Source organism: Sciurus carolinensis, chromosome 7, assembly GCF_902686445.1.
Source record: "Sciurus carolinensis chromosome 7, mSciCar1.2, whole genome shotgun sequence".
NCBI lineage: Eukaryota > Metazoa > Chordata > Mammalia > Rodentia > Sciuridae > Sciurus > Sciurus carolinensis.
The window spans coordinates 120,852,253-120,970,812 of record NC_062219.1 but is presented as its reverse complement, the minus strand read 5'-3'; the positions used below and the strand labels follow the sequence as shown (position 1 = coordinate 120,970,812).

At 53.0% G+C, this 118,560-nt stretch overlaps 3 protein-coding genes and 1 long non-coding RNA gene across 4 annotated transcripts; 1 reads left to right on the top strand and 3 right to left on the bottom strand.

The window, feature by feature from the left end:
* Positions 1–10,054: 10,054 nt before the first annotated feature.
* Ip6k3 (inositol hexakisphosphate kinase 3) lies at positions 10,055–32,009 on the bottom strand. Its single transcript, XM_047559723.1, has 6 exons — positions 31,842–32,009; positions 23,065–23,405; positions 16,287–16,497; positions 14,937–15,112; positions 13,629–13,804; positions 10,055–11,621 (listed from the first exon to the last, which is right to left on the bottom strand). The coding sequence occupies exons 2-6, from the start codon at positions 23,261–23,263 to the stop codon at positions 11,163–11,165; spliced, it is 1,221 nt and encodes a 406-aa protein (XP_047415679.1). The 5' UTR covers positions 23,264–23,405; positions 31,842–32,009; the 3' UTR covers positions 10,055–11,162.
* An 18,503-nt stretch (positions 32,010–50,512) lies between these two features.
* Lemd2 (LEM domain nuclear envelope protein 2) lies at positions 50,513–67,486 on the bottom strand. The gene is made up of 9 exons (XM_047558814.1): positions 66,720–67,486; positions 65,167–65,207; positions 62,789–62,864; positions 58,861–58,937; positions 57,915–57,994; positions 56,165–56,310; positions 55,055–55,156; positions 54,878–54,980; positions 50,513–51,848 (listed from the first exon to the last, which is right to left on the bottom strand). Exons 1-9 carry the CDS (start codon positions 67,444–67,446, stop codon positions 51,698–51,700), a joined length of 1,503 nt encoding a protein of 500 aa, XP_047414770.1. The 5' UTR covers positions 67,447–67,486; the 3' UTR covers positions 50,513–51,697.
* A 5,634-nt stretch (positions 67,487–73,120) lies between these two features.
* On the bottom strand, positions 73,121–78,978 carry Mln (motilin). The gene is made up of 4 exons (XM_047559217.1): positions 78,862–78,978; positions 77,038–77,154; positions 73,972–74,073; positions 73,121–73,213 (listed from the first exon to the last, which is right to left on the bottom strand). Exons 1-4 carry the CDS (start codon positions 78,976–78,978, stop codon positions 73,121–73,123), a joined length of 429 nt encoding a protein of 142 aa, XP_047415173.1.
* A 7,986-nt stretch (positions 78,979–86,964) lies between these two features.
* LOC124988315 (uncharacterized) lies at positions 86,965–92,128 on the top strand. The gene is made up of 3 exons (XR_007109409.1): positions 86,965–87,094; positions 91,386–91,578; positions 92,001–92,128. It is a non-coding gene; the product is annotated as an uncharacterized LOC124988315 (long non-coding RNA).
* Positions 92,129–118,560: the final 26,432 nt, after the last annotated feature.

Here is a 118,560-nt window from a genome sequence, read left to right as displayed (position 1 = left end):
GTTTTGCATAAGCGAATATATTTGCATGTAAATACAAGTTGTTATTGGATGAAGATGTGTTTAAACTTAATCACGTCGCACGCACATGTTGTACGTCCCCCTTCCCTTCTCCTTCACTGCCCCCTCATCGGTGAATACCACTTGGAACTCTACCACAGCTCCTTCTAGGGCAAATCTCAGCTATCGCCCCCACACCGCCCTCATTAGTATCCTTTCTTTGTGAAACGCCGCCACCCCTATCTCCCAAACCAGGCACTTTTTCCTGGAAAGAACGTTTCCTAACTGAGCAATGTAAGCTAGGTTGCTTCGGCCTGGACAAACTTTCTAAAAAATAATTAATATTTTTATTGTGTTTAAATTTATGTTATTATAACATAAATTTTATCATCTTATCCATTTATAAGTATATAGTTCAATGGTATTAAGTAGATTCCTAATGTTGTGCAACCATCACACCATCCATCTCCATAATTCTTTATCTTGTGAAATTGAAGCCCCATACCCATTAAACAATAACTTTCTATACTCCCCCACCCCCATCCCACCCCTGGCAGCTACCATTCTATTTTGTTATCTATGGGATTTTCATTCCGCTGGGTACCTTATGTAAATGGAATCATGTATTATTTGTCTTTTTGTGGCAGGATTATTTCATTTAGCATAATGTCCTCAAGACTCATCTATGCTGTATCATGTGTCAGAATTCCCTTCCTTTTTAAGGCTAAATAATATTCCATTTGTGAGTGTGGGTATGTATGTGCCTGACATATTGCTTGGATAATTCATTTGTCCATAGATACAGGGGTTGCTTTCATGTTTTAGCTGTTATGAATAATGCTTTCGTGAATGTGGATATACAAATATCTTGTGGAATTCCTACTTTCACTTCTTTTGAGAATATACCCAGAAATGGAATTGCTGGATGATATGATACTTCTATTTTTTATTTTTCGAGAAACCTCCATATCGTTTTCCATAATGCTTACACTATTTTACATTGCCATTAACAGTACACAGATGTTCTAATTTCTCCACATCCTAACCAACATTTTTTATTTTGTGTTTTTGTTTTTTGTTTTGCTTTGTTTTTTGGTAGTAGCCAATCCTTTGGAGTATGAGTTGGTATCTATTCTATTTCTATAATGATTAGTGATATTGAGCAAGATTTCATATGCTTATTAGTCATTTGTGTGTCTTCTTTGGAGAAATGGCTATTCAAGTCCTTCATCCATTTTTTTGTTTGTTGTGGTACTGGGGATGGAATCCAGGGATGCTTTACTACTGAGCTACATTCCCAGCCCATTTTATTTTTTTAGTCTGAGATAGGATCCCACTTAGTTGCCCAGGCTAGCCTCAAACTTACAATCCTCTTGCCTCAGCCTCCCAAGTAACTGAGTTTACAGGCACATGCCACCCTGCCCATCCCTTTGTCCTTTTTTTTTTTTTTTTTTTTTGTACTGGGAATTTAACCCAGGTGCTTCACCACTGAGTGACATCCCAGCCCTTTTTATTTTTTATTTTGAGACAGGGTCTCACTAAGTCGCTTAGGGTCTTGCTAAGTTGCTGAGGCTGGCCTTGAACTTGCAATTTCCTGCCTCAGCCTTCCAAGTATCTGGGATTCTAGGCGTGCACCACTGTACCTTGCTGGTTCATTTTTTAATTGGATTTTTTGTTATTTAGTTTTAGTTATTCTTATATTCTGGATATTAATCTCTTTCAGAATATATGGTTTGTAAATGCTTTCTCCCATTAAAGATTTGTTTAACCAGGTCTTATACATCTCTTGCTTCATCACACATGTGGACTGATTTTCCTTTTCAAAAGATTACCCCTTCATCCAGATTTTCCTCAGGAAAGTGTGCAGTTACTGCATCTTCACTGTCCTCCAGGGAGCCAAGACTGTGCCTTCAACACTTGGCTTCCCCCAAGCCTCTCCCTCTTGCCCCTTAACCTCTTGTACAGGTGAATCCAGGAAATTCCTGCTTCCAAAGAGTTGACTGTTAGCGGAGCTTGGTGGTACATGCCTGTAATCCCAGTGACTTGGGAGGCTGAAGCAGGAGGATCCAAGTTTAAGGCTGGCCTCAGCAATTTAGCATGGCTCTAAGCAATTTCATGAGACCCTGTCTCTAAATGAACTATAAAAAGCCTGGGGATGTGGCTCAGGGGTTAAGTACCCCTGGGTTCAATCCCTGGCAACAACAACAAAAACAAAAACAAAAAAAAGAGTTGACTGTTGAACCTGGAGTGTACACATAAGCAAAACACAAAGTTAAAGGGACAATTTCTCTTTCATGCAGTCATAGTCTGTATAATGATGTTTTGATAACACATATACAAGTGTGGTCCTATAAGGTGGTATTGCCTGGTGATGTCACAGCTTTCTTAGTTTGTGTACCTGCATTTTATGATGTTGACACCATGAAATTGTAATATGATCCACTTCTCAGAACATATCCTTGTTGTTAAGTAGCAAGTGACACTCAGGCATATGGAATTTTTTTTTTTTATTGTATACAAATGGGATACATGTTGTTTCTCTATTTGTACATAGAGTCAAGGCATACCATTTGTGTAGTCATACGTTTACATAGGGCAATGATGTTTGATTATTTTTTTTTCCTTCCCCCCCACCCCTCCCACCCCTCTTTTCCCTCTATACAGTCCTTCTTTCCTTCATTCTTACCACTCTCCTTATCCCTAACTCTACACCTAACCCTAAACCTAATGCTAACCCCTCCCACCCCCCATTATATGTCCTCATCTGCTTATCAGCGAGATCATTCGTCCTTTAGTTTTTTGAGATTGGCTTATCTCACTTAGCATGATATTCTCCAATTTCATCCATTTGCCTGTAAATGCCATAATTTTATCATTCTTCATTGCGGAGTAATATTCCATTGTATATGTATGCCACAGTTTCTTTATCCATTCATCAACTGAAGGGAGGCATATGGAATTTGAAGAAAGAAATATTACTGTTAGCTGTTCAGGGAAATAGGAGGAGAAAGATCAGGGGTGGCTTTAGGAGCATCAAGAGGCTGGCCTGGGCGTGGAAGAGTGGGAGACAGGACAAGGGAGGAGTGGATTTAACAGGGAAGGACTTCTCACTGCTGGGAAAGCGTAGGAGGGAAGACAGGACGGGAAAACCTCCAGGCCTTAGGGTGTGCCATGCCCACCTGGGGCGTGTGAGTTCTGGGAATGGGAAATGAAGTGCTACAGGGACCAGGAGGGGCTCCAAGCTGCCCTGCTCACCCCACTGGGTTCCCAGCCCAACCATAGCCTCACTTCAGCTCTAGTTATAACCACAAAGTTTTGGTGGCTTTCTTGAGGTCCAAAGGGAAAGGATTTGTCTATTTGCTATCAAACCCCAGGCACCTAGGGCCATGTTGGGGGCCCCTGAGTCCTTATAATGCTACCTGAGGCTGAGGCCTCACCCCAGCTGTGGCTTTGAAGAGCACCTGGCTGGCTGCCAGCTGTCCTGGGAAGCAGGGACAGAGTTTCCTCTGTCTTAGGCAACAGGATGAGAAACACGAGGTGTCAGCCAATGGTTCTCACTCCACTTGAGATACAAGTGCAGGAGAGGTTGCAGAGAACGACTGGATGCTGGGAAGCTTGGGCAAGTGCCTCCTGGCTCTCCCTCCCCCGCACCAGCTTCCTCATGCGTTTGTCTTGTCCCAGGTTCAGAGCACCCTGTCCACCTGTCTTTCCCCATCGGGAGGCTTGTTTGGCTTTGGAGTCTAACAGACCCGGGTTGGAATGTGGGCTTGCTCATTCACTCACACATTCGTTCATTCATTCATCTAGGACCATCCATTTAATTTTTTGAAGTGTGGGAAGAAAGACAACCACCAAGCAAACATACAATAATAATAGTACTTTATATATAGTAACTTGTTTACTAAATGAACGAGATCATTTCAGACATGCTAAGTGCCAGGGCACATCAAAACGGGTGCTGGGTCCACACAGATGAGGGCGTGGTCTGGAGGTCATCCCAGAGGAGTTTGTGGTTGACAGAGACCTGAGTCACCAAGGAGACAGCCACATGAAGGTGGGCAAGGGAGGCTTCCAGGTGGAGGGCAGCAGAGGCCTTCAGAGTGGCCAGCCTTGGGTGGGTGTCTCAGTTGCTCTGAGCTCTAGTTGCTTCATCTTAAAACCCATTAAATCCCATTGTCCTACATATAGGACACCTATAAAAACTTAAATTGAGCAATTTTATAGGTCTTCTATAAAATTTTATAGGTATTTATAGGTGTCCTATATAGAGGACGATGGGTCATAATGGGTTTTTAAATGGGACTTATAGTGATAAATTAAAGCTGGGTATTCGCTACATGCCAGTCACTATTGTAAATGCCTTACACGGATTGACTCATTTAGCCCCCATGATGGCTCAAGGACCACTATTATCCCCATTTTTATAGAGGTGGAAACTGAGACACAGAAAAGATGGGACCTGCCAGGATCACCAGCTTGGAGATGGCAGCGCCAGGATTTGAACCCAGGCCAGCTGACTCCAGTGTTCCCTCTTAAGCCACCGGCATGCTGCGTCTCTACTCATATTACAGGGCTTAGACAGTGCTGGCGAGGAGTAGGCCAACAAATTATTTGTCACTTCCAAGGGGCCCTCGGGTCCTCTTGGCCTTGTTTTACCTAGGCCCCCTCTTCCTCTCACTGTGCTGTGTGTGGTTTGAGCCAGAGTCTGGGCTCCTTGTTTGTCAATCACCCAGTGCCATTCTGGGCACATTAATAGGCACAGCCTGGAATGCTGCTCAGTGGTGCCAGCCCCTCGGGGAGTTGATGACCATTTTAACACCCACCTGCAGGCTGTCACTCATTCCACTCTGAATGCAGCCTCCTCTGGCTCATTGAAAACCCCCACCAGAGCTGCCCCTCCCTAGCCATTTGGAATGGGTATTTGGGCTTTCTGGAGCCCTGATTATTCTTTAGAGAAAGGAGGCATTCGCAGGGAGAGGAGACAGGAGGGAGGCGCTGCTTCCGTTTTTTAAGTTATAATGATCCTAGTAATTGAGACACTAAATTGCACATTTAAATCGCTTGAAAGTAAAAATATCGTTTTGTAATGCTGGTGTTAATAATGTAAACATTCAAAAGGAATTAAATACTTAGCTTCATTGCAGGGCACGATTTTCTGATTTTTTTCCTCTTTCAACTTATTCAACTGGAGAGATTGATTGGCTCCAATGCCTAGATATGTTACCAAAAAGTGTGGGATGGGACTTGAATCAGAATAGTCAGTCATTTAACGACCCGGAGGGCAAAGGTAGCCAAGAGGGTCACACTGAACACCAGACCATCGCCTTGTTCTGGGGTAACTTTTCTTCTTTTTAAAAGACCTGTAAGTGTTTGCGGTGGCCTGGACAGGCCTCTGTGGGATCTTTTTTTGGTGGAGGATACCAGGGATTGAACTCAGGGGCTCTAGACCACTGAGCCACATTCCTAGCCTTTTTGTTTTTTTATTTAGAGACAGGATCTCACTGAGTTGCTTAGGGACTCACTGTTGCTGAGGCCAGCTTTGAACTCAAGATCCTCCTACCTCAGCCTCCTGAGCTGCTGGGATGACAGGCAGGTGCTACCTCACCCAACTTCTGGGATCTTTAAGTGACCTAATATATATCCAAAGACCCTCAGCTGTCTTGAGACACTGAGTATATCTACCCAGGAATCTGTCTCCTTCTCTGCGCTTCATCTGCCCTGATGTCACTGCAGTAGGGCCTCCCTGACCCCATTGGAGGCAGCAGCCCCTGTCACTTGTCCCCTCTTGCATCAAAGTGCCCACTAGTCACTATTGGACAGCAGGGCCTAGTGCACAGTAACCTCTCATGAAATGTTTGTTGAGTAAATGAATCTGAAGAGAACGACGTTAGAACCTAAAGTGAGCTCTCCTGGCCACCTGTCCCCAGCACAGCCCTGTCCTTGTAGCAGACTCATCTTGGAGGACTGAGGGAGAGAGGTTAGGGCAATCCAGGAGCAGACAGCTTCCTGGAGTTGGTTGCTGGATTGGCACTCCAACTTTCTACCCCATTTCTGGGCAGCCTAGCAACAGAGGGGAGGTTCTGAGAAGAGCCTAATGAGGCCTGGAGCCTGGCTGCGAGTCAGCCTGCCCGGCTGGGCTCGGCTCTGCCTGTCCCAGGGCTGCCCTTCCACCCCCGCCCGCCCCTCTACTTCTTGGCACCGCGCTTTCATTTCAGTTCTCTCCCTCATCTTCTGTTTTATGTTTTTGGCCACAGAGGATGCAGATTTAAATCAAAAGTCAGAAGTCTAGATCATTTTGAAGAGCGCTGATGAGCGGTCTCGCCTTGCCATTTGTTTTATTAGACCGCCGCCTGCCCTTTCCTCCGTGGTCTAAACGCTCCGTGCAGCTGGGAAGAGTGATGGCGCTGCCAGGGCGCTGCCCAGAGGCCCAGGGCTTGCTGATGACACTGCATTATGGGAAAGCTGTAATAACATTCCACTCTTTAGCCTCCTCTTTAATCACCCAGGGGACACCAGAGGGTCGGGGATGGGGCCATGACTGTCTCCCAGGCTGCCCTGTTCCTCTGCTGGCTCTGGTGGTGGTGGTGGCAACAGACGGGGAGGAGAGGTCAGGCCAGAAGCAGGCTGCTCCACTGGGGCGGCAGTGACCCTTTTGCTCTCTACGTCACCTGTCTTGAGGACCAGGTTAGAGTTCCCAAGGGACTGATGAGGGAGCCCCTCTCCCGGCACTCCCCAGCGCACTGACTGGAAGAGGACGTAGCCAGAGGAAGGATCTGGTCAGAACTGCAGCTTTGACACTGCCAGCCCTGCCAGCCCCTCAGCTCACTGTTTCTTTCTTTCTCTCCCCCTCCTGAAGTCAGGTGTCATATTGACATGAGGATTATAGAGAGAGGTTATTGCAGAGGCTCACTAGGTTCTCATCAAACCCATTTCCTTTTTCCGGGCCCATCGTGACATTCCCTGTCAGCCCCTTGACATCTGGGTAGGGCCACATGACTAATTCTTGCCCGGAGGGCGTGGGCGTTCCTTATCCATGCTGTCTAACTTTTACATGTCAACAGCAGCTGTCAGGACGGTGTGGTGTCTGAAGATGGAAGGAGCCAAGGTCCTGGTGACTGTGTGGAGCAGAGGCTCTCTGCTGACCACATTGGACTGTACTGCTCTGCTACCGATTCTTGGGAATTATTTATTATAGCAGTTAGCATCCTCTAATAGCCATGTGTTCCTCAATTGAAAAGAAGAGGAGATCTACCCAGTGTGGGTAAGAGGGGCCTCCATCCGGCTCCTGCTGTCTCCTGGGCAAGAGGCAGCAGCAGGTAGAAGGCCCAGAGTCCTTTTCTAGTTCTCTGGTTCATCGTCATTTCCTTTGGTGTCCACGTACATCCTCCCGCTGTGGCCAACCCAGCTCACTTGCTCCCTGAGCAGGGTGCTGGATTCCCCGTCCCCATGCTTGTTGATTCACTTAGAACACCTGCCCTCCTTCATCACCTTCAGACCTAATGCCCTTTCTAGGAACAGCCTAACTAACACTTCTGTGACATGCCGTGCGGCAGAGGCCCTTGCTGCCTCTGCCCTGCTGGGTGGCACTGTGCACGTCTGAGCCAATGGCCCCCATGCCCTGTTAAAGCACCTGCGATATTTCCATCTGGGATCTTAACTCTTGTGGAATCTTAGTGATGACATCATGATCCTCACACTTCCCTGTTTCCCCCTCAGGCCCGAGCATGGTGCTGCATGTACCAGGAACTCGGTAGATGGGAGAAGGAAGGAAGGGAGAGACTAACTAATGAAATTACAAACACATGAATGAGCTCCTTGGCCAGATTTTCAAATGTCTCTACCATCTGGGCTCTCTCCATTTCTCCACTCTTGGTTTCTACTCTTCCCAACCACGGAAACCTCATTCTGAAGGGTCAGTATGTCCACAGGTACTCGAGTATGCTGGACTCTTCCTCTCTCCTACTCTGTCTCCCTTGCCTAGCCCCAGCCCCTGCTCCATTCCTGTCACCCAGGACCCAGATGAAGCCCACCTCCTCCAACAGTCTCTCTGCTGACAGCAAACCTCTTTACCTTTTTTTGTTTTGTTTATTTTTTTTTTTTTTTGGTACCAGGATTGAACCTAGGGATGCAGAACCACTGAACCACATCCCCAGCCCTTTTTTTTTTAAATTTTTAAAAAATCTATTTATTTATTTATTTATGTTAGAGATAGGGCTGGGGCTAAGTTGCTGGGGCTGGCTTCGAACTTGCCATCCTCCTGCCTCATCTTCCCGAGCCACAGGGATTACAGGAGTGCACCACTGTGCCTGGCTAAACCTCTTTAGCTTAAAGGTGTTTATAGCACTGATCACCTGCACACAGAGATGCACCCTCCCTATCACTGAAGCTGTCTTGTGTGGTTTGTTGTCAGTTCATATGTATTATTTTTGCCTCCTCAACTAGAACCTAAGCTCCCCATGAGCTGCATCTTCCCCGGCATGAGTAAAAAGACCAGAACAAATAGCTTCTGATTGCCACATTATTTAGAGTTCCCTTGCTCCTTCTGCCGTGGTGTGTGTGTGTGTGTGTGTGTGTGTGTGTGTGTGTGTGTATTTTGCTGGAATTGAACCCAGGGGCACTCTACTACTGAGCTATCTCCCCAGTTCTTTTTATTTTTTATTCTGAGACAGAGACTTGCTAAATTGCCCAGGCTGGCCTTGATTTTGCAGTCTTCCTGCCTCAGCCTCCCGAGTCACTGGGATTACAGAAGTATGCCTCCATGCCTAGCCCTTTTGCCATTTTTGAGTAAACTTAGACTGGTGACCCAAATACATAAATGTTCCCTATTTTCCCTTCTTTGTGGCTTTTTTGTTTCTTTGTTTTTGGTAGCAGGAATTGGATTGAACTCAGGTATGCTTACCCACTGAGCCACATTCCCAGCCCTTTTTAGTTTTTATTTTGAGACAGGGTCTCGCTGAGTTGCTTAGGGCCTCGCTAAGTTGCTGAGGCTGACTTTGAACTCAGTTCCTCCTGCCTCGGCCTCCATCATGCCCAGCTCTGTGTACCTTTTTTTGTTCTCCTTTTTCCCAGGTTGGGATCAACTGGGTGGGCTCCATTCCTCTGAGATCCTGAGTCTGCAGAGCAGGCACAAATTTCCAGATCACAGTTGCCCCTTCGGGCCCAGCAGTCCTGTAAGAACAGCCTAAACCAGTAGCAACTCTCCCTTTCTTACCATAAAGTGCGGTTTTGTTGGGGCCATCTTCGGGAGGAGATGGGAACCTGGGCTGGGCCTCAAATGTTTTGGAGAGGAGGAAGGAGGCTTCACTGGTGAAGGGCACCATGGGGAGAGGTGAAGTGAGAAGGGGCATCATGGGGGCAGGAGGAAGGACCCAGAGAGCAGCTGTGACATGGTGTGACCAGGGTGGACCAGTTGTGAAGACTTAGATTCAAGCCGGCCATTCGTCCTGTCCGCAGGCAAGTCCCACAACACCCAGAGCTAGGAGTGGGTGGGGGGCGAGAAGCTAAGCCAGGGAGCTTTGATTTATATGGGGTGGTACCAAATTCTCAAGCAAGAAAGTGGCCCAGGGTATTTAGGGCTCCATTTTGTCATAAGCAAATATTTAGTTTGAAGCTGGCTCTCTTTTGCCCCCAACATGCTCTGGCTCCACTTTTCCCCATATGCAGAGTCTGTAAAATAATTATGTCATTACCTTGGCCAAACATAATTTGGGATTTTAAAGTTGGCTTTAAAAAATCCATGCAATGTATTCCAGAATTAAAAAATTTTATGACCCAGGCCACTCTTTTCCTTCCAAGTGTGGAAATTTTGAAAACTTGACGGCAGTTATCCATTAGAATCCAACAACTACTTAATTTTGTATTGTATAAGTTTCAAATGAAATGAAAGATCTGGTGCCTGCCTCGCAGATACATGCAAATATTTTATTAGCCACCCTTTCCACCCAAGTTCCCTGAAGGATTGCGGGAAATCGGGGAACTATTCCTGCTGTGTACTCTACTCACTCATAAATTGGAACTCCCATACAGTGTGCTGATCAGAATAAACAAACAGAAAGGGTAATAAGGCCCACCAATAATCGCTGGTGACCTCAGCAATTTTATTAACAAATTTATTTCCCTAATTGGGTAACGTATCGCAGCGCTTGACCCAAGAGCATTGTAATAGGTTCCCACACTGCAGAAGAAGGAATTAATTAGAACTGTTTGCTCTCGTTTCCTATTTACACTTGTCCACCAGTCTTGTAAACATTGGCCCTGGTTTCCTCGGTCCTCCAGGTTCTTTTCTTTGGACTCCCCCACCCCCCTCCCCCAATAAATAAACAGAAAGCAGAGAGTAGAGTTTAACACCAGTGGTTCCTCCTCAAGTTGCATTTCATGGTCAGAGTCATTTTATGGTCAGAATGTGGCAGAGTTTTCACTCCCCATAGGCACTGGGAAGTCTGTCAAGAGTCCTTCTTTCTCTGTATAGGCAAAAATGGAGAAGCAAGGTCTTGGTTTACTAGTGCTCATACCTGGGTGTATCCTTGTCCATTTATTTATTTATATTATTATTATCTTGGTTCTGGGGATCCAAACCTAAGGCCTTGTGCGTGTGAAGCACATCGACTATTGGGGTGCATCCCCAGCGGGTGTCCTTGTCATTTAGAACCTGGCCATGGAGCAGGAGACATAGGCAAGTCACACCCACTCCCCTAAGAAGGTAAGAGGCTCTCGTTGGCTCTGTCCACCCATGGAGCTGCAGCCCACACAGGCAGAAAAATCCATGAACTTGGGAACTCATTCTTCAAGACTTCTTCCAGTAGGGTTTTTTTTTGTGTTTGTTTTTTGCCTCACAGCTGTGAGGACTGCAGCAAGACAAGAAAGCATTTGTAGAGGCAAATACTCCAGAATCTGACTGCAGCGCTGGCCTCTGACTCCGTTGCTCCGCCATGGCGCTACTTCAAACTGACTAACGACCAGCATTACAGGAGATGCCCGGCATGTGGAATTGCCTCCAGGGTGGAATTCTTTAGCAATCGTTAATGCAGTCTGCCACATATAGAGATGGCTGTTGAAGGTAGATCTGATTATTAAAACATCTAAGGGGTATCTACCCTATCCTAGCTACCAATAGGTCCCTTTTCAAAATCTGTAGCCCAGAAAATTCCACATAGTTCCAAGAAGTTTCATTCTCCCTCTTGGATATCCTGCAGAATCCCAATGAGGTTTTCCAGGCCAAAAATATAGCCAGGATCTGGTCCATCGTAGGTGGTATGCTCATTCCAGGATCCCTTGTAGGTTGTGTGGGCAAAGTCGATCATCCGAATGTCCACTTTGGCCAGACCTGCTGGAGCACTGCCAGGGGCCTTCTGTGGAGCTTCCTGAGGATGCATGCCACCTGGGGTTGGCTCCTGCCCGTCGTAGATGATAAGGAGAGAGCTGGAGTAGAACCGGTATGAGCTCTGGCTCCGAATGACTGAGAGGAGGGCGCGGAGCCGGTGCAGGATGGGCTCCAGGAGCTCTGCCCGCAGGCGGCTTCCGTCATGCAGGAATTGATAGAGCGTTTGTCTGAAGCCCTCCACTGAGAGCTTTCTTCCGTAGTATTTGTCTTTGCAGAGAAAGTGCTTCTTATCCGTTTGATAAACCTTACATTGAAAAGAAGAAAGAGAAAGTGTGAAGAATTGGAATTGTAAACTTTAAAAAAATTGCCCTGCTACAGTCACAGGTCTCAAGCTCCCTTAATCTACAAGCACATTTCCAGGAGATGCGGGGCAAGAGGAACTGAAGTGAGCAGATGATCTTCCCTCTCGCCTCGGTGTAGCTTTTGCATTTTCAAATGCTCTCTCTGCAAGACTTTAATAATAATCCAAGGTCTAAAGATCCTTTACCCTACAGGGTTGACCCTCCACCCACGAGGCAACGATTGGATCTCCTCTCTGGTGAATTTCCGATGTCAACCTCCAAATGATGATTTAAGCCCTGGCTTTGGGCCCTCTTCAATTTAGATATTAGCAAACCCAAGCTAGAAAGCTTTAGTAGGAATCTGAAATCACAGCCAATGGCCTTGGAAAGCCAACTAGATTAAATTCTTCCCAACAAAGTTTATAAAGCCCTTTCTCTGCAGATTTTAAGGAAACAGTATTGGTTCTTGAGGTAGAGTGGGGTGAATTTCCAGGAGGTAAAAAGACAGGCTAGGGCAGGTGTGGGCGGGGTTTGTAGGCAGACCGTGCAGCTGCCGGGTGGGGGGAGGTCTGAGTGGAGGAGGGAGGTTTATAGCCGCTGTGTGGGGCTGGTGGTGCCTCTCCTTGGCACCATCTCCCCTCCCCTCCCCTCCCCTGTCATGTCTTGGCCACCAGAAGGGAGCAGATGGAAGAGAGCTGCTGATGGGGGACCATGGCAGCCACCCCCATTTCATTCAGATGGCAGAGGCAGCAGCAGAAACTGAACTGAGGCCGGCGGCTGGCCTGGAGGGAGACCAGTCACCCCTGGGCAGGGCTGCCTATACCTGGCTAAGACAGCTTCTCAAGTCTTTCTTGCCTTCAGATTAAATGATATCTTTACAGAAAACCAGGGTTGGAAAAAAAACAAACTCAGATCTGATAGGCTTGGTGTCGTCTTTGGAGGGCTGGAGTTTGGCTGCTAAATTAGCCATCATAAATACATGACAGGCATCACTTTCTAAATAAATCAGATCAATTTCAGAAGGTTTGAGGTCCAGAGAGAGATTCCATTTACACCACAAATCATCACACTCCATTCTCTTGAGGACTGCGTTCCAAGCCTTCCCAGGGACATCTGTGCAACGAATTTATAGACTCGACTTCCAGCTTCAAGGGGTGGCAGTTTCAATTAAGGAAAGCCATAACGTTTACCGTCAAATCGGTGTCTGGTTTTGCTTTGAGTAGACAGACTGTAAGGGTAAAGGAGTGGAGGTAGTTTATCCTCCGTTCTCCGCAGTCCTGCCTTGACCATATTGGAACAGCCGTGATGAGACAGGGATCAGGGCAATAAGGAAATTAACCATCCCTCGGTCTGGGTTTGGCAGATTATGACCTTCTCACTTTGTTAACCAAACCAGGCAGCAGACACAGAAAGGTGGATGCAGAAGAGGGGATAGCTAATAAGAATTCCAAGAGCAGACCAAGTCCCGTGTGGAGGAGAGGATTCTGCTTCATCAGTCAGGACAGCGCGGGATCAGGAAGGCGGAGTGCACCCTCTCTTAGTTCTTTCCGCAGCTCCTGCCACACACTGTCATCAAAGGCCTCTCTCAACATGGGCAGGAACCATGGGGTCACTGCAGAAAGTTTCAGCTGCCAAAGACTGTGAGACCAAGCTAACAAATGGTGGGCTTTTGACATGACCATCCTGAAGGGTGCTCTTAATAAAACCCAGCATGTGGGCTGAGGCAGAGTGCTTGCCTAGCATGCACAGGCTCTGGGTTCTGTCCCCAGCACTGCGAAAGCAAGACCCAAATAACCAAACCCAGAGATGTGTCCCAGACCCAGAGATGCATTTCCTTGTTGAAAAAGTGGTCCCTGGCTGCCTCTGTTGCTCCCTAAAAGTGATGCAGGAAGGGAGGGGGCTAGGGACTATTCTCATTCCACAGTAGACATGCCAGGATGCCCACCCCCGCTTGGGTCCTCTGCACCTACCTGCATGCCGCAGATGCGCACACCCAGGCAGGCCGAGGTGCTCTGCGCACACTTCCTCATGTGGCGAGCCTTCTTCTCCTCAGATGCATCGTCTCCGTGCTGCCGGGTCCCCATCTTCAGGTCCAGGATACAGGGATGCGTGTACTGTGACACTACATTTTCCAGCAGCAAGAACCCTAGTCATGCTCAGTTAAGGAAGGGCTCTTAGGACATCAAGGCTACTCTCCCTCCGGAGGTAGTTAACACGCCCAGAAGCTGCCTGGAATGTCCCTGCTCATACTGTCATTCCCTCCGATTTCCTCCCTTACAGGCAAGCCCTCACTATTACGAATGCAAGGTATTAGCTTTGCAGGCTGCTTTAATAAGTCCATGTATTTAGGGGGAGTTTATGAGTATGTGAGCCTTTTTTCCCCTTTTCCATTTTGCTCTGAGATCGAAATTTAATGCAGGCGTGAAATCCCTGGCAGGCCATGCCCAATTTACATTTCATGGCGGAAAATCACAAGGCTGAAACCTCCAGTCACTGAATGGGCCAATACCTTTTGGGAGAAGTGGGTTGATGCTCGTTTCGGAGATGAGTTGCAGGAATATTAATTTCAGAGGAGTAATTATCCTGCAAAAGCTTCTTAGGGATTAAGGTTGCAGATGTGTCTTAGTAAATACTGTGAAACCAGCTGCCGGTTTGCAGGCAGCAGCCCAGTGGTGATGGAGGGGCATTTCGAATCTAAATTTGCTCACTGAGGATATGACAGCCTGTGGGGGCGGGGGTCTGCCTCCTCCCAGAGTCCACCCCATGAGCACTTCCCTAAAGGAGGACCCACACTCCCTCCTTGCCCCAGGAGCCTATGGGAAGATACTTGCAGGGAGAATTTGGCCCTCTGAGCCCCCGCCTGCCTGCACCCAGAGTGGTGTTACTCATTCCTGTCTCCCTATGGAGACCCTGCCCCTCCTCATCCTATTGCCTAGCTGGCAGAGACAGGTCAATGGCCCTACCAGGGACATTGTATTCAGCTTAATTCCCAGTCTGACTTCTCCATCCTCTCAAGTTTTCTTCTGAAGGGATCTGATCTCTTGTAGGTCCCAGGTTTGTGGTCTTGTGCCTTTAAGTGACCCCTCACACCCATCTCTCTCTTCCTGTCCCAGTCCCTTGGCCCTGGGCATGTCTGTCTCCCCTTTCCACCTCTGCCCCTTGTCACTCCGTCTCCTCTGTCTCTGCATCTCCTTCTGTCTCCCTGTCTTCCACTGCTCCTGCTGGGTGCGCTTTCCTGCCTGTGGGACCATGTGTGGTGGGGAAGGTGGCAAGGATACGGTGACGCTTTTCCTCAGGGTACTCGGAGCACAGGCGGGTCAGATGGGCCTGGTGGCAGTGCAGGCCCCACGGGTTAAAGCTCCACCTCTCAACCTGGTTTCCATTAACATCTTGCACCAGTGAGGAGACTTGGGCGTTGAGGTGGAACTCAGGCCTCAGGAGCGCCTTGGCGGGGCTGCAGGCGTGGGAAGCACAGGGCGCCAGTCAGGGTAGCCACAGCCAGAGGCCAGGGAAGGACGTCTGTGCTGACTGCCCAGGCTCTCCGGGACAGGTTCTGACAAGTGCTGTCCCCAGCTGACATCCAGGATGTCTCTCTCCGGCTGCCAGGAGACAGCTGCAGGGTCCTAAGTGCCCTCTTTGCCCAAGTTGGGTCCCTAGCACCAGATCACACCACAGTGCAGTCCTCTCAAGCCCCAGGTGTCTCCTCAGGTGTGTCACCCGCAGAGGGCTGAGGTGATTGAAGTTCACTAGTAAGCGATCTGGAGTATTGATACTCTTACTGTTGAGGCACACAGTATGGGGCAGCCACGCCGCCTGGGCTTGGGCTCTGACGCCCTGGCATATTGTTATCTCCTGGAGGCCTCAGAAGGCCATGAGGAGTATGGGGAGAGCCATGGAAGACACGGAGCCCTGGTCTGCCCTCCTTCTCCTGGCCTCTCTGCGTCTTGGCATCTCCATTCGAGAACGGAGATGTGTGCTGCTTCCTGCCAAGCCAAGAGGCTTAATTAGATCCACTGGGCTCCTTGGGGAGGGCCATATTGTCACTGCATTAGCTCCCTTTTGTTTCCCTTAAATGTTTAAAAAATCCCCAGGGATCCTTTCTGTCTGAGAAAGACCAGCAAACATTACAGAGGCCCCGGAGACCTCTTTGAGGACCTCAGGCCCCTGTGTCTCCGAGTCTCCCGGGGACTGCCGCATCCCTTCTCTCCTTTTCCCGTCCTCACCGCTAAGGAAAGAGCTGACTTCTGAGAGAAATTAGCCACACTTCCTTTCTATAAACAATTCCAGGGTTTCTATTGAGCACATTCCCCTGAGAGACACTTCATGGTCTCCATGAAACAGATATTTAATTAAACAAATAGTTACCAAATACCTGCTCTATAGCACAGCGCCTGTGCTTCAACCTCAGGTGAAATGCACGGTAATCCTCCTTCTAGAAGCGGCATTAGAGAAAGCCCCTCCCTGGCTCTGGCCACACTGGGTGTTCTAGAGAAAGCCTTCATCTGAATTTCTCATTTTTTCAGTGCCAATCCTAAGGGAGGGTTGGCCTTGGGCTCAGGTGGGTGTCGCACTGGTCCCTGCCAAGGGACAAGCACCCAGCTTTCTGTCACCTGCGCGGGAGCTCTCACCTCTCCTTGAGCGAGTGTGCCACCTGGGCCTGCTGCCGCTGGGCCAGAGGGCGGGAGCCACCGCCACTGGTGGTCTGCTGAAGTGTCTGCCAGATGGCCACTGCCGCAGATTCCGGGGAGACCTTGAAGGGCTCCCGGTTCTCCTTCAGTGGCGGGGCAACCAGGCTGAGATGGCCCCTGCTGTCTCTCCGGAGATGCACTGTGATGGTACCTGCAGGACACACGAAGCAAGGAGGGGCGATCAGATGGGATGTCCCTCTGAGCGGACGTGGGTCTGTGGTTGACAGCCGTAGAATTCAGTTTAATGGCACTGACCAACCTCCCTCCTTCCCAACTCCTCTCTCACGGAAGAACTATGTGGCTGGCCTGGTTTCCCATAAACCGGATCTGTTCCTGAACGTGCCCCACGCGTTGGGCTGGCCTCCACACGTCCCCTGCTGTATCCCATGTTGCCCCTTCCTGCTTTAAACAGAAGCGCCTTCCCTCTTGAATTCCTCTTCCTTTCCATGCAGTCCCACCTTCCCAGTCATGCCACAGCCCACGTGTCCCACCTAGGGGGCCTCTGAGCGGGTCCCACTTCAGGGGGCGGCAGTTCAGGGAAGCCGGCTACCCCTTCCCTCCTCTTTGCTCTTCACCTCCTTCATCATCCTTTCTTTCCCCTCCTCTTCTCCTCGTCTGACCAGCTTCTTTCAGGAATCCCTCCTCATGCAACCTTCCAGCACTCAGGATTCCTCCATCCGCTCTGCCTTTTACACCAATGCCACCATTTCCTCCATTTCCTCGGTCAGAGGCTCTGGCATGTGAAGGTCGTTGGTGGACATGGTTCTGTGAGAGCTCCCCAGCCTGAGGCTCCGTAGGTAGAGGCCAGACCTCTTCCCAGGAGCCTGGCACCTGGTGGTGACTGGCATTGCCACAGGGCTGGTGGCAGCACAGATGTGGCCAGGTGGGCAGTTCTTTGAGAACGGGTTTGTTCCTGCCCTGCTTCTCGAGTCTTCTCTGTCGGCTCCCCAGCCCCAGTGCCCTGGGTGCTCTCAGACCCGCCTTGTGTGTGTGTGTGGGGGGGGTGCTGACCCTATGCAGTGCCCCAGTGACTTCCCTGTGCTCCTGTTTCCCAGTGGCTCTGGCCAGCGGAGGCCCTGGCAGGCGTGCGAGGGTGGGAGGAGGAAGGCTGGGGCACTTGTGCCACGGCTCCCTCCCCGCACCACTGGCCAGGTCTGTTTGTGCATTGCTTAGCCGGTGACGCTGTTCCCCTCACCCTGCCCTTCAGACCTGGGGCTTGAGCTTTCTGGTGTTGCCCACCCTGGCTGCACCCCACTTCTGGTAGTTCTAAGCCTGTGGGCACCTCTACAAGAAGCCCCTGGGAAAGAGTCTCCCAAACGCACCATTTGCTTTCTGCCAGGACCTTGGCCGCACGTTCCCATGTGCTCCACGCCGTCCATCTCCTCCCCCAGCCGCTCGGTCACCCCCAAATGTAAGTGGTGATTTCTGCTGAGCTGGCAGTAAGGGCTGCTGATTTCCCTGCCCACGTCCCTGCCAGGCCCACCGGGGCTGCTCAGTGCAGACCCTCGTTCCCAGGGCTGCTCTATAATTCAGCAAGTCGCTCTCCAGGGCCTCCAGTGCCTAGCTCAGCACTCTTCCTGGGCCTATCCTGTCATCTCAGATCCCTAGTTCCCTAATTTTGCAGCCTGGGAGAGACAGTTTCTCCCCAGCTCCTGAAAAAAAAACGCTACTTTTTGCCATCCTGACAGTAATGGCAATACTGTGCCTGAGCCTGGCACTTTGCAGGAGGGCGTTTTGATCATCCTGGAGCAAGCCCACCATCGCCACTCTGCGTGTGAGGGCACGGGGCTAGCAGCAGGTTGGGGAGAGTCACAACAGTACCACAGTTTCCATGTCTTTCTGCCCCCTGGGTGTGGCTCCGAGCTGGCACTGTGTGCTTTTCATTTGTGATCTCAGGGCAGCAACCTGCCTGGAAGGTGGTGGTTAGTACACATGGAGGCTCAGAGGCCAAACGTGCATGGTTGGTATGGGATGGAGCTCTGAGAGGGCCATGCCAGACGTGGGTACAGAAGGGACACACTGTCACACAGAGGCAGAGATTCTCTGGGGAGTGTCCATTGTTGTCACATTGTGTTTACCATGTGTGCATAAGGTGCACTCCTGCTGTGTCCCCAGTCACATTGGTTCTGGTCATCTTGTTCCGTGACCCAGAACAGAGAAGCCTCAATTTCACCCCCTCAGGAGAAGCTGTCAGCACGGAGGCCTGGGAGCACCCGGGAGCGCAAGGACATGGGGTTTGCATTTCTATCCCTGTGTCCTTGGGGAAGGGCATCACTGTATTTGTTCTAGGGAGGAGAACTGTCCTGGAAGCCAGCATCAAGCCCCAGAACCAATTCCTCTTCCTGTGATAAGGGGAGAGAGCTGGCTGGCCTGTGTCCATCCTGTCCTTGGGGACCTCTAGCTGCCTGGGGAGCCCAGGAAGGTGGACTGACTCTGAGCAGCCTCTTTCAGATCTTATAAAGTTCAAGGTAGCAACCAGCGACCCTCTGACCTTTTGCACTTGAGGGGCTATAGTGACAGGCCTGCCAGAAACCATGGTCCCAGGGAGCTCCGGGCCTGGAGGACTCTCTGGAGGGACAAGAAATGTGACCTTCACCCACTTCTCCAGGCTCCAGCTCTTGCCTGATCTCATCAGTTCTGAGTGTCTGACTAAATGGAGAGCAGAGGTGTAGATAACGCAAAACCAATAAAACGCAGAAGTCATTTCCATCTCTCATGTTGTCAGCGCCACGCTGCAGATCCGCGTCCCTGCCTCTCCCAGTCTTTGGTGTGTCTCTGTTGGGTTCAGTGTCTGTCTCCACTTCCTGGCTGTCTTCCCCTCCCTGTCTCTCTCTGTACCAGTCTGTGGCTCTGCTCAGCCCTTCCCTGGAAGCGGCCCTGCTGGACGGGCTCCTTAGCAGAGAGCCCCCTTGCACATAGCCTGGAGTTGACAGGGCAGCTTGTCTGCGGACTCCAGGTTCTTCAGTACTTAGATTGTTCTTTTACTCGGGAGCCTGTGGGGATTAGGCCTGGAGGCCCGGGGGCTCCCAGAGCTCTACTGCCGCTGCCTGGCCAGGAAATTTCGGGGCCCAGCCAGAGCCCCACCGCCACACGGGTCGCCCCACTCATCAGTCCTCCCCATGCACCTCAAGCAGAGTCCATACCGGCTAGGCAAACGAGAGTGCTTACTACCATGATTGGCACACTAAAGGCATCTCAGCAATTTTGGTTTGGCTGAGCAACTTCCTGAGTCTTGGTGAATATTCTGTCATGTATTTATTTTTAAGCTTATGAGAACATTTGCTCATCACCGTCTGTAATATGAATCTGGCTGAAGTGTTGGCCAACTGGACCTAAGAGTATGTCCCCATCCACCCAAGGCTGACAGGCAGGCCGGGAGGTAGAGGGGTACAGCCCCAAGGCACTGCCAGGCCTGGGGAACCCAGCAAAAATCCAGAGTGAGCTTCTGGCGCAAGGAGGCTGCCCTTTGGAGTGACATCCCTGTCTGAGATTCCCCTGTTGCCATTGCTGCAAGGCGACAAGAAGGGAGAGGGTGTGTTCAGTGGCATGTGAAAGCCACCTCAGAAATGGCCCCTTTTACTAAGGGGCCGTTCCTATTGAGGAGAACTTGGGAGATCCCTGAGAGAGCCTTGTGGGCATTTGAGTTCCCCCGACTTGAGATCACTGGCTGAGTGACACCTATCAAGTTAGGTCTCCTTTCTCCTTGGGCAAGGCCTGTCTGAGCACTGACACCCAAGTCCCTCACTTTAGCCACAGTGTCACTGGGTAGAGTGGGCTCCACCCTTGGGAGCCAGGCCTTGGGGCTTCAAATCCTGATTCTGCCTCTCCCTGGCTGAGTGGCCTCAGGCAAGCTAGGTCAGCTCCTTCTGCCTCAGTTTCCTCATCTGTGCATGGGGGTAATAAAGGTGCCTGCCCCAGAGGCTTGTGAGGATTATATGAATTAGTGTCCAGAAACCACTTGCAGGGACCAGGCACAGAGCAAACACTAAGAGTTAGCTGGAACTACTTCTAGATTTGATGAAACCGGCAGCTTGCAGGACCCGAGAGCCCGCAGGACCCTCCCCATCTACAACCTGACCTCAGCTCGAGGTCTTCCGGTTCCACCCGGGCATCTGGGAATGAACCCCGTGGTCCTGCTTGGTCCTGGGCCTTTTTCTAGTGTCTCCTTTTGTATTGTGTTAGATGGTGTTTGGACCCTGCCCTGAAGGACTGGTCAGTGTGGGCTCCTTGTTTCTGCTTCATCTGAGCCTCGTGCTTGGGTGTCACCCCAGTGCACGCACAGGTGGGGCGGGGTCTGTTACTTTCTCATCTGAGCGTCCTCATCGTTGTTGTATGAAGGTCCCTCCTTGACAAGTTGGGAATATCACCTCTGGCAAGAGCCCTGAAGGCAAGGACTGGGGCATTGATACTTTCAGCCCTGGCCCTGGGCTCAGGTTATGGATGGTCCCCAACATAGTCCCCAACATAGTCCCCAACATAGGATGGTTTGACTTACAATTTTTTGACTTTACGACAGTGCGAAAGCCACATGTATTCAGTAGAAACTGGACATCGATGTTTGAGCATTGGTCTGTCCAGGGGCTACTCATAGGTGGCACAGTACTGTCTCTGATGCTGGGCAGTGGCTGTGAACTGGAGCTCCCAGTGAGCCTCAATGTCATGAGGGGAACAGCTAAGACTCCAGTGTGCTGTGTTGCTAAGCTTCAGTGCTGGGTAGAGTCAGTGTATTAAATGCATTTTTAAAAAATTTAATACCATTGAACCCAATGGTGTTACATCCCAGTCCTTTTTGAAATTTTTGAGACCGTCTTTTTAAGTTGCTGAGGCTGGCCTCGAACTTGCTATCCTCCTGCCCCAGCCTCCTGAGTCACTGGGATTATAGGTATGCGTCTCCACGTCCGATTATTAAATGCACTTTTGACTTAACAATATTTTCAATTTACAGTTAGCTTGTTGAGCTATAACCCCATCATAATTTAGGGAGCATCTGTAATTTCTAAGTTATCAGAGTCCCCAAGGGAGTGTCTCCAAGGATAGCCCCCCTGAAGGGGAAAACCTGGCTGAGCAGAAATCTGGACAGCAGACCATTGCCTGAGGGTGTCAGGATTGGTGCTCTCTCCCTCCCACTGAGGCTTGACCTGGTGCAGGCGGGGTGCAGGCTGGGGCTGGGATGGGGTCCCCTGTAGACTAGAGCAACCCCTTTCCCTCTCTGGCTCTGCCCACGGGGGCCCTGGCAGTCTTTCTCAGCTCCTCAGCTGTGCTGGACAAGCGTGAAATGCTCCTGGCAGGAGTCCACCCCATGCCAGGGCCTGCCACCCCTCCGCTGGGTTAAGTTCAGTTGCAAAAGGACAGACATTAATTCCAGTGGGTGCGCTGACAAGATGAACAGTGACCCACAACCAGCCAGGCGACACTGGCCTGCAGCCTTGGAAGACTCGGCCCAGCCGGGGGAGACAAGGGGCCTGCGGAGGCGGCTGGGACTGTCCTCTCCTTTCTCTCAGGACATGATGCTGAGCCATCTTGTCTCAGACTCTCAGGAGAACCTGGCAGGCTGGACTAAGTTCAGGCATGTGTGGAACAGTGCTCAGAAGTAATTCCTGGGCCTCAAGGTGCTGTTCACCCCCTATCAGTGGTTCTTAATTGGGACCATGCTAAAGATGGATTCCTGGGGTCAGGAATACTGGGGATTCTGGTCCACAGGTCTGGGATGGGCCAGAGGACCTGCAAGCATGCACACCCATGGGATTGTGAGGAAGTTGGTTGACCCCAGATGGTCCTCTGAGAATGTCAATGTTGTACTCTGAGAATGACCACCAGTGCTGATGGTCCTGTCCCTCTGTGTTGTCTTGATCATTGATGAGCAAGTGGGTTTCCCCTGGACTTATTTGGAGGTCAATATTACCTTCTCCATGGACCCTTTGACAGTAGGGCAGCGGCTTGCAGTTGTAAATCTAAACTTCTTCAAAGAAAGTCTTCCCTCTGAGAGCTCATCCCAGCAATATGGGGGCCGCCACATCGAGTCCACCCTGCAAACTTCATTTACTAAACACCAGGTGTGGACAGACACCTGCCCTGGAGCCTGGCAGGGGCAGCAGACAAGGAGACCAGCAAATCCATAACCAGGTCCCTCCACACCCAGCTTTCTTTCCCCAGAGCCACTTCCTGCTCAGACCTGAGACACATGTTGCCCATGTGTTTCCCCAGTTACCCACCTACACCCCAAAGACAGCCCATCTCCTGGCTTTGCCCTTTCTGGATGAGAACAAAAATTCTGGATTCCTAAACAAGCATATCCCAGCTTCTCCAATCCCTGTCTTGCCCAAGGGTCCTGAGTACCTCCTGCCTGGACCTTCAGAGGGAGGTTAACGAGGCTTCAGCCTGTCCTGTGGTTAGCCACAGTAATATGACCAGCTATGACGCCCCCAAGGCACAGACCAGAATGGCCCCACAGGGACGAGTGAGACTAGGGTATAATTTAGTCCATTTTCAATTTCTCGAAGTCTGGTGGCTTACGCTAATGCACAGGGAAGCCGAGTGGCATCATACTTCAGACCTGGAGGCTTTGAAGAGCTCAGCAAAGCTAGGACAGTGAAGGCCAGCCCTGAGGGGAGAGGGGCACGTCTCCATGGCAACCCTCACACTCCTACAGCATAGCACATGAGAGAGCATTGGGGCCAGCAGACGAACCTGGCCGTATGGCGGGGCTGCCTGCACTCACCTTTGTACTGTGGGGTGAACCGCTTCATGGCCAGCGGCAGGGATTCGTAGAACCTCTGCTCCTGGGAGATGAGGGGCTTGCACACGGTGTGCTCGTCGTACTTCATCACGCTCAGGTGGCCCCCGACCTGATGCAGGAAGGGCTCCAGCCGCACGCCCACCCAGGAGTCCCCGGCATCCACACTGTCCTGCACGACCATGGTGCGGGAAAGTCCTCCAGGAGAAGGTAAGGGGCGGAGGTAGGTGCTCCGGGACAGCGCGCAGGCCGGCTGTGGCCCCACCTTCCTCCTTCTCGGCCTTGATAGCTGTCACAGCACAGGTGTCTTCCTGGCGGTGGGCTCTCTAGAAAGGAGAGGAAGGTGGGATTATGTGAGGGAGGTGGTGTGCTGGGGAGGCAGCGCTGGGAGGGTCCACAAGGGCCCCAGCCTCCACCAGAGCAGGTTCCTCGCAGTAGCTCACACAAGACTGTAAATAAGTTTCGATGACTTCTGGAGTCATCTGTCACAAGAAACTGGTCGCAGTGTTTGCCTCCATGGAGCAGGGGTGAGGGAGAGACTTTAAATATTGTTTTGTGCCTTTTGAATTTAAATATTAAAATATTTTTGAAAAATCGAACATGCACAGCTGTAAGTTTCCAGAGTACGGAACTTGGGTTCTACCTTCTCATCATGCTGCCTTCCTTTGGGGACATCGACCCCAGCCCAACAAGAAGCAAGCAGAGCCCCTGCTGTTTGGGGAGCTCACTGTCTTGCAGGAATGTCTTATTTTTGTGCAGCACAGCTGGGTACCATCAATTCACATCACGGCTACATTATGTCATTGCTGTGTGACCTTGAGCAAGTTAGCAGAAATCCTCTCTTGGCCTCAGTTTCCACATATGTAAAACAGGATAATGATGCCTACCTTATGAAGTCAGGGACAGAATTGAGATGAGGGCCGTGGAAAGGTTAACCCAGTGCCCAGAGCAAATGCTCAGTCAAAGTGTGTATCGTCCTGATTTCTGGCGTTACTGCTATGGTGGTCATGTTCCCCATGGCTCTGGGTTGTAGGAAAGGCAGGTTTCATTGCTGCCACTTTGCAAAGTGTCCTTCTGGCCCCTGTTGCTCCTTTTACCCTCCTGATCATGGGCAAGTGCTGGAACTCTGGGCTAGAAACGCAGCCCCTAAGGTTGTTCTGACTTTGTCTCAGGAGGGCGCCAAGGAGACGCTTCGAGGGGAGGCTCTTGCCGCTGTGTTTGTCCCATCTGAGAGGACAGTCCCGCAGCGGTGCCCATCACCACCAAGTTATTAATACCCTCTCCCTCTGCTGGACTCCTGGCTGTGGATGTGACTGGGCCGGGCAGCACTGGGCATGATTAACCCTCTAATTGACCTTCAGTCCAGGCCGTGGGCATGGCTGGCTGGCTCCGTGCACAGCGGTGATCATCGATTTGTTCAGGGCTGGCTCCAGCAGGCCATGGCATTGAAAGCCTCAGCTCAGTCCATTCTTTTCCCCTCACGGGCTCCCGTCTTGCAGGCCACAAAGTGTTCCCCTTTTTTGGTGCTACTGGGGACACAAAGTGCTCCTTTAGGAAGGGGAAGAGCGTGGGTTCTGCTTGGCATCTGTGCATCCGCTTTCCAGATGCGATGTGGGGAGGGGAGATCCAAGTCCTCTGGTGAGGGGCGGGCCTGGGACAGCGGGGAGGCCCTTTCTGTGCCTCTGCCCTGGGGCAGCATAGGGGCAGCCTGCCTGGGGCCTGTTCCAGGAGCTGAAAGAAGCTTGTGGCAGGTGTGTGGACAGGAAGGGAAGCAGCCTACAGGTAGGTGACATCTTCCACTGCATAACACCTCGGTTATGGGACCAGATAGCACAGTGGTATGGCACACCTGATCCTACTTGCAAGTTTGGAGAAGACAAGAAGGAAAAGAGAAGGAAAGACCAAGGCAGCCCCCTCTCCCTGGGCTCACTTGCGTGCCAGCCTTTGCCAGCTGACCTGTCGCCGGGCAGAGGGAGGGCTTCCATCTCTCACACTTGTCTCCCCAGGGCCCTGTCCAGTACAACCCAGGCCTGGTCTCTCCAGATGCCAGCCCAGGCGACCCACATGTCCCAGCTGGGTCCAGGCAGGCCCTTGTGCTGCTACACGGGGCAGCCACCACCCCTCCTCTGTCCCTACATCCCTGTCTCTCCAGAGAGTTCTAAGGACATGGTTGTCACCCCACAGTGTCAGTAGAGAGAAGAGTATCCCTAAGTGGTAGCACACGTGCAGATTGGTGTATATCAGGCGAGGTCCAGGAGCCTTAAGCCTCACGACTCCTCTATAAGGTAATCAGTATTATCAGCCCTTTTATAGATATGGACATTGAGGCACAGAGGGGTTGAGTAACTTTCCTGTGTACATCCAGCTAGTGTGGGGAGAGCAGCTCAGTGGGAAGGGGAGGATGGAGGAGGAAGGAGCGGTGACCCCAGCCCCCAGCATGGCCTGAGCCCAGTAGGGTGGGCTTTGCTGCCACTCTGGATGCTTCCATGGCTTCACCTTGGCCCTGAGGCTGACCTTGGATTCCCAAGGAAGCTCGAGGCTTTCTGTTTCTATCTTCAACTCTGGGGTCAAACCAGGGAAGGTCCCATTCCTCTGTGAAGTCTCCTGTCACTGGTCTCAGTTCAGAGCTTCCTTTGGCCACGTGCAGGCACTTCTGCCATCGGCGTGGGCCTTGGCCTCGGATCCACCCCTGGGCCCTGCTGTTTCCTAGGAACACGGCGTGAGGAGTCAGGAGCTGAGATCTGTCCCAGGCCTCCCACCAGCTTGCGGAGGCCCCGGATGAGCTGGATGACCACTGCAGTCGCTTTGCCACCCACCGCCGCAGCTCTGTCATGAGGCTCAGATGACAGAATCGCAGAACTCCTTTGTGGAGTTCTTTTTGCACATCTCCGCCACTTGGGGTTTGTCACTGCGTGGGTTATTCTCAGGATGACTTTGTGAGTCAGCTGGGGGGCTGGGTAGACAGGTGGAGGGCCTGTCTGAGGGGGGCCTCCACCCCCATCTTGACACATTTGCAATTCCAGTGCTTTGAAGGGACACAAATGTCCCTTTCTCCAGTCCGCACCTCTTCCTGCAGCCCAGGCCCCTTCCCCAGCCTCCTTTCCTAGAGCTCTTTGGGGAAGCGTAAGAGGGAGGAGGAGGAGGCTGGTGGGAAAGGAGAGATGCCTCTAGTTGGAGGAGCTCAGCTAGGGGCTGCCCCTCACCCCCAGGAAGTGGGCAGGTGGCCCCAGGTCCCCATGTCTTCCTACCCTGTCATCAGGTCATGTTCTGGGTGAGGTAACTCTGGGTCTCACTCCAGGACATTCAAGGCTAACTTCTGCTGATGGGGCATGGCCGTGGAGCTGTGTCAGGACACAGGACACAGGCTGTCTCTATCCCCGTGGGGCCTGGGTGACGGCCAGCCTGCTGCTGGGTTGCGAGACACTCCCTGGCAGGAAGGAGGGTCATGGACAACAGGGGCCCAGTTGTCCTTGGCAGATGGGACAAATGATAATACCAGTGATTCTAAGACCCTGAGACCTTACTGATGCCAGACACGATGACGGATGTTGCCCACCCAGCAAGGTGGATGAGGACACCCTGACCCGTCCTGACCGGCCCATACGGTTTGTTTCCAGAGAGCCTTCGTATATGCGCAGAGCCCAAGATTGTTAAAAATCACAGGAGAGGCTCCTCTTAGGACTCACTGCTCCCATTTTGGGAAGGTGGCAGGTGAAACCACCAGTCACACTTGTAAGGGTGCAAACTTAACAAACCAGTCACAGACTATGTCTTATCAAAGTCTTTTATCTGGAAACAAACTGGCCATGGTCCTTGCCAGGACCGTTCACAGATGTTCTTCTGTATCCTGTGGGCATGTGGTGTGGCTGCAGCTTTGAAAGTAAGTGCAGCCATATGACTTGCTTTGACCAACAGAACATGGGGGTGGGGAGTGCAGGTGACGCATCTGGGTGAAAACTGAAGGAGCAGTTCCCCATGTTCTCTCTCCCTGGCCACAGGGATCTTGGAAGTGTGTGATCTGCTGGCCTGGGTCTCTGAGAGACCATGCACATCAGATCTGTAGCATGACAGAGAAGGAAATCTCTGCTGCGTTCAGCTACTCAGAATTGGGGGTGTTTGTTATGCAGCACAACCCAGCGTCTATCCTGACTGATTCACCAACTCAGAGCTGGTACCCAGCATGGGTTTCTTAAGTTGAAAGCAACTTCACATGAGTCATATGCTCACGTATAACAGCCATTCCTCTTGAGCATTGACCCTGGACCACTGTCTTTACAATCACACCTGGTCCTCAAGGTAGTAGTTTTCAGAAGAAGAAATTGAGGATTAGAAAAGTAGAAGAGCGTTCCCAGAGCCCAGAGCTGAGACTCAGACACAGGGTCTGTCATTCTAAACTTGAAGTCCCACCTTGCAGTCCTCCTGGCAGGGACAGTGCCTATCAAGGTGTGGGCTCTATCTGGGCTCCTGAGCCGCACATAATTCTTTGAGGGTCAGGATCTGTCTAAGGCCCACTCCATGCCATATGCCTCAGTGATCCAAGTCAGGGACAGGAGCCTTCCAGGAGCTGCTCTGGCTGGACAGCAAGAGTGCCACTCCCGGAAGCCACATCAGCAATGCCAATTCACAGGGCTGTGGGTGAGGGGCTCCCACCTGTGGGCTGGTCAAGACCTACCCGCATCCACATGCCCTCAAGCATTATCTGCAGACTAGAAAACCATTTACCCAAGGAGCACTATAATTTCTCAAATGTATGCAAACATTCTGGTGATTACCAAAATACAAATTCATTTAAAGGCATTATTGAATTCCTAGAGGTTTTTGTCATCATCTATTTTCTCAATCAACAGATACTAAAAGTATAATGAGCATCGCACAGGGATTGGTAGGGAAAAAATCATGTTGAAAAGTGAATCCTGGAGGCGATGGGATGTAGTCAGTGGCAGAGTGCTTGTCTGGCATGCATGAGGTCCGGGTTGGATCCCAGCACCGCTAAATGAGTAAGTAAATAAGTCCTGGTGGGAAGGTTAGGAGAGCTACCGCCCCCTGCTAAGATGGGGGTGGTTTGAGGGGTCTGGGAAGGGGTCCAGGAGCGGGAAAGAGGTTGGCTAAGCCTCGGGGAGCCTGCTTCAGGGAGCATGTGTATATGAAACAATAGGAAAGGGCCAGGTCAGGGCAGGGATGGGTGACTGGAGTGACGGTTGTGTGGAGGAGGAGTGGGTGAGGATGCTGGGACTGTGTGTCTGGTTTCACACCTGCCCCCAGGTGTCAGGAGAAGCTGGCCCAGACCCCAGCTCAGCATGGGAAGGAGACGGTCCCTTGAGATTACTGAAGCCTTCCGGACCACATCCTGATAAATCTTAGATGATGGGGGGAGGGCATTCTGGGGAGAAGATAATTAAGAAAGAGCTTGTAGCGAAAGAAGCCTGCAATATAAAATCTGGCAGGCTGCACAATTCAAAGCAGCATGGTTTATGGCCTGCCCTCCTCTCGCCTCTGAAGCTCTAACGTACATTTCCCAGGCCTCTCAGAGCCAGAGGTTTGGGACAAGTACCATTCAATGTCCTTGTGATGCCCAAGGGAGCATTTTTTAATCTATTAGAGATGAGAAGACCCGAAAACCATTTAAAACTGCTTAGGTCGTAATGGGCAGGAGAATTTTGGAGTTTCTCTCATGGTTAAGGGTTGTGCATCATCCAGGGCCATCCAGGCTGGGAAGACACAAGCTCATTTTCCAGAGGGGGGAAAAATGGCATTTTGAAATCCATTCTAAAAATGACTCAAGGGCCATAGATTTATACGCCCTCCCCTGTGCGGCTCCCCGGCTCCGTGGGATCAATACCAAGCTCTGGGGGACTTCACACATCACCTTCACAGCTATGGCTGAAATATGTGCCTTTGGAGAGCATCTATTTTCTGGGGAAGGCTGGATTTCCAGAATCACAGAGCAATTCTTCATATTCCTCAGTCACAGAAACTTATTTCAGACTGATTTTATCCTTCGAGAGGGGATTTTTTTTTCTCCCTTTTCTCTTAACATTTAAAATCTCCCATTGTTTCTCCAACTTGAGGACCAAATACGATTTTAATACAGCGATTATTGGTTTAGAAGCCCTTCAGCCACTGACAAATGTACTTAGCGGCACCAGCAATGTTCTGATTTTGCTGTCAAGGCGAGAGAAACATGGAGGAAAGATGACTGAGGAAGCCAGGCGCCATTGGAAGGGCTGGTCGGGGGAGGCAGAGCTAGGGGCTTCTCCTTCCCTGCACCTCCGTAGATCCTGCCCTTGGACAGCACCCGAGCCATGGGCAGTAGCAAATGCTCCCCCAGGCATGCCTTGCTCCTGCTGACCTTGCCTCTTGAAACTGTACCCAGGATCTTGGACATTGCTAAACACCCAGCCCCACCTGCACATTTCCCGTCCTCCACCGCCCTTCCCCTCAGCGCCCACCTTTCTCTGAGTAATTTGATTGGCCACCTGACTTGTGCAAGAGACCAGACACGTATGGTCGCAAGAAAGGAAGAACTCTTTATGGTCAACACACCATCTGGAGGCAGAGCTGCGCGTGTGCACGTGCGTCTGTGTGCACGTGTTGGTGAGCCTGCACGTGTGTGTGGTTGGGCTCCTTCACACCAGAGCTGGTGGGCCAACTGTGAAGAGTGATCTCTTAGGGAGATCGCAAGCAGGGCCGCTCTCCAGCAGAGGGCAGTAGCACACTCGCAGAGATCAGGGAGGCCCAGAGAGGGCTGAACTCCATCTCAAAACTAAAGCCAGCGCCACCTCCACACCCAGCAACCAGGGCGCTGCTCTGGGCTTGCCCAGGCTGTACCCAAGCACCCACATGGCAGCTTGAGACCAAATCTGAGCAAAGCAGCGTGGTCCAAAGTGAACCCCACTCTGTCGGTGCCTCCCACCCAGGTCCACACCAGAGCAGACGCACCCCACGCCCTCCTCAGCAGCCTGCTGGGCCATCCTGTCCTTGTATGAGACAAAGCAGCACAAATGCAGCACCACGTGCAGCCCCTCCCTGGCATACCCCTCCCCTCCCACCCCCACTTCCCCAGCCAGCACATAGGTTTCTTTCCCTGAACAACCTGTGCTCATAAAGTTTATTGCTGTTCCCTGCGGCTGCTGGCGAACAAGATAGCAACCATATGGATTTCTGCCCGGGAAGGATTTATACAAGCACCCTGCTCCTTGCAGAAGGGAGCAGGGGCTGCTGCTGGCCATGGGGTGGGCTCAGCCCGGACTGGCCCCAGGATGCTCTGAGACGTGATGGGGAGCGTTCCAGTGACCACAGGTCTCACAGGAGGATTTGTTCAGGTCAATGATAAGGATCACAGTGAGATAGGCATGCAGGGAAACAGAGCTGGAGGGAACCAGAAAACTTGATCTTGCTTCAAACTCCTTGTCCCTTCTACTCTGGGCCTCAGTTTCCCTATCTGTACTGAGAATGGTCTGACCCAGCCATGCCTTTATCCTGCAGTGGGACAACTGGCCCTTCAATTCATCACCTCAGCGTGGAGGGGTTCCCTGGAGGACGTGGGGTTGGTAGGGCCTCTCCAGATTGAAAGAGATTTAAGGGACATGCTGACACGCTGTCTCGATGAAATCTTGGTCTAACAGCATTAATTAGGGCACTAAGAACACGGTTGGCTGCAGCTGTTCTTGGGAGTTGTTCATTTTGTTGGTGGGAAATGGCCGTGGGGTACAGAAGAACCCACGGAGGCGCTCTGTGTGGGGAGGCAGCGCCGTGACTCCATGAATCACTTCAGAATCCTTAAGCCTTGATGAAGCAAATATGGAAAAACTCAAAACAGCTGTTTAGATCCAGGTACAGGCTCTGCGAGTGTTTATGATATCATTCTATTTTTCCCTGTAGGGTTTTTCATAATAAAAAGGTAAAGGAACTGGTAGTTTTTTTAAAAAATACAGAAGCCTGCGTCCCACTCCATGGATCTGAATCTCTGGGGAAGGGACCCAGCATGGGGGATTATAAGGCCCCCAAGAATCCTGAGGACCACAGGACTGCCTCTCATTCACTAAGGGGCCTACAAGAGCCCCAAAGGAGGTAGAACCCCAAGACTCTGCCAGGGCCCAGGCAGCAGAGGCAACCCTGACTGATTCCATGACACCCCTTCTCCTTGGAGGTTCTTACCTCCACCCTTCTCCACAGGACACTGTGCCCCAGGGACGCACTGCACCCAGGCCCCAGGTCACTGCCCACTGGCACTGACGTCACCCAACCCCTTGGCCCCATAGGGCGGAAGGGTGGAGCTGCCGGGACAGGACATGCCGATCCTGGGGCCCAGGGAATGCTGTGGGCTTCTCCTGGACACCTGCTAAGGGGCTAACCCAGCCCGGAGTGGGATTCCTTGGCTCCAGCCCTGTGCTTGCTGCCCATGGCCGCCTCTGCAGTCCCAGCTCACCTGCTGCCCTCCTTGCCTTCACACAGGGGACAAGCTGGAGGATTCCAGAACACCCCAGGAAGGGGACAGGGGGAGAGGGAAGAGGAACAAACGCCAGAATCTCTATAATGCTGAACACCACCCACCAGGCGTGTGCGCACACTCAAACACACACACGTGCAAATGCATGGAGACACGGGCACCTCCACAGAGGGTCCTAGCCAGCCCTGGGTAGAGGTGAGACCCCCGTGGAATGAACAGGCCCTATGGCCAGGAGACCCTCTGTCCTGCGCTCGGGCACTGCCATGGCTGACCTGCCATCCCGCCCGTGCCTTTCCAGCAAGGCAGCACTCACCAGGACCTCCTCCAGGGGCCAGGGACAGCGAGAGGAAGGGAGGGCTCAGGCAGAGAGGAATGCCGTCTCTCGGTGCCCACCATCTGCAGGCGCTGGCAAAGGCCCCGTCGGCAAAGAGCACCCTCCACTCCAGCCAGGGTGGAGAGGTCTGCTCAGGAGCGCTGGGCTACCAGTGGCCTGAGAAGGGAAGGGTCACCTGACCTTCTGGGGAAGGGCTGGCAGAGGCTGGCATGTCCAGCTGTCAGCTGGGTGTTCTGTGGCTCTGGGGCAGGGCCAGGGGTCTGGGAGGGAGGGGGATAAAGAGGAGGAGAGAGGAAGGGAGGAGAAAAAGGAGGAGTGGGCTGCAGTGGAGGAGAGTCCTCTCAGCTGCCTGGATGGGTGCCAGGCCCTGAGCACAAGGGCCAAAGGACTCGAGCTCCCCTGGGGCTGGGGGCCCACCTGTCCCTTCCAGCTTCTCCCTGTGTGGGCATCGGCCTCCAGACTCTCAGTGGTGGCCTCCTCTTGGGATCAGAGACTCTGCCCACCCCTCTCCAGCCTCTCTCTGGATCCCGACCCCCGCTGGGCCCCTGCACCAAGGCATGCTGGCTCTTCCACATGGCCCTAGCTCCTCTTCCACGTGTTCTATGCGGTGCTCATTCTGCACAGAGGCCTGTCCTCCCTCACTGCCCACCCTCAGGTGGAATGGGAGACAGCCCAGGCCTCCTGGTCCTCAAGGCACCATCAGCTCCTGGGCCTGGCCGGGCTGCAGGACAAGGCTGCAGCAGGTACGGGGGCCGCCCGTCCACAGCTGCCTCCCTGGGACTGCCTCAGCAAGTCCTCTGCTGCGGACAGACACAGGCCTCCCACACCCAGACAGGGCAGAGCCTGCCCTGTGACAGGAATTCAGGGGTGCCCTGAAGCCTGGTGGAGCGTGGGACTGGGGCACTGTGCAGGCCACTGCTGCTCCCCTCCCCCCAGGGCGACAGATCACATTCACTCATTGAGGGAAGGCAAGTGGTCAGGCTGCCCTGTTAGTCCTGATCCTGGGTGCCCCCCCGCCCCTGCCGGGCTCTGGTTACTGGCCCTGGAGGAGGGTGTGACCTGCTTTCCTCAGCTCCCCTCTCCTCCCTGACTGGACTCTCCCTGGAGCCACAGGGTTGAGTGGGACACCCTCGGGGGTCTACAGGGAAAGGGACTTCCCATGGAGCAAGGTGGCCAGAGAGTCTGCCAGTCTGGGTTGGACCCCGGGTCTCCTGAGGGCCGATCACTCTCCATGATGTTTCTGCGCTTCTGTTGTTGTTATAAGGAGCCAGTTTCTACAGACTTCTTACTCATCTACTTATTTAACAACATTTTTTAGCCCCTAATATGTGACGGAGACACACAGCAGTGACAAGACACACTGGAGCTGGCTTTCCATTACGCAATCAAATAGGGCACTTCATTCCTGTCCTCCCTCCCTGGCCAAGTTCCTTCCATGGTTATTTTTCCGCAGCTCAGCTTCCCTTCCAAGGTGCCTGCTGCCAAGCCTTTCTCCACAGTCATGTCTGGGGCCCACCTCTGCCCAGTATAGCTCCTGCCCACCCTCTGCTCCTGGCCCTCACCTCTCCTGCTCCAGGAAATCAGCTCTGACCAGCATGGCCCTTGCTGGCCTGTGGACCAGAGTATCCTCAGCCAGTTTTACTGTTTGCAGGCTGGGACTCACACGCTCATGCCTGTCATTCGGGGACTGTCCCCTCAAGGCACAGGGGTGGGCTGGTTCCTCCCTGACTGGCTCGCCCTTCTCTTCCTGCCCCAGCCTTCTGACCTTTAGGATTTCCCCTCCACTCCCGCCTCCCCAGCCATTCACCCACCAGCATGTCCCAGACATTTCTCTATTGATTCCCTTCCCTCCATTTCCACGGCCCGCCCTGGCCCACCACACGGCCCTCCCTGCTCCTCAGGGTCTGCCCGCTCTCTTCAATCTGCTCCTACAGTCCACAGCGGCTCCTTGTCCTTAGAATGCAGTCCAGATCCCTCCCCAGGACTCGCCCTGACCATCTGGGCTGCATCCCCCTCATTCCCTTGTGGTCCAGCCACGCCTGCTGATCCTTCTGACCTGGATGCCCTTTCCTCACCTCTCTGCTGGGCTAACTCCTTCTCACCCTCCAGATGGCAGTTGGAGTGTCACCTCCTCCAGGAAGCCCTCCTTGACCTCTCTGCCAGAGCCCCCCGCCCCGCCCAGTGTTTTTCTTTATAGGTGATCATGCCGGACGTAGTTGCCATCTGAAGTGTGTGATTTGCGTGTCTCTCCTCTCCGAGGGTGGTGACTAGGCTCATGTTGCTCAACCCTCTGTCCTCGGCACCTGTCCCTGTAGCAGCCTTCCAGTCGGTGTTTGGGGAATGAATGAATGAGCCCGTGAACTCGTTCGGGGTCTCTGACTTCCCCTCCCAGCCTCTCGATGTTGCGCTTTCACCATGAGGGCTTCCTTTCTTCCTGCTGGTATGAAGGCCCTGGGCCAGGGCACCCTGGCTCTGTGGCATCCCCCCTCAATAGCTGCCGGCCCCTGCTCCCATGACCCAGTGTTCCGGCTCTGAGACAACAACAACCTCCTCTTTCCATGTCATCATCCCCTTCCTGCGGTGTAAACATGGGTGACTGCCACAGATGCTGCTGACCTACCCAGGTTCCAGTAAAAGCCCCTCCTCCCTCTGCCAGGTTTCCCTCTCGCCATGCCCAGCTTGGCATGCACCCTGGCCTCCTCCCGCCACCCAGCCTGCTCCCAAAAAAGAGCAGGATGGAGCACACCCTGAACTTTGCGTGGCGGAGGCTGGAGGCCATCAGTCTGCAGTTCTCCCAGCATCCCATCTGCTGACCTGGTCCCTGGGACCCAGTCCCAGGTGAGAACTTCTAGCCTGGGTGTTGGATCCTGTCCAGGGCTCTGTACAGAGCCCACCTAGGTTCCTCTTGGGCTTCCAAATGACTGCAGAGCTAAGACCTCTCGGTCCTAACCCTCCAGCCACTCCCCGCTCCCCTCCTTGCCTCCTCCTGCTCCAGGGAACCTGGGAAGGCCAGCGTGGGTCCACTCGCCAGGCGCGGTGGTGCATGCCTGTAATCCCAGCAGCTCTGGAGGCTGAAGCAGGAGGACCACAGTCAGTCTCAGCAACTAAGCAAGACCCTATCCCAAAAAATAGGGGGCGGTGCTGTGGCTCAGTGGATAAGTGCCCTTGGGTTCAATCCCTAGTACCAAAAAAATAAAATAAAAAAGAAACAAGCGGGAGGTGTTAAACTCCCTCGTAAGTCGGGTGAACTCTCTGCCTAGGAAGCATGATGGCTTCCCTCAGGTCCTCAGGACAGGCGGTGTCAGTGCCCTGGCGCACAGGCAGGTGTGGGGTGTGTGGAGGCCGGGCTCCGGGTGGAGGCTGGGCGGGAGAGGGGCAGTGCTGGGGAGCCAGCATCACCCCTGTCTTCTGTCCCACCCTGTGTGCCCCGTGAGCCGCTGCCCTCGGTTTCACATGACCTCCTCATAGCCCCGAGAAGCAGGGCCCCTTCTCACTCCCCTCCTGCAGCTAAGGAAGTGGAGGCAGGACGCCTCCTCCCAGCTGGGCCCTGGCCTGGGTCCCCATTCTCCACTCCTGCCTTATTATCAGACACATGTCGTGCAAGAGCACTTCCCTGGCAGGAGGGTGGACACGGCCAGATGCTGGGAGCTGGGCAGACTCTCCAGCTGCATTGGGCAAACCTGGCTAGCTCAAACCTGGCTCAGGCCTGGAGAAGGGACACTCTGCCCAGGGCCACCTAGAGGGTAGGGACACAGAGGTCCTAGGTCTGTGTCCTCCCACCTGAGCTGGCTCTCAGGGTTCTTATGGGTGTTAATCCAGTAAAAGCCAACGTGGGTCACCAAGAACCTTGTGACATGCCCTCAACATCACACCATGTGTCCCCTTCATCCCTTAAACAATCCATTTATGAGGCCTCCTTGGTGACCAACATCAAAGGCCATCAGAGGAAACGGCAGCCGGGGAACCTTGCCCTGCCCTGCCTGCTGCTGATTGCTGGAGACATGTGCTTTCTAGGGTCCAGGCTGCCTTCCCCTCGTCCACACTGCCACCTGCCCTCCAGCATGAGGAGGGGGAATCAGGGAAGCTGCCCCAGAGCATCTCTCCAGGGATGTCTGAGCCCACCCAGCCTGCCTTGGCTTTGTAGGCTCTGCTGCCAGGAGCAGTACTCTGTAGAAAGAAAGAAAGCCCCGGAACATCAGAGCTGGAGGGACCCTCAGAGGCCACCTGTGATAATCCTTTCATTTTATAGGATGAGAAAAACCAAATGAGGCTGCAAAGAGATGAAAGAACCTGCCCAGAGTTGTGTGGTGACCAGAGAAAGAGCCCGCCTTGAACCCTAGAGACCCAGTGACCAGTTTTTTTTGCTGCCCAGAGTCACAGGCTGGACTGTGGATGTGGAACACCTTGGTTCAAGTTTGGACAAGAAACTTAACCTCACTGAACTTCAGTTTCCCATCTGCAATTGATAATTTCCTTATCTACAATTGGGAATAATTTTCTTGGGGTTACTGTGACATTTAAAGGCCATAATGCAAGTAAAAAGCATTTGGCACCGTGTCTGAGACAAGGTCCCCCAAACCTTAACTATTATTATTATAATTAGAAATAGCAAGTCAGGTCACCCGGGTATTGGCCCCCACAGTAGCTACACCTTCAGATTCATGAGTGACATGGTTATGTCGTGACTCATAATTTGATTCTGGGATTGTCCCCCAAACCCAGGATACATAGGTGTCACAGAGGAGGCTAATCTGCTTGCCATGGGCCATTGGGTGCAGGCCTCCCAGAAGAGGTGACATACAAGCTGGTCCTTGAAGGGTGTATACGAGTCCCCATACAGGAAGGGGAACAGCTCCTCAAAGGCAGGGGGGCATAGAGGGGCCTTGGGCGTCTGGAAGGCTTGAGGTGGCTGCGGCAGGGAAGGGTGGAGGGGGCTACCCCTCCTGCCCTCCCTCCTGAGGTGGCCATACCTCAACCGTGAAGCCAGGACTGTGGCCCATTTTGAGGGCAACACTTCACAGATCACATGGGCAGTTTCTCTCGTCTCACAGATGAGGAAATGGTGGAGCAGGGAGGGTGGCCCCAGGAGACCACCCAGCTGGGCAGGGTAGACCCGCGGGTGCCTGCTTGCACACAGGGGGTTGGACTTTGAGACATGGGTGGGGGGAGCTGGGGAGGGTTTCCTGGGGGGCTGGGTGCACCTGGCGGCATCCCCCTGCTGGACGGAGGGTCCAGGCAGGAGCTGGAGACACCGGCCAGGATGACAGCCTGGGGGCGGCTGGCGTGTGTTATTTATGGCTGTTTCTTTGAGAGTCCTTCAGGGCCACTAAGGTAATTGAATAAGTGAGCGTGAGCAAACGCAGCGATCATTTAATTGTGGCAGAAAATGAAGTTGGCTGCGGCCGGGGGCTGCCGCCCATTACTACCGGCCTGGTTTCTGCTGAGCTGGACGAGCAGGGCTTCCGTGGCCATCCATCCTTGGCCTGCCTCCCCGTCCCCCGGCAGCCATCCCCACTCCTGCAGGAGGTGGTAGTCTGAGAAGTCCTTCTCCAGACGGCCCACTCCTGTGCCCCTAGAGATGGTAGAGGGTCTTGGAAGGACCCGGAGGGCTGCTTGGGACCCAGTGGCCAGAGCAGGGGTTCAAATCACGACATATGTAATAGCAGCCGTCGGCAGGTGCGCCGAAGCCCTCCCACTAACACGCTTACCGTTCCCACCCCTGGTGTGAACCAACTTCTGCACCCTGGAATAACCGTGTGGGGAAGTGCTACTTGATCCCTGAACCCTGCAGACCAGGAACCAGGACTCCGGGCTGCACTGCTCCGAGAAGGCCCTGGGTGGCTCTGGGATTCTGTGGAGTGGGGGCTCTCCCTGAGGGGCTGCAGAGCCATCCAGGAAGACAGGGAGAGACTTGGCTGTCAGGGTCCCTCCTGAGCCCGAGGACCCCATGTGGCCCTGCCAGCTTCCTTCCTCTCACCTCTGGTCTGATTTTAGCCCAGCCGCCTACCTGTCTGATTCTCTGGGTCAAGGCCAGGGCAGACACCTGGACCCCAGGTTTGGAGGCAGGAGGAGGCTGCTTGCAGACCTGGGCCAGTTCAGTCTCCAAAGCTCTGGCCCTCCAGCCCCCGAGGCTCCGGCACCCTTGCCAACTCTTCTGAGGAAGGGATAAAATTAGGCCTGGAACACGCGAAGCCTGTCCATCTTCCCGGACTGGACAACCACCACAGCCCCGTGCAAGGCCCGCAAGGGCAGCTGGGAGCTGATGGGAAGGGCCAGGCACGGGGTGGGGCTGGTCTAGACCTAAACTGCAGGTGACCTCAGTAGGGTCCCTGTGGCTAGGTTGACCAGACAGCAAATTGAAACACAAGCTGCTGGTGTATTTGAATTTCAGATAAACAAGGAATGGTTTTGTATGAGTATATCCATGGGCCCAGATTTTTTTTTTCTTTTTTTGCGATACTGGGGATTGAACCCAGGGCCTTGTGCTTACAAGGCAAGCACTCTAACAACTGAGCTGTACCCCCAGCCTATGGGCCCAGATTTTAAGTGGGTTCCTTTGTTTCTGTGGTCACCCGCCCTGGGACCCCAGGCCTTGGTATTCTCACCCCATCAAGCAGGATGCTGATGCCACTTGCAGCGCTCTTGGGTGCCCGCGGGGCAAGGGTCTGGCAAGGCCTCCAGAGGGTTCTTCTTTCCTGAGCACTTACTGTGTCCCACAAGCCCAGTTTGGCTCTCGGCATCTGTCACCTCATCTAAGACTCAGAAGGAACAGAGGGGACTGGCATGGCTAAGTCACTCACTCCTTACTAACTTAGTGGGCCCCTCTCTATGCCAGGCACAGTCATGGGGGACAGAAATACAGCAGGGAAGAAACAGATAGAAGACTTCACTCCCCCGAGGAGGACACTCGTACCCTCTCTATACACCTGGCCTCTCAGACACAGCCTCCTGACTCCCTGCCCCCAAGCTGTGGTGTCCCCCCAGCTCTGAGTTCCTCTCAGGGGGGCTCAGTGTGAGTGCCCATCCCTCTCCCTCCATGCCTGTCCCCTGAGCTTGGCCTCTGGAACATCCCGACAGCTGCTCCCTCCCTCCCTTCACCCCTCTCCCCCTCCTGACGTCCCAAGTCCTACTCTGATCAGCAGGCCACTGCCTCCAGGGAGCCTTCCCTGCCCACGCAGCTAGTGCCTTCGCCCTCCCCTGAATTCCCACAGCATGCTGGCCAAGGCCACCTTTGGTATTTGTCCCATGGTGAGTTCTGATGAAGTTATTTGTACATTTACCTTCTCTTCCTTCCAACCTGCAACCTCCACCTGACTGGGTTGTGAGCTTGAGGGTGGGTCATGTCTCTCATTTATTCGTGCAGAACCTGCTTTGTACTAGGCACTGTGCTGGGTCTTATGGAAGCAGAAAAAGAAACCAGACATATGCTTCCAGTTAGTCCATGAGGTGGACTAAATACCACCCAGGAACCCGGCTCAAAGAGAGCAAGGCAGCCGGGCATGGTGGTGAATGCCTGTGATCTCGGAGACTCAGGAGGCTGAGGCAGGAGGATCACAAGTTCAAAGCCAGCCTGCAGCGTCAAAATAAAAGATAAAAAGGGCTGGGGATGTGGCTTAGTGGTTAAGCACCCTGGGGTTCAATCCCCAGTACAAAAAAAAAAAAAAAAAAAAAAAGGTCAAGGGAAAAACAGGTGTGTGACCTCAAGGACAGACAGAGTGAGCGGGAGAGATGGCAACCCTGGGAGATGAAAGGGACTGATGGGTGGTGACCACCCTCCGGCTTTCTCCACCCAGGGAAGGCTGGCCACTGAGGGGTCCAACCAGAAACAAGGTAGGAGGCTCTGAAACTGGAGGGCCACCTACAGCTGGGGCTGGAGGATCAGCAGAAGGCCAAGCAGTGGGACAACCAGATGCCCACCAGCCTGGGCCCAGGGCTGGCAGCGTCCTGCTCCTCCATGGTGACTAGATGGGCACTGCCTGCAGGGTCTTGGCTGGCCGGCCACCATGCTCAGGGTCCCACAGACAGAAGAGGAGGCAGCCGGGGTCTCAGCGCCAAGTTCAGAAGCCGCAGTTGTCACGTGCATCTCTGGGCCAGTGCTCGTCCCAGCCCCTGCACTGTGCAGGAAGCTGAGGAACCAGCCCGGCTGAGGAGCCGCACTCCAGAGCCACCTAAGGAGGGAGAGTGGGTTTCGGTGGCCACCAGCAATTCACCACAAAGTGACAAAAGACCTAGCTCCTGGGCACCCTGTCTTTGAAAGCTCTTGGAGGATGCTCCCACCATGATGACCCAAGCCAGGAAAGAGGATGATTGGCACCTGGGAAGCAGGGAATTCAGTGCTGGGAGGTGGTGGAGGGGAGAACCAGGGCCTCTGTGCCCTGCAGGTCTGGACAGCTGGCCGGGTGGGAAGAGGTGGTCAAGACCACAGCAGAGCAGTCAGATGGCCAGCTTCCTAGAGGGGCGTGACCACGGAGAGGAAGTGTACAGTCCGGTCAGAAAGATTGGGCATAAATAAAGTGACGACAGGTACAAGGAAATCTCAGGGAATAAGCAAAGACAACCAACGACAAATTAATTAATGTTGGGAAACGAAAAGTTTTACATGAAAATAAATGTAATCCTGATACACTATGTGGCTCCGTTAGAATGACTTTCACCTGTTGTGACAGTAATGTAAACATGGAGCGCTTACTTAATAGAAACCTCGAGATGAGGAAGGAGGCAGTGGGGGAGGCGGAGAGGGTGACCGGGTAGTTAAATCCTAGCAGGCAGTTAAAATATAATCTCCTATACTACAAAGGAGATGGGTAAAACCTAAAACGGAAGAAACACGAGTTTGTAGGCATATTATGTAGAATTGAGACAGCAGGGGAAAAAATGGCCAGGAGAGGGAAAGTAGGCCTGGGTTGGGGCTGGGGACAGTTGCTCTTTCTTCATCAGCCTTCTGGAGGACTATTTCACTTTTAACATTTGTGTCCATGTGTTACTTTTATTAAAAGTTAAACTTATTTTATTTTTGGTTTTTATTTATTTATGTTTGGTACCAGGGATTGAACTCAGGGGCGCTCACCACTGAGCCACATCCCCAGCCCTACTTTGTATTTTCTTTAGAGACAGGGTCTCACTGAGTTGCTTAGCGCCTCACTTTTGCTGAGTCTGGCTTTGAACTCGTGATCCTCCTGTCTCATCCTCCCAAGCTGCTGGGATTATAGGCATGGACCACTATACCCTGCTGTTTTAAAATTTTTATTGATTGATTGATTGATTGATTGATTAAGCTGGTGATCCAACCCAGGGCCTTATGCAAGCACTTTGCTACTGAGACGCATCTCCAGCCCCTAGATTTACTTTGGGAAAAAGAAAAAAGAAGGGAGGGGAAAGGAAGGGAAGACACCCTAAGTATATTGACCCCATATATTAAAGTGGTCCCCACCCCCAGCCCAACCACCCCGGTCTTGGTCTTGCCCCGCTGAAGCCCACAAAGAGGTGCTGGTGGCAGGCGGATCCAGCAGGTGGACCAGCTCAGGACCCAGAGAGCCGAGCCTGCGGGAGGTCAGAGGCAGATGTTAATGTGGAAATGAATCCTGCTAATGGGTTAATCACTCCTCCTCTCAATCATCCAAGGGCACTTCAGCGGCCTCCTGCAGACACTCCATAAATATTCACTGGCTGGCAGCTGTGACCCTAAATCAGAAGGCAGCTCCTCAGTGGGATGTAGCTCCTGGCATCAGGTCCCGGAGAGGCTCTGGGATGGGACAGTGGAGACTGCACCACTTCCCAGCCCCTCGGATCATCTGGGCCTGGAATCTTGTCTTCCGTATCACAGGCATGACTTGGAGGGTGAGGGTGTGGGTTTGCATGGATAGTTTCTCAAACACGTGTGCGCAGGTGTTTGCATGCTCGCCAGCGCTTCGTGTGCACAGGTGAGAGTGCTGTCTTCGGAGGGGCGGGGTCTGGCGCGTCCAGGATTCCTCCCTGCACGCAGGACTGGGCAGCACGGGAGCCTGAGCTCCCTCTCCAGGCCCTGGCCACAGCAGTGCAGCGCCGAGGCATCCCGGCCCGCTGCCTGCTCCCTCCCTGGGCCTCCCTCTGTTTTTCTCCACCAGGGCCTCTGCATTCTCTTTCCTGTCCTTTGACAAATGTCCCTGTAGGTGAGACTTTGACAGGTTTGCACTTTTTCAAAGGACAAAGTGCTAAACTAAAGAAATGAATCTTTAAGTGGAACTTCAGGCCTCTCTCTTAGGAGAGGTCCTCTTTGTTTAACTTTGGCTTGATTTTGGCAGGGAACTTTTCCTGTGTCCCTGGTGCCACCCTGATGCCCTGGGATCCCTCCTGGATGTTGTGGCTAGGTCACTCTTCCCACAGTTGCCAGAGCATTTGTTGCGGTGAGGGTGGCGGTGGGGACATCAGCTTCCTCCCACTCCAAGATGGGCAACCTGTCAGGGACAGTTGCTTCCCTGCTCCTCTGCTCCCTCCTGCCCACCCTGCCCAGGCATCCTCTCCAGGGGGAGGTGGGGGAGTGCCAAAGGTCAGGAGTGACCTCCTGCGTGTCAGGGCCATGCCTGGGTCTGAGTTGATGCTGTCAGGTCTCACCTGGCCTTAGCTCCTTGTCTGTCCCTGGGGCTCCGCTGCTGTCTGAGAGGAGGCCCAGAGGGCCCATCAAGGGGCCCTAATCCACCCTCAGCCCAGGACGTGCTCCCAACAACTGGCCCAGGGCTCTGTATGTCAGGGCAGTCTCCAGGGATGTCGAGCTCTCTCCTCTTCTCCAGAGCTGAGGGGCAGCTGCGTCCTTGGCCCTGCTCTCCTCACTTCTCTCCCAGGGCAGCCCACACTCTTCAACCTTATTGGGCCAAGTGGGGAAGCCCTGGGATTTTTGTTTGGTTGTGCAGAGGACTCAGCATGGGATGGGGCGGGTGGGATTCTTTGGGCCTTCTAGCCCCAAGAGCAGAGATCAGAAGGGGAAAAAGGTCTTGCCTCTTGGGTCAAGGGCAGGTCTTGGCCACCTGAGGGACGCTCCTGGGGCCCTGTACCTACAGCTTCATCTCCTGGGATGCCAGCACCCCTGGCTGGAGCCCCCTCAGGACTGCCTACCTCCAGCTCCTCACTGGAAGCCCCAGCCTGGCTCCTCTGCCTCTGCCAGGACTCTGGCCTCACCCCTGCAGGAGGCTCTTCAGACTCTCCCAACCTGGGCCAGGTCTGTGGCTGGGAATTCTGTCTGCCCTGAAGCAAGGCAACCTGACTCAGCGGTCACTGCTGTCCCCAGAGCAGGTGACCTCCCTTCCCTCCTGCTGTGCTGCTGACCCCTGCTGGTCATCCTCACACACTGGTCTCCCTCTGGGTGCCTTGGTGCTTGCATGCTTCCAGCACAGGGTGCTCACCACCTCTGCCACAAGCTGCCCCAGGCAAGGACACTTTGGCCTCTGGAAATGTTTTTGGAAAGGCAGTGCAGTGGTGCATGCTGCAGTCCCAGCTCCTTGGGGGCATCACCTGAGCCCAGGAGATGTGGCACAGCCTGGGTAGAGCCGGGAGACCCTCTCTCCAGCAAAAAAAGGGAAAGAAAAAGAAAAAAGCCTCACTCTTTGTAACAGGCTGCAGCCTCAAGACTGGGCCCTTCCATCTGTACATTCTCGGTCACACCTCTGCAGCCACACGTTTTCACAACAGCAGACGCCATCTCCGTGCCAGTCCATGCATTATGTCATTTAATCTTTTTAATGAATGTGAGGCTGGTGCCAGCGACATCCCTATTCTACAGATGGGAAATGTGAGGCACAGAAGTGTGTCACCTAAAGCCACCCAGGCAGGAAGTTGGGAAGTCACAGAACCTGGGGTTCAGGTTCAGAGCCCATGTCCCTGCTGGCCATGCTGTGGACTTCATCCATCCGCATGTCCCCTGGCAGGCCCCCTGCCCCAGCCACACATACCCTCCCCCAGCCGCTGCAGGCATTAGCCCCTTCTCTGGAAGCCTCCCGGGTCAGTCAAGGGCCGCGGAGGGAGCCGTGGAGGGACAAGGGTGGAGGGGATCGTGGGGCCACCTCTGTATTCTGCCACTTCCTCCATTCCAGACCAGGTTTGAGGGAGGACCTGAATCCAGCTAAGAGCCTGGCTGGGGGCTGGCTCTGCCTGTGTGACCCTTGGCACCTGCAGCAGTGCGGGCTGGGCAGGCATTTCCTGCGGCCTGTGGCCTGGCCCTGCCCCAGACTCCAGGTCTGGAGGGGCTGAGAGGGCCGGGCAGGGCCCTGAGAGGGGACTTTCCTGTCCTTCTGGGAGCTGCCTTCCTCCCCATTGCTCTGCACATGGAGTCGGGGCTCAAATAAATAAATAAGACGAAATAAACACGTTTGTCCCTGTTAAGTTTCATCTCGTTAGATCCACCCCGTCGCTCCAGCCTGTCAACTCCTCTTTAGATCCCAGCTCTGTCATCTGGCGTATTTGCCATCATCCCCCCAGCTGTGTGGCATCTGCAAATTTGATTAAGTACCTGGAGCATGTTTGTCTCAGAAGAAGCCCCCTCCCCTGTTGGTGGCTGGGCACAGGCGCGTGACACGCACATGCATGCTTCCTTTCCCCTGCCCAGGCTCATCACCCCTGGTCACCTTCCAGATCCCACTGGGGACTCGGGGGACCCAGCCCTCCGCAGCTGTGTGCCACTCCCTGTGGGGGTGGGACCCTCTGGGGCTGCCATGGAGTGCTGTTTAAGCAGCCCTGGCCTGGCAGGCGCCTTTGGCTTCTTCACTGCCGAGCCACACCTGTGTCTTGGCTTTGCTGGAACTGCAGCCCTGCTCTCCTTGGTGGCCAAGGGCCTGCTGCTGGGAGAACAAGCGCTACCCCTCCCAGGGTGAGGAGACCGTGGTGTCCATGTTCCTGCTGGGCGCCGCTTCTCTGATCCTTCTCTTCAGGGGACCTGGGCCTTGTCTTGGTGGTAATTGCATAGTAGGAGTAGCCAGATTGGAAAGATCCAGTTTCAATCCCTTACTACAGAGCTTGCCAGATGCTGTCCTGGTCTCTGCACAAGGATTAGCAGAACCAAAACCAAAATAAAACAAAACAAAAACCCCAAATCAAAAACAAAACCAAAACAAAAAACCCAGGGACCTGTCAGAACTTCTTGACTCTTCTAGTCATTCTCCCAGCCTCCAGGCACTGATGTTGGAGTATAAGAATTCAGGCATGTCCCCAAGGCCTCCCCTATTGCAAAGTGAGCCATTTGTCCTTCCTTCAGGGAAGACTCGGGTGACAGCTAGTTACTGGCAGTCAGCATGGGTTAGCAAATGCTGCAGTAGCAAACAATCCCAGATTCATGGTAACGTTATAGGTTGGTTTCTTGCTCACATCACTACCTTGTGGGGCAGCTGGGGGTTGTGCTTCACTATGACCCTGGGACCCAGCCTGAGGGGGCAGCTTGTGCTGCAGCAATACACCATGGCCAGGGAAAAGAAGTGGCAGATCATTTAGGGGCTCTTAATGCTTCTGCCTTGAAGTTCTGTTTGTCACTTCAATTCACATTTCATTGGCTAAAGCATCACACTGTTGTGCTGAATTTCAAAGAGAATGAGGAAGTCTAATCTTGTGCCAGAATTTTGGCAAAAACTCTCAGCGGCGATTCTGCATATTAGCTCTTCCTGTCCCTCAGGGCCATTCTGAGTTCCCACCATACCTTTATGTGCTCATTCTGCGAATCCTGCATGGAAAGTCCTCCACTCCCAGCCGGGAGAACACTCTGCAGTCTCTCCTTTGCTCTGAATTCATGTCTTTCCCCTCTTCTGCTGGTCACTGTGCTCTGCCCCTTCCTTTGAGAGGGACTTTGAGGGGACTTCCAAGTTTGGGATTCTGATGGATGCAAAGCATATATATTACATATCCTGACTCAAGGGATGCATGGAACCCAGTCCTGACCCCTGTAGTGCTCCATGCCCCAGGACTGGCCTAGAGGAGGCCCTCACTCACATGGGACTGAGAACTTCCCTTCTCTCCCTCCTCTCAGACGTGTCCTCAGAGCTGTGGTAGCCACTTGAGGAGTCCTCTGAAGACATGGCCCACACCCAGCCCCCGCCCCTGGATCAGGCTGCTCTAGGCCACCCTGCCTCTCAGTGGATGGGATTATGTGAGCCAATATAGTCACCTCATGCATGAGTTTGTCAGAGCTGAGTTTCTATCTCTTTCTGTTGAAGAAGGCCAGGTAACATGCACTCCTGGGGAACGCGCCCATCCTGGGATAGTTCGTCGGTTGGGAGTGACAGACCACCTGAGCCTTAGTGGATCCCTTGGACGACATTTTATAGGACCCTCATGCCATCACAACACCCAGACCTACACACAAGTGCAGGTGTTAACAATATAGTGTCCAGGCCAACTTTGTGGATGTGACAACGTGCTCTGGTCCTGTGGCAAGCAGGTTGAAGGTTACATGGGAGCTTTCTGTACTATCTTTGTGTGTCTTCTTGGGAGTCCCAAACTATTTCATACAAAATATGATAAGTATTTCATATTATTATCATAGTAATAATAATATGTATATCTTTTGGTACCAGAGATTGAATCCACGGATACTTAACCACTGAGCCACATCCCCAGTCCTTTTTTATATTTTGTTTTCACTCAGGGTCTTGCTAAGTTGCTTTGGCCTCACTAAGTTGCTGAGGTTGGCTTTGAACTTGTGCTCCTCCCACCTCAGCCTCCTGAGTCTTTAGGATCACAAGCGTGAGCCACCACACCTGGCTAATAATATGATCTTAGTGACTTAAGATGACTCCCATTTATTTATTTGTGATTCTTGGGCTTGGGCCGGGGCTTGGGGGCATGGCTTATCTGACCACGCAGAACAAGCCTGGTACCAGGGGGCCTGGTCCACATATCAGATGGGATGCCCTGGACTGCCCCCCAGAAGGTCTGTCCCATAGGGTGGTCAGACCTCTTCCTGTGGTGGCTTTACTTCCCCAAAGGGCAAAAGTAAAAGTGACAAGGCCTCTGAAGGGTCCAGTGGGAACTGGTCAGTGTCCTGCTGGCTACATTCTACTGGTCAGAGTAGTCACAGGGCCCGCCTGGATTCAGGGCAGAAGAAACAGACTCCATCTCTTGGTGAAAGGGGTGGCAGAGGATGTGTGTCATTGTCAAGCCACCCCCAAGGTGTCAGAGGCTCCTGACACTGCAGCTCGGATCCAGTCTGGCCTTCTCGCTTGGGATGAAGAGATGGGGGCTGGAGAGGAGAGGGTTGTGGAGGGGCAGAGCAGGACTCCCTGCCAAAGCCCCAGTCTCCACGGGCAGGGCCACCTCATCAGCCCATCATCACAGCCAGACTCTTCTGCGCACACTGGTGTTTGCAATCAAAAAGTTCAGCGGTCCTTCCAGTGTGCTTAAATTAGTCCCCATGAAAACCAAATCATTTCATTTGCAGAGAAGGGCTTAATTGCAAGGGGAACGAGGCAAAGGGAATTCTGTTGCCTGTTTTCATTGAAGAAAATTACTGTACTTTCCCCTGTCTCCTCACGGAACAGAAGCGGCTCAGGAGCTGGGCTGCCATCACCAGCCATGCCTCCTCTCCCCTTTCTTCTCAGGGCTCTTCTTTAGCTCTTTCCCGTTCCTGGGTCCAACTCAGACTCTTCTTGCTCATCTGCACAGCCCAGGACAGCCTGGGCCTGGACCCTTGGTGGGCAGCCCTTCCCTGGTTTACAGAGCAGCTGCCCATACTGGAGTCTCACCACACCCCTGTGACACAGAGACGCCTGCCCTTGACTTCATGGAGGGGCCTTGGTCATGAACTAGACCGTACTCTGAGTAGAGAGAAATAGCTAATTTCTTGGAAATCAAGGAACATCTGCTCCAAGCTCTCACTCACCAGGTTGATGTGAAGTTGCACTGTGGAGACCTCAGGCAGATCCTGGGCCTTGACTGAATGGGTGCTGGGCAGAGGGGAGAGGCCTGGCCTGGACCCTGCCCATGGCTTCCTGTGCCATATGGTGCTGCAGGATAGGCCGATCCCCACTGTTGTACTGTCATCCCATTTGAAAAGCAACGCGCACACCTGCCCTAGCATCTCTGGGCCCTTGTGGACAGTGTGGTGCCGTTTCCCTAGGCAAGGAGATGGATCCGCCCAGGGAGCAGCCTGCAGGGATGGGTGCATGCTGCAAGGTAGTGGGGCATGCAGGGGTCCATGGCAGGTCAGACAGTGAGGGGTTTACTCAGGTTGCTCCGATTGAAAAGGAAAAATAAATACAGCAATAAACAAAACCAATCTGATCAGAACTGGAGGAATTCAGGCTTAGAGACTTGGGACTTGGCTCTTCCTTCTGAGATGGATGTTTCCATTCTTTTTTTATTGGATATTTAATGAATGCCTATTGTGGGCCAGGCACTGTTCTAAAAACTGGTCAGACAGCAGAGAATGGGCTGAATATTCATGCCCTCAAGGAGCTGCCATTGGAGCAGTGGTGAGTGAGACATTAAGAATAAGTAGTGTGTGTTGTGGGCCAGGTGTTAATGAAAGAAGAAAGGATAGGTCCCTAGAGGACATGCAGGGTGGGGAGCAGGTGCAAACTCACATGGAGACAGAGACAAGGACAGAGGGAATGAGCCCTGTGGATGTCTGGGGGATGCAGAGCAAATGTTCAGCAAGTGCAAAGGTCCTGATATGGAAGCTGACTGGTGAGAGCCAGTGCTGTGAGGGGGGTGGCCTGGGTAGAGGGTGGGAAAGAGTAGAGGAGGAGAGATCAGCAAGGCCCTGGGCTGGGGGCGGATCAGCACGCCTCCCAGAGCCTCTGAGAGGTCCTGGCTTTTCCTCTGGAATGGCGCTTTGTGATGTTTTGGTAGATGCACAGCAGCATAGCAGAACTGAGATCACTTCTCCTTGCTGCAAGATAGAGTGAGTTGCCCAAGATCCCCAGCTATTAGAGGGCAGAGCTGGTCTTGGGGATGCTGAGCCCCATGTTTTGTCACACCTAGGTATAGCATCAGCCCTGGGAAACGTGGAGGTGCCAGGTGGCACCCCCCCTGAGTCCTCCACTTCCCTTGTCTCTGGCACATCATGGGACCCTCTGTCTATACTTTCCTTGTTGCCAGACCTTTCTTTGGAGACAAGCTGGTCTGGCTGCCCCAGGGAAGACTTGAAACAGTTGGGTGACTTATAGCTGCTCTCCTGCCCCTTCCCTTTGGAAGAGGCTAACAGGATAATGAATTTGAGTCCATGCATGTGCTTCAACAAAGGGATTTTTGAGGCTCAAAGTCGATCGTGCATTAATTAAGGGGGAACAGCTGCTACCGCAGTTCTTATGATAAGTCAGTGACAAATGACCATGTTTACCTTCTTCCTAGTATAGCCTCAGGAAGGTGGCTTGGAGCTCCTGGGTGGATGTCCATAGCTGAGATTTGTGGGGTATAGCTTCTCCCTCCCTTACCCCCGAAGTTTCTTTATGGTGCCCACCATGGCCCAAGAGGGCTGTTTGTCACTGAGAAGAGACAGATCTGCGACCTGGTGAGCACTCGGAAGGGCTTCTGGCAGAGCAACTGAATCTCATCAGCAAAACTCCCGTCCTAGGATGCCCTCAGAGCCCTCCTCAGGCGGACCCTGCCGCCCTATGTCATCCCTTGAGAGCTGCTTAAAGGCAAGGATGGGCCCTCAAAGCTAAGGAAAGCTGCGAAGTTGGATCGGAAATGTCTGCAGCTCTGCATGAGGCTGTCTGCCTGGGTGGCTGTGCCCCGATGCCACTGCCTACCATAGAGGAGGAGCCAGGTGGAGGGGCCTTTTGTACTTCGATTATTTTGATCTGGTGTCTGCTCTCCAAAGCTTCCTAGCAATAGAGCTCTGCCTCAGCTCCCTGTTCAGCTTCAGAAAAAACATGGCATACTGACAGACCGGTTTGTGCCACATGCCAGTGACTGGTGGGACGCATGTGGTAAGGAAGGTGGCCATGACTGGCTACAGACCTCAGGAGGCACAGCTCAGCAGCTGCCTTCCTGGGATGACTGACCTTGGGCCCTTGCAAAAGAAAGGCCCTGTCTGCATCCTGATGCCAATCCCAAAAGCTTGCACCTCTCCTGGTCCTGCCTCCCCAAAGCACCAGGCCCCACATGCTCACCAATGGCTGGGGCTAGAGGTAAGAAGACTGTCTCCTAAGGGGACATCATCAGTTGCTGGAGAGCCTACCCAACCTTACTCTGCTCTTCCTCCCCTCCCAGCTGGAGCAGACAGCCCCAGGGGAAACTTGGGGTCTTGAGGAGAGACAGCAATGGAGCTAAAGGAAAAGGCCTTATTGATCCCCTATTCTGGTCACCACTGGGCCCCTTTGGACCCTGCAGAGAGATGGTCACACAGCTTTAAAAATGTGGAAACAGGCTCCAAGTGATGCAGCCTGCTCAGAACCTGTCACTAAGCAGCCGAGGCCCTGGAGGAGCCTGTGCCTCTCCCTCCAGGAGCCAGGCTTACTATCCTCACACTGCACTCCTTGGCATTTCTTTGGAGGAAAGGGAAAGCACCATGGACTTCGCACACATCCATTTTTAATAAATACTTTATTTATCCAAGTTTCAACCCTGATACTGAAGCCTGTGGCAGTGTTTCTTATTCTGGCTGGAGCCTGATTATGAGTACACGGCCTGGCCACCCCGGTGCTGATGCCAGCCCCACCGATCACCTAGACAAGAGGAAATGAGTATTGCTCAAACGAGGCAGACTGGAGCTTTATTAAGAAACAAATACCAATAAGCCCAGAAAGGGGCAGTCAGAGTCTTCTGCAGGCAGCTGTTCGTCTTCTCTGGTTGCTCCATTCTCCTGCCCACCTTGGATGAGGACATATGGGATGAGCCTCGCTGGAGAGGCTCTGCACTTAACTAACAAGGCCCCCCACCGGTGTTTCTGCAGCCGGCCTCCCGCTGGCGGGGGCGGGCTGGTGAGCAAGCGGCAGGGTGGGCACCACTCCGGTGCGGCCAGCAGGGGGCAGTGTGCGCCGCCGCGCCGGTATTGCAGGTTCCAGGTAAACAGGCAGGGCCAGGAGGCGGTGGTCACGGTAAGACAAGGTGATCTTAGCACGCAGGAAGCTCAAGGCTCTCAGCCCCCATACGCGGCGGCTCCCAGAGTCCTGGAAACCTGCATTCTAGGCCTGACACAAGCCCTGGCTGTAGGTCTGCTCTGAAATAGCAACTTCTGTGAGAAGCACCACTGAAGAGCTAGCTGATGGCTGCAGGGCAGCCTGACCCTCTGTTCTCGTCCTCTAACCAGTCTCTGGCTCCTTCCTGGAGGCCATGCCAGTGGCTCCCTCCTCCCACCCTGAAGGCCTGAAGATCAGGGCCTGGTACTTCTGGACAGTTCCTCTACAGTCACTGGTTCTACTTCCTAGCGTCTTTCCCTTTTAGGACAAAAGTAGCCCATCCAGCCAGAGGACAGGCTGTCTCCCCTCACCCCAAAGGCACATGGACCAAGTTACTCCCCTCCGCCCCTGCTGCCCCATCCCTTCATCCCTGACCCACCTCCCAGGCCAGGCAGACTCACTGGGCGTCTCCTGGCCGGGCCAAGCTCCAGCCCACCGGCCTCATGCTTCTGCAGGGCTCACAGCTGCTGCTTTTGTGTTTTCTATTCATGGAAAACAAACCCTCCTCCCATTTTCTGCCAAACAATCAGGCAGAGAGGATGGGTGCACTCCTGGCTTCTCCCCTTCACCCTTCAAGGAAGCCCACGGTTTCCCGACAAGCTGAGCACCTCTGAAGTCTTTCAGAGAGGCCTCTGGAGCTGGCGTCAGGAGGTGAACAGTCAAGGCAAGTGTGAATCAGCACCGGCAGGTCTGGCGACCCTCGCCCTGGTGTGAGCTGTCCTGGGACAGGCTGACTGGGAACAGGCCCCTGCCTGGGGCTTATCGCTCTGAGTCAGAGAAGGAGGAAGGCTTAGTCCATCTCCACACCAGCATATCTTCTCCAGCCACGCGGTGGGACTCTGTCTGGATCCGGGATTCATTGGAGGCCAGGAACTCCACTGCGCGGTCCCACACACGCTTCATGCGCCTCCTACAAGGAGATGGGCAGGGCTCAGCTGGCCTGTCGAGCCCTTTCTACAAAGGGGAACACATTTCCAAGTTCCAGTGTGGTCTGGGGAGGAAGAGCTATTGGGTACTAACATGACAAACTACAAACGACAGAAATTTTCTGGGCCAGACACAAATAATTCTTCAATCTTCTCTGCTCCAAAAGCATCCAATTAGAGGGAGCTGGAAAGGGCTGACTGTCTGGGGCCCCAGGTCCAGATGTGAGGGGCTGGGCTGGGCTTGCTGCTTCTCAGTAAGTTACCTGCAGCAGCCCTGGCCAGGCGGGCTCTACCACTGTGCCGGCTGCATTTTTGTGCCAATTAGAGAGGCCACTGAGTCCAGATTCCACAGCACTTTGGGGGATGGGGATGAATACAGCCCCTGACCAGGGAAGCCCAGAAGTGATGAACCACAGCCACCAAGGAGGGTCCCTTCCAGGGGTAGAGCTCCTACTGGGTCCCTGGGGTTTCTCCCCCTGGAACAGCCCCTTTCCCGCCTCCTATTCCCCACTGCAGACGAGACAGGGCTGTTGAGGACTGCTTTCACATTTACCCTCTGATAAGCCCCAGTGCCACACAGGCCTCAGCACTGGAGACCACTGGAGACCACCTCCTCAGGATGCCGTGTTTGGACAGAGTCAAGGAAGGGCATATGTGTGGGCAGCAGGGTCACCCAGGGAAGACAAATGGCAACTGCAGGGAGTCAGGGTAGGGTGGGGCTGGGGTGCTTTCTTCCCTGGGGTCAGGCCCCGTCACCAGAGCCTGCTCAGCAGCTCCCATTTGGTTGGTTTGGCCAAGGCCACATAATCCCTGGGAACTGAGCTGAGTCTAAGCTCCCACTCCTTACGCCGGGCCCCCGAGGAGGTGGCAGTCCACACTGAGCCCGCCAGCACTTCACCCCAGCTCCCCTCCCAGGCTCACCATTAACAGGTAATGCACAAGCCTGGCCTGAGCCAGCTGCACCAATCGACGCCCCTGCTTTTCTCAACAAACAAGCTCTTCAAATCTCCCTCTAGCTCTTGCAAGCAGGCCCTCACCTACCGGGAGATCTGACCATCCAGCATGACCTGGATGCCCTGGGTGCCTTCGGAAATGGGTTGAGAGCCACGGGGAGTGAGCCTCCTAGGGTGCAGCATGGGCTTAGACCCCGCAGGGTGGCAACTCTCCATGTCTGTGCTAAAACACAGGTGCTTAGGGCCAGGTGGCTCCAGCTGCCGTGCCACCACGTGTTCTTGTTGAAGGTATCAGTTTGGCTCAAGTGCTAATGGCTCCTCTTGGATAAGCTTTGAGGCCCCATCCTTGATGTCCCTGACCCTTTCCACTTCAGGTTTTGCACTACCTGTATCACTCGCTTTCCTTATGCTTCTTGTCATCTGTCTCCCTCTCTAAAACAAGAGTTCCAGCAGGGAAGGGATTTTTGCTTTTCTACTTGTCATTCTCTCTCCTTAGGATCTGGCACTTAGTAGGTGCTCAACAAACATTTGTGGAATGAATGAATGAATGAATGAATGAAGCCTTTCTTCCCCACAGTCCTCTGCAAGGTTGTGGAATCCCGTTTTATCATGAGGAAAACATGGCTCAGAGGGGTTGCATGACTTGCCCAGGGTCACAAGATGACTCCTGGCAGGACCAGGAATTAGGCAGGAGTTTGAGTGCATCGAAGGGCCTCTCCTGGGAGCTTGAGAGCCATGTAACTGCCTGAGGACCAGGAGCATGAAAGTGCCCCACTACAGACATCTGCTCTCTCTCAGCTTCCTCCTGCCACCTCTACCAAGGGCTGGGAGGCAGGAAGACTGTCAAGCACCTTCATGTTTAAAACAGACCCTTAAATGCTCTACTCCTAATTCCTCTGGGCCTGCATAGAGAAGGGTGATCAGAGTCTGGTGGTGACAGCAACAGAAGCTCCACTGGCCACGGGGCTGAGCAAGCACCTGTGCTTCAGTTGTCAAATGGGGCCCCTCCCGTGGTGAGGCCAGGTGAGGGGGTGTGCACCTGTGCAGGGCTTGGGGAAGTGCCTGGCCTCAGTGCTCTGGGACCTCTTAGCATGATCCAGCAGGTTTCCGTGTGACAGAGACTGGGCAGTCTGCTGTGTGGGGGCCTCCATTTGAGGTGACACTGTGGTAAGCACTGGTGGCTGCCTTTTCAGACTCTGCCCCTGCCGCCACCTGACCCCAGGATTGTCAGGAGCAGGGAGCACAACTCCAGCAGCCACAGCCCTGCAGAAGGTGCCCCCGGGGTTATGAGCACTGCCCTGCTGCCCCTTTTGAGCAGCCTTGCTCGTGGGCACTAACCCTATGGATTGTTATAAAGCTGCTCTGGATTATATACACGGGCATGTGTATGTGCACACACATGTGTGGGAACTGAAACATGGTATTGTAGATTTCTGATTATGGGGTCACGGTTACAAAGTTTGAAGAGCACCTCTCCCTCCTCCCCAGGGACTGACTCAAAGATAGATGATGAACAGATTCTGGTCGAGGAGTCCCAAGGAGTGTGTCCTGGGAGGCTACTGGGAAAGCTTTCTCTTAAGTATGAGAATGACAAGAAGCCCACTTCTCCCCTGCCAGCTGTGACAAGGAAGACTTTGCTTTAGCTGTTAGTGGTCACCACTTATGACCACAAGGGACCAGCTTGCCAACAGCATCCAGGGGGAGGTGGGGCCATGAAAGTCATAGAGAAGTGGAGCTGGAGAGCTGGCCACTCCACCCTGAGCCCTGGCTGCCCTGGACTTCCACCTATAGAACATCACGCCCTGCGCCTCTAGAGGAGGGGACTCTGGGGCCCGCAGCACTGCAGTGGCCTCAACACTCAGGCACCTCCAGAGGGGCAGGCCTAGGCTCTGTAGGTCTGGTCAGATTCATTCTATCATAAGGAGCCGAGCACGCTGCAGGAGCAGGAGGTGTGGCTGGTGCCCCACTTGCTCAGGACACAGGTGGAGGTGCCCTCAGTTGGCACCAGGCTCTGGGCTTCCTTCCATGGGGCCTGGCAAGCCCAGCCAGAGTGGACTCACCGGCTCTGTGGAGGAATGAGGGTGTCACGCACGTGCAGGATGCCCACATATGGGTAGCGCTCCATGTCCTGCTCCCAGTCCACGTAGTGGTCCTGGACCACATCTGCAGGAGAGCACACAGTTCAGGGCACACAGCCCACCAGCAGGCAGGGCAGCCCTTCCCCAGGCGCCATGTACCTATGATCTTCTTCACCATCTCATACATGGCTTGCTCCTCCTCTTCTAACTTCCGCCACCGGTATTTCAGGAGAATCAGGAGCCCCCACAGAAAAGCCAAGCCTGTGAGGGAACAAAGCACCGTTAATCCCCAGAATGTCCTTTGGCTGTTCCGACACTCAGCAGGTGTCCCTGTGGGCAAGACACTGTACTGCAGGCCAACAGACCTGCCGATCCTGTTCCAAGCACCTACTATGTGCCAGGTAGAGGGCGAGCACACAGGAAGCAAGGACGCAGGTGTGCAGAGGGAGGACAGGCTATGAAGTGATCATCTTCCTCCTGCCGCTGTCACCAGAGGCGTCCCCAGCTATACAGATCTCAGCCCCTCCCAACCGCACTCCAGGCTTTCATCTCCTCCCTTGTGGACCTGAACGAGGCGATTCATACATATATACATGCCCGGCCTTTGTATTCTGGGATGCTGCTGCCGATAATGATTTCTAGCCTGATGGCGTGGGGGTGCTGCGTGCACGCAGAGGCCTGTGGTTTGAAGCTCTGGCCGTCTCTAGAGAGCTGCGGTCTGTGTGCCCTGGACTTTTGCCTTCAGAGACACCCTGAGGTCTCTGCCCAAAGGAGGTCCTAATGCCAAGAGATGAGACCTGCAGTCCTTTCCAGCCCAGTACCCTGTGTCCTTTCGGTTTTCACCAGGTATCTGTGGCTCTCCAGGAGACGTTACGTTTTCCAGGAGTAGAATTAGGCCAAGCCCCTGCCGTGCCACCTGCTTGGAGCTGGTCTGCATGCTGGGATCCTGGCAGGGGCTAGAAGTGGCACTGCCCAGCAGCCTGCCCCAGCTCCCTCTCAGGGAAGCTGAGAGTCCCCTGCCCTGCATCAAGGACATTTCTAGTTATCCTAATGCGCCAGCCACCAATCTCCAAAGGTAAAGACAGAACAGGGCAGAGGCCGACTTGTTCATCTCCTCTGTTTTATTAGACAGACCTCAGGTTCACTAGACAGAATGGGATTCTATGCCTCATCACTGACGCCTACGAGGGCACCGTGCACTCCCAAGGTGCTGCTTGCATGTGGCCTGGCAAGAGGAAAGGGAGGGCAGAGTCGGGGCTGGGGACTTACACCAGAAGAAGATGAGCAGGTGGGTGACGGCAGTGAGCAGGGCCCGACTCAGGCGGCAGCCAACACCCATGCGGGGGCGGGCAGATTCCAGGCAGACCACTTTGTCCACACTTGTCACCAGCTCAGAGGGATCTTCCCCTTTCAACCTGGAAGGGGACACAGGGCTCAAGACACATTCCAAAGCTCTGAGGAGCCATGGTGTGAGTCCCACTTCTACAGCAGGAGGCAGGAGGGAAGGACAGAGGGACCACAGGCTTCTGTTTGCTTATAGAACTGGCATGGTATCCTGGTTGTGCTCTTTCCAGAAATTTCCCACATTGGCTACTTAGAAAGAATAAACCTTTAAAGACGGCAGCAAGCTTGAACCCCTACCGTTAAAGTGACGTCCCCCTCTGTCGGGTCTTTGACAGCCTCTCTCAGCGTGCAGAAGATTAAACTGTAAATTGGATTCCCACCTCCCAGCACAGAGATGGAAATGTTTACTGAATCACTGGCTTTGCAATTGCATGGCAAGAACTCAAAGACAGGATATGGGAGGCTGCGCTTCTCCTCCGTGACGAGCAGGCACATAAGCTGTTTAAGTGTAAAGATCATGGGGCATCGGCGAGGCTTGGGAGTGGAAACCACCAGGCTCTTCAAGGCCAAACCCCAGCTGCTAAGCCCCCACCCAGGTCCCAGGCTAAGAGGCGTTAAGACCTTGGGATGTGAACACCTGAGCCTTCTTCCAGGCAGGTGAGCATCGTGCTCTAAATGCTGGCATCTGAAGCGACCTATTTCTCACCACCAGTTTTCAACACTGGTCATCCCAGGGGCTCAGCCACCCTCCCGCTGCTTTCCCCAGTGTGCACAGGCAGGTGGCGTCATTCCTGAGCGCTGCGAAGGAGAGCGCCCGTGCTCTCCTCTGCCTTTCTAACAGGAGAATTGCCCAGCCACTCAGGGCAGCACTTTTTTTAAGCCAGCGAATTTTAATCGTGCCATGCATCCAGTTATCAAGCTTTAGGCTGCACTGCCCGAGGGGCTTCTGCTGGATGCACTGCTGATGGAATTAGTAATTTGGGCGGATTAGAGAGGAAGCAAACAAAACCCTAGAGAGTGTTTTATGTGGGGAGCTGGAGCCCAAACAGAGCTCCTCACAAACATGGAGCTGAGCAAGGGGGCTACAGTGACCTCAGGCAGGGTGCTCCAAGGCAGCCTGGCTATGGGCTGGTGGCCCTTCCCCTGGCTGAGCAGACGCATGGGTCCTTTCAGACTCCTGAAAGGGCTCACTATCTCTTTCAACAGTGCTTGCCAGTGATAAAAAAAGAGGCGGAAACTGTCAGAATAAAATGCAGTATTTCCCAAGCAATTTCCATCTGAGTAAAACCAACATACAGAATCATTTCATCTACAAATGAAAACTCGCACCAAGGAGAAGCAGTGCGGCAAGGCACCTTCCCCAGCAAGCCCCGTGGTGAGACAATGGAGAGGACAGGGGAGTAGCTTGAAGCAGGACTGGCTGGGCCACCAGGCTGACACCCTCACACCTGGGAGGTGCATCTCCTTCTAAAACTGCTCCCTGCTCGCAGCCCAAATGCACTGTTCCTGTGCTGCCAGGCTCCAAACCTCGCCAGCAGACTCAGCTGGGACACCCTGCCTCTTCCTTCAGACCCGAGACCCCTCTGTGGGAGTGGGGAGTTAGCAGATGGGTAAGAATAGCAGACAGAGGCACCCACGGCTGTGTCACCACCTTGTGACCCCCGCCCACACTCACCAGATGCCCACGTCCTTGTTGCTGCTCAGTATCCAGGTCAGTGCTGCTTCAAACTTGGCGGAGGAGCTGCTGGTCACATTCTGGCGGGTGGTGGAGGGGGAGATTAGCCTGCCTCTGGGAGGAGCAGCCAGAGCTTTGCACTGGATTCAAGAAGCCCGCTCCCACGTGCTACACATGCCCCAAGGTCCCATTCTGCTAGATGCCCGGGAAACTGGCAAGAAGGAAATCTGGGGTGATGAGAGCCACGAAGACTCTGACCAGAGGAAGTGATGTGGAAGCACATCCAGGAAAACAGAGGCGGCCAAAATAGCATTATCTCAAAGGCTGAGGCACTAAGCCAGAGAGCTGGCAGCTCGTCCTGGGGTAAAATGAGAGTGTCGGGGTGCTGGTGAAGGGGCTGGCAAACAGACCCTGCTCTGTAGCCCCAGGTAAGTCCTTGACCTTTCCATGCCTCAGTTTCCTCATCTGTGAAATGAAAATTGAACTTGATGACCCCTGAGGTCCCTGCCAGCTCCAAAGTTCCAAAATTCCACCACCCAGTGGCCACACAGAAAATCAAATGGACCCTGAGCAGTCTGAATGGAATCACAAAGGGAGAGAATGGAGAGGTTAAATTTGTGCCCTGAAGCTGCTGAGGAGTGGAGCAAAGTTGATCAAAGAAGCAACAGGTCCCTGAAGGGGCAGCCTGCAGTGGCCACCCAGCTGGGGAAGGGCAGCAGCTTGGGAGTGAAGTACCACTGGCCAGGTCTAGACCATGGTCCCCACTGTAGCTGCTTTACTTTAAGGTAGACTAATGCTCCACTAGGTTAAAAAAACAAAAAAGAAAGAAAGCCAAAAAGCCACAAAGCAAACACAAAACAAAAAGGGAAAAAAGCCCGCAGGGCTTGAAGGATCAATGGGAAAGCGCCAGCCCTCCCGGGAATGGAAGAGCAGGCAGCCTACTCACAGCTATATATTCCTGTGCTTCCAGAACAGGAATGCATTTGCTTTTAAGCTTCTCTGGATTTCCACATTCAAAATTACCTAGGAGGGGAAAAAAAAAAAAGATTCAAACACAGAGAAAAGGTGAAAAAAAAATTACTCTGAAATGGACTAAAAATATAGCAAAAATCAAGCCATCAGCTCTAATCAGGAGCATGTGGCCGACGGCTCCCTGGCTTCTGTGGGGCATCTTCATTCTGCAGCAAGATCAAAAGCCACTTAGCTTGGATCGATTCCAGATCATTAAAACCTGACCTGCAAAGCAGTGCGGCGATTTGCATTAAATGACTAAAAAGCTGCCCAATACCGAGGTCTGTTTGCAATTGATCCCTAAAAGGATCCGACACATAGCCAGGAAGGTACCGGAATGGCACTATAAATAAACACAGCCTGGGGAAATAAAGGCAGGGAGGCTGTGGGCGCCACCGGGATTCTGAACATTTACATGCTGGCAACCTGGATCACCAGGAGTCCATTGTTTGGAGGGTCGGAAGGAGAGATGTCCAGAATGGCCCCATGGAGAAAGGGGGGGTTCGTACTGGGCAGTGGGGCCTCCCTTCCAGCACCCTGAGAAGCCAGCACATGGTTCTGCCCAATCCTCCAGGTGCATCCCAAATGCCACGTCCTGAGAAGTCCCTAGCCCATGGGGGCTTCTCGCTTGGCCAATGTGCTGCAGACCTGGTGACCTGCCACATTCTGTGGCCCTCCTTCAGGTGGCTGTGGTTTACTGCTATGTGCTGTTTCCTATGGGTCAACTAGACTCCCTGAGAGCAGGGACAGTAAAGGCATCACAAGATGCTTAACACTCACACGTGGCCTGGCTGCCCTCCCTGGGCATAGCCGGGGGCCGCAGCGGCCAGTCTCTCCATGTCTGTAAGCAGGGAGAGGAGCTGAAGGTTGAAATTCAGTTCATTCTTGAGGATGAACTCAAATCTGTCCACTCACCCCCAACCAAATCCTCCCACTTCATAGTTGAACATGACTCTGTGTGTCCCCCAAGACCAAGGTGGCTTCTTCTGTCCTCCCGCCCTGCCTGGACTATCCTTGCCCTGGCTAGGCAGGACTGACCTGCCTAATTGCTTTTTCCTGTCCCCTTTCCAACCCACGTTTTATCAATAAAGCTTTAAAGTGCTTCTGCTTAAACGACACTGCGCCACTCAAGCTGCTGTTGCCACATTTGCCTTCCTGGCACCTCGCTCTGCACGTCACTCCCCTGCTCAGAGCCTCCCTGGCCCTCACTGCCTACTGGCTGGCCTGGCACCCACTGCTGTCCCCAGTGGAGTCCCACTGATATTTCCAAACTTCATTCCCTCCCATTCTCCTTTCCCTGTGAAGCAGGTGCTTCCTGGCTCTGCCTGTCATTTCCTGCCTCTTTGGCCTGCTCCTCCCGCGCAGGCACACAAGCAGTCCTACCTGGGCTTCAGGATCTGGCTCAGAGGCTCCCTCCCCTGGATCACTTTCCTGATTGTTCCAGCTAAAAGGCACGGTGCCTCTCAGTTTTTATCTAATCTCATCTTCTATCACCCAGTGGCCAGGCAGGTAGGTGGTCCCTTCTACTAGACTACCAGCAGGACCCTGGGTTGAATCATCTCATATCCTATGTGGGAGGTGCAGTACTGGGGCTACTGCTGATCCCCAGTGGGAGGAGGGGGTGTGGCCTTGTGGAGAGCCCACAATTCCCTGTAGCTTATCTTAGTGAGACCTTCCCAGCTGCCTTGCCAGGCTTGTCAGACGGCAGCAGGTGCCAGGGCTTGATCGCCCAAGCCAGGACCAAATATGGAGGAAGGGATGGTGGAGAACATCTACTAGGACCCAGCACAGAGCAGAGCTTCTCAGTTTCAGGGTACATAAAAGTCCCAAGATATTCTTAAAATACTGGGTCAGGATGGGACATGGAATTAATTTCAACAGTCTGCATTTCAGTACAGTCCCAGATGATGCTGGTGCTACTGATCCTCAGACCATGAGGAAGATGCAAAGGTTTGCAACACACAGTTAAGCCAGAATTTACATCCCAGGCTCTGGGTCCTTGATTTCATTGATGACTGAGATGTGTGGCTCCAACTCCTTCCTCCCCTCGAGGTGCTCTCAGATGTCTCCCAATCATCTCTAATCTCCCCATGTCAGGAGGAGGCAGCAGAGCTGATACCATAATACTGACCCTGAGGACAGAGGGTACAGTACAAGCCCACCAGACTTTGATTGCCCAGTGAATTCTCACACAAGGGCTGACTCCACAGGTCTCAGACCATCCTCTGACCTTGAGACTGAACTTTTCTCCCTCCCTCCTGGCTGTCATGAGCTGGGCAGATTTCCTCTGCTATGCCCTTCTGCCATGATGTGCTGCCTCATCTCGGGCTCAAGACTAAGGAGCTGGTTGACCATGGACTGAACCTCTGAAATCAGGAACAAGAATAACTTTCATCCCATCATGAGCCGAGCCGTTTGTCCTATGGCTCACAGACCTCAGGAATGAAGGAATCCAGACACTGGGGCTGGCACCTGCAGATCTGAAAAATGACTATCGCAAGACTACCAAAGAGTGGTGCCTCCTACAGTGCCCAGCGGCAGTGCAGCCTTTGGATCCCCTCCTTAAAAGCCCACTGTTCCCTCTAGCAGTTAGAATCACAGTTTCTGGGACAGGACTCCACTGTGTATTCCTCTCTTCTAGCAAACCAATAAAATGTCTCTTTGATTTTTCTCAAAACAACAACAATGAAAACAAACAAAAATCACCAAGAACAATGAACTGCTCCATCTGGTTCTTGTGCTAAGTATATCTAACCAAGGCATGAGCCCCACACCTTTCCCTGTGCTGTCCACAAGTGATTTTTTTAATATATATTTTTAGTTGTAGATGGACACAATAGCTTTATTTATTTATCTTATTTTTATGTGGTGCTGAGGATTGAATCCAGTGCCTCACATGTGCCAGGCAAGTGCTCTACCACTGAGTCCCAGCCCCAGCCCCCTACAAATGATTTTGAGAACTTCCTTGAAGCTAGGAGTTGGGGGAAGACTCATAATATATGTGTTTGTCTGGTCTCAAGGCACAAGTTCACCAAATGAAATGGTAGAGGGCCCTTCTGGATGAGTGGGGCTGCTGAATGCCCACCCCTAGAGGACAGTGCTGGAGTCTCATTGTAGAGAAGACAGACCTGAGATCACTTGGTTAGACAGAGACCGATGAGCGGATCAGGGACTTCCCCAAGGTCCTGCAGCCAGGGGACATGATCAGGACCAGATGTGACACCAGGGGCTACTGTGCAGACCACCTGCTACCTGCACAAGTAAGAGGCCTTTCCTCTGGCCCAGGCGATTGTCTGGCTCAGGTCAGCCCCCTAGAGAAGGAAGCCTCTGAGCCAGATCCTGAAGCCCAGGTAGGACTGCTTGTGTGCCTGCGCAGGAGGGGCAGGCCAAAGAGGCAGGAAATGACAGGCAGAGCCAGGAAAAGGAGAATGGGAGGGAATGACGTTTGGAAATGTCAGTTGGACTCCACTGGGGACAGCAGTGGGTGCCAGGCCAGCCAGTAGGCAGTGAGGGCCAGGGAGGCTCTGAGCAGGGGAGTGACGTGCAGAGCCAGGTCCTCACCAATTCTGAAGACCTAGGCCTGGCCTCTTCCAGTGCCAACATGAACCCCCAGAGCATCAGGCATCCCAGAAAAAGGTGAACATCTGCTGAAAGATCTATGCATGTGCCAGGACCCTGGGGCCCTTAAAGAGAAGCAAGAATCAACGATGCATCACCCTGGCATTATCAGGGGGTGGCGGGAAGCTGAGACTTACCTTCTGAGTGTGTTTTCTGGGGAAAACCATGGTTTGGTGGCCTGACTAACCAGAGTGGTAGGTCATGCCCTGCTCAGGAGAATGGTTGGGCTTGTGTGGCCAACTCACCAGCTTGGATGGCCAGGAAGTTGTACAGCTCATGCAGCAGCTCCAGCAAGGCCGCCTTCTGCTTGGCTTGGCAGAACTGGAAAGGCACAGGACACCCAATCAGCAGGGCACAGGATGTGGGTGTTTATCTCTCCACGGCCACACTATCAAGTATGTCTTGAAGCAAGGAACATCTCATAATTTTAACTTTAATTAATTAATTTATTTATGCAGTACTGGGGATGGAACCCAGGGCCTTGAGCATGCTAGGCAAGTGTTCTACCACTGAGTCTTCGGCCCTGTAATTTTAAAACACAGAAAAGCTGGGCGCTATGGGGCATACCTGTAGTCCCAACTACCAAGAAACCTGGAGTGGGAGGATTCCTGAGTTCAGGAGTCAGAGATCAGTCTGGGAAACATAATAAGACCCTATCTCAAAAAAAAAAAAAAAAAAAAAAAAAAACTAGAAATAAATTCTGCAAAGTGCTGGGCCCAAGGAGAAAGGTGATAATATCAGGTGAAGTTACTGAGAAGGATGCTGTAATATAGGAGGGCTGAAGAACCCAGCAGCCCAGACTCCTTGGAGAGAAAAGCGATCACTGCTGGAGCTCAGAGAGCTCAGAGGAGACAGGGAAGGTCAACAACTGTGGGCTTGCCTCCTGTAGGTTTAGGTGGAACCTTTGGCCCCCATCTGAGTAAGGACTGTGGCAAGGACTCCTGCAAGCTCACATACAAACCATTCGGCACACCACCCAAAGGAAACGGGGACAGAAGGTATCAGACGATGAGATGATCTGATTAAGACAACACACCCACTCCCAGCTTGTCTCCACATTCTCAGCAGCAGGAATGCACTGGAGATGGGAAAGAACTCTTATCTGATACTCAAGTGCCTGTCTGGGTTTTGGGTTAGATTGCAGCCACCCAAAGGAGACTTTTAGCAAGAATCCCAGGAGCCAATGAGTATGTCCCCATCTGCTGGCTCCTGAGTCTACCCTCCATAAAGGCCATTCACAAGCCCATAAAATCAGCCCAACAAGCCTGCACGGATATGGCCCAGGACCTGCTGTTCTGTGCTCTGATGCAGATTTGGGAATACAGAATATGCAGCATCTAAAGTCCCACTCGGCAGGTGAAGAAAGCTGTCCAGTCACTGAGCACATCTTTAGTGGGGACCTGGAGGATGCATTAGGGCTCACTCAAGTGGGACATGAGCATGATACTCACAGAAAGGTCAGGGACCAAATGTGCCATTCACTTGGGGTCTAACACATTCAGAGATGTGAAAGACTGAGAATTAGAAGCCAGGAGACCCTTTTCTAATTAAAAGACAGACAAAACTAACATCACCATACAGAAAAGTTATTTTTTTTTCCTGTTTCTGCTTTCAGTCTTTGAAATTCTAGTTTCCCCTCTGGCTAACTCTTTCTGCACCACTTCTGATCATCACCTGCCATATTTATGATGGGAGCTGAATAAGCTTATTATGAATCTGTTTTTGCAAAACATCTGAGAAACACGTATTTGGTGGATGAGTACAACAAATGAATATTATAAAACACCCCAAATATGACACATCAGAAGCCAAGGAAAAATAAAACTGGTTATCTGCAGCAGGCTGCCCTTCATTAAGTGAAGAAGTCAATGCAGGGGTGTCCTGATGACCATGCGTCATTTCTTTCCCAGCCCCTGGGCCGTGGAGGCCTGGCAGGGTACACTTAGTAATTAGACTACTAAGTCATGCCCTCCAGCAACACAAGACACCTCCTGGTAGGATTTATGACCTGAAAATTTATTGCCTTATATCTTCCCCAGATTACCACCAGCACCAGCATCTGGGCTCTGCTCTGGTGCTGTTTCTGCATGATTCATAAATGGGTGGAGCTGTTAGCCTTCCTCAAATATTACTTGTAGAAACTATCAGAGCTTCATAAAGCAAATCTAAACAGACTAAGAAGGCTAATTTGACTCGGATGTATCCCATCAGAGCAGTGTTTTCAGAGCCATACGTGCAAACCACACAGAGAACGTGGAACTAAGAACCCGGCTCCTGAAGCTTAGAAACTACCAGCACTTCAGCCAGAAGCCAGAGAGCTGGAGATGCCTCAACAACCCACTGCATAGCCTTGGATCGACTCAGGCTGCAGATTAGTCCCTGGTGCTATGACTGCTGGGAGGGCTTCTGCAATGAGCCCAGGACTGGGCCTTGGAACTCAGTTCTCTGCGTTTCAAGTCCTCCTTCTCTGCCACAACCGAGTCTGACATGAACAACACAGAATGCTATGTGATTCTGGTATATTACAGGAAGCTTTCCCCAAAAATGTTCTTAATATGATCTTTTTCTGGGGAAGTTACCACCTGATGGAAGAGTAATAAAAGAAAGAGAAACTCAAACTCACCTCATCTGTTTTTCTCTCACAGTCCACTGGCAATAATTTCACTGAGACCAAGAAAAGAAACACACAGGAGATTAAAAGTGTGGATGGAGGAAAAGAAGACAGAAAAAGACCATTCTCAAACTTCAGGGGAAGTGAAACATTACTGACTCAGGGGTGGGGATTAGAAAGATGCCATCAAACATGGCACTTAAAATAGATAGCAAAATATACGGGTTTCCCAACCATGATTAGGAGTTTAGATAGTTGGGTCCTTCCTCACCCCAGCTGAAAATGAGTGGTCACAGGTTCTCTGGCAACTCAACCACTCATCTGTAAAATGGGATTAAAAAGGCTTTCCTTGCTTAACCCAGGGAGTTAGGCTCCAGACAACATATGTGAGTTTTATGAACAGTAAACAATGATAATATTAAATAGGGACCAATACCATCTGCGAGGGGAACTCTAGGTAAATTCCAGTATATGTTCCCAAAGCTGTTGTCTTAAAGCACTTTAGCAGTGAGTGGGAACATGATGCTGTGTGACACGGCTGTGGTGACATTCAGTTCTGCTTAATTTCTTTAGCAGGTTGGTAAACTACTCCCGCAATTGGTAAACTGCTCTCACAGTGGAAAAATCACTTGGATGTCTGCCTAAGTGTGTTATCCCCAGGCCCACAGACTTGCACACAACCAAACATCCGTTTGCCACAACACCTGACTTAGTTTTTTCCTGTAGTTCAGCAGGAAAGGTGTGGCCTTGACTAGAGGCCGGGAATTTTATTAATAACATGTTTTGTAGGGAATACTAAAAGTTGGTCATTTTTACCTAAATTTATACTGAAATGTTTATGTTCCCCTCTCCCCCATTAGACTGGAGCCCAGAGTAAAGGAAAGGCAAATTTCCCATTTGGAAAACATACAAATCCTCAGCTTTTTAGGAGACATACTGTATCCTGTAGATCTTTCATTGGTGTGTCTAATTATGTAACTTAACTAAGTGTGGACAGAGTATGGCTGGAAGCATCCTTAAATCACAGATCCTCTTCTGATTATTATTGAAACACCTCCACAGGGTCAGTTTAAACCCTTCAAAAAATTCTTCAACAGCTGTTTCTGCACGCAGGGTTAGCATAAACTCTGACAAATGAAGGTCCCGTGGTCCAAAAAAGTGAATGATCTCTTTGGTGCTGCACAGCTGGAACCCTAACCCGATCCCATCTGTGGGCCAGTCAAATCTGGGGAGCTTTCAAATGGGACTAAAGTGTGAGTGAGCAAGAGAAGAACCGAAAAGGGATGGGGTGGGTCAGTTAGAGGGGGTGTGGCTTTCTCTCCAGAGGGAAAACCAGAGGTTTGGAAAACTCAATCTCCGGACAGCACGTGACTGAAAGGGAGGTTTTAGAAGGGAGGGCTAGGTGAGAAAAGAACAGAAGCAAGCGAGGGCAGAAAACACCGTAGTGCTGGGAAGGAGGAAAGTGAGGGTCTTAAGACAGAGGCAGCCAAGGCGCGGGGCTGTGCGGCGGCCTCTGCAGACACTCGCGCCCCCCGGGCCCTCCCCTGTGCCGGCCCGCGACGTACTGTTGTCCTCCGCCTCCTGCGGCGCCGAGGGCTTGCCCATCTTCACCCAGAGGATGCCCAGGAAGACCAGCAGCAGCCCCAGGCTGGCCCAGAGCAGGAGCCGAGACAGGCAGCGCTCCAGTCGCCGCCCCACTTCGGGCCGGGTCCGCGCGGCGCCCGCAGAGCCCGCTCGAGAGGCCCGCAGGCCTGGGCGCGGGTCGGGGCTGAGGAGGGAGGAGGGCGGCCGCGCCAGGGCCGGGGACGCAGCCCACCAGCGGCGGGCCGGGCCCAGTGCGGCCCTGTCGGGCGACCGGGCGTCCTCGTCCTCCTCGGAGCTGCCCCGGACCGAGGCGCGTCGCCGGAGAGGCGCAGGGCGGGCGGAGTAGGCGAGGCCGCGGCTCCCGGCCCAGGAAGATGAAGAGGCCCCGAGGTCGCCATAGGCCCCCGCGGTCGTGTAGGCCGGGCCGGAGGCCGGCGGGGAGAGCCAGGGCTCCGCCCGCAGAGAGGCCGCGGCCGGTCGGGCGCGGAGCGGCGCCTCCTCGCGTAGCCGGGCCTCTTCCCGCAGCCGGTCCTGACCCCGCGGCCGGGCCTCCTCCCTCAGCCGCTCCTCGTCGCGCAGCCGGGCCTCGCCCCGCAGGCGGCGCAGCTTGTTGCGGTAGACGTCCCGAGTGGTGTCGGTGATGGGTCCTGGCTGGAAGCCCAGGGCCTGCAGCTCCCGCCGCAGCTCCAGGTCCGACAGGCCGGCCATGGCCAGGACGCCGCCCCCCACCCGCCCCTGGCGCGCACCGCACCCGGAACTGCTCCCGCCAGCAGCCGCGGCGGAGCGGGCGGGGCCCCGCGCCATGATGGGAAGGTCGGCCTCGGGTGCCATATTGGGGAGGTCGGCCACTGGCCGATGAGTCGGCCATGATGGGGAGGTCTGACTCGGCATTTGGAGTCGGCCATATTGGGGAGGTCCCACGAATTTTTATTTTTTGTTTTTATCTATTACTCCGCCCCTCTCCTTTCCTCTCGTTTGTTAGATCTAGCGTTGTTTATCTCTCAGTCCTTCACCCTCAGAGCAGTCCCTGGCACGTGATAGGTATTCAGTAAAATCGGGTTGATTTAGTGGATGAATTGCTTAATAGTTAGAGACAAGCCACTGCCAGTAGGCAGGAGACAAGATCATATGCCACCTTCTGTGCTTGACCAATGTGTGATTGAGTTTTGTTTGGGTAGTGGCATGACCCAAGACTTTGTTCCCATTTTGGGCTGCAGCGGGCTGGCTTCTTTTCCTGGCCATGCATTTGGCAGACATTAAGCACCAACTGTGTGCAGCCCTGCCCTAGGACAGATTCTGGCCCTCCATGCTCTCCAACCTGAAATGGGACACCCCATCCTTCCTGGAGATAGAAGGCCAGATGCCCTGGTTATGGGTAGGCAAGTAAGACTGCTCAGAGGAGGCCCTGTGACTGCGGTAGGATTTTCATAAGGAGAGATAGGCCAGGGAAGACCCCAGAGACCCCCAATCTTGATGCAATCCCTGCGGTTTAAGATGTGGGCTCTGGAGCTGAGAGTTTAATTTCAAATCCCAACTCTACAACCTTTAGATATGTGATCATATCCAATTAACATTTCTAACCTGTTTGCCAATAAAACTCATAGGGTTGCTATTAGGATTAGAAGAAATAATTTGTGTAAGTTGCTTAGGACAGTGCCTGGCACACTCTTCCATGTTTATACTTAACCCAAATCTTCCCTGCCAGTGCTGTGTAGAGCCTCCCACAGGGCAGGCGATTTGGTTACATGAAGGCTCTTAGCAGGAAGCCCCTAAGGGAAGCATGGGAAGTGATGGCAATGGGAACAGAGCTATAGTTCATTGTCTTACCCACCCTCCCTCTCCCTCTTCATATTCCTTCCACATCCTCATCAGCTCCCTTTCCCAGCATTTATTGCCGGCCTAGTGTTTCCAGCCCTCCCCTTTAGTTCTTGTCTTCCCCAGCCCCGCTTTCCTGGGATCTCCTTGTAGCTTTACCCAGCAGTCCTGCATCAGCCCCTCCCCTCCTTGGGACCCTGGGCCATGCTCCTCTGTCAGGGTTTTGCATTCCTGCCACTTGCTGTACCTCAGGGGTATTCAACATCAGCCACGTTGCTGGGAAAATTACAGCCTCTGCTCGGTCAGGCTTCCGTTGTTAGCCTCCCCATCTCCCCGACTTAGCTGCTCCCATGTGGTGCGATTTCTCTCACCAAGTGTTGTTTTCCTTTTCTCTGCCTGTGTTTGCACGGAATGCCATGGATTTGATATAGTGATTGCCTAACACATATACCACATAATAGTATTTTATTTCTTTCTGAAGCACTGTTTGCATGACAAATGAGTTGGTAACATTTGTGCTACTCCTTGCAGCTGTGCAGTTCAATATATAAAGAATGAGCCTTTCGGCATCAATACTGGCCCTGTGTATTCTGAGAGGGCTTGAAACTGATGCTTAAACAAAGTGAACGCTGCAGTGTTTCAGAGTTATGATCTGTTCCATCACAGTGGATCTCAGGGTCCATTAAAAAATGTAGACTGATGGGAGCCACCTCAGCAGTGGGACACAGTGGGGGCTTTGTTGACTTTCTTTGTATCCAGAGATGCTGCTGCCGTTTCTACACACACCTATGGCCAAATGGCCCACAGCTCTTTCCCATAGATCCTGTTGACTTCCCTCTAGCCTGGAACCCAGCATGTTTGTAGTGGTGGTCTCTAGCCACCCAGGTCCACCCATCGCCTCCATGGTGACTTCTGGCAGCCTATGGTCTTGTCTTCTGGGTCTCACAGGCCCCCAACTACTTACCAGGGGGTGCCCGGCAGCACCCCCTCCTCACCTCTTCTGAGAGAAACCTACAGTGACCCACCTCCTCCTGGGCCTCCGCCTTTCCGCTGGTCTCCTGAGCTCCTGGCTCTGGTCCTGCCCCTTCCCTGGAATTCTTTTGCCTCCTCTGTCCTCTGGTGACGTTTTTCATCCCCAAGGCACCCCTTTTACCCATTTTAGTGGGGTTGGTTTGCTTGCTCGCTACTTTGCCCTGCAGAAACCTCCACAGGCTGCCCCTGGGAAGCGCTTGGCCTCAGGCCCCCTCAGTCAGCGCAGTCCCTTGCTGGGAGCTGCCCCAAGGCCCTCCTGGCCTCCTTGGAGTCTTCCACCTGACTCTCCCAGGGGCCTGTTTGGGGGTGAGGGGAAGCATATTTTCAAGAAAAGGGAAACATTGTAAAAGCTCATGTCCGCAGGCCCTCCTTTCATGGTTTGTGGGAGTTTGGTTAAGGTGAGTGGCCCAGGCCACGGGCGGGCCTCCTGATTTATTAAAGGCAAAAGAGGAAAAACAGGCCACTGCGTCTCCATCTACTTAGTAACCACATCCACACATTTAGCAGAGGCAAGGGCTGCTCGGAGCACCCTCTGGATTCCTGGAGGGCCACCACACAGCCTGCCTTCCTGCTGGCCTCTCCCGGTCTCTGTGGAGCTTCTACTAATAATAATGGCCATAAATCTTTTAGTGGGTTCCATTCTCCTCTTCCTGCAGAAAGTCCTGCACACATTTATCAGATCCTCCAAGATGCTCTGGGACTGTGGACTCGTCCTTGATCCACCTCGTTGAGGTCCTTAGCTATTCTGGGCTTCCTCTCAAGGACTTTGCGGGTGGCATCACACTGGGGGGTAGGGAGTGAGTGTAAGCCAGGCGCTGCGGCCCAAGCCTACGATCCCAGCCACTCAGGAGACTGAGGCAGGAGGACAGCAGTTCACGACAGCCTGGGTAACTTAGTGAGACCCTCAGGAATTTAGGGAGACCCTGTCTCAAAAAGGGATGGGGACGTAGCTCAGCGGTAAAGTGCCCCTGGGGTCAACCCCCAGTGCCGCCAAAAAAGAAAAAGTTGCCACTTGGGGCTTGGATTTGGATTGGGATGCCCCGAGGAGCTCCCAACTTCTTATCCACCGGTGTCTGCTTTGTGTAGGAGGAAACCACACTTTTCTCTCCAGGTCTGGGGTTGTGTCCATGAAGGGAGTGAAGAGAGTCTCAGGAAAATTCCAGAACGGGTTTAGTGGGCAGTTGTGCCGCCTGCTCTTCATAATCTGTTGGAAATGAGCTGAAGCGCTCACCTTTTGGCCATACTCACACTCTGGTATATGTGGGTTAGAGTTCCTTCAGACTCATGGACTGCATTAGCCGATGTCAATAACACATTGTGTATGAAGAAAAATGTAATGCTTTCAGAGTGTTTTCTTTTGGGCTTTGTCCATGATTAGATTATACTAAATTACAGAGTACAGATATCAGGCAATTACTCTTTGCTTTTAACTATTCAATTTCATGGCAAATCCACGTAGCTCGGTAATTATGAAATCACACCGAAGTGGTTGCTGAGAAAATACCTCATCATCTCCATCTTGTGAAGCCAGGTCCAGGTTGCCCAGTAATTACCTGTTAAGTCCTGTTAAGTGTAAAGAACATTCCAAACCTACGAGGGCTAATGTACCTCTCTGTTAACCAGAGAGGCTCTTGCAGGTTGTGCTGGATAAACCTTTGGGAGTCCTCATCAGGGACAGTCCCCTTGTCTCCAGGTTGCCCTGGGCACCCTCCTACCTCAGGCTCTGACTGGTTTCTCTTTGACTCATTCAAAAGCTTTAAGCAGGAGCGTCTTCTCTTTTCTTGTTTTGTGGCAAAATGGTCATTTTCTCTTGGCTCAGTTTACCAATTCCTCCCCGACCTGCCCCTGATTTTCACTTCTTCCACGGCTGTGCATGTCCTGTAAGCAATTGAGTCCACTGCCCTGGAACCTGGAAGAACTTGTTGGCAAAGAATTATTTGCACTGATTCTGAGAAATCGAACAGTGGCAGGAGGAGGAAAATGAGGGAAGAAAGGAGCCAGCACTTCTAAGCGGGTCGCTGGGGCACTGTGCATACTGATGTAGGTGGTGGCTGGGTCCCTGCTGCGACTCATTACTGAGAAACACATCAGAGGCCATGGGGTGAGGGTCGCAGACAGCCAGGCTGCAGCGCTGAACAGTGTTGTTCTGCAGAAACGGCACTGCGTCCTGCCCAGGTGCTGTGCTTGCGGAACCAATTCCCATTTCAAAACTAGACCGCCTGGGGCGACATTGCCTAGGGGTCCCATTTCCTTCCCTGGTGTGGGTTTCAATGTTTCACTCCAACCCCCAGGATCTTAGGGAAAATTCCCAGAATGGTACAGGGTTGGGCAGGAAGGAGCACCCTCTGCTGGTGGAGGGGCAGATTGCAGCATAGGGCAAGGGAAGAACATGCATTCTTTTTTTTCCTGGAAAGAGACCTGAACCTCTTGTTTTCTTGCTTCTTGGAGGATGTTATAGATCATGGGGTGAACTGGCATTGGGGAAACTCAAGGACAGGATGAGTCTGGGGTGCGGCTCCTCCCAGGGTGTGCTGTGGGGATCCTGTCTTTCTCAGTCTTCCTCTGCCTCGTGCCCTCTTCATTGAGTGCGGGATCTTGGCAGCATTTCCCGGGACATTGCAGCTACTCTGGGGTCAATTAGGACGTTCATCAGAAACGTGTGGGAACACAAAGTAGGGCAGGGTCTGGGTCCCACGGAAGGCCTGGGTGTTCCTCAGGAGAATTCAGAGCACCCCAAACATGGGTCCTTTTGGAAAGTTGGCGTCTTCTTGCCCTGGTCACCGTCATCTGGCTGAGCCCTTGTCCACAGTGGGTGGTGAGGTGGCAATACAGAGCATCTAGTTGCTGGTAACCTATGGATGGAGGGAGCTGTGATTCCTCTATGGCCCCAGTTTATAAATAAATGAACATTCATTAATGTAAAATTAAATTAGAATGAAATTTCCCATCCAGTTTTGTTTAGAAGGCAGAAATAAGTGGGTTGGCTGTGCAATTTTGCTGCGGATGCTGGAGTATGTAGTCACAAGGTGATAATAATAATAGTAATTTGTTCTTTGCTGGTGCCTCGGTCCCCAGATCTCAAGGCAGATATTACCACCTTGCTTTTGCAAAGGCTCATTGAGGTTAAGGGCTGGCTGGAAGTTACTCAGCACGGGGTTGATGCACAGGCCCTGAAATCCTTCTGCCTGTCAGGCCTTCAGCTCGTCAGTACACAGAGAAAGGACCAAGAGTCAAGAAACCTGGATTCCAGCCCTTTGCTTTGCCATCTCTCTGGGCTTCAGTTTCCTTGCTGATATTGGAAGAGCCAGATTTTCCCATTCCACGAATCTGAGTTAATATTTCAACATAAGGCACATATTTTGCTAATGAATGCACCATTTATGGCCAGTTACTCACCCCCCCCCTCCACTTTTCCTCATGACCTGAGTTGGCCCTTTGGGAATTAGAATATTAAATAAAAGAGTCATCTCTGTATATTTCATGCTTTATTTGCTGGAGAGGGATCTGCTTTGGGGAGGGTGCCTGGCTTCTGAGGTCAGCTGATGGGCGGGGCTGGTTCTGTCCGCTCCTCCAGGTGGGCGGGGCTCCCTGATGGGTACACCTTTCTCCCTGGAGCGTCATTTGGCTGCTGGGGAAAAGCACAGGATTGCAGCTCTGTGGTGTCAGCAGAATGCCTTCCAAAACCTGCTGGGGAGGAGGGGACTGGGGGCCGGGAAGTGGGCGGTTTCGCAAGGCGCTGGAAGCTCTCTCTAGCCCGGGGCAAGTCATTTAACCTCCCCGTTTCTCCCTCTCTAACACCACTTCCTCCGTCTCTCGCCTCTCCTCCTGGAGTAGGAGAAGTAATTAGTGGCTGTTTGTCAGACAAGATCTAGCTTTGCACAAGTAACTCCGGCAGAGCTTGAAAACGGGAAGGCCAAATGGGGCGCAGGACTTCGATTTGCAGAACAGATGAAAAAAAAGAAAAGAAAAGCTGATCCAGAGTTTCCGTTAGAGCATCCTCCCAGCCTTGGTGGTGTTTGAAAAGGAATGAAAATATCTGGAGCCCGTGGAGGCCTTGGGGGGTTGATTTGTCGTGGCCCTCTGCCAAAGGACGTCTGGAACTAGCCTGAGCCTTGGGGGCCAGGGCCTGAGTTGGCCCACTGAGCTGGAGGATGGGGCTGTGCCACCAGCAGACATCAGCCCGCCCTGTGATTGAGCGTCCTTCCCTCGGAGATGGGGCCGTGCCCCAGGAGGAGAAGGCAGCTCCGTTCTCAAGTGCAAAGCAGAAAAACAAATAGCTGTCCTCAAACCCTGCTCGAATGCCTACTAGAATATTAACACCAGGGTGGGTGGAGGCCCGAGCTGCAGAGATGCCCGCCCGCCCTCCACCTGCAGCTCTCCGGGTACCTTACCAGGCAGCGCCTCACTCAGCAGTCCTTCCAGCGCAGCCCGGTACTTTTCCAGCTGCCTGGAGTTCATCCTCATTCCAATTTCCACAGGAGCAGTCAGCTGTGAAATAAGGCAGAGTTAACAAGAGAAAGTGGAGAGGGCCTTAACCCCTGGGTACCCTACAGGTGCCAGGAGGGACCCTTGGGAGCCACCTCACCCTGCCGGTCCCCTATACCCTGGGCCTCTAGGGTCAGCTGGGAATCCTAACACCTGTCCCAGTTCTAACCAGGGGCAGAGTCCTGCTGGGAGAATCAGGCCTCTCCTGAAGGGGAAGCTGGGACAGGATGGATGGGCCCCAGGAACCTCACCTGGCTTTCCATAGGGGAGGGAACTCAACTCTCCTAACCAAATAGCTAACATCCTGGAAACTAACTAGGGCCTGGCCGGTTCTAAGTGCTCTAGCTATATTAAATGACCCTGTGAGAGAGAATGTCAGAGTACCCATTTTGCAGACGAGGAAACTGAGGACAAAGAGGACAAGTGACTTGCTTCAGACCACACAGATAGTAAGCAGCCCAGAAAGAAGATGTTATGGGGCCTGGTGGCAGGATCTGTGCTCTGGACCCCTGAGTTACCCTTTCACTTGTAGGTGGGGACACAGTGGGCTGTCTGGTGGCTGTCCACCAAGAGAGGTGCTTAGGGCCTTGAGGCAGAGCTGGAGTGTGGCCAATCTTGCCCTCACCCCCTGGTTCAGTGGTCTTGTTGCATAAAGCAGCTCAGAGACAGTAGATCCCCAGCTTCCCTGGAGAGAGTGACCCAGTCTCCCGGGGTGTGGGAAACAGCAGGCCTACCCTCTCGGCCCTCAGGGCTGGGGTTCCTGATGCGTGTCTCTGCAGTCCTCCCAAGATAATACTGTGTTAGTAGCAAATCTGCCCTTCTAGCAGGTTGCATTGTAGTCCAGGAAGGCCCTCCCAGCCCTCAGTAGCACGGATGTAAGGAGACAGGGTGGAGAGGTGCCTCACCCAGAGTCCCCCAGGAGGGACATCTGTTGGATGTATGTATCCTGTGGCAACCTTGGCATTAGTGGTTCAGGTGAAGTTAGAGGCCATTTGGAGGGTGCCTCTGGCCCCTGCCAGCTGCCCCACTCACCCAGGCGCCTCCTGGTGAGTGTGGGGAGGAAAGGAGCCTCCGCCCGCTGAGCGCAGTGGTAAGTGGAGGCCTTTCTCTGAGCCACATGCCAATCAGAGCTGGAAAGATCCCTGGGCCTTGTCCAGGGGGAGGTGTGAGGTGGGGAGCCTGGCTCACTTCTGCCCACTCCTGTGTGGCCCAGCAAGGCCCTCGCCCTCTCTGGGTGTCACTGCCCAGCCCCTCTACGTGGAAGTGCCCCCGACTCAGGCCCCACACTCTCTCTTCTGCATTCACACCTGCCCATCAGGGAGCTCCCTGGTCCTGGCTTGAAATTCCATCTGCTCACCGGTGACTCCCACACTGTGTGCAGCCCTAACCTTGCTCCTGAACTCCAGACTTGGACATCCACCTGCTTGGCCACGTCTGCACCTGGATGCCAGCAGCAACTCACGATTCCCAGGTCCAGTCTGACCTGCTGCTCCTCTCGCCCTCTCTCAGGCAACACAGGCTTTGTTGTCTGTGTTAGTAGCAAATCTGCCCTTCTAGCTGTTCTGGCCACAAACCTTGAAGTTGGTTTTTATGTTTCTCTTTCTTCACATCCCATATCCATTCTTTCAGAAAATTCTGGGGGCTTTTATCTCCAAAATATTTCCAAAATCCAACTACTTTGTCCTCCCTCCACCCTGATCTCCCTCCAGGCTGGGCGGGCCTCTCTTGTTCTCCCTCCAGCCTCCTTGTGGTCTCCCTAGTTCTGTCTTTGCACCTTCAATCTGTTCTCAACATAACAACTTGGGAAAACCCTTTAAAATCTAAATCAGACTATGCCCTCCTCTGTTCAAAAGTCCCCAAGGGCTCCTACCTCAGTGGAGTGATCTCAGTCTAAACAATGCCCAGTGAAGATTCCCCCCTCCAGCCTCCTGCCATTCCTGGGTCCTCCCCAGCCCCAGGGCTTTTGCACTGTTTCTTTTGTTTGTACAGCTCCTCTCCCAGACATCCCTAAGGCCCACTCCATCATCTCTTTAGGTCTCTGCACTAATAATATTTTCGAAGCCTCCTGTGTCCCCCCATTTAAAATTGCAGCCACCTAACCTCCTTGCCCTGCTCAATTTTCCTCTGTAGCACCTATCGATACCTGCCATGTTATAGAGTTTATTTATCTTGTTTGTGGTGTTTCCTTCCAGTCCCCTCTGCTTCTCCACAAGGGTGGAGCTTACATCTGTTCTGCTCACTACTCTGTTCCCTGTGCCTCGTTCATTGCCTGAACAAAGGGGTCTGTGAAGTTGGAGAGCTGCCCGTGCTGGGCACACTCAAGGCCCTCTGCAGGCCTGACACTCCACACATCCCAAGCTTCCAGGCCCTGGGTCTGGAGGCCCCAGCCGGCTACTGGGTTCCTGCCTAGGAGGGGAGGGGGGGACTGCTGCCCTCATGATCTCTTTCCTGAGGATGCAGCTGCCTCTGGTCTCTGGTCTCCATTCAAACTGCCTAGATCTTTCTAAGCTGGATCAGGTGACCTTCCTGCTTTGAACCCCAATTGCACCAGGCCCTGCCTGAGCTGCCTACCCCTCACCGCTTGCTCTCTCAGTAGGCCCAGCCATGAGGCTTGGGTCTCACGATGCTCCTGAGCAGGGCCTTAGCACTGCTCTTTCCCAGAATCCTTTGCTCCCGCTCTGCCTGGGCAGCTCCTTCCCTTCATTCAGGTTTCAACTACATGTCACCTTCTCCAAGAGGACTTCCCTGCCCCGTCCCCTGCACAAGGCAATGCCCCAGACTGCCCCCAGCCACTGTCAACCAGGCATCCTTCTTGGGTGCCTAAAATGATTGCTCTGTCTGGTTGGTGGTGGCTCTGTCCCTCTACTAGGATGGAGCTCATTGCCTGGGTGTTCTAGAACATTCCAGGGCTGGCTGGGTTAGTGGGCCCTGCCTCCATGGGGCTGCTTCTCTTTGCTGTTTTCTCACCTTGATCATTTTGTTTTCTTCTTCCTCGGAGGTCTCCTCAGGGTTTCGGGGACCTGCCTCCTCAGACCTCTGCCACACGCTCAGGGATTTCTTTTCTCCTTTGTTCCGTTCCCTTTCCTAGGGGTACAGCATTACACAGCACATAACTGCCCTCCCTCAACCTGCCCCAGTGCCCCCACGCCCATCTCCAGTTGCCCAGCACTGGCCTGAGTTCCCAAGGACCAAGAGAACCCCGTCCTCAGGTGCCTCGGGCTTGAGCAGTCGCAGGTGCCGGAGGCTGAGGACGGCCCTTGGAACTGCTCTCCCACAGCCCCGCGCCCAGAGGAGTGCGTTCCTGTGCGGTCAGAACACTGCACCCAGATTGTTACTGTTAATTAAACTAAAACACTGAGAATAACGGCCGCCCTCGGTGCATATTAAGTGTGAAAATGTGTCTTTGGTAGCAGAGAGCCTATAAAAAAAGGTAGCAAGACAGCCTAGCCTGTGAGGGCGCCACGGGGTGGCCTGGAACTGAGTCCCTGGGAAGTGATTTATAAGAGGCAAGACAGGGAGATGAATTATGGAGGAAGGAGTTTGCTGCTTCTTCATAAAAATCCCAGCGCCTGGCAATTATGAGAAGGAAAGCCGGGCAAGGGGTGAACACGTCGCATCCTCTGGTTACCAATTTGCTAACCTGTGTTCCGCCGAGTTTGCCAACTTCTATCCAGCCCCAAATCTTACCTGGCACACTGAGTACCAGGTCCCTGGGCCTGAGACCAGACACACCCCACTCCTCTGGTGTCTCTAATGACACTCTGGGGATTCTGCTGTGGACCTGCGGAGAGGTGGTGATTAGAGGAGATGGGTTGTCTCCTGGGGAGAGTGAGCCGGCTGGCGGGTGTGGGAGGAAGGTGTGGGGGGATCTGCCCTGGTGGGGGCAGCTGGGTTCAGCCAGGCCTCTGCAAAGGACCCCATTCCTTGGGAGTGTGGAGACCTGTTCCATATGGTGTGTACGCAGGGACAGGCTATGCCACGGAGCCATGAGACCCACCAGAGCACTAACACACACCTGATCCTACTAGAGCTTTGGTCTCAAATGGGGTGGGGCACAAAAGTCTTATTTCTTCCTCTCTTGGTTACAGGGAGTCAAATGTCCACATAGACAACAGGCCGCGCTCCTGCCCTCACCCTCAAGTCTAGAGCATTCCTTCGTCCTGGCTGCCTGAGCTCCACTTAGTCTGCGTTGTTTTCTTCTGGGCTCTTAAAGGAAGGAGGCTATGGCCTTGGCCTCCTGGAAGGCAGCCTCCTTTCCCATCTGCCTTCACTCCTTATCTCTCAAGGCTCCAGTGTCACCCTTCCCCTGCGGCCCTGGGGGTTTCTCCCTCCTCCGAACCCCAGCACTTGGCACCAGCATGGCTTTGGGGACACATCTCTCTTTGCCTTCGATTGTTAATTTTCCACGTATTTGTGGTTTGGGTCCTGGCTCCCAGTCTGCTCCTTGAAATCAGGGATGGGGCTTAGATTTCCTCACCAGGGCGGCCCCTGTACAGAGAAGCCCAGGAAATGATTATTGGCTGGTTAACTGAAAACTTCCTCTGAAAGCTAGTCAGGAATGGGACAAGATGTTGCTCCTGTAAGCCACTGACCCGGAGAGATGCTAGGGAAGGGGTGCGTGGGAGGGACCGCTGGCCTTTGGGGTCTCTTGGTCCTGGCACTCTCCTTGGTGGCCCTGGCATAGGTAGTCGAAGGTGGAAAGCTTGCTTCAGAGATGCCAGCCCTGATTCAGGCCGGGCAGGCCGGGCACTGGTGCAGCCATGTTACCCAGCTGGCCACAGGGCTCCTTACCTGCATCCTCTGCAGTTCACTGTAGGTGAAGATGGGCACAAAGGCTTCTGTCTGGGAGGCCAGCATGGCGGCTGCATGCACCACCAGCAGGGCAGCCATGGCCTTGCAGGACACCATCCTGGAGCTGGCCAAGGACAAGGGGCTCTTGTCACCAGGTTCAGGGACCACGACACACTGCTGCATCTGTTCTGATCCACACTCCAGCTGTGTGATCCTGAGAAAGTGCTTGGCTTCTCTGAACTAGGGCTTTCCCAGATGAACTGTGGTACCCTCTCTGCTCCAGAGGGGTGGCCTCTGACTAAGCTCCTGGGAAAGGCCACCCAGCCCGTGTCACACACCAGGCAGCCCTTCCCTTTGTTAAGTGAGGTCTTCTGGGGTCAGTTGGTCTCCTCATGAGGCAGAAGGGACTCATTACTCAAAGAAAGAACTCCCAGGTTATCGAAAGCACCCAGGGAGCCCCCCTGTGCCACGTGCTGCTTGAGATGGTGAAGGATGGATCCAGGCTCATCAAGTCCAGCTATACCTGGAAGCCTCGGGCCAAGACCCCAGGTGCAAAGAAGAAAAAGCCGAGACCCTTCACCCAGGCCGAGGAAGAGCCAGGTGGAAAAAACCAGCATCCATCCAAGCTGAGAGTAAGGGCCCCACCCCACCAGGGTGAGTGTTGGCACTGGGACAAGTCCCTCTCCAGCTCCAGGGCATCTGGCTGCCTGGTGGCCCCCATCCAGAAGCAACGGGGTGAGAGGGTTCCTCCCTGCAAGCTGCCGACACCCTGGGCTGCGGTGCAGGCTGGTGGGGCGTCCTGGAAGTGGGTGTGCCTGGAATGGCTGGCAGGAAGGCAGGCTGCGGGGAGCCGGTGCTGCCAGGGAGCAGGTGGGTGTGTGACTGCAGGCCTCAGACTTGGCAAAGGGGTCAGAATGGTCCTGGACCTGGGCAGACGGCCTGGCAGGTGCCAGCCTCCACCTAGCAGCACCCACTCTGCCTTCTTGCCATCCCCGCTGTCTTCCTTGCCCAACCTCTTCCTCCCCCTTCCTCCTTTCTTTCTTTCTTACTTTTTTTTTTTGGTATCCAGGATTGAACCCAGGGGTGCTTAACCACAAAGCCACACCCCCAACCCTTTTCCGTAATTTATTTAGAGACAGGATCTCACTGAGTTGCTTAGGGCCTCGCTAAGTTGCTGAGGCTGGCGATCCTCCTGCCTCAGCCTCCAGAGTTGCTGGGATTACAGGCATGGCGCCTCTGCAGCCAGCCCTACTTTCTTTCTCCATTCCATTTTAACACCATGAGCAAGAACACAAGTGCTCAAACACCAAGCCTCCATCCTAGGTGCATATGTATACCCCATAGGTTGGGAAGGTCACCTGCCCATGGAAGGCCACCCCGGGGAAGGCCCAGGCTGGGTCAAGGCCTGGAGGGTGAGAGCTGCTGGGTGGGGGAAGTGGTGGAGCCCCCATCGCTGCTCCTCCCCTTCCTATCTTTTCCCTGTGGAGTCCTAGGGCCCTGCTTTCCCTCCCAGCAGAGATGGATGTGTCACATTTATGACGTCCCATTTCCTTCACAGAGATGCTTAGATCCCTTTCCATTCTGGTGTGCGCATTTAATTCACTCCATAAGAATCAATAAGAACGTTAAACAAAAAAAGGCAAAATCCAATTGCTGCTCATTTTCTCGATCCTACTGGCAGAGGCATGTCACCTGCGTTCATTTGTGCTTGGCACCTGGCAGTGGGAGCTTCTGGTACAGAGGAGCTGGATCCCTTCCCCATGGTCAGGGATGGGGCTTCAGCTTTCAAGGCTCCGCTCTGGATGAAGGGGACAGTCCCCCTCCCTGTACAGCTGCCATCCCAGGCCAGTCTCACTTAACTGTGGGGTTTCCCTTGGGACCAACTTGTTCTTAACTCTTCAGAGCCAAGCTGTCATTCCGGGTGGGAGCCTGTGTCCCTGCGGAGCTCTGGCCTGCTGTGGGTGTGGCCAGCCTGCTGACACAGCCCTGCTTGGAGCTGCGCCCAGCCGCCTCTCTCCAGCCTCTGCCTCAGCCCTGCTGCTGCCCCGTGTGTGACTTTGACCCATTCCCCTGGAAATCGGCACAGGGATTTTGCTCTGCCACTCTGAATGGGGTGAAGGACATGCGTGGGTCGGCCCCCCACGGAGCCCTGCGTGGGCCTGGCTCCAGCTGGGACCTCTGTGCTGGCAGGTCCCACCCTCTTCCTCCTGTGGCTACTCACCAGTGAGGTCTGAGCGAGTCTGGGGGGGTCTCTCTGCTTGTCCTCTGGTGTCCTGCTAGTGTGACGGGCCCTTATATACCTCCCTTGTTCCCTCTGGGGCCCATTAACCTTTGCCCACACCATTGGGGGCTCTGGGTGGGGACCTGGATTCTTGAGGCTCATGGAAACCATGGGCAGGGCCCACCATGTCCTGGGCTTCCAGGCATTTCCTGGAAGGCCTCTTTGGTCAGCCAGAGTCAGGGTTCAGTGGAAGCCAGTCATGCCCAGGTGGCACTCTCGGGTCCACATAAAACTTGGCACTACTCAGAGGGTCATTTTGTCGAAATTCTTGTTTGTTCCTTTGATATGTGATGTTTTGAGCATTCCCAGGCCAACTCTTTATGGATCAGATTCTCAGTCAGCCTGTCAGAGCGATGTATTGCAAAGAACTTCTTTTCAGTCTTCCTCCTCAATCCCCTCATGACAGAAAGGTGTGTGTGGGGTTTCAGTCAATTAATGAAGGATGACTGAGTTCAGACCCAGGACCATGCAGGACCAGACTCCACCGGGGAGCAGAGGCGACGTGGAAGGTGTGGGAGGTGCAGAGGCTCTAGACGTTTGTGGCCTAAATGGGGAGACCAGACACCTTGGCAGGACACATTCTGTGGTCACTGCATAGTTCACACAGTCAGGGTAAAGATTCAAAGAGGGAAGGGGTGACTGTGACCCCACTTGCTGCTGCTGCTGGCTGGTACCATTTCCAGAACAGGATATTATTCAGGGAGTGCTTGACAGACACATTCTAAAATTAGCAGCCCCATGATGTTGTACTCTCATTTCCCCCATTTCACAGATAAGGAAACTGAGGCACAGTTAAATAGCTCCTCTGTGACCCTGCTGCAAGGTCTCTTCATTCATACACAGGTCAAGGCTGGTTGTGGTCAGGTGTGGCAGGGGGTGGGGTGGGGGCTTCTGGGGGATGCAGGGCATGCACAGGTGGGAGGACCTCATGGCTGGGAGCCCTCAGCCAGACCCAAGGTGGGGCCCTCAGGAACCGAGCAGAAGGATTTAGACTTGATGGCAGGGACACTTCGGGTCCTTATGGTACCTTGGAGGGTCTGCAGGGAAAGCGTTATGCTGGAAGACCACTTGAGATGGGTGAAGGCTTTGAAGCAGGGAGAGGCCAAGGTGGGGAACAGTCTGGGTGTGAGGCTTGGGGTGGGCAGTGGCCACTTCCTCGGGTCAGCCACATTGTCTGTTAGCAACTCCAGAGAGGCTGCCCCAAACATCCAGATGGAGCCTGCTTCATGTCCAGGAACTTCTGCCCTATCAGTTCTCTGGCTTTTCCCTTCAGAAAGAAACAAATGTTCGCAGTGCTTCAAACCCAACACAGATAACCTCTCAATTCCCCACTCAGCGAAGCTGAATGCAAACAGATGGCGGTGGCTGGCGGCCTTGCTTCCTGCCAGCAGGGTCTCTGTGAGTCGCTGTCTACTCTGCATCCACGGTCAGACCTCCTCCAGCATGCTAGGCTAGCAGTGTTGGTAGATGTGCAAGGGAGCCTCTGGAATCTTCCAGATTTATCTTGAAGAATTAGAGCTCAAAATGCCCAGGTTGAGTTGAGCCCCTTAGTTTGCCTGACAGGGGTCTCATTGCCCCAGTTTTAAGAAGGGCTCTTAAGATGAGGTCACTGTCTTGCGCCAGCTCTGGGCAGGCTCCACAGGCACTGTGGGCTGCTGGGTGGGACAGATTAACACCCTCATCTCAGACACCTAGACCAGAGCTGCCACCTCTTTTTATATGGCCTGTGAGCTAACAACACTTTTTATACTTTTTAATAATTTTTAAAAAATCTAAATCATATTTAACCACATGTGAATTTCATTTCCATGTCCATAAATAGTTCTCTTAGGGCACACCCACTCTCGTTCATTGATGTATTGTCCATAGGATCATGACGTCAGAGTTGAGTTACATAAGAGAACCACAGGCCAAAAATATTTAGTGTCTGAACATTGCTGGTTCCTGACCTCAACAGCATCTGGAGTATGTGATAAACAACCAGACATCTTTTAAATCTTACAAAATGTTGGTATGGTTATTGCCCCATTTCACACATGGGAAAACTGAGGTGAAACAACCAACCCAAAGCCACACAGTTATGCAGGCAATAGGGCCAGGATTCCAAATCAGGGTGTCTGGCTTCTGAACTCAGGTTTTTAACTCCTGATTCTCAGCTTCTCAGCTCTGGTGAGTTGACCATATCCATGTCTACAGCTGGGGAAGATACACAGTGGCCCGGTGCAAATTCTCCAAACCTGCTACTGTCTCCAAGCCATTTGAGGCATCTGAGTGCACCGCTGTCTGAGCTGACCAACCGGCCGAGGGCAATTGTTCTCCTGTGTGCTTAAGCTTGGAGAAGCTGGGCCTGGGCTAGCAGGAGGATGGATGGGGGGCCAGGCCTATCCCTGTAGCACAGCAGAAAGTTGAGTCCATTTCCCAAGGCCCCTGCGCGCCAGGGCTCTGAGATCTGTACCCTGTCTCTGCTGGGCCAGTCTGGGTTCTGGCCAGAGATACCTTCCAGACCTTCTGTCTGAGAGAGGACTAGGAGCCTCCGATCTCCGAGATGGGCCTGCAGTGAGGTTCAGGGAGAAGGGAAGCAGTAAATAACCTGGGATCAATTTTCCGGGCATGAATAATACTATCCTGGATAGTGCTGAATCTCCCATGATTCCATATTTCAGTTCCAAGTAATTTGCTGTCCTGCAGTGTGATATCTGCGGTTTGATGAGGAAGGGAGGCAAACAGGGGTTCCCAAGAAGTTGCTCATTGTGAGGCAAGAGGAGATTGTGGACTCACTGGATCTGCTTCTGGAACACAAAGTGTTAGCTGCATGAGCTGCTGGGACGGAATGAACTCATTCTCACCCCTCTGGGCTGAGCCCTTGGTGTCTGCCATTAGGAAACATCTCACCAGGAACATGTCATTTCTCTCCTCTCTATCGGGCACCTTGGTCCCCGTTGGGCATTTCCCAGTCATGAATTCTGCCTTAGAAGGGGAGAGAAGGCTGGATCACAAGCCCAGTGATGTCTGCTTTGTCTTTACTGTGTACATTGTCTCTGCCTACAATACTTAACTAATGGCTGTTTCTCCTGCTAGAAACTAGACAAAAACAAAAAGAAGACATAATCTGATGTTCTTCATTTTCCAAATGAAAATTGCCATGAATGTGCATCAACTGAGGCGGGGTGGGGCAGGGGGCTGGTGCAAGAATCTAACCTGAGTCTGCGAAAGAAAGTTCACTGAACACCGAGGAAATGGCTCAAACCACATGCGGGCACTCGATCGCCTCCTTCCCCATATTGGGCGGAGGTATTAGCAGTTTAGCTCTGTTCTCCTTGTGACCTTGGAAATATTGTTTGCCGGGTACTGCCATAACATCTTCATTAATGGCCTGGAACAAGGAGGCAACGGCATGTTAATTAAATTTTGCAGATGATACTAAATTGGGAGATGTAGCAAACGTCAGGGAGGACAGAGATCTAACACAAGAAGGCGTCGGGAGGTTAGAACTCTGAGCTGGAAATGGCCAGGTGACCGTCTGAGTGTGTGTCACCAAGGCCTGGGGACATAGGATGGAGGATGTGGGTGGGAGAGAGGGGGGCTGACTAAGAAGGAAAGCTGCCCTTGGGGGGGCCTGGGAGGAGGTGGGATGGCTCAAATGCTGCCTTGTTCTCCAGATGGTTCTCTCAAAGAGGCAGAGGACAGTAGCTAGAGGAAGGCAGGGTTCAGATGAGCCAAACTGGTCTGGGGATTGCTGGAAGTGCCAAAGCTGAAGGTATAAAAATGAAAAATGGTAGGTTTCAAAAACGGTCAGCTTGCTCAGAATGCTGGTAAGAAATGTGCATGGCCCACGTTAGGCAAAGGCCAAGGGCAGGTGAAGAACCGGCAGCAGGAGGGAGCAGGAGGAGGAGAGAGTCCTTAAGCCCTAGCGCTTAAAGCCCTTGATGTCCCCCACGGAGCTGGAGGTGTGCAACTGGACTCATGAGTTGATGGCATTTCAAACTGGGTCAAGCGAAGCACTGAGAGATATATTTTGGGCAAGGACGGTGCCTCAGGGGACACGGGCTTTGGTGACCTATGGGGTATTTTTATTCTTTTCCCTCTATGACTCGGGGTCTTTTTTTTCCAGAACTCACAAATGATTTGCCGACGAACGATACACAGCAGAAACCATACGCCCAGGACCCCATGATACAGACATCGTGCAAACAGAGAGGAAAACAGACACAGAGAGGGTCCATCCAGAATTAATTTCCAATTTGCAGAACTGCTTGTTTGTGTGTTACATCTGCTACTCAAATTAACATTCCTGCATCTCCGATTTCCTGTGGAGTCCACTCAATGCGCAACGACAACCTGGACCCGAAACAATCCGATAAAATGCATTCCTTTTTGGTTCAGCCTCATAGACTATTGACAGGGTGCAGGGGACTTGGGGACTTAGCTGAGTTTTACAATAGCATCCCTGCCGATTTCCTGGTCAATATTTCTCCGGGTGGTTAAAATACTCCTAGAAATGTCCCAGTCGTCAACTCGCTTCTGGACTCCCTTTCTATTTATGGGGTTTTATCACAAAAGCTGCTGCTATAAAACTTCAAAAGGAGGCCACATAACTTTTTTTCCAGGAACAGAGGACGGGTATGAAGAGCAAGGGTCTATGGTCAAGATGTTTGGTGGGGGATTATTTTTCCTGAACTTTCAGTGAATTGAGCTTGTGATACCAAATCTGTTTTGAATTGAATTTTAAATATATATATATATATATATATATATATATATGGAGATGATGGATATGTTTGAAGAGAAAGCAGATGGCTTGGGAAGTGACGCATTAATTATAGGGAAAGGTTGGTCTCTTATAAGCCAAAGCCTCGCCTTTCCCTTCAACGCCTTTGCGGCAGGCAGCTCCTGCCTTGATGAAGGGCATCAGCGGTAGAACAGGGATCCTGACACGTTTTCATAAATGATTAAGGCAGTCCCTGGTTGAGAAAAGTTTGCACTTTCGTGTTTAAGAAGGAAAGAAGTCTCGGCAGAGGGTTTATGCCGCGTGGATGGAAGCCAAGATCGTTTCAAATGTCAGCCTAGTCCGGGGTACACTCGGGTAAGAGGTGCGAGCTGTCCAAACGTTTTCTTCCACTGCACCGGCGAACTTCAGTCGGTGACTTCCCCACAGCTGCTGGGCTGATGGCTCGAGGATTTGGGGGGCTGCCAGCGGCTGCAAATGGAAACAGCAGGCCCAGTGCAGCCGATTCCGTTGACAGCTGTGGGTGGCAGTCACACAGAGGCAAGTGGCAGGGAAAGAAGGAGGATCCTGTTTCCCCTGCACCGCAGGGCAGGGGCTGCAGGGCCAGGTGGGGTCTGGGAGGTGTGGGGGCTGGTGGAGGAGTCTGAAAGCACCCAGAAATTAAGTGGGGCGTGTTTGCTGGCCAGTAGTCAGGGACCATTCACAGTTCTGGTCCCCTGTGGGGCTCTGTCTCCAACCGGTTCATCGATGTTTCGATGTCTGACTGAGCAGAGACCTGTTCTGCCACCAGAAACCGACATGGTCCTGTGTTCCCGATCCTGTAGTTGCTTGGGTGCTACATGCAGCTGAGGCATGCACCCAATGGCCAGGTCCTAAAAATCTCAGGCAGGATCCTGGAGTGAGCCAGAGGCACCATCCTGGGTTCTCACTGCAGGATCCAGGAGGCAGGCAGGATGGCACTGGGGAGAGGGGTTTAGGTAGTGGCAAGTCTTAGCTGCTCCAGAACTGAAACAAGAAGCAGCTGCCCAGAGCAGTTCTGAAGACAAGAGCCCTTAGGGTTCACCTTCCCTTCCAGAACAGCATCCATCCCCCTGCCCGCCCCTGCCCCGGTTTTTTTTCCTTCTCTACTTCTTTGAATAAGATTTTTCTAGAAAGAGCAATCAAATTATTGGGAAGCTGCAACCAGAAACATTGCAGGACTTTGAGAGAACATCTCCAGCTCTCAGGTAAGACCCTATCACAGAGATAATTCATTTAATCATTATTCACTCAGGGGCTCATCTCATGAAAGTTTGACTGTCAGAACTGAATTCTACCCCAAAGAAAAGCTGTTCTCAGAGAAGATTTGCAGTTGTTCTTTGTAAAAAGGAGAGAAAAAAGAGGGAATTTATTTAAAATAGACACGTGTAAGCCCCCGAGGGACAGGAGGCATAAATTGCAGGAAGAGCTCCCATCAAACCCGAATCCTCCTGGTTTAGGATTTTACTAAGAAGGACGGCAAATGAAAGGGAATGGAGGATCCCCTCTCACTTCTAAGTCACATCAAGGCAGCCAGCTCATGACAGGAAGATTACCTGCAGGAGGGCTTTATTTGATGTGAAAAGGGTTAACATCATCTCAGTAGATTAGAAATTCTCTGACTCACTCAGGAGTGAGAAGCAAATGCACAGCTTTGACATGTAGGAATGTGCACAGGTCCTCTTTAGACCCTGGAAGCAGGGGAAAATGGTCAGACTGCGTTGTGGTTAACCCACATTTGCCAGGATCAGGAGTTTTATTGTTCTGTTTTCAGGGACGGCCTGGTTGGGCTGCGGGGAGGCCGTGCTGGGTGGGAGTGGGGTGATGTTTAGTTCAGGGTGGTGGGTAGATGCTGCGGCCAAAGACCCCACCAGTGAGCAGCGAAGGATCAGCTCCTGGCGTTCAGCTTGGGCGAGGCCCGAGGCCCGGCTGGGTGGGCACCAGCTTGTGTGGGAGCACAGCCCGTCCCTGCAGGAGCACTCGCTCTGGCTGACAGGGAAAGACGACCTGCCAGGAATCAATGCCGAATTCCACAAGGGGGCACTTGGCATGGGCAGAAAGCTCTGGAGGACTTCAGAGAACAGAACATCCTCAAGGCCAGAGGCAGGGCAGGCTTCCAGAGAGGCCGAAGGAGCAGGCCGGCCAAGTGGCAAGAAGCCACGCGAGCCGCAGAAACTTTCTCCTTGCTCGAGCCACCCTCTTCTCCCTCTCCACCTCTCTCTTCCCTCCCGGACACATCTCTCTGCCCTCAGCAACCCCCATGCCCCACCTCCACTCTCCCCAGGGACTGAGGACACATTTCAGGCCAGCCATGTTATTGGATTTTAAATGATGTGATGGCTTTTTAATTCTGGCTCTAATTGCCTTTCCATGCAGGGCACTGAGAATGGTTGATTACCAGGCAACTGGGCCCAGCGGTGACATTCCTTCTCCTATGTCCCTTCAAGCTGCAGTGCTATTAGGGCCTTGAGATGGGGGATTCTTAGTTGTAAGCCCCCAGCTGCCACCCTGCAGCCACCTGGAGGCCCACTTGGACCTGTGTGCCGTGCCGACAGTCCCAGCTCCCCGGCCACCCTGGGGCACTCCATCATGCAGCTTTGGAACTTGGAGGGCTGAATAATTTAAACAAATGGACTTGGACATGTTTCCCTTTTCCCTAAGGGCAGAAAAAAAATCCCCTGCTGAGTCCCTGGAATAATTACCCCTCAGTCAAGGGCACTCGAGAAAACCAGAGAATCAGGAAGCTGGAGGGAGAAGGGGGCTGGCTCTGTGACCCTTCCGCTGTCAGCTCTCAAGGGAAGGCACCCTCGGTAAGAGGAGCCCGGTCCCCTCCCCTCAGTCACTGGGCTGTCAGGTCTGCACAGGAGGTCCAATGTGTCCCCTATTTTTCCTCAAAGCTCATGATGACAGGCCCACTTGTCTGTGCTGTGCCAAGGAGAAGGCCCCACTTTGTCCTAGAAGACTCTCCACTAACTTAGTGAGTCCCTGCAGAGACCACCCCAACAGGAATAAAACAGCTCATTAGGGGACAGAACAGCCTGGGCACGGCAGCAGTGACCATAGAGTGGGCAGCAGGGGTTCCTTCACCCTGCAACACATAGGCTACTATCCCCAGGGCTTGCATGACCCCTCGGGGCTGGGTACAGCTCAGGTGCAAGGGAGGATACCCCGCCTCCCCTCCCCCCCGCCTCCATGGCTGCTGCTCTGGGTTCCTTTCTCCTCTCCACATTCTCTGTTCTTCCATCATAGCCATCTTGCAGCCTAGCAGTGAGCAGTTATACCCGATGGGACCCCCTTCACAGACCCCAGTCACCTCTTTCTCTCCCTTTCTGTCCCCTGAATTCTTAAGATGCTGTGTCTAGCTGGTCCAAGGTCATAGGCGGCTATGACACTGAGCACGGTGCCCTGGGAAACCAGGAATGTGGTTCACCTGCTTGGGGGCTAAACTTGAGGGAAGGGGAACAAGAGGGACACTTCCCCTCCAGGAGCCCAGCCCTAGGGCCAGGAAGGCCACTCTCCTTCAGCATGGCGGAGGTGGGACTGCATGTGCTGGAGAACGAGAGTCGAAGGGGAGCCTGGGAGGAAGCTCAGGGGCCAGCGGGCCAGAGGTGCTGACTCAGCTTCACAGCCTGGCAGCCCCCTTCCCGCTGGGCCTGTGTCCCCCGCCACACTGTCACTATCAGCACGGATGAGACAGGCTCCACCTGGCCTTGCCTTCCCGCTTTCATCCTGGCAGTTCAACTCGCTGATTTAACATTTCCTCAGAACACAGAGTTGGTTTTTCCCCCCTTACTTGATTTCCTGGGGTTTGTCTCTTCATTGTTTTTCTTCTTAAAAGAATAAAGCCAAAGACAAGCACCTGTCTTTAATGCTCCCACTGAAATTTTGCAGCTGTAGGTGCTAAAGGCGGTGGTGGGAGGTGGGAGGGGACTCTTTGGGAGCTGGGACATAGAGGGACAGGATTTCTGCACCTGATGAGGACAAACTCCACCTCTGGGAGAAGACAACCTCTGCATATCAGGATGGGGTGGGGACATTGTAGTTGGCAGCAGAGGATGGTTCCTTGAGGGAACACCTAGAGCCCTGAGCTGCCTGACGACACACAGGACCTACACAGGCGCTGGCCTCAGAGGCCGAACCAGGGTCACCCCCACAGCCAACTGGGCCAGGACCCCCATCCCTACCATCCCTACCAGAAACAGTCAGCCCTCCCACCACTGTTGCGGGAAGGTCCGAGCAAACGAGCACTCAGGCAGTAAGGGCCATGGAACCTGCTCCTCTGCCAGGTGGCCCAGCCTGGAGACTGTAGAAGCAGGAAAGAGATGGGTCATGTTCTAGAAACTGACAGGTCAGCGTGACATACATGCACTGGGGGCAGGAGGAAAGAGGACTGGATCACACAAAGCCCCAAAGCCACGTGTGGACATTCGTCAAGGCTTGGCTCTTAGTGGACACCGCTCCTCCCATTTGGGAGCAGACAGGAAAGTCAGAGGGGCCAGATTCTCTGTCCGTCTCCATCTCTCTCATGTCTAGGATCTGGCACACATCTTGGCTTGGTCAGCTGCTCACTCCTGCCCTGGACTTGGAGTCTCAATTGCCCAAAGTGGGGAAAAAATCAGGGTCTCCCTCAGTCACGATGGGGGCCACCTGGGTGTCCAGGTCATTCCTGCCAAAGATGCTTCTTGCCTGCTCTCCAAATTTAGAGTCTCCTGTCATCAGTTCCCAGGCCTCAATATACTCCAGCAGAGCCCTTTATTCCCTCTGAATAGTCCATAGCCTTACACACAAATGACACATACCCATCAACCCTGGGTGGAGTTTGAGTGCGATACCATTGAGGGATTTTAGACAGGGACATGGCCTCAGCGATGTCTTTAAAAGATCATTCTGGGTACTGTGGGCAAAACAGATTGTGGGGAGGCAAGAAAAGAAGCAGGGCCACCAGCAGGGAGGCTGCAGGCCAAGGGAGAGAGGATGGTGGGTGGAAACTAAGGATTTGAGATACATACTTGGACACAGTGGTGAGAGAAGGGATGTAGGAAATGACCTGAGTGGTAGGTTTTTGAGCTGAGCGCTGTGGGTGGTGGTGGCACTGACTGAGTTGCAGAAAACGGAAGCAGGAAGAGATGCGGCTATGGGAGCTGGACAGTTCCAGCTGCGTGAGAGGAGGTAGCCGTCAGGTCCCAGCTGGACAGTGGACCTTTTCCAGGGGGCTTTCTAGGGAAGCATACGATGCAGAACCAGTTAGAATGGGCTGGCAGAACTGAAGCAGGAGGTGGAGGAGCCTCACCCCGGGATGGAGGTACGAGGCACAGAGCCCAGGACTTGGGCTGCCTGGTGGGAGATGTGATACAGAAAAGGGGCCACCCAGGCTCCTCCCAGGCTGGAACAAACTGTGGAGGGGGCCAGCTGTGGAAGTCCCTGAATGGCCACTGGCAGGGACAGCGCAAGTCAGAGGGGAAAATATACCTCTGCTTCTCCTCTTCTTCCTTCCACCAGCCTCCAACCAGTGGCTTCCATTGGCCAACCTGATGGGAGCAGAGCAGGGGATGGGCCAGCAGGCAGTGAGGAGTGTCCCTCAGAAGTCACTGTGAATTCAAGGAGTCTTCCTTCAGGAATATCTATCTGCATTTTTTATAAGACCTATTCAAAGGGATACATTTCTGATGAGGAGATTCAGCATTGGGGACAGGTGAGTTTGGGGGACTGTGAGGTCATGAGGTGGTCTCTCCTAGTTTCCCAGCAGAAGTGACCTCCTGGTGACAGATGGGTGGGCCTTGGTGGTCAGGACCCTCCTTATTCATATATATATATATATATATATATATTTTTTTTTTTTTTCAGGTACCAGGGATTGAACCCAGGGGTACTTAACCACTGAGTCACATCCCCAGCCCTTTTAATTTTTTATTTTAAGACAGGATCTTGCTAAATGACTTAGGGCCTCATTAAGTTGGCTTTGAACCTTCGAGCCTCCTGCCTCAGCCTCCTGAGTTGCTGGGATACCGGGCCTGTGTCATCACACCCTGCTCCTTGTTCATATTCAAAGAAGTTCACCCCACCCCTCAGCAACCCTCAGCCTCATCTCTCTGACATTTTCTGCCTGTTCTGCAGGAAAATGGAACAGTGGATTTGTCAGAAACCTGCCTCCAGGATAAAGAGGAGGAGAAATGTGATCAGGAGAGCGTGAAGCAGCCATGGCAGCAGCTGCTTAATATGGAAAGAGGGATCCTAATTATTGCTTGGACAGGCGGGCAAGTAAACAGTCAGTCAGCGCCGACTGGAGGGCACACACATGTGTCAGGGGACCCAGTCCCTCCTCAGGGTGGGGGAGCCTCTGACCGAAGGGCAAGGGGATGGTGACCAAGGAGACTGTGTGGACTGACGACCCAGCTGGAGGGGAAGCTGCTCCCAGGGAGGGCTGAGGCCAGGGGGCTGCACTGTGTTCCTGCAGGAGAGCAGGGGCTTCAGGGGGGTCTTGGGTCACAGAGTTGGCCTCTGTTTCCTCATCTGTAGAAACCCAGGTGCCTCCCGCTTCTGCAGTCCGAGGACTGTGCTTCTTTGTCTACCATTTATGAAAAACCCAGTCATTTCCAGGTTCTCCTCCTAAGTAGTTCTGAAGATCCCTAAGGAATTCTTGCACATTTCCCAAGCCCCTGGCCGTGGCTCTGCCACCGTCTTGCTCTGATTGATGGCTGCTCCCCAGCTCTGCCTCCCACTGGGGCCGCTCTTCAGGCCAATAAGTTCCCCCCAAACCTCTTCCTTCCTCACTGGGACACGGGCCTAATTCCTTTAATTCACAACATCTGGCTAAGACCAGGCTCTGGGGTTTACTTGGGGCTTATCCAGTATTAGGTTGTCTAGCAGGTATCCTGATCTTGGGGTCTGATGCCCAGTGCCTCTGTGGTGATTCCCAAGCCCTCTCCTTCCAGGTGGCTCTCGCCTTAAATTGGACGACTTGTACCTTTAATGAGAGTGTCTTTGGCCATGGCCCTGTGACCCAGAGTCACTCAGAGGCCATCATGTGCTCCTCAGCAGACCCCTGCCTTCCAGTCCAGAAGAGGGGCTTGCTTGACTGTATTATTACACAGAAATCTGCTAAATCATTTTTCTCAGAACAAAAGAGCTTACTACAACATGATTCAGAGAATGGCTGGTAGTGTTGACACCAAATTTTGTTCCCATTTTTGGCCATTAAAATTGCCAAAAATATTGGGGCTCGTCTTGGCTAGAGCCCCTCTTCAAGTGAATAATGAGGTTGTAAGGTCTGCCTGGCTGGATTGTCGTTAAGTGGATGATGGATGTAAAGAGCCTAGTGTATATAGTAGGAGCACAATAATGCTGAGGCATTTTCCTCCTCCTAGCTCAGTGACAATGATGAAAATCCACTAGGGATTCTGGGATCTGGATGGGTGTGGATGCATTTGCATTTTATTAATTGCAATAGCATCTCTCAACATTTGTGAGGTGGCAGTGCAAGTGCATGAGGCACATTCAGACCGTAGACTGCATCCAGCAGGTGAGAGATTTAGGGAAACTGACCACCCTGAGGCCATTAGAGGGCTGGGTGGACAGGTTTAAGGAAGTGGACAGCGGTGAGCCAAGACCTGCAGAAGCTGATGGGCACCCATGGGCTTGGACGGGAGGGGTCTAGGGCCTGTCCCCGCTGAGCACCTGCCACGTCTGGTTGCTGTGATTGACACCTGGTGGGGATGGCTTCATTTGTACCTCGTACCCCAGTCCCACCTGCTGCGTCCCATTAGGCAGAGAACTGATACCTCTGGTTATCTATTACCTTGACGAGTCCTGCTTCCTCAGGTGTTGAAGTCTACACCAGAGAAGCACGCTGAGGCAAGCGTAGAGTAGAAAGTGAGAAGTTTTATTAAAGGAAAGTGAAAGGGACTTCTCCCCGGTGGAAGAAGGGGACCCGAAGGCAGAATCCCTGGGATGAGGAAGTCCTATCCCTTTTATACATCTAATGTTTCCTTTGTTCTCCCACATTCTTTTCCCTTATCTTATTCATTCTCCCCCCCACCCCACCCCCACCCCGTCCTGCAGAGTGACTGGGAGATGTCGGTGGGGTGGCCAGGGGGTGAGCAGGCAAGGTGGACTGATAGGCAGGACGGGCGCGGCAGCCAGGGGCGTGATTAGTAGCTCTGTCTGTGCAGGAGTTGCTTCATTAACAACTGTTTGGGGAGGGGTGGTATCCATGGGCTCCGGAGAGGAACAGCCCAACCTCCCAGGGGCGGTTTCCAACTTCCTGGACTCAGACCGGCCTCCATTTTCTCTGTTCGATCTGATGCCCTGTTCTACACTAACTGCCTGTCTTTAATTCTGACAAGCATCTTCCAGGCCTAGGGGACAGCAGGCTTTCTCAGGTCCCTGCCCTGCCAGGGAGGGGCTCTGGGTGCTTCTGGGGTTGGCATTTTGGGTCAGCCCAGCTTGCCCAGGGCCTGCCCAACCCCTCCCCGTGGACAGGTGCCAGAACTTTTTCAGCTTCTCTAACTTCCTCTTTGTCTGGCTTCTCCCAAAGCAAGGTTCAAGGAGGCCAAGTGGGAGAAGGAGGATGTTGTCCCCTCCCGCTACTGTATTCCCATTTGCCTTCTAGGGAATCCGGGGAATTTGCTGCTACCTGAGAACTTCCCCAGGTGCTTTTAAAAAGAGGGCACAGGAGGAGGAGGGAGGCTTAAACCAAGAAGCAGCCACATGGAGGAGGCGGGAGGCTGAGACAGCAATGTCTCCTCCTGCCACCCAGGCCTGGAACTGTCCCTGGGGTCAGTCCTTATTTGAGAGGCATCGAATCCCACTTTGCTACAGAACACTTATATCCATCTGACACCTGATGGGTTGATCTTCAGGCATGAGCACCTGCTTGTCCCTGTTGTCCTTCCACTTGGTCCCCACCACCAGGGAGAGGCCCAGGGCACTTGGCCTGGTCCCAGCAGGGCCTCTTTTCTCCTGCTCTCCACCTGTGGGCTGGCAGCTTGTGGCTGAAACTAGGAGGAAGGGTTTGGAGCAGCCCCAGACCAGGTAGGTGAGGGCTAGAAGCAGGTGGAGCACTGGTCTGAGGCTCAGAGGCACCACGTGACCCTCTGCCCGGGGCCAGCCTCCTCTCCTGGCTGCAGCTGGGAGCCTCACACCAGGCCCTGTAGTTTACCCCAGAGCCCCAGGCTCTGCCCCAGCGTTTTGTGTCTCTCAAGGGATGGGAGATTTCACTCCTTGGAGGTCTGCCCAGCTCCAACCACCCCCAGGGGAAAGAGGGCTGAATTCAGGGTCCTGCGGGGCCACTAATTGGCTCTGCGACCTAAGATGAGTTGCTGCTTTCCCTGGGTGCATTTCCTCATCAGTTGGGTGGCCATACTCCCTGCAGAGCCGCTCTCAGGGCCCCAGGCCAGGGGGCTTCAGGGGGGAGTCAGAGCCTCTGTCCAGAGGTGCAAGGCTGCTGACTGGGCTCCTTCCCTGAGAGCACTGGAGAGGGAGAGATGGCCTTTAGGGACCTGCCTGGTCCTGTGCTCCTGCTATGACTTCCCTCCCTCCCTCTGCCCACTCAAGCCCAATGCTCTCCTCCAGGAAGTCCCTCCAGATTGCACTAGCCCTTTCTGCCCCCCTTCTCTCAGAATGCCAGGCTGCCAGATCTCATGCCAGACCAGGAAGGTGGAGGATCAAGGGGAGCCCTTAATTTTATATATTTACAAGGATTCTCTAGAGCAGGTCTCTGGCAAAATCCCAGCACCCCGCTCCACAGTAGCTCCACCTAGTTGGATCCTTTGGAATCATCAGTGGGCAGGGAAATGGGACAGGATCACAGGCTATAGATCCTGGTGCTAGCTTAGTCCTGTGGCCAAGTTAGGGCCCTGGAGCGTATGGGTCCCTCCCCACTCCCTGTCTGTTCTCAAATAAAGCCAGTTCTCCCTGCCTTCGCCCACTGTCCCCAGTCCCTTACCCCATTGCCCCTCTCAGGGGGACATCTGCACCTGCCTGTCCCAGGTCCCAGCCTCCCTTCTCCAGTCATCCCTCCTCCATCCCTGCAGAGCCACCAAGCCCCCTTCCAGGTCCCTCTTCCGCTTCAGGTCTTCAGGGCTCTTTTGCAAAGTCACAGTCACTTAGACAGGGCCTGTCACCACCTGCCTACCACCTGCTTTTTCTGGCCTGCCTCCAGGGCCTTCCAACCCACTCCCCTCCCCAGGGCCAGGCACCCCAGGCTTTTGGTCCAATTCCTTAAAAATGCAGATCCTGCCTTTCTTTGGGCTCTGTTCATCCGGTTCCTCTTGGCTGGGATCCTTCAAGCCTGGACAAAAATGCTGCCTTCCCTCTGGCTGCTCTTCCGGACTCCTCAGGTGGAATTAATTGCCACCTGTGCTCCTATTGTACCTATAAACACGTCTGGCAGTCGTCCCTTCTCCTTTCTACGAAGGTCGTTTTCTCTGTCTCCTCCCCATCATGCCTTTAAGTGTCCCAGACAACGGGGACCTTACCTTAGTTATTTAAAAATTTGCCCTGCACACAGTAGGCACATCGTAAATGTTCATTAGGTTGAACAGATAACTGCCATTCATACTGTGCATGAATTGCTTGCTTTCTTTTAAAACTTAAAAAAAAATTATTATGAAAAAAATCCCCACAGCGTTTGAACATTCCTCACGTGCCTAAGCAAAGGAGGAGCTATGGCCCTCCTGTCCAATTCCTCTGAGGGAGCCTGGGAACCGCTGGGAAGCTTTCTCTAGGCCAGTGGTAATCAAAGTGGGTTCCTCTCCTGATAGTATCAGCATCGGTTAGAAATGCAGATTCTGGGTCCCAGCCTGGATCTGCTGAGTCTGGCACCTTGGGGTGCAGTAGTCTGTGTTCTAACAAGGTCCAGGTGAAGACCACTGGGAGCCCCCTGTTTGAGAACCAGTTCTACCCGTAATCACGTCTGGGCTGGGGGCTCCCTCCCAGCCCAGGCAAGAGTGGGGGCGCCACCTTGGATCCTTAAATTGCCTACATGAGCAAAACTCCAAAGTCAGCTCATTCTGTTCTCTTGCCCCTGCTCAGCCCCTGGGGTGCAGAAGAGTATCCTCCGCCTGGGTGGGCAGGGGTCGGGGTTGGATCTGGCCTACCACTAACTTACAGATTGACTTGGGCAAGGCACTGTACTTTCTTCTGGAAAAGACGAGGGGGTGTTCTTTGAATGTCCTGCCATGTGTCCAAGCAGAGTACATGAGCCAAAAATGTCTGTGCCTTGCGCTGTCTCAGGGCTGGAACTCTGGATAAAGAGAATCTAATGGAAAGATGCCCCTGAATTTCAGGGGGAAGAGATGAGACCCCCCCCAAATGGCAAATGGCAGGGAACTCCCCTCTTCCCTGTGCCATTCCCGTCAGTTGCTGTGTGTTTGTGGATCAAAGCAGGGGAAAGTTCTACCACATAAATTCGCTGTGTAAAGTGTTAGGTCGGAACAAACATTTATTAGGTGCCTACTCTGTGCTGGGCGCTGTTCCAGACACCGGGGAACAGCAGTGAAGAAAACAGGGAAAACACCTACCTGGTGGAGTTTTCATCTACTCAGGAAAAATGGGCTATATACAAAAATAGAACTAGATTATATAGTGACAAGGGCCACAGAGAGAGATAAAGCAGAGGCTCTCAGAGCCCAGAGCCGTGGTGGTGTGTCAGGCGTTTCCAAAGGTCTTTTGTGTGAGCAGGCAGAGCACCAGCTGGGCATTTAAGGGGTTTCTTCCAAGACAGGACCCGGACCAGCCATGTGTACTGTGTGACTTCAGTGACGGGTTCCCTTAGGAGCTAGCTTTGGGCAGTTCAGGGAACGTGGGAGACTGTAGGTTGGAAAGTTCCAAGAGGGCTTCCTCGAGGAGGTGGCCTCCACAACAACCTTGAAGGCTGAGTCAACTCACAAGTGCACCAGAGGGAGAGGGCACCCCAGGCCCAGGGGGCTAAGTGGCAGCAGGGGCTGCGCATCTTGGTGGAGGCACGGACCCTCCCCCTTCCGCTCGACTCGCAGCCCCAGCCTGCACTCCACAGGCGTCGTGGGGCTGGAGTCCCTATTCACCCTGTGCAAAAGATGGGCCATGGTACCTTTCCAAGCCTGTGATGAGCCAGGCAGAGGGGCACATTCCTGTCCTCACAGATCCTTGGGTGGCTGTGGCAGGAGGATCACAAGTTCAAGGACAGCTTGGGCAACTTAATGAGACCCTGTCACAAGTTTAAAAAAAATTTATCAAGAGGGCTGAGGGATGTTGCACCCTGGTGTTCAATCCCCGAGCGGTGGGGAGAGGCGGAGGGCAGTGGAGCTCAGGGAGAGCACTTGCCTAGCGTGCACGAGGCCCGGGTTCAATCCCCAGCACTGCAGAAATAAAGGAATTTAAAAAATAAAAAGGCCTGCATGCCAACCTCTGCCCTTGGCCCCACGCTGAAATTGTTCCTGTCTCCTCCAAGTGCCCAACCCCTGTTCCCTCCCACTGTCACCCATACTTGACCAAGAGCTGTTTGGGGCAAAAAATCAAGAGAGGAAGTTTGCACTTAAAGGTGGAGCACAGGTCGGCATCTCCCTTTTCTTACAGGAGGCTTGGGAGTCGTGATTTCAGGAGCCACAGGACAGCTCCAGGCCCTGCAAGGCCCCAAGTGGGCAGGGAAAACCAGGACAAACACGTAGGTCTGGCAGTCTGGAAAGGAGCTGAGAATATTCCAGCACCTCAGTTTCCCTACCCGGGCTGAGTTGTAGAGCTGTGTGAGTGTGTGTGTGAGTGTGTGTGTGTGTGTAAAGCCTTGTGATTTCTGGATCTTGCTGATCAGAAGGGCCTGGCTCCCCGGGAGCTGGCCGAGGTGGGGGCTCTACATCTGTTCTGCAGCTCATTAGGGATTACAGGCGAGTCTGGGCTGCTGGGCCCTGGGGTGAAATACGGCCCAGCAACGGAGGCTTGTGGGCGGCTAAACTTGATGAAGGCAGCCAGGCCATTACTTACCCATCCTGATGGGCTTTATGCTCCCAGTGGTGACATTTTTGCAGCAATTGCTTAAAAAAACCAGTAGCAGTGCCTCCCCCGTCATTTTTCTACTTATTCCCTATAAATGAAAAGGCAGGACATGTCCCAGAAGGGCTGCAGCCAGAACGTCATTTGTCCCTAGTGCTTACTGCTTAGGACGAGCTGAGAGAGGCTGGGGCTCCTTTGGGCCCACCCTCTCCTACCCTCCTTCCTGTCTCATACCCTGGTCCCTCCAGCCCCCAGCCTTGTCCTCACACCCCTCACTCTGTGCAGCTCCTGGCTAGGACTCCTGCTAAACCCTTGGTCTCCCTGGTCCCTTGCTGGTCCCCTTCCTTTCTCTGCTCTGCTCCCCACCCCCACCTCAGACCCTCCTTCTCTCTTGCACTTTGCAGGCCTCTTCCCATTTTGCAGATGAGCAGAGACCCTGAGAGATGAAGGAACTTCCTTTTCCACGGCCCCAGAGCAGTATGACTCCACAGCCCGGCTCTTAGTGGTGACATTCTAGGTGCTCAGTGCTCCATGGCTGCGTCTCATGTCCACAGTGATGTGAGGAGTTGACAGTGGTCCCTCTAGCCAGGTTGTCTGTGTTACAGTCCCCTAGAGTGTCTCCCTGGGAAACCCAGGGCTGGTCAGACCAGACCCTTGCTCTGTGCATAAGTTGGTCGGGTCGGAAGACAGAATCTTGGTCCCAACCCAGACCTTTGGATCAGATGTAGTATTTTATAATCTCTCAGGAGACTCGTGGGTACCTGAGAGTTTGTGCTGGGGGTGGGGTCCACATTTTGTTAGTCTTACCTCCAGGAGGGGGACTAGATGAACTTCAGACATTCTGGGTGTGTGTGCAGGGTGGGCTGGGGCCAACCTAGGCCAGGGCTGTGTCCTCACAGCCACCATCAGCGATCCCTTCCCTTGCCCTGCTTCTGCATCAGGGAAGGCCTGCAGGCACTTGGCTGATCATCTCTGGGTCTCCTGATGCTTGATTATGCCCTGATAAATACAGGATTGGAGATGCCCGGAAACCATAGCCTGCTATTAGTAGGCTGGGCCTGGCCACCTCTTTCCTGAGTTAGGTCACCATGGGGAGCTTGGGCCTGGTGCCAGGCACTGTGGCAGGGGAGGGGCACATCTGAACCCAACCTGAGGCAGAGGCAGGGCATGAAGTGTAGGGCACAGGGCAGGACTCTCTCTGCTGTGCTTCCTAAGCCCAGCTGTCTTGGGCCTCCCACCAGGGCTTGGGAGCGGCCCTGGGGAGGAGACAGGCACTGGTGTCCAGGGACCCACACAGAAGTCTGCTCCTCCCTGTGGCTAGTCCAGCAGGGCTGCAAGGCACAGCTGTCGTCTAATGCAGACCCATTATCGAACCAGAGGAAGCAGGAGTGAGGGAAAGGGCCCAGATGGGGCTGTGCAGCTGCCTCTGGTTGTAGCTGGCGTCACCCACTGGGCCCACAGAGTCCTGGAGTCCCTGCAAGCAGCCTCCTCTCTCACACCCTGTGACAGATTGCTGATGGCCACCCTAAGATGGTGGAGTCTGACCCCCTCCCCTGGAGTCTGTTGGGTGTAGTGACTCCTGAGCAGCAGAAGGCAGTGGACGTGACGTCCTGGGAATTCCGAGGCTGGATCAGAGGAAGCCTTGCAGCTTCCCCGGCACCTCCCCCTGCGCCTGGTTTCCTGGGACACTTGTACTTGGAAGCCATCTGCTATGTCATGAAAAGCCCAAGGAGTGGCCTGAGAGGCCCAAGTGAAGAGGGGTGGAGGCCTTGGGCCCTGGCCAGGTTAAGCTTCCAGAACTGGCGGCACCCACCTGCCAGCTGAGTGTGTGACCTGTCCTGGAAGTGGCTGCGTCACCTCCAGTGAGGCTACCACCAATGCCACGTGGAGCAGAGAGCACCCCTACTCCCTGAGCCCAGCCCGAATCTGCAGATTAATGAGCAAAACAAATGACTGTGGTCATTTTAAGCCACCGAGGCCTGGGGGCGGTTTGTTATGTAGCAACAGATCTCTGGAACACATCCCAAACCCAGTCTGTCAGCAAATCTTGTCAGCTCCACCTTCTAAATATACACACACTCCTACCACTGCACTCGCTCTCGCTTTTTTTTTTTTTTTTTTTCTTTCTTTCTTTCTTTCTTTTTGGTACTGGGGATTGAACCCTTAGGTACTTAACCACAGAGCCACACCCCCAGCTCTTTCAATTTATTTTGAGACAGGGTCTCTCTAAGTTGCTTAGGGCCTCACTAAGTGACTGAGGCTGGCTTTGAACTCTTTATCCTCCTGCCTCAGTCTCCCGAGCTGCTGGAATTACAGACATGCACCACTGTGCTCGACTCCACCAGCATCTCTTGCTGGAAGATTCTGACAGCTTCCTAACAGGTGTCCTGCCCCTTGCCCTGACCGCCTGTTCTGCAAAAACCAAAGTCACATCTCTACTTCTGCTCAATCCTTTGCAGTTCCCCTTCCTCTCAGAGTGGAAGTTAAAGTCTTCCATGGCGCAGGAAGCCCCGCAGGATCTGATGCTGCTTACCTCTCAATCCTCCCCTCCCCTCTCCTCTCTCATGGGCTCCCTTCACTCTAGTTCTTATAGTCCTTGACCATCTCAATTCATTCCTGCCCCAGGGACTTTGCACCTACTGCTTGCTTAGCCTGAAGCCTATTTCCTGTAGATTCCCTCATGGTTCACTCCCTCATTTCCTTAAGATCTGGTCAAATCTCCCCAGAAGGATTTTCCTGCTCTTTCTATTTAAAGCCATATTCCTATGCCTCTCCAGCCCCTTTATTCTGTTGTATTTGTCTCTGTGGCACTTAGTACCACTGTCATTTTATAATTGGTTCTAGCTAAAAAGCCAAGAAGTGTAATTCTGCTTATTTTAACATGTATTTCCCCAACTAGAAGGCAAACTCCTTAAGAGGAGGGAGTTTTGCTTCACAGTTGATTCCCCAGACCGTAGCCAGCACCTGACCTGCAGCGGATGCTCAGCACATATCTGTGGAGCCGGCAGGGCCAGGGCACCACTGACCTGCTCTGCAGGCCACCCTCCTCACCGGCCCTGACTGCGGGCTTCCGCCTCGGGTGGGCGGGGGAGGAGGGAGCACAGTGGCTGCCACAGCGGGCTCTCAGCCTCCTCAGCACCTGCTGTTCCCCTCTGGGGACACCTGCTCACACCTGCCCCTGGGCCTGGAGTAACTTCCTCCTGTCCCTGCTGCTTGTTGAAAGAAGCTCCAATATCAGTGTCCTCCTCCCGAGGAGTCTGTTGGATGGCCATCTGGGGTCCACCAGGGCCTCCAGGGAGTGATGAGAGCACCCCTGGACGCAGAGTATGGCCAGGCAGGGGAGCTGTCCCAGGGAGCCTGGCTCAGGGGTGTCCCCACTGCGGCCAGGCAAGGTCCAGCACACGCCCTGCTCCACCTGATGCCCGCACCCTGGCCTCTTCTGTCTAAATTCCCAGGATTCCTACTTGTGGCCACCCCACAGGGCCGACTCTCTCCCCTGGAGGCAGTGCCAGGGCGACACCTGAAAAGGCGGCATCTGGAGCCGCAGCCCCCAGCGCTCCTGGCCAGCTCCTGGGCGGTGCACCAGGTTCCAGCCACTTTTCTTTAGGCTCCAGGAGATTGTGACTTCCGGCAGATGAGGTCTGCAGGGCACTGGAGGTAAACCTCTGCCCTGAGGCTCCAAAAATAGCTTCTGATTTGGCTCCAGAACACAGTTCTGTTCTTCATCTGCCTGCAGGAAGCTGGGGAGGGGCCAGATGCCGAAGCTGCATGGTGAAAACCTGATGCAGGGGGTGTGGGCAGTAGTTGGGCCTTGGTCCCTCCCTCCCCAGGAAGAGAGGACAGCATCACCTCCCAGGCGGACATAAGCATCCATCTCATCAAAATGAAGTCAGCATTGTTTTGAAAAGGATCCGTTATTTTAGTTACCACCAAGGGGAAAGTGCTGCTGTCTTATCTAGGATCCGCCATTAGCCATTAGATCTCCATTCCTAGGACATTAAGGTGTGGAAACAATCGAATGCCTTAGAAGGATGGAAGGCGGTCGGGGCCTGGGGAGCCGCTCCTTCCCCTCAAAGCCAGCGCTTAGCTCACACTTCCTGGGAGAAGGCTCACTGCAGGTCCGGAAGGCTCCTGTTCTCACCAGGACTGAGTGAGAGTAGCTGGAGATGGTGGCAGTGTCAGCAGAGGACAGAGGTACACGGGGAAGGGCGTCCTGTGGGCAGAAGTGGAAAGTCACCTGCCACCCACAGACCTGCTGAGTAACAGTCAGCAGCCTACCCACCGTCTTGTCAGCTCAGAGTGAAACAGGTGACCTCAGCCCTTGCCCCACTGATCTGAGTCACCGATCACCAAGTCTGGGATTGTCCCAACCCCTCCGTTGGATGACTCAGCTCCCCACTTTCAGGGAGGAGCTCAGGCCCTGGAAAGAGCAGAGAGGGTGCTGGAGGGAGCCTTGGTCCCTGTCTTTCCGAGAGGGAAACAGAAGCCCGGGACCCGGAACTGTAAAGTCTAGTCCAAGGAGATGGGATGTCGCGGAAGGGACAGGTATGGGACCCACCCCGAAAAACTCAAAAGAGAAGCATCAACTGCAGCAGGAGGGCCTCAAGTGAGACCTGCAGTAGGAAGGGGGTGGGGCATCTCATCCTTTGGGGACTATCACCAACCCTGAAGTACTGTCCACTTACTTCCTGTCAGGACTTCAGTGCCCGTACCCCAGCAGGGGGGATGTTGATGGCTCACAGCTCAAACCTGGGCCCCTCTTCCCTGGGGCTGCTCTTGTCTGAAAAGCACTTCCTCCTGTAAGGTTGCCCCCTCTCTAGGAGCAGCTGGAATCCAGCGACTTGTAGAGGCACCAACATAGAGCATAGTCCCCTCCCCCATGTGGGACATCCCGCAGGGCCATGCCCCTCCACAGCTCCCTGTGGGGCGGCTGAGGCCTATGCTGCACCTCATTGCTGTCCTTCAGCCCTGGAGACTCATCCACAGCCTGTGGGACCTCTGTGAGTGTCCCTCAGTGAGATAAATCAGGAAGCTGGACCATGGCAGGGGCAAGGGGGCAGGTGCAGCCCAGGTGGGTGACCTCAGGGACTTGATAGGTGTACAGGTATCCATGGACTCCAAATGTGGCCGGGCAGTGCAGGCTCCCCTACCTCTGTGCAGAACAGATGGTATTTGAGCTACATCCAAAGCCCCGGCCTGGTCATTGTGTAAATCTGAGTATACACGTCCATGTGCACATGGAGGGAGGACACTTGTTGCTTATACCTGGCATGGAAGCACGTGGTTAGGGTGTGCATGGCTGGGTAAGTGCTGTGGGCACTCAACATGGCTCCCTCTTCCTTCTCAGCATCTTCCAGGAAGTCTTCCTTGGCGAAGTCGACAATTCCCAGGCACCCTTTCTTATTCTCATCAAAGCATGAAGTCAATGTCTTTTGCTCCTCTAATCTGAACTTAGGAGTGCCCATCGCCCTAGAGCCTCCTGAGGTCAGGGGTCCCCACACATAGTAGCTTTCTCTTCCACCAGATGAAGATCTCCCCAGAGATGAAGTCTGGGCCTCCTTCTAATTCCATCTCTCTGGCTGAGCTCAATCAGCCGCAGAGGTGCCCTGAGAGGAGGTGGAGACTGAGGACCACACGCCCAGTGCTGGGCTCAGCCTCTTCCTGTTGGTGGGGTATCAGGGCCTAGGTTCTCGGCTTAGTTCTGAGTATGATTTGGGAAAACCGATGCTTTCTGGTTCCAGGTGACTCATGGGGTCAGATAAATAACCCTGGGGCCTCTCCCTGCCCTATCCTGTGCTCTCACAGCTCTGCTGACGTCTCCTCCCCAGGGTTCTCTGTGCCCCCTTGTTCTTGTCCTTGACCATGGCCCACCTTCTCATCCCCATTTTAAGCTGGTCGTTTGACCTCGCTGCTGGGGTACCCTCCCTGTCAGCCACGTGGAGGGAATGAGGAGGTCAGCAGGCCACAAGTCCTGGGTTATTACATTGAATAAACTGACAAAAGCCATCAGAAGATATATCGTTTAATAGGAGATTAAAAACCAACAAGAGCGGCCAGGGTTCTGACCCAGAGTCTCTGTGTTTCTAATTTAATTTCTTTTGCTGTTCAAATCAGAACATTCTAAAATGATAAAAGTAGCTGTGTTTGCTCAAGGGTTTTATCATTAATTGATTTGGCTGAAGTTTTCCCATGAGCCACATCTTCTGGAACACACTTCTCATTTTAAGCCTCCAGCCAGCCTCGGTGAGAAGGGGAGGTGCAAGACGCAAGGGGCAGGAGCTAGCCCCAGGGACCTCAGGGACCCAGGCCAGCCCCTCCCCACAGGTCAGCAGGCCCAGGCCTGGGGGGCTGCTGCTCCAGCTTCAGAAGCGAGCCTCTCGCAGCCCTGCATCTAAGGGGTCAGAGCCAGGGTTTCCATGACTCTGGGAAGCCAGAGCCAGGGCTGGGAGGGTCCAGAGGCTGGTGGCCTTCAGTGGTAGGGGCAGCCCTCCTCCTCCAAGTCTATGCCCTTCTAGGGAGATCTGAGCTGCAGGGGGCTGCGCGTGTCTGGGAGGGCTGGTGACCGGCCGGCCCCTTTATATTTCTGTTGGCTTCTTCCCTCCCCTGGTTTTGCTGTGTCCTGATCTCAGAATGCCCTCTCTGCTGCTGAGATGCTGGCCTCGAATCTTCATGCCTTCATGATCAAGGAAGAAACAGCTGCTCTCCTCCAGCTCCAGTTTACAATTCCAGGGTGTCTCCGTCCGCTGTCAGTTGCTAATAACAGCATACCACACGCTGGGTAGGTTATAAAGAGGAGAGGCTGATTTGGGCTCACGATTTTGATCCAAGGTCAAGGGGCCACATCTCATGATGCCCCTCTTGCAGACAGGGTCCTGAGGTGGAATAGAGACAGGAGCGTGTGTGTGTGTGTGTGTGTGTGTGTGTGTGTGTGTGTGTGTCCTGGCCTCTCCCTCTTCCTTTAAAGACACCAGTATTCAATCATGGGGGTTCCATCTTCACTTCAATGACTTTCTCTAATCTTTTTGTTTGTGCTAGGGATTGAACCTAGGGGCACCCACAACTGAGTCACATCCCCAGCCCTTTTTAATTTTTATTTTGAGGCAGGGTCTCACTAGATTGCTTACAGTCTTGCTAAGTTGCTGAGTCTGGCTTTGAAACTTTGATCCTACTGCCTCAGCTCCCCAGCTGCTGAGATTACAGGTGTGGGCCACCACCCCCGGCTTTATCTAATCTTAATTACCTCCCAAATGCCCCACCTCCATAGTTGATCAAGTGTCCACTCTCTCATTTCTTCACAATGGGGATATCTCCCATTGAATTTAGGGGGGGACAAACCATATTCAAACAAGGGCACCAGGGAAGGGCTGTGACTGGCTTGGCTCAGATCACATGTTTAACCCTGGACCAATCACTGTGGCCTGTGAGGTAGGATGGGTAAGAGGCTGGCAACTCCCCTTGGGACCATGGTGGCTAAGAGCAGGTGGGAAGTGGGATGGTGGGGGGATCTGCTGGGTGAGGTGATGTTTCCAAGTGGGGAAGGCAAACAAGGCCACGTCCTGAAATGACTGTTACTATAAAGAAGAAAATGAAAGTTGTTAAAGCACTGTTGATATTTGAGTGCAGTTCATGCATATATATTTTCCATTCAAAAAGCAAATGCCTGAGTTGAAGAGTAGCAACGACATTTCACAGAGGAGGAAAAGTGATGGGGACTGAGCCAATGGGAGGATGGTGGCACCATAAACAGGAAAAAGCACATCAAAACCTCACAGAGAGACACCGTTTTCTACCCACTGAATTGCAAACAGGAAAACATCTCCCTGTGGGAGATGTGGAAAGTGCCAAGTCTTCCCTCACTCTGGGTAGCAGCTACTCAGGAATACAAGCATCAGCTCCCCACAGGGAGAGACCCCAACTGTTGCACTCTGGGGTATAAATCCCTGGAGATAATATCACCCGTGTACACAAGAATACGTAAGAGATGCAGCATTTTAGAATAAAAAATATTGTCAATAACCTCAGCATTTATTAACCGGAGAAACAATACATAAAGTGTAGGGTACTCAGAAATGGAATTCTTGACAGCAGTGAAAATTAATGAACTAAAAGTACAAGTTATCAAGATGGATTAAACTCACAAACGTATTGTTGACAGAGAAAAAGCAAGTTGCAGAAAGCCTCATACTATTTATTAAAATGTAAAAATGTACAAATATCATTATGTATTAACTTATGGATGCATACATAGGTAGTAAATACTTAAAAGCATGCACGGGAATACCAGAGCGGCTACTCTTGGAGGCGGGGGGCGGTTAGATAAGGAACTGGGGAAAAGCCTACAAAGGATTTCAACTATCTGTGTATTGATCTTTTAGAAAACATGTTCTAAAGCAAATTTTTTTTAAATGGAGATATCCTGTTTATATATAAATCTATGAGTTTGTGCATGGTGCGCACGTGTATATATTTTTAATGTCCTATTTTTCGCCTACCATTTTACAATGAGCATGATGATATGGTTTTAATGATTACATAGTTTCCCCCATAAGGATGACCAGAATGTATGAATGCATATCCTGTATTTGCATATATAGAATGTTTTCATTTTTTCTCATTGCAGTGACTGTCCTTATACAGATTTTTTTTTTTTTTTTTTTTTTTTTTAAGCAGAAAGCTGGGATCACTGGGTCAACCATTTGAGCTATTTTTAAGGCTCATGATAATTACTGGGTGAGGGTGTTAGTCAGAACTCTTCGGGTTGCAAGTGACCGAAAACCAGTTCAAACCAGCTTAAGAAAGAAGGAGGAAGTGTTGGTTTATGTTGCCAAAAAGGCCAGGGAGGAAAGCTACCTTCAGGGGGGACCCAGTGTCCTGAGGGCTGCGCCCAGTTGCCTGTTCCCCTCTCTTCCTTCCTCCCCATGTGGCACCAGATAGCCCCTGACACTCCAGCACTCGCTGTCTATGTTCATTTCCTGAGGATGCTGAAACAAATTATAACCAACTTGGTGGCTTTAAACAACAGAAGTTTATTCTTTCACACTTTTGGAGGCCAAAAGTCCAAAATCCAGATGTCAGTAGGGCCAAGTTCCCTCTGGAAGCTCTAGAGAATTCTTTCTTGCTTCTCTCTGCTTCTTCTTCCTCTTCTTTGCCTTGTTTATTATTTTATTTTATTGTTGTGCTGGGATTGAACCCAGGGCTTTGCACATGCTAGCTCAGCACTCTAGCCCCAAGCTGCACACCCAGCCCACCTCTCTCAGCTTCTGTTCATGGATAACACTTCTTGGCTCGTGGTAGCATCTCTCTCTATTCAGTTTTCATGTCTCTATTCATTTTGCATGTCTCCTCTCTCCTCTCTGTGTCTAGACTCTCTTTTGTATACTTGTGATGGCATAATTCAGTATAAACCGTCTTTTCAGGATACTTAATCTTTTGCCATAGAGGTAATGGTCATTCTTTTGGCATATGAGGTCACATTCATAGCGGTTGGTGTAGGAAGTGAATATATCTTTGAGAAGCAGACAGTTTTCAGCCTACCACATCATCTTTACAGTTCAGAACCCACAGGACCAGCTCGGGTCCCAGAGGAGGACTCTGATTGGCCAGCTTGGGTCACGTGCCCTTTCCTAAGTCAATCACTGTGAGCCAGAGCAGGCCTGGCTTATGTTCCCAACCCAGCAGCTGGAGAGTGGGGGCGGCCCCCCAAATCACCTGGGTTGAATAGAATCATAGGGTAGAAGACGAATAGCTCCCTAGGGATGGAGACTGGGCAGGTAAAGCACATCTCGTAGGGAGGAGGGAATGTGATGGACATTCCAGACAGCATGTCTCCAGCTTAAGCAAAGGTGCAGGCTGTGTGTTAGTTAATGTTTCGTCTCTATGACCAAAATACCTGACGAGATCAACTTAGGGGAGGAAAAGTTTATTTGGGGCTTACAGTTGTAGAGAGTGAATCCACGGTCAGTCAACTCCATTGGCTTCTGGCCCAAGGAGAGGCAGAACATCATGGCGGAAGGGTAGTGGAGAGGAAAGTTCTTCACTTCATGGTGGCCAGGAAGCAGAGGGGAAGATGAACCTTTTCAGGGCATGCCCCCAGTGACCACCTCCATCCTGCCCCACCTGCCTGTAATTACTGTCACCCGAGAAGACATGTCTTCAAAAAAGGGTCCCAGGAGTTCCCAGAGAGAAGGGGGATCTCGACTCAGGATCAGCAGGGTTCTTGGCATCTGTGTTGGAAAAGAATATCAGCATGTGCCAGCCAACGGCATGGACAGAGTGTTATTTAGGAAAGTAGATCCACATTCAAGAGAGAATGGGGCAATCTCAAGAGGGACGCCTTTGGGGCAAGCAAGGAATACACACTCAGGGAGACTGGGGCTATCTCCGGAGGGAGACACAGCCACACATTGGTGTGGGGCGTTGCTGTGTACAGAGGGACAGTGGCCAGGTCTGGACTAGAAGTGGAGCCAGGGTAGAGCTCAAGTTACACTCCAGTTTTCCTGCACTTGCACCTTGCCCTTATCTTGTAAGGGCATGGGTCAAGGGTGAGGGTCAAGGGCTCAGGAGTTGCCATGGTGCTTGTTGTATCTGGTTGGTTCGTAGGTGTTTCCTTTGGGACTCAGTATCTCTCCCTTTATCCCAAATTCCTATTATACTAGGACAAACTGATTAGGTTATAGTTCCCACATTCTACTCTTGTCAATTCTGCACTAACACAGGGTTTTTTTTTTGGGGGGGGTACACCCCATATCCAACCATAACAGGCTGATAATGGCAGAAGTCACCACAGTTACTGGATGCAGATGTGCCAGATGTGGGCATTGTTTTCTGAGTGCACTCACTCATCCAGTTCTGTGACAGATGTACTGTTGTTATCCCCACTTTTACAGATGAGGAAACTGAGGCACAGAGTGAGCAACTTCCCAATCTAAGAAGTGGCAGAGGCAGGACTTGACTGGGCAAAGGTGCTCCTGACCACTGTTCTCCAAGTGACAAGTAGCTTAGTTTGGTAAGAGTGGAGGGAAGCACAGGAGAGTCTGGAAGGGTTTGTGGGGTGCAGCCTGTGGAAAGCCCCATAGTCAGGCTGAGGTCCTGGGCCTCAGGGAGGAGCTGGGGCAATCTGGGGGTGTTAGAGCAAGGGAGTCCTGTGACCCAGACAGTCTGAACCAGAGGAGAGGGGAGCTTCACGGAGGGGTGGGGGAAGATGCTTGGGTGATGGTGTGGTCAGGGGAGAGGAGGCCTGCAGGAGGGTCCGAGGTGGGGTGGGAGTGACACAGAGGGCACCCCATCTGAAGCCACCCAGGGATTGCAGTGGTTGTTCTCAGAGACTGGGGGGTGGGGATGTGTGGGATAGGAGCCTCGGGAAGTTGGGAGGAGAGGCAGAGGGAGGAGGCCCATCCCTCTGGGCCACCCTGGGTCAGGATGATGGCGACCTTGGTAAAGTCCTTCATTGACCTCCCAGCCTCTCCTGTGAGGCCCTGGGCTGGGCTGTCCTGGGGCCAGGGGCCCTAGACGTAGGGCAGGAGTGGGCCAAGGTGACTCATCTTCCTTCCACACTGCAGAAGCAGCAGGTCCTTCCCCAGGTCTGGCACACGTTACTCCTGGTGGCGTCTCCAGCGTTGGGCCTGGAGTACATATGCCCTTCCTGTCCCTCTGTCCCCCTGCAGCAGCTGCTCCTTCAGCTTTCCAGGAGTCACAGCAGCGAGCCAGCGTGTAGACAAACCAACTGCTCGGTAAGTTTGGGCGCGGGCAGCCCTGTGGGCTGGGCCTGCTGCAGCTGCTAGACTGTGCCGCTCATGGCTGTGGCCTCCCTTGTCCTCTTGGTCCTGCCCTGGGCCAGTGGCCTGCAGATATCTGGTCACTGTCAGGGGCTCTGAATCCCCGTACCAGTGTTCTTCACTCCAGCAGAGGCTCCCTTGGGGAACCTGTAACCCTTGGGTTCATGTCACAACTCTATTTTGGAGGGAGGGTCATTCTAGATACCCTGGTTTTTGCAATTTGGGATTCTGGGACACCCCTGCAATGCAGCTCAGGGAGAGACTTCAGACTTCTCTGTATGTCAGTGCTGACCCAGGACTGGAGGCAGACACAGGAGTTGGGAGGTCATCCCTGCCTCTGACTTTGCCCCTTGATCTACGACTACGGTGGCTGCTCCTGTTATCAGCAGCCCAGTGAGGATGTGGGTGGGCGGATGGAGCTGGGCTTGCCCTCCCGGCCCCAAAGGTCCTCTTGCTCCTCCTCCCAGACATTCGGGAGCACACTCATAGGCATATACTTAGCTCTCCAGCGCCCACCCACCTCCAAGGCCAGATACACATTCTGTGTTTGTCCAGCTTCCCCAGGCCAGGCCCACAAGAGCAGTAAAAGATGGGCACAGTCAGCCTGCGGGGACCTTGGGCTCAGGTCTGCACTTACACTCAGCATCCCTTCTAGTCCTTCTGGTGCTGCAGAGGCCAAAAGCTCTGAACTGCCCCAGGGACTTCAGTCTGTTCCCAGGGACTTCAGTCCATGAGTGAAGCTCCTCTGAACAGACGCATCTGCACGTGACAGAGGCCAAGACAGTTTCCTGATCCTTTGGCTATTTGCTGATCATGGGTTTTCCTTTGGAGCATCCCAGTTCCAGTCACTAGCTTTGAGGGACCCAGATGCAGGTATGGTGGTGACGACGGTTCCAGATCCTGGCCGGGCAGCTACAGCAGTGGCCCCTGGTTGTCCGTCTTCCTGATGGGGGCAGGGCAGTACCTCCCCAGGGGGCAGGTTCAGCAGTCAGTCATTCCTGCACCAGAGGCAGCACTTCTGATGACTTTGTGGGCACCAAATTCCCCATATGAATTTTCTCCCTGCTTTTAAGCTTTAGCCCCCACATTGCTACTGTTCCCTGCACTGAATCCTGAGTGAAAAAATACAAGAGCACTTTGTGTGACCAGTCTGACCTCTCAGTACTAAGGTGACATTCCTGAGAGGCCCCAGGCCGAGGGCAGCCAGGAAGGGCCACATAAAAGTGACTCTGGGAGCACAGAGGCCAGCAGAGAAAGGTTCAGACAGACAGACTCACACACACTATGGAGAAGCAAAGGGAGCTTTCTCCCTTCCTAAAGCTCCAGGGTTTGGGGTGCATGGGCACACAGTGCCTTGGTGGCAGGACAACGTGTCCAAATGTTGATTCGTGTTCTGTGGCATCCCCCGTCCCCTGCCTTGGCTGTTCCGTGGTCAGCAGGACAGCTCAGCTGCTGTCGCAGGGGAGCGTTGACTCAGCAGAAAGAGAGCAACGTGCCGTCAGTGCCTGGGTTCCAGGTTCAGGTCCCAGCCCTCCAGGAGAAACACAAAGGACTCCTGTGGGTGATCAGTTCAGTAGGTTGGGACAAGTCACCTCCCCAGCCCTCCCTCTATGTACATGGAGTTTTCTAGACCAGGCGTTGGGGAGAGGCTGAGGACCTGCACAGTTTGAGATCCTTATAACTTGGCTCCCTCTGCTACCTGACGGGGTAGCTCAAGCTCCCAATTCCAATTCCAGTCTGACTGCCTTTTTCAACCAGGCCCCAAGTCAGAGGACAGTGACCAGGCTATTAGCAGATGACCACTGGCTCAAGTGACCACCTCTGTCCTCATTTGCTGTGGCCAGGAGTTGGGGCACACAGCGGAGGCCTGGGGTATAGAGGGTTGGGCAAGGGCTGTTTCCCTGGAAGGGTCTCAGGTGGGAGCAAAGCTCCTTGCATGAATGGTGAGACCCTCAGAGCAGGGCCTGCAGGGTGAAGGTGTTTTCTTGTGACTCCTTCATATCATTGGTCCACAGTGGAGTCACTGAGGGGTCATTTACAGAAGCCAGCAATTGTCCCAGATGAATATTTTTGTTTTGTTTTGTTTTGTTTTGCTTTACTTTTTCAGTGCTGGGGGTTGGACCCAGGGCATATGTGAGGCAAGTGCTCTACCACTGAGCTACGTCCCAGCCCTGAATCCTCCCATGTTGCAGGAAACCATTGTGTTGTTATGAATTCCAGGTGTTTCAGTGGCCAATTTCATGCCTCAGTGTCTGCTGTTGCCATGTGGGTTTGAGCGTAGCACCTGGTCACTCGTGCCTCGGTTCCCCAATCCTCAGTTCCAGCTCTCCTGGAAGCCTATGTGAAATTCATCCACACGAGAATGCCACGTCTAGTCCAGAGTAGATTGATCAAAGTCAAGACCATGGGGAAGGGTGATCTCGGTCCTCTTCTTCCCCATCTCTCCCCGCATGTCCCCTGTGATCCCAGGTACGGAGAGGAGGAAGTTCCTTCACCCAGAGTGTGGTCAAGCAAGGGACTGGGCCGGGTGGCAGGGTAGAGGGCCTTTCTCTCTGTGATGAATGTCTGTTGCCTGAACCGCTGTTCCAATTTGCTCCCAATTTGGACAACCGCTTTACCCACAATTCAACTTGTCAGGCCCACAAATCACTCTGCACAATCAGACCAAGGAGGTGGTAGGGGAGACAGGAGGCAGGGACCCAGTGGCTGCTGGAAGACCCCAGGCTGGGGAGAGGGGTTGTGGAGCTGGGGTGCAGATTACATGAGCTCAGCTCCATCCTAGGTCTTCTTTTCCCACCTAGGTCGTCTCCTGAAAGCTCCAGCCACCTCCGCTATTCCAGCCCTCCTACCACTCCTAACCCCTTTCCAGTTCTTCCATTCTCCCAGAAACCATTACAGTGAGCCTGTGCTTATTGTCCTCCTGCCCCGCCCTGTCCTCTGCCCAGCACAATCACTGATGCTCTGCCATGCTTCAAGGACACCAGGACCTGTTACCTCCCACCCCACTCCAGGCCATGAGAGTTAGTGGCATGTTCGAATAAACTGGGAGGGTGAATCCCCCCCGCCCCCACCCCCCCGCCCCCCAGACCAGAACCGGGGAAGTGGCTGGAAGCAGGGGGTCAGGCCAACAGGCATTTGTTCATTCAGATTTTCTTTTATTTGTTCCAAAAGCATGGATTGAAATTGACCATGACACAATGCAAAACCGTGGTGGCCCCAGTTCAGTAAGGACAGCAGACAGTAACGGAACAATGAGCCTGAGAGGGTCCAACATGTGACCCAGACAACAGCTGGAGGGGGAAAGACCCTGGGAGCGACAAGGCCTGGGGCCAAGGGGGCTGTGGGTTCTGTAGTCTCTTCCCTAGGGGGAGCCCTCCCTGGTTGCCTCACTCCTATGCCCCATTAATGGGCACTTCACGATGGGTCTCTGCACCGAAGGCTCCTCTTGGTAGTTTTGTTTTGTTTTATTTTGGGTACTAGGGACTGAATTCAGGGGTGCTTTGTGACTAAGCCACATCCCCAGCCCTTTTTATTTTCACCTTGAGAAAGAAGCTTGCTAAGTTGCTTAGGGCCTAAGTTGTTGAAGCTGACCTTGAACCTGCTGTCCTTCTGCCTCAGCCTCCCAAGTTGCTGGGATCACAAGCATGCACCAGTATGGCAACTCTCTTGGTGGAGTCTTGTCCTTTGGTTAAGCACCCCCCCCACCCCCCCCAGTCCTGGTACAGAGGACTGGGAATCTGCTTACCTAAGTATAGCCAAGGTACCACCAGTGACTCCTCAGGGCTCAGCCTTGGATGCCTCTTCTTCCAGGAAACCTTCCTTGCCTTGTGGCTTGAGCCTGGAGTCCCTTTTCTGGTCCCAACCACACCTGAGCTCAGAGGGCATTGGAGCTGCCCCCCAGCCTACCTCCCCAGGTGCCTCTGAGACACCCAGTTTTCCTCTAGGGATGAGAAAAGCTCTCCTGCTGCTGCTCCTGCCCATCTCCCCACCTCTGCCCTTTGCTAATGATGATGTAGCAGCCAGCTTTGATCTACGGCGGCTGCCGCCCTCTAGGAGGAATCACCAGGCTCCGGACATCACTCTCCCTGTGCTGGCCACTGTGTTCCTGGATTCATCTTGCCAGGGAGCTACTGCCGCTTCGAATAAACTGGGAGGGTGACTCCCCCCACCGCCCCCCAGACCAGGCCCCGGGAAGTGGCTGGGAGCAGGGGGTCAGGCCACACAGGCAGAGCTGGGCCCGAGCCCACAGGCTGGGAGAGCTGGGGTTGGAGAAAGGGAGGGCTGGTGACCAGCAGCCTGGGTGATCTTTGAGAGCCATCCATCAGTTTACCTCCTTCAGAATGGGCTGAGGCACATGGACTTGCCCTGCCCCGTGAAGTGTACAGCAAGCCGCCCCATCGCTGGGGGCTGGGAGACAGACACCCATTGCCTTTCCTGGCCAGGCAGGTCATCCCATGATGACATCCTGAAGACCACAGGCCCCCTTCCAGCCCCTCTGATGTGCGAATGTCCGCCTTCAGACAGAAATCAAGTTGGGGACAACTGCTGTCTGCTGGGGGCACTGCTCTGGGATCCTCGGCCGCGGCTCTCCTGGTGAATTTCAACGAGGGCTCCTGCGCCTGGCATTGATTTATGCTCCCAACCTTCCCAGCACTCGCGGCTCGCGGGAAGGGGAGGGCTGTGCACATCAGAGCGGGTCTGCTTAGCTGATCTCAGCAGCGATCCAGCCGCCCACCAGATACGTGGGAGCTGGCAGGGGTGGAGAGGAGAGGAGGCTGCGCTCTCTGCGGGGCCACGGTCACGTGCCTGCCTCCCAGGGCGGGCTGTTTTGAGACTTAGAGATCTAGGTTGTTTGGGCCGTGGCAACAACCCGGCGCATCTAGAAGGGCTGAGAAAAGCTGCTTCCACCCCTGGGGCTCTACTCCCCTCTCCTCACACTTCTTTCAAGGTCCTCCCTTTTGATCAGCTCGTGTTTTCTTCCCCTTCCTCCTCTTCTGCTTCCCACAGCCTTCTCCAGACCTTCCCTGTGCTAGACAAACTCCCTCTCCCCTCATCCACCTGCCTGGTGCCTCTGCAGCTCCCTGCCCCGGGGCCTCTGATTGGGGCGGGCCAGAGGGGGCTCCAGCAGATCAGAGGGGAGGAGGACAACAGGAGGTGGTTAACCCTTGGAGTCAGACCTGGCCCTGCTGCACTGACAGTGCCAAAATTCCTGGCAGCCTACTCCGCTCCCCCCGCCCTCCACCCCGCGTGGCCTCCTCCATATCCGCCCTTTCTGTGCCCACTCCTCCTTCAAGTCTTCAGGCTAGGGGTGGGCATGGTTCTCCATGCTGTCAGCTCCCAGGATGCACCGCTCTTGCTGGTTTCCCAGAATCTTGTGCACATCTTTGGCAAACAGTCCCTTACCTAGACCCTCCTCATTTGAGGGGCTGTCTGTCCCTGTTTCCAGGCCGCCCTCTGCCTCCCTTCCTTCTGTCCTTCCTCACCTCTCATCTTTTCTTCTTAGGTTCCCTCCTTCTTTTGCCCTGGCTTTCTTCCTGCTGGTGGTGGTGGGGGTGAGGTGGGGGTGGATTAAGGGCCAGATCTCTGGGGTGTTGGTGGCTGTTGGGTCCTCAAGTCCCAGGCAGTTAGTTGCATTCAGTTATAATTGATTCATCCAGGGCTGCACAGACCCAGGAGGTTTTCTTTGGGTTCATCAAACCCTCAGGAAATATATTTATAAAACAGATCCTTTCCCCCAACATATCTGACAAGGAGTCATGTACCCAGGGGGCAGGGCATTTCCAGTTATTTGCTCAGGAGAAGCCCGGTTGGGGTGAAGAGGAAAAATTAGATTCCTCGCAGCATTTTCCATAAAACATCAATCCTATGCAACGCTCCTTACAAAAGGGGGCTCCATGGTCACGTAAGTTAGAGAAACCACATTCCAAAGATTCTCACAGTGCACCATTCCATCAAAGGCTCCGACAGCCCTATAGTAAAGAGTGTCCTGCTCTGTATGTGCTTGGAACAGTGTTCCCGAAGCTGGATCAGGGAACCAAATCCCCCTCCCTCCCTCCCTTCCTTCCTTCCTTCCTTTCTTTCTTCCTTCCTTCCTTCCTTTCTGAATCATTCCTTGAACTCAAAGTTCCATAGAACACATTTTGGGAAACCTTGATCTCAGGCCTAGAGTCTATGGTTCTGCACTGTAGAGAAACAGAGCAGAATTTTAAGCCATGTTGGCTGAGGCTGGACCCTGGCTCTGACTCATAGTGGCAGTGAGACGTTAGGAAAATCATTCCCTAAAGCATCTTTCAAGTCTATTTCTTCATCTCTAAAATGGGAAGAATCTACCACTCAGAGAATTCAAGATGACAATCATTTCTTAGCTAGGACTCTTGGTTTTAAGAACAAGATTCACAATAGACAAAAAGGAACTTACTGGAAAGATGCTGGTCATCTTGGGACCCCTGGGCAGGATTGCAGTGTGTGGGCCATGAACCAGGAAGCAGTTGATGATGGGCAGTGCCCACACTCCACCCCTCCTCTCTGCTTCTCTTTTCATGTCACTTCCTCTGTCTTCCTCTGTGATCAGTATGCGTAGCTTACAGAGAAGCAGGGCCACCGGTGCCCACCATGAATTCTCATGGCAGCCCCAGCCCCTGATCTCCTGTCCTCTGTCCCTTGCTACAGTCTGAACTGAGTCTAGTACCCTTCAGGACAAATTCCAGATCCCCTGGAGAGAGATCTGGATCAGCTTAGCTTGGTAAGGATCTGTTTCTATCTAATCAACAGTGGCCAGGGCACCTGGGTCCTGTACCAACATGGTTTGGGCCACACTGTGGGCCATTTGTCCCAGGAACAGTCTCACAAACGTGAGACAGTTGGGACACAGGTTTGAGCAGATGCCCACAAGGATGTCTGCTACGATGTGTCAAGTGCCCCAGTGTGGCTAAGCGCTCAGGAAGTATGGCCCGTATCATTGAAGGAATTCTGTGTCTGGCTGAGAAGGAAGTGGAAATTGGCAATAACAAGGATTGTCATCCATCTGGAAGAATTTCTCTCCTACCTTTCAAGCTTTCAGCTGGATATATGGGACATAAAAAATGTTACACAAAAGTGAAAAAAAATGATTATTTGACTTTTTTTGTGTGGTACTGGGGATTGAACCCAGGAGTGCTTTACCACTGAACTACCTCCTCAGTCCTTTTTCTTTTTAATTTTGAGACAGAGTCTAGCTAAATTGTCCAGGCTGGTCTTAGACTTACAATCCTCCCACCTCAACCTCCTGAGTTACTGAGATTACAGGTGTGTGCCCTACCATGCCTGCACTTATTTGATTATCTTAACATTAAAAATTGCTGGGCATGGTGGCACACACCTGTAATCCCAGGGACTTGGAAGGTTGAGGCAGGAAAACTGGCCTTGGCAATTTAGCAAGACCCTGTCTCAAAATTAAAAATAAAAAAGGGTGGGAATGTAGCTCAGTGGTAAAGCACCTCAGGGTTCAATCCCCAATTTGCTTAGCTGCATGAATGAATGGGCAAATAAATAAATAAAATTTAAAAGTTCTGTTTTTAAAAAAAAAAAATCATTAAGACACTAAGTTGAAGAAGATATTTGCAATGCATGTATCCAAGAATGGACTGAAGTCCAGGATATATGAAGAACGCCTATCAATCGATAAGGAAGAGACAGACCATCTGATCAAAAAATTAGTGAAAGCACTGAACAGGCATTTTCACAAAAGAGGAGACCCAAGTGGCCAATAAACCTAAGAAAATGCTCCACATCCTTAGTCTTCAGGGACATGGAATCAGAAGCATCAAATGACACCAGCATACCCCTGCCCGAATGGCCATAGTGAAGAGAGAGGCACCATGCATCGATAAGGCTGTACATCAGCTGGAACCAGGACATTGTCAGGGGTCTAAATTGGCACAGCCATGCTGGGAAATTGT

Bases quoted from the DNA above. Each gene is read 5' to 3' on its own strand.
- Ip6k3 (XM_047559723.1), bottom strand. From the start codon at position 23,263: ATGGTCGTGCAGGACAGTGTGGATGCCGGGGACTCCTGGGTGGGCGTG. The intron at 16,498-23,064 runs GTGAGTGCAGGC...TGTGTCCTGCAG, and splicing joins GTTCACCCCACAGTACAAAG to GTACCATCACAGTGCATCTC. The intron at 13,805-14,936 runs GTATCCTTGCCA...GAGCATGACTAG, and splicing joins CCCTGAGGAAAAGCGTCACC to GGTTCTTGCTGCTGGAAAAT.
- Lemd2 (XM_047558814.1), bottom strand. From the start codon at position 67,446: ATGGCCGGCCTGTCGGACCTGGAGCTGCGGCGGGAGCTGCAGGCCCTG. The intron at 58,938-62,788 runs GTGAGTTGGCCA...TTCCCCTCCTAG, and splicing joins CTTCCTGGCCATCCAAGCTG to GTAATTTTGAATGTGGAAAT. The intron at 55,157-56,164 runs GTAAGTCCCCAG...GTTCCCTCACAG, and splicing joins CCTGCTCATCTTCTTCTGGT to GCTTGGCTTTTCTGTGGGGG.
- Mln (XM_047559217.1), bottom strand. From the start codon at position 78,978: ATGGTGTCCTGCAAGGCCATGGCTGCCCTGCTGGTGGTGCATGCAGCC. The intron at 77,155-78,861 runs GTAAGGAGCCCT...CTGTACCCCTAG, and splicing joins GTGAACTGCAGAGGATGCAG to GAAAGGGAACGGAACAAAGG. The intron at 74,074-77,037 runs GTGAGAAAACAG...CTTATTTCACAG, and splicing joins AAGAAAACAAAATGATCAAG to CTGACTGCTCCTGTGGAAAT.